The sequence below is a fragment of the Ochotona curzoniae genome, unplaced genomic scaffold (assembly GCF_017591425.1).
Source record: "Ochotona curzoniae isolate NIBS_2020 unplaced genomic scaffold, NIBS_Ocur_1.0 contig_1399, whole genome shotgun sequence".
Lineage (NCBI taxonomy): Eukaryota > Metazoa > Chordata > Mammalia > Lagomorpha > Ochotonidae > Ochotona > Ochotona curzoniae.
Genome location: NW_024465071.1, coordinates 203114 through 347292, shown reverse-complemented (window position 1 = coordinate 347292; position 144179 = coordinate 203114). Strand labels below are relative to the sequence as shown.

Genomic DNA, 144179 nt, shown 5'->3' with positions numbered 1-144179 from the left:
GAAACTCTGTACAATGAACACAACTCTAACATTTCCCCTTCCATTTCAGCCCATGCCTTGCTTCTGTTTGCAAATTACCTTGCAAGTTAAGCACATTTATTTTTTTTTCTTCTCAAAATGTGTTAATGTACAGAGAACAGATTTTATATATTCCATGGAATTCCAAGGAGACCACCACACTTCCCTCACTGCTCAGATTCCTTGTGAACATTGCCTTACCTCCCTCCCCTCTTTTCATTTGACAAATTTGTTTATGAGTTCTAAAGTTATTGTTATCATTTTATGATACAATTCCTTAGGCTTCAGGGTTGGGGTTTCCATTACCCTCACACCAAGTCCCTCCCCTCCCCTTCATTGAGTTACCCTGTATTATTACAATAGTATAGTTCTTCATACACAATCATATACCCATCATTGCAGCCATGGACAATGGCAGAATCCAGCATCCTTTTGTGAAAATACAGTTAACAGTTTCATTGGGAGTCCATCTTTGATCTGGAAGTAGAGCAGCATACTGCATTGTATCATCATATTTGGATATAATTGTCTCAACTATACAGTTACTATACATCCACTTAAGTGAAAAGTCATAATACAAAATGAACAATGTCAGGAGCCATGTACTATAGCCACACTGAAGCCATTTTTAATATAGAACTATAGGCCAGTAGAAAACCCCTGGTTGGCTAGATGCTTGGAAAAGTAGTTATGAAACCACACGCTTAGCTTCAATTGTTTCTAGCAACTGTTTCAGAATGTGATTTATGCTGTACCTGCCGACATCCTGTTACTTGTTACCTATACTATTGTTGATATGTTGGTTACTGTTGTTGATATGGTGGCTGCTCAAGAACAATCGGTCTTGAGACAATGGCTTGCGTCCCAGTTTTTCCTTTCTTCCCTGAGCCTTAGCTACTGAAGAATATAAAAACCCTCAATTAAAATCAATAAACTGACAGCTTAATCAGACATCCTGTCTTGCTGTCCATTCTTCATGTCTCTTGTCCAGTCATTCTCTCCTAGGTTGGTTGCGACCCCCATTGACTGTCCTGCTGGATGGGACACAACAACAGGAAGAAAAATAGAAATTTGCAATGTGAACTTCTGAAAATGTTTTGTTAGTTCAACAGTCCTGAATTGCTGGTGATTCCACTACTTCAACTGCAATGAAATCTCTCCCAAATTCACTACCTGTTATAGTCCAACTTAGAGTCTCTGCACAGATATTCATTGCCAATGCTTATTTGGAGTAGTTGATCAATTTGTTCTGTCCTCTGCCATGACACTAGGCATCCTCTGGAGGCTCCGTTGTACTGCAATATCTTCCAAGTGTGTTTTCATATGCTGCCTATTGCTCTGTCTAAGACATTGAAAAGACCCAGCTTTGACAAATGCAATACATGGTTAGATTATGGAGCCTGCAATTCTCTTCATGGCCGGGGTTCTGTGTCCATTGGTTCAGTTTGTAGGGAATAGCCAAAGAAACCTCATCTGAGGCAATCCTAGACCTAATTCTTGTGTGTGATTGCAAATAGATGGTCTGGCACAGTTCACACCCAAAGCAGTCTATGCACACACTGGTAGTTGCAATTGCTGGGTCAGTTCTGTCTCCAGCCTCATGTTTTACACAAACCAATGAGTGTTGGAGTCCAGCCTGATCCCACCACATTCTTGGCTTTCTCATAAACCAGCAGGAGCTGCAGTCTACTTGTAATGACCCATACTAACCCCCTTCCCTGGTTTGCTCCATGGTTTGCCCCTACCCTGTTTCCCGCGCTTGCAAGTATGTACAGCTGACTGATCCCACCTGTCCCATATCACAACCAGCTCTCGTATATGTCAGAGAGCATTGAAGCCCAGTTCATCACAATCAACCCCACTATCCAGGCCACACTGGAGCCAGTGGGAGCCACAGTCTGTCTAACATGTCTGCACCTGACAGTATTTGCCTCTAGTGCCAGCATCTTCCAGCTGATGCTGAGGCAAAGCCAAACCCACCCACACCCACTTTGGCTTATGCATATACCAAAAGGTACAGTAGCCCAGCCTGCCTTTTCCCTGATATAGATGTAGGACATTAGATGTGGCCCTGCCCTGCCTGATCTCCCCCATACAGGCTCTCATGCTCACCAGTAGGCATAGTGGCCCAGTAGGGGGCATCATAGTCTTCCTACTGTCTCTATCCCCACCAATACCTGGGTATCAGATGAACCAGTTGGGTTCTGTGACCCAGTCGGCACAGCCTGCCTCACCTCGGCCTTTACCAGTGGGTACTGCAGCCTGGCCCAACCCAGTCCACACCCAATAACAGTTCACGCTGGTGAGGGTACAGCCTTGACCAGCTCTGCCAACCCCCAGTCCCTGCCCTATGTGAACTGGCTGGAATTGGGTCCCGACTGGCCTGACTCAAAATCCATTCTGGTACTCAGATTTGCCACCATAAGATATGACCCGATCCAGCCTGTCTTGTCCCTAATCTGTGCCAAATGTACCCTGCTGAGTACTGTATTTTGACCTGTTCTAAGCTGCTCTCAGTATTGGTTCTTGCACTCACCTGCAGTGTGTCCTGACATAGTTGTTACCCAAGGTCCTCTATCAGAATCTCATCCAATGCCCGATATCATGCACACCAGTGGGCCCATGAGCCAGCCACTTAGTATACCTCCTATCCCACAGGAACACTGGCTTTTTCTGACTGACCTTCACCCCATTCAAGTTCTTTCCATAGGTCTGGACCCCGTTCTCACCAGTGTGAACTAGGACCCCATAGGGAAGTTTTCCAGGTTCCCACACTCAGTCCACTCCCAGACACAGATCTCATATGTACCAACAGGTGCTAGGCCCTTGCCCAGCTTAGCCTGCTAACCAGCAGGACTTGTATTTCCACAAGATTGGACCCATACATCCCCCACAGAATCTACCCCGGACCTGGTTCTCTTGCATGCTGGTTAGTACCATGGCCCTGTGTGATGTGACCTGTCCCCTGTTCTGACAGTCAGGTATTGGGACCTAGCTCCATTACACAGGTCCGTAGTCATAGCTTTCTTGTTGGGGTGGTGTGTGGTGGTCAGCGTTGCTCTGGGCTAAGTAGCATCACTACTTGCATGTGGGCTGGTAAATCAGTATGACCCAAACAGATCATCCAATCTCTTCCCTCCAAACCACCATGTCTCATTCCCCTTGCTTACCTGCAAGTACAGTGGCCCTGTTGTTGAGTGTCCCCCAGGATTCATTCCTCACCTACATGTACGGTGACCTTATCCATGGATGTACCTAGGCAGTAATTGTTCATACCCAGGTTCCCAGAGCTTGTCAGCAGATGACCAACAGACTGAGCCTGGTGCTGATTAGCTAGATAGAAGTGGGTGATGGGTTGAGGGGTCCAGTTTGCATGCCCAACCCTAAGTTTTCTAAGCCAGATTCAAGAAGGTCTCAGCTACTCTGAACCAGCCACGCTTGGTCATGCCACCAACCTTAATCAGCCTGAAGTGGCTGATGGGGTGAGGTTTCCTGTTTATGGGGCCAGCCGTCCAAGTCCTTCAAGCCCTCAAAGCTGGAGCCAAGACTCCGATTTCAGCATCCCTGTTGTGCAAAATGTTCTGAAGATTCTGCTCAAGTTGTTTCAATAGTTCTGACATGGCTAAACAGTTTTCTAACCTTTGCTTTGGATGACATTCCACAGGCTAGAACAGTTTACAACTGAGATGTTGAAAGGGGGTCTTGGAAGGAAATGAATGAATGGATGGATAAATAAATAAATAAATGCCTAGGGGTTTTCAAAGTTTCTCTGTGGTAGAAGAGTGACACAGTCAAGGTCTTGACTAGAAAACAAGTCTACTGATCTGATGAACTTCTTAGACATTTCAGCAACTTCCAAACCATCCCTGAGGAGCCAATCAAGGGCAAGAGTTTTTCCATCAGATCTAGAAAAACTACTCTTCCTTTCAGGGAAGGAAGCCTGCAGCTTCAATAAGTGTTTCATGGGAATTCAAGTCCCCTTTCCATGGGATGCAGATTGCATCCTCTTGACAGAACTGCACAAAAGAACTCTGCAAGGTCAAACCATGTGAAACCAGAGATTGCAAAACTTGCTGTGACTAGCTAGATACTATCTGCAATAGGCTCTGTGGGCCATGCTGTGTCTGTCACTGGGATTCATTTCTGCTCTGTGCAGCGTAAGAAACCATGAATAATTCATGAATAAGTGAACATGGCTGTGCTCACTGTAAATCTTACTTAGGGACTCTGAATTGTGAACTTGATGTAACACATCTGTCACAAAAGTATCTTTGGGTTTTTCCAACCATTTTAAAATATGAAAAATACGATTTTGGCATATCTAGCTAAGAAAATTTCAGGAGTCTGGTGGTTTTGCACCAATCCCACAGTGAATTGTGTAACAGTTATTTTCTTCAGGAACCCTTGATATTAAGAGCTTGATTGGTTGAACATGTTGATGAAAATACTGAGTTCTGACTAGGTTTAGGAACTAAATTCATCGTGCCTGAAGAAGGGATAGACAGAGGAGTGGGCTTTGGCTCATAAATTGACCTCAAGCCTGAGATGGCTGGAATGGAAGAGAATAGTGTGAAGTGTGGTGTAGCCTCTATAAATAAAACAAATACCCAAGTCTCATAGCAGCTTAAAAGGCAGTGCCTACAACCGTGTCACATAATACAATGTAATCATAATTTTAAAAAGACAATGAGAAGGATTACAAAGGAAATCTCAAATTTGTGTCTTGCATCTAGATAAAGCTTCCCATGCAGGACATGATCATTTGCCTGAATCCCAGGAATTGTTCAACTGCAGTTCTGACCATTGTAGAACTTCTGTGATTCAATCTATTGGTCATTGTTTGGCCTGCTTTTATTTTATCTTCAACAGAAAAATAAGCCAGAACTGGGTTTGAATCAAAGTACTTAAGAAGGGATTCACCACCACTGGAGCCATGCCGGTGAGGCTTGATGTAAAAAGTGATATGAGGGTACACCAGGAATTTAATAAAAGAATACATTAAAAGTAAGTTTATTTCAGCACAAAAACATTTTGAAATACATGTGTAACTTTGTCAAGATACATATTTCCATGTACTTTCTTGTAAGGTTTTTTCAGGGCCAGCACAATATCTCAACTCACCAATCCTCTGCTTTCAAGCACAGCACATCACATGTGGCTTCCAGGTCATGCCCAAGCTATTCCACATCCTATTTAACTTTCTGGTTTTTGGCCTGAAAGAAGTATATGATGACCCAAGTCCTTGAGACCCTATACACATGTGGGAGACCAGGAAGGTGCTCCTGGTTTCAGATCAGCACAGCTTTGCCTGTTGCAACCATTTGGGGGTAGAAAATCATTGTTTCTCATCCTCAGTAAATCTGCATTTCCAATAAAGAAAAGTACAATAATTTATGTTTGAGTCCCTATTACCATTATTCCCACGCTGAGGACATCTGGCAAATGGGTGTCTGGATGTGTGGGCTTAATGAAGTCCAGGTGTTTATGGCCAGTGTGGTTGTGCAGGGAGTGGGAGTTCATGCACATTTAAGGAGAGCAAAGCTAGGGTTTCCCTAGGTGTTTGGCTCTGGGTAAGGTTTAGGAAGGGCACAGCATAGGGTAAGCATACTTGCAATGGTTGGCTAGTGTTCAAGCTTAAGGACATTTGAATGGGCCTGTATCTTGGTTGTGGGAAGGAGTACAATCCCTTGCAAGTACATGTGAATGAGCCACAAGGTGAGGTTGTAGTGTCCATGTACTCCTAGGCCTAGGATCTGTTGATTAACTAGGGAAAGATGAAATGTGATGAGGGGTAGAGAGGAACAATGAGAAAGGTAATGTGCTGTAGGTGAGGAATGACTTCTAAGGGGCTCCAAATGAAAAGACCACTGTGTTTTAAGGTAAGCAAGCATATTGAGACCAAAACGTTTAGAGTGGAGAGGCCAGAGGACCTTTACGGGTCAGAGCTATGTTCTGGGCCAAATAAAATACCAGAGCTGGGCTAGGTAGCATGGACCACGACCAACTACCACTCACTAGTGCACATGAAAGCTAAAGCTGGGGGCCTGCCCGACAGGACCAGATCATAGTACCTGCCAGTGACTGTCAGAATGGTAAATGGATATATGAGGCTGGGTCATGACACTAGCCAATGCATGAGAACCAGACCTAATGACAGATTCTGTGTGGTGAATGTGCTCACACCTCTGGAGCTGCAAATTCTGCTGGTTAGCCAAAGAGCTGGGCATGGTGATGGGTTGAGTTAGGCATGACCATGGACACCTCTGACACTCACGGGTTCTGAGGTTGGAAACAGGATGGGCAAGTCTGCTGCACCCACAGGAGCCCACCCAACCCAAAGTAGGGTGCATGGCTGGCTGGGCCACAACATCTACCAGATAATACAAAGGCCAGAATGGAGGGGGTAGATTATGCTGGATAATGCCTAGTACCCACTGGCACATATGTGACCTGAGTCTGGAAGTGGGCTTAAGTGGGAGAATTTAGGAAACTCCCCTGGTGGGCTATAAGCTCCCACTGGTAAACATGTGATTCATTCTTGGGCAAGCCAGGCCATGCAAGGTAGCTCCTCATATCATCAAGTGTGGGGGTAGTTCTGGAAGGGAGTGGACCAGGCAGAACTGAGCCAACATTAGCACATTGGCATGTGTGGTGCCAGGCTGGAGTGTGAAGCATGGATAGTTAGGCTATCACAACTACTAGATTGCAAGCCAGAGATGTGAGCAGACTGAGCAGGACTAAGCTACAGTACCCAGCAGAGAAAGTTGGGACTGGTAGCATGTCAGCAAAAATCAGACTGTAGCATCTGATAGCCAAATTCAAGACAACCTGGGGCAGAGCAGCCACTGGCATGTGCAAAAACTGTCCCTGGGACCAGGTCTTGTTGGAGAGCTAAAGGGGATCCATAGCTGTGTTGTGGCTTCCACTAATAGCACTAGAGCCAGAAGGGTGTATGCATCTGGGCTACACATGACATCAGTGTACCTCAGCACGGGTGTGGAGAGGGTCTGAGATATGCCAGACTGGGCTAGACATAAGCACCTTCTTGTGCTCACAAATGCCAGGGTGGTTGTAGGACAGGCTGGGTAGGATTCTGCCCCTTTTGAACCATGTGAGAGCTGCATCTGGGCATGCCAGTTATGACTGTCCTGTGACAACCAACAGTAAGTACCATAATGAGTGTGAATCTGTTGGGTAAAGCCACAGTTCCAGTCAGGGCAGGAGGTAGATGGAGTAAGTCAGCCTTAGTCTGGTGTTGTGAGTTCTGCCAATAGTAAGAGGTCTGAAAGAGCAACTGGGGAACTCTCCTGTTTTGATGCAGTCCCTGCAGCTGAGTGTAAAATCCAGGACTGGGAATAACCCATCACAGCCCAGGTCATGCTATAGAACCACTTAACATACATATGCCTCAGTTCTGGAGACTGGGGCAGGCTGATCAGTTCATAACCTGCACTGGCATATCTGAGAACCAGCTTATGGTACGATAGGACAGATTGGGACACAACACCAGTCAGTTCACATGAGGGCATGGACCGGGGGTTGGCGGGCTTGGTAAGCCTGCAGCATCCAAAACCATGAGCTAGATCTGGGGGTAGGCTGGCACAGGCTGGGTTAATATACTTGCCAGCTGCTGCAGAGGTGAGGAGGGCTATGCTAAACTGGCCACAATACCCAGAAGTCCACAAAGACTCTGGATGGGTGAGGGGCTTGAGCATAATATTGGGAATGTGTGTTGCTTCCCTGCAGAGCCACTGCTCACACTGGTGAATGTGAAAGCTGGTATGTTGGCACTCCAGGCTGGAGTAGAAGGACATCCCAGTAAAATAGCAATAGATAACTGAATCAATGAACAAAACATTCCTAAAAGAACAGGACCAAATTACCACCCATTTATATTAACCCTGAATGTAAATTGCTCAAGGTCACCAATCAAGCATCTTGGATTAATAGACTGGATTAAAAAAACAAAACCCATGTATGTGTTGCCTACAGAAGATACATTTTTTAAAAGATTTATTATTATTTTTTTATTGGAAAGACGGATATACAGAGAGGAGAGACAGAGAGGAAGATCTTCCGTCTGATGATTCACTCCTCAAGTGAGCGCCGATGCTATGCCGGTCCGAAGCCAGGAGCTTTCTCTGGGTCTCCCATGCGGGTGCAGGGTCCCAAAGCTTTGGGCCGTCCTTGACTGCTTTCCCGGGCCACAGGCAGGGAGCTGGAAGGGAAACGGGGCTGCTGGGATAGAACTGGCGCCCATATGGGATCCCAGGTGTGCAAGGCGAGGACCTTAACCACTTGCACCACCACGATGGGCCCAGAAGATACATTTTACCAAAAAAGATCAGTGGAAACTATATCTCACGGATTTTATGAGATATACAAAACAGTTTCTTCTGATTAAATCTTCACTGACTCATTGATCACACAGTAGCATCATTTTCTTCAAGAAGGTTCTTGAGTTTCTTTTTCATTTCTTCATTGACACATTAATCATTCAGCAGCATGTTATTTAACTTCATGGTGTTGTTAATTTCTTCTTTCTTCCTGTTGTTGATTTTTTTGGTGTGTGTCTTTGCTTAAGGGGATTTATAGTAGCTGTGTAATGGAGACTGTCATATCTAGTAACGTGTTATTTAATTTTATGGCAATGTAACTTTCTATTTTTCTTTCTATTGTTGATTTTGTATTGTGGCTTTTCATTTAAGGGCATGTACAGTAACACATATCTAGATCTGAGGATACAATGTAGTATGCATCTCTACTTCCAGACAATCATGTATTTACAATGGAACTCTTTACTATATCTTGACAATAGGATGCTGGATTCTCTGCCATTGTCCATGTCGGCTATGATGGACATATGACTGTGTATCAAGAACTATACTTTAGTAATGATATGGAGGAGCTAGGTGGTGGGGGGAGGGGCATTTGGGCTTGGATAGGGGAAATCCCAGGAGCCTGTGGAACTGTATCATAAAATAATAACAACAACAATAATAATAAAGATTAAAATACAACCTTAGCAAAATGGACTTACAATGTAAAGAGAAACATTTTGCATAGAAAAACTGGGAATGATGCTTGGAGCTGACTCAAGGAAAAGGACCATCTACTGCAGGGATTTGGAGCTATCTTAAGTCGCCCTTCACAATTGTACATTGATGTACAAAAGTCAAGATGCATAAAATAAAAAACGGTGAATTTCTTTAATTGGCATTCTGGTATAATATCCAAGGCTACCCCATCTCAGGCCATTCTTCTGATACAGGTAGACAACTGACTATACTTCCCCCACTGGCGCACAACTGCGGCTTCACATGTGAGGACCTTCAGCAGCAAAGAAATCATGCAAAGCTGAATATCCTGACTACTTGTCTGTGTGTAAATTAGCTTTGAACACTGTGGAGGGTCTTGGACTCCTGTCCTGGGTCAGGAGTAGCAATGAAGTCAGGCAAAATGTCTCCACTTCCATCCCATCTGCGAACTAGGAGGCAAGTCTTGGCCCATCTCTTGCTAGAGTGTCTCCCCACCAGACAACTGAAACCAGACTCGCAAACTCTTGATGCGATACCAAGCATCATGGCATGATACCAGATCTTACAATGCCATGCCAAGGCACAGGATGCAATAACACTATGATACGAAAAAAATCTCATAACACAATACCAAGGCTTATGAGGCAACATCAAAACTCATGACACAACATAGTTCACTGCTCAATATCAAGCTCCACAATGCAACATCAAGGATTATGATGTAGTAGCAAATCTCATGACGAATATGCAAAACTCATTACAAAATACCAAAGATCATGCCACAATACCAAAGGTCATGATGCAACACTAAAACTCACAACACAATAGCAAAGCTTACAGTGCAATATCAAAGCATATGATGTGATATCAAAGCTCATGAAGTAGTGACCACGGCATTAAAATATCAACCAAAAATTACCCAATACAACAAATTCAGGGAGATCTCAGAATGCAAAAAGAAAATCAACACAAAAATCATACAGATGTTAGAATTATCTGAAAAAGATTTTTAAAGGCTTATATTATGCAAATGCTTACAAACACAAATTCTAAAATCTCAGTAAAGATGTATGAACTCAATGGAAACTTCAGAACTGAAAAATACATATTAAAATTTAAAACTCAGGAATAAAGCGGACAGAGAAAAAATAAGAGAACTGCAAAATAACATTAAAAATCAGTTTGAACAGCAGAAATAGACTAACTGTAAGATTCACTAACCACCAGGGAAAGAATATCTCAACTGAATATATAAAAAGAGGCGAGGACTTTAATCACTATGCTATCATGCCGGGACCTACTGTTCCTTATTGTAAAAACATTCTTTTTCCCTAGCTAAGTTGCAAACATATAACCGATTGAATTGACTTCAGAGATAAATTTGAACCCGATTATTGCACACAAGTTGTTAAAGGAAGATTTCTATGGATGATTGAACATAACTATAGATATACATGATCAACTTTAACATAAAATGGAAATTACCTGGGAGTCTTAACTGTCAAAATGTGGCTATAAATTCATAATGAGCATTTTTTCATTGGTTTAGAGAAAATGGATACACTTAAAAGAACACTGAAAATAGTCAAAATAAGAACTGATTATCCTGTGGCATCCCAAGTAAAATTATTATCAAACTACATAGATTTGGAGTTGTTTAATACAATTCAGTTACTCTGCAGAAAAAATATCAACTTCATGCATTCATTCAATCACCAAATATAAAGGTGGGATAGAAATTACATAGGAAGATTAACAAGATATATGAAACCACAGCGTTTTGATACTGAATTTTTATTCTCACTATAAATTGTGACAAACATGAGATTTAGGCAACAAACTACATCATTCACTGACACATTCTGAATTATTTAAATCCTGTATTACTTTGTTCAGTGTTGAATGTCTGATTGACCAAGCTGGAACCCTTCAACATTTTTCATGTTTTCTGAAGTAGCTATAATTGATTATATCATTCTTTGTCATCAGGAATTATGAGAAATTATCTTATTTTAGCGTTGTCTTTCAGTACACTGACATTATATGGAAACTGTCACAAGTCCAAAGCAGAATCTTGTAATTTGGTTTTGCTTTCTTCCTGGACTTTACAATCATAACAACTCAAACATTCCCTGTCTCACTTGTACTTCAAAAAGTGTTGGAATGAGCAACAGGAAGAGTGTTAAGGCAGGAAACAGCACTCCTTTTCAGGCTCCATTGAAGTTCAAACAGTTACACTTTTACCTACTCTGGAATATATTTATTATTATCATTATTTAACATTCTGGATTAAAAGTTACAGATTGATTTTTGCCTTAATATTTATGTCTGAAGTTTAGTTTGTTTAGGGTCTCAAATTTGAATTTTTAAAGTTTGCTTGTGAAAAAATCTTCCTCCAGTGAATCCAGTGAATAAATAAAATTTTCAAGTGGGATAAACATCAAAAGCATCAGAAAATAATGCAAGGGTGCATGCCTGTGTTTGTATGTGCGCATGCACAACTATGAATGCATGTGTGCACTTGTGCTTGAGAAAATATATGTAAACAATAGTGATGGTTATCAAAGATCAATATTTCCAAAACTCTTCCACGAATGATTGCACCCACTGACCCCTAATCAAAGTTTCTAGCTCTTTTTACCTGCCTTGTCTTGTCAGATGACTAGATAAAATCAAGAAGGAAAAAATGCATAGGTTTGTGTCTCATACATAATGAGACATTTATTGGGAAACATACTCATAATTTAATGATGAATTGCTATATCTTTTTACACACAAACACATGTACACATATATTTAATGTATATATGAGTGCTGCAGAAGCCAGAATATCAGAAATAGAAGACAAACAAAATGAGATCACACAATTCATTAACCATCTGCAAGAAAACCTGAACAGAGCCAAGAAAACCATACAAGAAATGAACGACACCATCAAAAAGTTTAATATCAGAATTGTAAGACTTTCAGAAGGAGTTGAAAGAGAGGCAGGATTGCAGGCGGTACTCAATGAAATTATACAGAACCTCCAAAACACTGGGATCATAGGGGTAACCCAAATCCAGAAAGGACAGAGAACCCCAAACAGATTCATCCCAAAGAGGACCTTGCCTACACATGTTGTTTTCAAGCTCCCCTTCAACGAATACAAGGAAAGAATTCCGAGACAAGGACAAGAAGACATTTTAATTTTTTATTTATTTTACGGGTGTGTGTGTGTGTGTGTGTGTGTGTGTGTGTGTGTGTGTGTGTATGAGGGGGGTGTTCTTTGTGGGAGAGGTGGTATTTAACCTTGTACCTGAAGGAGACATTGAAAATTGTCTGAGGTATGTAGACTTTTTGACATAATCTGCAGTACATAGCCTCATAATAAAAATAATAATGATTTTAAAGTTAACTAACTTTGAATGTGTATAAACGAATTCACAGTTATAAATGTTGTGTAAAATAATGGTGGGCCATTTATTTTTTTAAAAAATTCTTTATTTCCATTTAAAAGGCAGATTGTACAGGAGAAGGAATAACAGAGGGAGAAAAAGTCTTCCATCCACTGGTTCAAAGCTCAGGTGGCTGTAAACATCAGAGTTAGGCTGATGTGAAGCTGGGTGCCCTGGACATTCTTCTGGGTCTCCCATGTAGGTACAAGGTCCCAAGGACTTGGGCCATCTTCTGCTACTTTCCCAGGTTATACGCAGAGAGCTTTATCAGAAGTGGAGTAGCCACAATACTAGTCAGCACCCATAGGGTGCCAGTGCCTCAGGGGAGAGTGCCTTAAAGCACGTATTCCTTTATTATTATTCTTTATTAGCATTATTATTTTGCATGATACAATTTTGTAGGTGTAGCTATTCCCCCTCTTCTTCCTTTCTCTCTATTTCCCCAATATCATTACAGTAGTATAGCCCTTTGCTAATAGTTGCAAGTGTAATTTTGCAATTTTATGACAAAGAATTCCCAGCAGATAACAATATGCCCTCATCTGTCTTTTGTCAGCCTTCGAGATACATACCATCTTAATAATGGCCTCTTGGGCCGGGTGCAGTGGCGCAGTGGTTAAGGTCCTCACCTTGCATGCCCGGGATCCCATATGGGCGCTGGTTCTAACCCAGTAGCCCCGCTTCCCTTCCAGCTCCCCGTCTGTGGCCTGGGAAAGCAGTTGAGGATGGCCCAAAGCTTTGGGACCCTGCACCCGCATGGGAGACCCGGAAGAGGCTCCTGGCTTCGGATTGGCATAGCATCGGCCGTTGCGCTCACTTGGGGAGTGAATCATCGGACGGAAGATCTTCCTCTCTGTCTCTCCTCTCTGTATATCCGTCTTTCCAATAAAAAAATAATAAAAATAAATTTTTAATAAAAAAAATGGCCTCTAAAGGTTTATGTAAATAGCAAAAGAAACGTGTAGATACAATTACAACTACATTTATATTTCATGAATTTTCTTTCAGAATCTCGTATTAAATTAATTAATTGATTGATTTTTAAACATTTAGGTGGCAGGTGTAGCCTGGGGAGATGTTAGTCTAGCCCTCGAACAGCTTGTCCAATGCTGCCACCTTGTGGGTAACAGGAGTTATTGCTCTTCTTGGTGTTGGAATGCAGCTATACTCACCACTATGCCACCAAAGCTCTCCTTGATGTTGCAATACCTGCCAGGATCTAGGCGGATCTGAGAGGCAGGTTTTGTAACTTTAACTTCAAGGTAGAGGTGTAGAGTTGCATCGGCGGACACGTGAATATATTTGAAAGTGTGCTCCTAAGTGTACACCCAGCAGACGCTCCCCGCTGACTGGCTCTAGGGGGCTCCACGCCCCTCCTCATCTCCAGCAAGGTTTGCTCCTGTTACCTGCAACCCGGACCACCAGCTGGGTGGTCATACTGCGCGCGGTTGTGGAGCCCCACTCACTCCCCCTGTTCCTCACTCCCACAGTTCTGTGAACCAAGGGGACCTCTGTCCTGGGGGATATTGGGTCCCCCTTTCGTGAACTTCCTGTGGCCCCTGGAGTGGTACAGGTATGAAATCCTTCAGCTGTGGGAGGGTTTCGATCTTGTCCACAGACTCTCCCCGGTTCCTTTCTTTAACTCTCCCGGTGCCCTCTCATTGATGGCCTTCCCTCCTCTGGCGGGGTCACCCAGCTCTGGCTGCAGCGCTCCCCTCAGTCTAGCCTCTCATCACCCGTGTTTTGCCCCAAGCGTCCTCTTGCCTTTCTCCATCTGCTATGAGCAGGCGCCCTTAGGGTTTTCCCTGTGTCAGCAACACACCAGATTGTCTCCAGTTGCCCTGGGAGTAGTCCGCCTTTGCCCTCTCGGGCTGCAGTTGTCCTTCACAGTCTTTCCCATCTGTCTCATGGCTGTGTGCAGCCTGCCTTAGTCCTGCTGGCTCCCGGGCAGGGGTGTTTCCCACAGCTTTCCCCGCATTTCTCCTCTTCTTGCCCTCTCCTCTGCTGGATCCCATCCCCTTCTTCCCACACCTTCGGTTACTTCAGTCTACCGCGGCCGGCCATCTCGTCCTCTCCTAAAATGTCTTCTCAAGTCAAGATTGAACAAAGCAAACTTGTGTCAGTATCATGATAATCTGGTGAATGTTTTAAGAATCAAATTAGGCAGCCAAAAAGGAATAAGAAATAGAAAAACAATGTAAGGTGGGTATTTCTCACCTCAGGATAAATTCTGTTTTCATCAAATACTTAAATATACAACAATGAAACAAAACCACAACTGTAACAACAAACTAAAGGACACTTGTGGGTTTGGCTTTTTGTTGTGGATGATGAAGTCTAACTTTGCAGAGCATAGAGACCAATATATAACAAAACAACTATCACAAAACCTATCAATTTGATTGTATAAAATTACACTTCTGCAAGACAAACCATGCTGTAAACATGTTATAGACACCAATTTAGACATAATCTTAGTCATCTTAAAATGGCTAATTTCCCCGAATACAAACCAAACAGGAAAACAATAACAAGTGAAAAATGGAAAAGAAAAACTGTTCATAGAAATGAAGCTTCAGGGAAGGAAGCGCAAAAGTTTCATTTTCCCAGAAAACTTTATGAAATGCCTGTAAAAACAAAATAAAACGAAGTATAAAAACTCTCAAGTAGTATTCAAAACCAGGGAAAGTATACTTAGTAAACATAGAAAAGTGTATCTTTTATGTGTCTGGAATCAGCTCAACTCAAGTGACCTGCAATATCATTGACATTTCTATCAACTCTTGTTTAAAAAAAAATGTTTAAAAGAAAGGAGGCACCATCTATGATTTTACAAAACAATTTTTCTGCTTCAAAAATCTAGCTCCTTCATTATTTACCTCCCAAACAATAAAATGCCCCTTAGAACTTTCAGAGAAAACCTTAATTCTGCTCTCCCTGTAAAGCCATTGGAAACTATTGTGATTTGCCTGTAAGTCATCCGTCCTCTGGTAAAATCCACATGAAATTACAAGGAACCATTTAACCCATATAGGTAACTGGACACTTGGAGCCTTCAATCTCCTTTACATCTGATGAATTCCAACTTTCTTTACCATGTGCCCAGGCTGTACGTCCAACTCTGAATCTGGCAACGATGTGGGTTCAGGTTCCATGCGAGGTGAGGAAGGTGTTGGGTTTGCCCTATGGGTGTTCACTCACACAGTACACGAGGGCAGGTGCCTGACAGTTGAGCACCAAGCGAGGAGATGGATCAAGGAGCCCAGAAAGGAAATCAGAGGGAAGGACTATGGGGGTCCTGCTGGGACCAGCAAAGGAGAGTGGGAGTCCCTGGAGCCACAGCTCTCAGGATGACAACGCCCCACGTCTTCTGGTAGGAATCTTTGTCCTTCTGCAGGTCTTGAGATTGCTCCCAGCTGCTGCTCCCCGGTGCCTGGCCTGGCGAGTATTTCAGAGCTGAGGGTGCCACATTGCGAACTGCAGCCAGTCTGTCTCCGCTGCTGCTGCAATGCAAGAATCTGAGGAATCAGAACCGCAGAGGAGGCGGCACTTACCTTTCTGTGATTCACAGTCATCCACTGCTCACTAGAGAGCACAGGCCAAAGGCGGAGAGGCCAGAGGTGCAGAATGGGCATGATGACCCAGCACGCAAAGAACCCAGCAGGTCCGCACAGCTCAGGTTTCACCGAGCACTGGTACATATTCGTAGTTCCAGTGTGGTTAGGAGTCCCTGGTAAATAAACATGGGGCACATCTGTGGACAAGGCCAGGGTGTGGCCAACCTGGGTATATATGATCACTGGAGGACCTAGTGCTGGTTCAGCCTGGAATTATGGCTTAATTGCAGATGAAGCCATGCTGTACGGCTTCCAGCCAGAGATGCTCTTCAAGTTGCACCTGGCCAGCTCTGCACAGCACTGATGTCGTACCTCCTTCTACCATCAAAACCCAATCGAGCTGCAGTCCCCAAAGAAGCTTCCAAGATCAGCAGCGAGTGGCATGTCAAGGTAGCAGGAATCACCAGGTGTCTTTTGCTGAGGGAAAATGAGATGGAACCAGTTATAAGAACATAAACAGATAATGTACAGAGTGGTGGCTTCCTGATCGGTCATGTTGGAAAACAGAATCTATACAGATTTCCCTGGGAAATACCTGGCACTGGGATGTGAACTTACTGGACAAGTTTTCTGCATGAAAACATTAATAGAGGTTTAACTTGGTATCATTTTAAACAAATGAAAAAACACATTGATTCTACAGTTTCAGCTTTATATCAGAAAATCCCTTGTGGTGTATTTATACTGTTATGCTGATCATTAACCTTTCAGGAATATGTCCCCCCAGGTGCAGTCTAGATTCAGGCCAAAACAGTTGTTGCTTAGACTCCCAGGTCTAAATAACCCTCTATGAAAGAATCAAGTTTTCTTTCAGTCCTGGTTTTGATTTTAATGTCTGTATTCCTGATAATGGTAGCAACACTGAAGAATTGGGACAATCTAAAATATAGTTGGTATTTCCACAAACTGAAGTTCAGCTCAAAAGTCAAGAAAAATAAAGGAAATACAAGATAGCCTGAAAATGGAAACAATTAAGCAAGATGACAGGCTCTGAGAATATTCCTTCTTGGAAAATGAGAGGGTCATGGGTGGAGTCAGTGATGGGAAGGGAGAAGGAAGGATCAGATAATCAGATCCAGGTGTGGTTGGAATAGGATGCCTGCTAGACACCCAAAAGTAAACCGGTATAATATAGGATGATATTAATCTGGACACCAGAAGTGAGTCAGAACTGTAGAGAAATTTGATCATTAGTTTCTGGTTGGTGTAAGCCTAAGGCCAGTGAAGGAAGATAAAGCAAAAGAGCATGTGATAGAAGGTGGTCAGATGAGATGATTCAGAAATTGAGAGAATATAAGGATATGGAAACAGAAAACACCAAAACCTGTGAAAAAAATGATGGGAAAAATGATGGCTGAGCTTGAAGTTGAGGTACAGGAATTCCAAAAGCTCATTGCAGTCAGGGCCATTTGCTGCTGTGTGAGGAGAGCAAGGCAAGGTCTCCAGGACTGACCTGGAGCCTGACTCAGCAATTGAGGAGAAAACCATCATGCTCTCCAAATAAAAGTCTGCACTTTCAACCTCTCCTGGATTTCCTTGTATTGAACTGTTGGTTCTATGGTTACAGGATACCTATAGGAATTCATTTGCAGCTGAGGTATGAAGCTGGAATTGGTTTCTACATGCTGGGTAGATGCAAAACAGCCTACATCTTCAAGTACCAGCAATTTTCCCCTTCAAACTTGGCTCTACTTTGAGATATATACCTTTAGCTTAACTAACTTCAAGTAGAACAGAAGCCCATTTCCTTTCCCACCTGTGAATAGATCGAATGCTTCAAATATAAATTGCTCACATCAAAAGGAAATTACCGGGTGTTTTGCAGAAGCAAAAGTGGCCAACAAAAGAAGACTTGGCCTCTAATTTATATTGCTTTGCACTTTGGTCTGATCTTAAAAAACAGAATTCTTGTATCCAAAACACCTGTTTTACAAGAAACCAACATGCACCCCTATGTTCATAACAGCACAATCAATAATTGCAAAAACTTGGAAGCAACCAAAAAGATTGGATAAGAAAGCTGTGGTTTGAGCCTGGTGCGGTGGCACAGTGGTTAAGGTCCTCGTCTTGCACGCCCGGGATCCCATATGGGCGCTGGTTCTATCCTGGCAGCCCCGCTTCCCTTCCAGCTCCCTGCCTGTGGCCTGGGAAAGCAGTCGAGGACGGCCCAAAGCTTTGGGACCTTGCACCCGCATGGGAGACCCGGAAGAGGCTCCTGGCTTCAGATTGGCATAGCATCGGCCGTTGCGCTCACTTGGGGAGTGAATCATCGGACGGAAGATCTTCCTCTCTGTCTCTCCTCTCTGTATATCCGTCTTTCCAATAAAAAAAATAATAAAAATAAATCTTTAAAAAAAGAAAGCTATGGTTTATTTGGTCCATGGAATACTATTCAGTTATTAAAAAAAACAAAATGCAGTATTTTTGTGGCCAAATTGGCCCAACTGGAAACCACCATGCTAAGGGAAATGAGCCAATCCCAAAAGGTAAGAAACAACATGTTTGCCTTAATTTAAGACAAAATGATGTCAATCAGGAAAACAGTACCTTTAAATTGTAATAGTATTCCAACTCCAAACAAATTGTATCTCATGCAATAAGATATTCTAATGTAACCAGTGAACGTACAATTAATGTGATTCAGACTGCTTATGACCTACATCAAAGAATTGTAAAACCTAATATACTTTTAAGACACTAAGCTACTCAGAAAGGGGGTGGGAGAACATAGAAATCTTCCATCTTGGAAGTGTGAGGAAGACATGAAGTATAACTTATCAGGAACATAACTGGCAACTCAGAGACAACAGACTCAAATCAGCATTAGACAATAGTAAAACTACAAAGGCAACCTCTTAATAGGAAGTCATATGCATGGAGCAGGGGGGGACCCCAGAGTGAAACAGGTGGACAGGAGGAGGCTTGCATCCCAACCCTGAAGACTCCCAGATCCTCACCAAGGACTATCAGGCACCAAGGACTACATCCCAACTACCAAAGAGATCATGGGGAATTGGAGTGCCTTCGGAGGCTGAGAACCCTGAGGTCATCCACCCCCATCTGGATCTCCCACATGAAATGGAAGAAGCACAAATCCTTCCTTATAGGATTCAAGGTCATTGGAACAACAGCCAGAAGCCCTGAGCGGTCTGCAGAAACAGAAGAACAGTAAACTGCCTTGGGGACTAGGGAGAGGACTTTCTCTGGTCCTCACTTGGATGCAACTTTGGGTCCCCACCCTCTCTGGCATTGACCATCAGGATTGTTCTGGAACACCTTCAAAACTAACTAACTAACTAACTAACTAACTAACTAACTAACTAACTAACAAAAAAGCTAGAATAGGTAGACAGAGAACAAGAAAAGCTTAGAATCAGACAGGAAACTCTCAGAGTGGCTTCACATATACCTTACTAGGTAGGACACAAATGATTAGCTACTCCTCACTAGGGTATTGAAAATTTCTCTTCACACCCCTTCTAAAACTTTTCTGCACCTCAGCTGTTGACATATGCCTTGTTAGAGCTATAAGCCCTAACAACTGCCACGTAAAGCAAAATTATACTCTAACACTATAAGCTGCTAAATACTAAAATGAAAATAGACATGAGACAGCTAAATAGTATACCTTTTTGCCATTTAAATGTATATAGAAGCTGGTTGTATATAAACTAAAATTGAAATGTCAATGAAGTAGGCACAGGATGTGGTGGTTAAGAACTTGCATTTATTTTTAACATATTGGTTACTTAATACTATGGCAATTAATTCCATAATACTGTAAATTGTTGATGATGTTATGTTGTGGCTTTAAAGTGATCAGGATGATATTCTGCCAGCTCTACCTTCAGACCAGAGATGGTCTCCCCAAGAAACCATTGAATTTATCTGGACAGTGAGATGCTGGACTCTATGCTTGGTATATGCTTGCAATGTAAGAATCTTGACTAAATTTGAGCTACAATACTGCAACAAGGTGGAGGAATCCACCATGGGAAGGGCATGGAAAGGGGTTAGGGGAATCCCAGAGCCTATGAAACTGTGTTACATAAGCAATGTAATTAATTTTTAGAAAGCACATTAGTTTATTTAAATCAATCAATCAATCAATAATAAGCCATTGGCTTACTATTCTCTACTGTGGTATGTTTGTTGCTATCAACTGTATCTCTAAATGTAACTTTCACTAGATTACTGTGTTATGTTTTAATAGCTTTCCCAAACATAGAGGATTAAAAATCACTTTTCATACTCTCAAAAAAAAAAGCATTCTTTTTTAGTGAAATTTTCGATGCCAAACACTTTGCCAGAATTCCCAGGTCTTTCTTTTGCAAAAGTTAGCATTCTTCTTTTGAACAACGATATAATTATGAATTCTGAGTTCATACTGGAAACATGTTGGACAATGAGAACACATCTTTTTTGTTGTTTTTTGTTTGTTTCAATTCCTTTGTGTACTGGTTTCTTTTACTTTAAAAAACTATATACCAGTTATATTATCTCCCAACCGATTGTATGGCTCTTTTCTTTAAGTAACTGTTCTCTCTTCCCCATCCATTTCCTGATATTTGGCTGAATGAGACCTTTATATATGTACTTGCCACCCAATTTTAAAATACTGTATCTGCATTTAGATATAATGTGCATAACAGTTTAACTTCAGGGTTGTTGGAGTCAGGGTAGAGGAGTGGCAATGCCTTAGACACTAACACAGATTATCTTCACACTTAGCCATGAGCTGGGCTCAAGAACCTGACAGCAGGGTTGATATGGATGGCCTAAAACCCTTCCTGCAGTATTGATATGGTGGTTTTATTTTGTCATTGTCATTGTCTGTGTGTATGCATGTGTGTGAATGTGTGTGTGGGGGGGTGAGGGTGAGTGTGCGTGTGCATTTTCATGGGACTCTTGTTTTAAATTGTGATTTCTAAAGTTTAAACCAAATGTTTACTTTGTTGTTCAGTATATATAATAGAGAGGTACCTTAAACATCAAAAACAACAACAAAAGACAAAACCACCTCATTGCAGTCTCTGAAAATAGCTGGTAGTGGGTGAAGGAAGTATTCAAAGAAATACTACTTCAAATTAGTGAACTTTTAAAAATATTTTTATGAAAAGTGTAAATTTCCAGATTAAAGTAACTCATTGAACTCCAAGGTATAACACAGGAAAGAGAAGTAGCTACAACAAAAAATAATTGATTGAAGTCAGATGGTAAGTATAATCTTCAAGCACTAAAAAAGGAAAAACCACATTAGTTCAAATCAAATACAAGAGCAGGCACTGATTACAAAGTCAAACAAAACTACACCATTTTAAAATTAGGGAGAAAGAAGGGATATATAGAAGCAGAAGCTAGGGTGAAAGGTATTGCTATGCTTCTTAACGTGTACCTTAGAATTTGAGAAAATTATTTATTTCATGTCAATAAATTAATTTACAAAATAGGCACTGATAACATTTTAGGTTCAATTACTGTTTACAGACATTGTTCATACTCTTGAGTAATAATAGAGTATATAAATTCTTCCTATTTTCTTTGTTTTGAAATCTTTCCTTAATGCAGTGTTAAACCTGTGATTGCAAAGTGAAATGACCATATACCACTGTAAAAATTTTTTATTGCATTTCATTTTATAACATCGTTTCATTTTTTAAATAGAAAAATAACTAATGTGGGAGGAGATTGGGTTGAGAAACATATGCACTAGTAAGTGTGGAGTGGGAAGTATCACTATATTCCTAAATCTATGTGGTGAAATTGATGAAATTTATTTACTTTATGTAAATGAAGTTAAAAATGGCTTTTTAAATAGATTTATTTTTATTTTTATTTGAGAGAGATATGGCAGAGAAAGTAAAAGATAAAAATAACAGGAACTTCTTATTTCAGTTCTTAAACTTCTGCAACAGCTGGGATTTAGAAAGGCCATGATCTCCCATGTTGATGGCAGGAGCCAAAGATGGCAGGATCCAAAGACTAGGACATTCTTCCACTGCTTTCCCAGATGCAGTAGCAGGGGGCTGAATCTGAAATGGAACATCTGGAACTTGTGTCAGAACTGTTATATGGGAAGCTTTTTATAAAGCTTTATTTATTTCTATTGTAAAGGCAGATATACAGAGAGAAGGAGAGAGAAAGATCTTCTGTTTGCCACTCCACTTCCCACGTGAGTGCAATGCCTGGAGCTGAGCCAATCCAAAGACAGGAACTGGGAGCTTCTTCTGGCTTCTTCACAGGGGTTCAGGGTCCCAAGGTTTGGACCACCCACTACTGCTTTCCCAGGCTACAAGCCGGGAGCTGGATGGGAAGTAGAGCAGCCGGTACACAAACCCGGCCTATATGGTATCCTGGCTCATGCAAGGAGAGGATTGTCATTGGATCATTTTTTCAGGTGCTATGAGAAGCTTTTTAACATGTTAAACAGCTGTATCACAATAACAGTCTTCAAAATAACTTTTTTAGAAAGATCCCAAATCATGGGGAGAAACAAATTCAAGTGCTGAAAAGAAACATTATCATCAGATTTAGTCATGCATCCAACTATCCTTTAAAACAAGACAAACTGAAGATGTTGCAGAGAGTGGCATCCTGTATGGGCATTGAGTCTGCACTCCAAGCCATGATGGAAGAAAATCACAAAGCAGAAATGTGACAGATGGAAATCTGTGCCTGCCCAGACCAATGACAAGGCTTGCACTGGGTAACTCTTCACAACTGCACTAAGGGGGATCTGAGCAAAGTCATGCTGTCCCTGATCCATACCTTAGTGGAGACATGATGTAAATTACCAAGTGAAGTGCTGGTGAAGCAGCTTTGACAAGTGGTGAGGTTTATTTTTGTTGCTTATTTGCAAAATGTTTCTATAGATTTGTTGCATGTTGTCAGAATCATACTTCTGAAAGTTTTAAACATACACCATGCTTATTGCTTCCATTTTTGCCAGTGGTGAATGAGGCTGGGACACTGAAAACACCAGCACAGTGCAGCCACTGAACTAGTTGAGCAGGAGCTGACTGTATGTACTACTGGTTTGCCTGCATGCTATCTGGCTTGCATATCTATACCTGCGGTTACTAGTGAGGGTCACACTTCAGGCCCCAGCTATTTCTAGTCTACTACCCACCAGGCATCTTCTAACTGGCTCCCTGCTGTCCTTACAATATCATTGAGTGCAGCTAGAGTGGAATCCATTTCAACAATTTGGGTTGAAAGTGTCTTAGTGGAGGAGCTGAGCCTGCCAAACCCGCTACCCACAAATTGGGGCAGATGGAGCTTTTTGGCTACATCCCTTATAGACCATGGGTTCTGTGTCCAGAGTTGGGGTATGTCAAGGAGCAATGAATGAACAGTAGCCCAAACTATGACAACTTCTCATGCCAAATACATGAGGAAGCTAAAATCACCAGCAGCATAAACTGCCCATGCTTAAAGGATGAGTCATCATACCACCACATTGGGTTCCTAGCCAACAAAATAAGCTGCTGCTGCCAGTAATATCATGGGTCAAATGTGACCCTTCTGGATTCCTGACCTATGTTTGGAGCATCTTTGGGGACTTGTTCCTGGCTCACAATACATAGGTTCTAGAATATGAGATTTGCAGAGGATGGCAGCACATGGAGGGAGGGACACCGGAACTGGCCAGCCAAGGACATGAAATAAGTTACTCTAAACCATGGCAAATATATAATCTAAGCTTGTTAGACATCTGTGGTGGGAATATAAATCAAGTTTTAATATAAGTTTGAGAGGTTGTTTTAATAGGATTCTTACAGAAGAATTTTTGACTTAAAGAAAAAATTGTTACACAACAATTAAACATGTGCCATGTTGCAGGTTTGATGCACAGAATACAGTGTTTATTTTATCTTTTTAAAATTTTTTCTTGCCCCAGATTTAAATAACTATCTGCAATGATCAGTGGAAATAATAATTATTAATGATTTTCTTGTTACTGTAAGTGCCTAGAGGTAGTTTTTATTTGGTGAGACTCATTGGTGGTGCACGGAACCAAGACTCAGATACGTGGATCACTGACTAATGGCCATTAGCCAACATTTATTAGTAGCATCAGGCTTTTATAAATTGATGGTCACATAGGATAGGGAGGAGAATTTCAGGAATTTACATAATGATTGTGGGACTTCCCGTTATTGTATCTGTAGGTTCCCTCAACTATTCCAACACACATGCTTGGAAATATCTCTTCCTGTTTTGAAAACCAGGCCTATAGATCTAATCAGTTGTCCTCTTACACATGACCTGTGAGTCATTAACTTCAACTAGACACTCAGCAAATGCAGTTTCTTTTCCCCTTCTTCCTTGAGTGCCAAAAATTTCCAATAACCAACTCACTGACTGACTCATTTTGGGTCACTGAGAGTCTTGTGGTATGTCTTCAACCTTGTACCACGAATTCAGCAGCTTCAATGCTGCCAGCAAGAACAGCTTGGGGTGAGAAGGCAGTGAGGAGGCCAAAATATTATTACATTTCTAAAGATAAGGAACACTTATCAAAGCACAAAATAAATCAAGGCATCCCAAGTTCAAAGAAGTGACAAATTACACAAAGAAGCATCTTTCCACTAAACATTATTCTAGTAGATAATCCATGTTATCACTGTTTTTCGTATTGGCATATACTTACTGCAATGTAATTTCCATAAGGGCACCTTCTGCATTTACAAAACAACTGTCTCCGGGTGATCTGCCAATCCAAAAACACTGGTGATATTTAACTTCTCTTGCGGGATCAATTGTAAAATTAGGGTTTATAAGAATTTTTTTCCTGATGTACTTTAAAAAAACTTTGAAATATTTACAAATCGCTGTGATGTTGGAAGCATGTGAAACAAAAATGTGTACATGTATAAAATATATATTTAAATAACTTCAAATAGCTGAAATAATATACAGATTAAAATATGTAACATAAATGAATAAAAACATCATATAAAATGCAAATATACAATGTAAATTTTAAAATTTTTGTTGACAGGTGCATTTTTAGTCAAGTATGTTGAGTCTCTATATGAAGTCCAATAAACCAATCAGAAACAAAACTGTATTCTTCTGAGTGTTGACTGAATGGATGGGATAATTCTCAACTCCAACTCTTAACTATGGCTGTGGCTCTGACAGAACCCAGTATTAGCTAGCAGCACTGCTATGGACTCAGTCAGCACCCAGCTGGGTCACCGGATCAGATTCTGTCCTGCCCACATCTTACCACTGATGCTGAACAGGCAAAGTAGCGGCCCACTGATGGCTAGCCAAGAGAAAGGCAAAGGATGGGGGGAGGGGAATCCAGGAGATCCCTGACGCTGATGGAATTAGAATCTTTTCTGGATGTGGGCTTCGTGACAAATCATACAAATCATTTGTTGAAAATGTTTCTGTCACTACCAATTAGGACTCCTGAGAGAACATGCTATGATGTTACAAAGGTACAACACTTAGCATGGAATCGATCCTACAAAAAAAAGCAAGATTAAATTTAAGAGAACATAACAGAGACAAAAACTTCATTGTTTATTAGGATGCGTATAATCAGTTACTTTAAAAATATATATATTTTTATTCTATCCCGCCCACCCACGCACCACTCCAGGCTCTGGTGAGTTGTGTTGGCGTCCCCAATGACACTAACCCACCTGTGAGTTTATCCAGGACCAGCTGGGCTGTGCTGGTGCACCTCGAGCTTATATCCTGCCCCCTCAGGCGAACCGCATCAGGGCCTGGTGTTTTCCGCCAGCGCCCCACGTGCTCACAGCTGCAGCCTGCTCCAGGGCCATGATGCTCCAGGGCTGACGTTCCTTGTGCCACTTCTCTACTTGCTTTGCTGCCCCCTAGCTGACCAAGGGCCAGATTAGCTCTGCCAAAGCAACTTGCCCCAGAGCAAGTATACCCTGTGGATCTGCCCGGCTCCAGGGCCAGGCTGCCAATGATCCTGTAACACACCCGCCTGGTCCGCAGCTCTAGGACAGGCAGGCTAGGCCACCAACATGCTCACTTAGACAACTGCTTGCCCAACAGCCGCTCCGAGTTCGGACACTTTCAGCTGGGGTCCTTCAGGCCCTCTGGCACGCTGGTCCTGCCACCACGCCCGCTGCTCCAGGGCCCAGCCAAGTCGGCTCAGTCAGCATACATGCCAGCAGTCTGCAGCCACTTAGCTGTACCTGAAGCTCCAGGGTGAGCCCTGCACCCACGGTGCCTGTAAGGCCCCCACAGGAGACAGCTCCAGGGTCAGGCCAGCACTCTCCTGTGCCCCCGCCCTGCCCTCTGACACCTACTCCAGGGCCACGCAGGTTCCTCCAGCACCCTGCACGCCCAGCACAACCATCCCGCTTGTCTGGTTGCTCCTGCAGAACCAGACCGACTGAATGGCAGACTCACTGCCAGTCACTCCGGGACCAAGTGGGCTCATCTAGCTATGCCTCTTTTTCTCTTCTCCCCTCCGCCCCCTCTCCCCCCGCAACACTCAAACCTTCGACTCTATGACCAGGCGCTACCTTGCACGTCTAGCCAGCGTGCCCCACCTCCCCGCCTCCTCGCCTGCTGCCCCAGTGCCTGGCGTGATCACCCAGTCATCCACCCCCGCCCCTAGCCAGCAGTGCCTCTAGCATGCCCACCCCGCCCTTGCTACCAGGACAGGCCCGCTCCTCTGGACACCCTGGAACTCTAGCCCAGCTCCACCACCATGCCCTCTGATCCAGGACCAGGCTGGTTCAGGCGCCGTCCTCTGTGCTCTTGCCTACCAGCCGTCCACTCCAGGGCCAGGCCAGCTCATAACACCAATAAATCCCCCATCTCACCCCACCCCATGTTCCCACCCTGCCTGCAAGCTGCTGCAGGGTCAAGCAGGCTTAATCATTGCCCCAACTGCTGTTCTAGGGGCCAGGTCTATGCTGATGGTTCTCCACCCGCCCCCAGCATCACACCATCTGCTTCAGGAACAGGGAAAGTGGCCAGGGTTCCTGTGCCTTTCTCTAGCTATATCCCACCCCGTACCAGCTGCTCCAAAGCCAGGCAGGTGTGGCCAGTGACAAATATCTGCATCAGAGCACTCACAGGCCAACTGCTTCAGATGTAGGTCCTGTGCCCACTGTGCATCTCCCATGCCCGCCACACCTGCAGCTCTAGAGCCAAGTCAGAGGCTGGGTTCTTCCAGGGGTAGGTCCTGCTTCCACTCCCAAACCCTGGGTTCAGGAGTCTTACAGGGGTTTTGATGCCTCCCTTCCTCCCGCCTCCCCACCCACTCCTGCCCTTCAGTGCTATGGTTTTCCAGGGATGGGGCAGCTTCCCTGTGGGTAGTTTCCTCTCTTAGTTTCAGATTCAGGGTTCGTGGCTTTGCTGCCTCTGTGCGTGGCTGGATGCGGAGACTCATCACCCTTACTCTGTTGGTGGTTGCAAGATGGAGTCCTGGTGCCATTTCCTGCATGGTTTCATCCCACAGCCTCCTGTGACCCAGCACAGGGTTGGCTCAGGGCCAGCTGCATACTCCTCTCTGCTGCCTCAGGCTATGCTGGCAGGCACCTGCACCATGCATGAAGTCACAGTACAAGGAAAAAGGGACCCTCCACTGAAGGCATGGTAAATGTTTTGATTTGAAAAGCACATTAACAGAGGGAAAGAGATCTTCCATCAGCTGCTTTTACTTCATAGCTGACCAGGACAGTCACAGTTCGGCTAGGCTAAAGCAAGGTACCAGGTCTTTAAAAAAAAAAAAAAGACATCAGCTTTGGTATTTGAATATATCAGTAATAGTGCTTTTGAGCAACTTTACCAGCTATTTGCAGAATTTGATGTCCAGTTTCATGTGCATGAGCTAGTTACAGCTCTGGATTACTGTCACAGCAAGGAAATCATGCACAGGGGTGTGAAAGTACAATGTCATGATGGAGTTCCAATAAAAAAGCAATGGCTGATGGATTGGGGCCTGGTCGAGTTCTATCATTCTCCTCAGGAGTGTACATTTTGCAGTTCTTTGTGAACTATCGGATGTACAATTACAGCTTGGCCAAGTACAGTTCAGGTTGCATGATGGCAAGCATGATCTTCTGAAACAAGCCTTTCTTTCAATGGCAAGTCAACTGTGATCAGCTCACTGATGTTGCCAAGACACTGTGCATGAATGAGCTGTATGGGCATCTGAAGTATCATGCAGACCTAAATCCATACTTCAATGCTATCCTGGGATAACATTCATGGAAATGTTGGGAGAATTGATTCATAAGGAAAACAGACATCTTGGCAGCCCAGTGTGAGGTGGCTCAGTGACCTCTCAGTTTTTTTCACCTGGTTTACCAAGCAGATTAGCAATGATAGTCATTTATTCCCTCATCCAGTGAATCCCAGACCTTTGCAGCCACCGATGACTTTATCTAAGAAAAGATGAGCAGTGTGGGCCTCCAACTGTGGTCTCTCCTTCACCTGCACAATCATGTTTCCCCCATCTGGAAGTTAGCACTGAGTCTCTGAGAAGCCAAGTGTCCAAGGGGGAAGGATGCTCTACCCCTCCCACTCTATCCTTTTAGAGACTCACTGTTAACTTTCATGATGTTTTGGTCTCTTAATGACTCCAGTTCCTTCCAAAGGTTCTTTTTTTCTGTTTTAATATTTACTTTTATTGTAAAGTCAGATATACAGAGAGGAGGAGAGACAGAGAGGAAGATCTTGCATGTGCTGAGTCACTCCCCAAGTGGCTGCAATGGCCAGAGCTAAGCTGATATAGAGCCAGGAGCCATTATAGGGAAGGACTCACTCTCTTGGTCACGTGCTTCCACAGCTCTAGCATTCTGATTCTTGGCTTCCATGTGCCTGCTTGTCCTCTGGCTTCCCATGAACCCACTCTGAGAACAGGTAGCCCTTGAACATGGACTTTGAATGCCTGCACCCCTACCCATCTGTTCACTACTTGGGTGGGGTAATGAAGATGTTAGTATTAACATCTTAGTATGAACATGCTTTGTGTTAGATTAGTATTAGTATTAGATTTTAGTATTAAGATGTGTTGTATTTGTAATTTGTGTACTTTTAAGAATTCCAGGAGAAATGAGGTTTAGTAGCAATGGAATGCAGGCAGAGAAGCCAAAAAAAGGTGGATGTTTGCAGCTTTTTAATCATGTACAGGTTGTTCACTGTGTGTCTCTTGGAATAACATATATTACTAGAGAAGCTGGGACATAGGTCTTCAGTTTAATGGATGAACTTTGGAGTAATTACCATTTGTTCCCTGCATGGTTTGCATTCAGACTGGATTACCATATGGACTAGTCATTTGCTAATTTCTTTAATTTTTATTTTATTTTTGATGATTTTTGCACATTTGATTAGGGTGCAAATGTTCAAGGGCTAGAGGAAAGTGAGTGAAACCATTCTCTTTTTTCATTATTGTATCTGTGGGGAGGGGAGAAGCTACACTCAGCCTCCCAACCATCCCTGTGTCCCCAGTGTGGAGCATGCGCCTAGGTTCCTGCTCAAGTGGTTTTGATAATTCAACAGTTTTGTATTGCTGCTGATTTCACCACTCCTGTCATGTTGAAATCTATCCAGAATCCACCAGCTGATTTTCTGTTTGTCCAGGTATTCACTGCCAACACCTGGCTGGGGTTGTTGATCAATTTGTTCTGTCCTCCGTCCTCTGTTATGATACCAGGTCTCTTCTGAAGGTTCCAGTGTACTGCCAAATCCTCCATGTGCACATGGATATGTCTATTGTTCTAAGCCACTGAGGAGACCCAGCACTGGCACATGCACACCAAGATCAGACAACGGAAACTGTAATTCTCTCCTTGGTTGGAGTTCTAAGCCCAGTGGCTCAGTTGGGAGGTTCCCAAAGATACCTCATCTGAGGTGAGCCCAGACCTGCTTCTTATGTGTATGTCAATACAGGGTCTGGCCCATTCTGTCAGCAAAATCAACCTATGCACACACTGGTAGTTGCAATTGCTAGATCAGATCTATGTCCAGCCCTATCCTCTGCACAAATTAATGGGTGTTGCAATCTCGCCCAATCCTGCCCACCACACATTTGGCCCTCAGAGAAACCAGTGAGAGTTGTAGCCAATTGGAGTGACCCACAATCACCCCCACCAGGCCTGCCCACTGCCCTGTTTTCTGTGTTTACCAGCATATATAGCAGACTGGTCCAGTCTGTCCCACATCTCATTCTGCTCTTGTACATGTCAATGGGTATTGAAGCCTAATTCAAATGAACCAGCCTCACTATCTAGTCCACACTGTTGCCGGCACATGCCACTCTCTGTCAAGCCATGCCTACCCCTAGTCCAGGTTTCCATGCTCACCAGCAATAGTTTGCAGCCTGTCAGACAGGTGCCAACTATTTCCCTCTTGGGCTTACTCCCACTCATGAATCTTGCATTCTCCAAGTGGTTTTGCAGTAATCTTGAAAGAGTTTGTCTACCAAGGCACTATCTGCTAGCTTATGCTATGGTAAAGCCCGGCCACCCCACACCCACTCTTGCCTATGCATGTACCAGTAGGTACAGTACAGTCCCCCCCAGTCTGGCTTTCTGACAAGCTTACATTCAGGGCAACAGGTGTTGTAGCATTGCCTGGCCTGGTCTGCCCCCAATCCCCGCTCTCATGCTCACCAGTGGGAATAATGGTTCAACAGGGGAGTCTTCCCATAGCTCACTTACTGGGGTTACTGGTTCTCCCCTGGGTCTTACATGTGCTGGTTGGGTACTACGGCCCAGTCTGGTATGGCCCACCTCACCTGTTTTTCCAGTGGGTGTTATAGCCTTGCCCAACCTGGCCCAATCCCAGTTGCAGCTGACACTGGTGGGGACTATGGCTTAGCCAGACCAGCAAGCCCCCAGTACTGATCCTAATGTGAATTGGCTGGTGTTGTGGCCTAACCTGGTATGACTCGAACATCATTCTTGTTCTCAGATTTACCAGCGGGTAATAGGAACTGGCCCAGCCTGGCTTATCCCAGACCTGAGCCAAAGGTAAGCCCATGGGTGCCATAAACTGGCCTTGTCTAGGCTGCTCCTTTTCTTAATTCTTGCACTCACCTGCAGGGACTGCATCCTGACAGAGGAATTCCCCAGGCTCCTCCAACAGAACCTCTCCCAATACTAGATCTTGTACACACCAGTGGGTCCATGGTTCAGCCCTACTTAACCCACCTTTTGTCCTAGCAGGATGAGTGGCCTTTCCTGACTGGCCCTTACCCTTTCTGGTTTTTACTGTTGGTGCTACAGCCCAGCCAAATCTAGACTACACATAGACACAGCTCATGCATGGCTCAGCAGTTTCAGAGACCTGGCCTGGCCCATCCTACACCCACCATGGTTCTCACGAGTGGCAGTGGGTGTTGGAGCCTAGCCCAGTCTGGTATACTCCAGACCCAGTCCACATCCATGCCAAGGTACACTGCAGCAATGCCCAGATCAGACCACAGCCCTCACTCCAGTTTCTGTGTTCACTAGTGGAGACCACAGCTCTGGGGAGGCTCCTGACTCCTGGATTTTAATCTGGGTGTCCCTTTAGCTCCCCAACTAGGCTTGATCTCAACCATAGATCTCACATGTGCCAGTGGTTGCTCTGACTCAGCTTGGCATGGCCCATCATATGTCTTGGCCTTTGCCTTGGAATGCTGAACCCTGTCCTGTCCTGGCTGGCCCCCAGTCCCAACTCTTACTGGTGGGTGCTGTAACAAGGCCCTGCTTAGTGCGCTCCCATCCTTGGCTCATACAAACCTGTAGGTGTGACAGCCTAGGTTGGCATGACCTGAACTCCATTCTGGTTTCTGCACTTGCCAGTGTGTTATGGCTTATTCAGTTAGCAGCCAGTCTGCCCCCTTTCAAAACCTAGTTCTCTTGTATGTTGTTTGGTGTCATGCCCAACCTAATGTGATCCATCCACTGTTCCAATACTCAATGTCAGGTATTGGGGTCTAGCCCTGTGAGGCAGGCTCCCAGCCCTAGCTTATGTGTGGGCTGGAATGTGGTAGCCAGCATTTCACCATGCTAACTAGCCCAGCGTACTTGCATGTGGGCAGGTGCATCAGTCTGAACCATAAATGTTTTCTGATCTCTCCCCTTCAACCACCAGGCCTTAGTCCTCTCACTTACCTGCAAGTACAGTGGATTTGTCATTGGGAGTCCTTCTGAAGGCATATCTCACCTACACATATGATGGCCTTCTCCAAGGATGTCCCTCAGCAGCTAAGCATAAATCCACAGGCAATCGTTCATCTCTCCTTGCAATCACCGAATCTCCCAGCAAAATTCACAATTCCAGGTCCCCAGAGCATCATGGTGAGCTGCTCCCTACCCCCATCCTTTCCTGCAGCTGTAGGCCCCCTCGAGCAGCCTCCCATCATTTGCTAATTTCTAGTGGTCCCTGTTACAACCAAGCTTGATTAATAAAGACTCCGTAATATACCCCAGACTTGTCTGGTGTAATCTTGCTTACACCCTGTAACAATGCTGGTGCTTAAGGATAGGAACGTAGCCTTTCCTAGTCACCTGAATTTATTTCACTCATTTTTTAACAAACAAATAAGTGAGTTACTAAGTTAAAAAAAAAAAAAAAAACTATGCTCACTCTTCTGGCCAATTAGACATTAGAAAAACTTGGAGATCAAATTTGAGTGTAGCATATGGGAGATCAATATAAAGGATGACACTTCGAAACACAACAGAGAACCAGGGGTGGTGATGAACAATAGTGGACAAAACTGGCCACCAGTGATTCCTACAGCTGCTGTGGATAGCTAATGTTTCCCCCCCACACACACACACATATATATATACCAAGTTCTGTGTGGTATTCTGTGAATTATCTCATTCAATACACACAGTTAACTGCATGAGGTCAAAACTATTTCTTTTGCATTAAAGAAATAGAGCCTATAAAACTGTGTCATAAAATGCAATAAAAATAAATTAAAAAAAATGGAAAAACCTAATGATGATCACATAAACACATACTTTTTTTTTTTTACCATTAGAGGTTGTTATAAAGATAATTACAAAAACAAACTTTTTAAAGCAATATGATTTTGGTTGCTGCATGCATGCTACCTATGTCCAACATAAAAACAAATAGCTAAAAAGTGCTCTCACCACATTGTGTGTAATTATGGCTCCCTGTACAGGAATTCTAACATTTACATAATTACAAAACAAGAGAAAGAAGCACATTACCTCTGTCTCGTAAAGTAAGTTATCCATCTCAATGAAACCAATCTCCCAGGATAATTTCTAATAGTTAAGATTCTATCAGTTACATGAAATCCCCTGATATAAACAAGCTGACATGATGTATGAATAGAGGAAGAAACTGTTAGCTTGGGAATGGAACCAGTATTTGGAAGTTGTTTGTTTCTGTCTCCTTCTCTCTGCAGATTTGACTTTCCAGTAAAAACAAAATAAATAAATAAATAAAAACCTGTGATGTCACTGGCATTTTCTCCTAACACACACTATCTATTGATATATAAATATGGAGATAGATAGATAGTAGATAGATAGATAGATACATACATACATACATACATACATACATACATACATAGGGAGATCTACCTATATAATATATGCTGAGATACCCATATTTAGTAAAATCTGGTCTGAGATAAGATGGTTCGAAATGGAATGACAGAAGAGTTACATGTGTTTCTTCCCTGTTATTGATGTGGATATTAGTAAGATCCAGGCTAGACAACACAAAGTGGCCATCAGGCTCTGTGTTGGCCCTTCTTGCACTGGCACAGCACTACCAACTATTACTGAAAATTTTTTTTCTTTTTGGGGGGTTTTGAACTAACTTTTATTTTGTCAAAGCTAATAAGTGGATTACAGGAAACTGAAAAACACAAGAAGCAAAAACAAAGCCATCTACAATCACAAGCAGTGGAGTTCAACATGTCCTTTTGGGTCCCATGCCTGCACACACACCCCCCGTTCCCCGCACCAAAAAAAAAAATCTTACGAATTTTTAACAAAAAGATTGTTTACAAAATGGGTTATTTTACTACGTCTACTTTGAACATATATCAGGCACTTCAGAACATCTAGTTAAGACTAGATATTTAAAGAGAAAAAAAAAAAAATCCTTAGCATTGTCAACTACACACAGCGATGAGAAAATGCACACACACAAACGCTGGCTGTCACACGAAGGCATCTTCGTGGCAGGACCCGTCAGGCCTAGGGCCTTCCCTGCCCCTCATCCTCTACATCTCTGGTTCCGGACAGTTGCTCCTGACCGTGGTGGTAGTGGTGGTGGCAAGGGACAGCCATCATCTCACAGGGTCACTTTCTTCTTGTGATACATGTTTTTTTGAAAAAAAAAAAAAAGATGCGTGAATTTCCTAACTCTGTGTTATCATACTTCGGCAACCTCTTCACCATCTAGGAGGCCGGGCCCACGCAGGTCTCCTGTGGCCTAGGTGAGGCTCCAGGATAACGGCGGTGGCGGCATCAGCTCCCTCAACTCCCAGGCCTCACCATGTCCAGCTCCCCGTGCCTACGGAGCGCCTGCTGCCCGCCCCGCCACACCCCCGCCGCTCTGTCACGCAGCGTCCTGGCGGCCACTCGGCAGCGGGGTCTCTCCCTAGGAGCCCGCTTTTCTCCTCCGCGGGACTGGGGAGACCCCCAGCGCAGTTCTGGCCTCCCCCTTAGGCGGCCGTCCCATCCAATAGCCGAGGTGGGGGGCCGGTTTGTTGCTGTGGCCAGGCCTGGCAGCTGGGGTGAAAAGGAAGCAGCCCACAGCGAATGGGCCCCGGGCGTCTGCAGAGCAGAGGCCGCACTCAGTCCGTATCCAGAACCCCCAGCCTGTCCCGCAGGCCCAGGACCTGGATGATCGGAACCCCGGGGGAGCGATCCGTGTCATGCTTCTCTCTCCAAGCTCTCTCCGCCGGAACTCTGCTGGAGACTTTAACGGGAGTTCTAAAATAACAGCTTCTATACGATTCCTTCTGAGCCTTTATTAATGCGCCACAGGCCTCACAACCACAGTTGGTGTATTACTCTAAGACAGTTTCTTCAAACTGACTGCAAAGCTGCAGCGTTGCCTTATGGCCATTACAAGCCACAGCAAGAAACAAGAGTAGGTTGTATGGGAGAGAATCTCAGACGATGGCAAATCACTTAATCAGCAAAATGTCTGATGTTATAATACACCGTACTCTTGGTACATCAGGCTCCACTGCCTCAGTGAAGAAAACTGCAAGCAATGAAATTCTCAGCTACACACTCTAAGGCCTGGACTTAACAAAACACATGCAAACCAAACTCCTTAAACTCCTTGAGAAGGAGACAAGAGGTAACTACTTAACAGGGCCTCTGCTGCTGTACCGTTTCTCTGAGAAGCCAGATAAGATTTAGCATGTTTGCTTTCATGAGCCCAATCTTGTTTAAACCTTTATATAGGCAAAACAAATGAGGCTTTCACTTCCTTCTGCTCCAGAGAAAAACTAGACTAGGGAAGAGACAAAGTTTTCTGTAAGGTTCACCGAGGCTCAAATTCCAAGCTATTATAATGTACAAGCTACGTAAATGAGCTAATTTACTAGGCAATTCCATTTCTTTAAATCAGGGATACCATCAAATATTTAATGTGGACAGGGTTAAAGAGGTGATGCCAATATACTATTTGGTTGGCTTCCTGATTTGCATTAAGTCCATTTTCTTCCTATTTATCATTTGTGTTTGTAGGGGCAGGCACTGCGGCACTCTAAGCACTGCTGGCCTCTTGTGAGGTGTGCTTCCCATATGAGTGCTAGTTCAAGTCTTGGATATTTCTGACCTGCTGTAGCTCTTTGCTGGTGTGCCTGAGAAAGTAGTGGAGAATGGTCAAGAGATTGTTCCCCTGAACCCATGTGGTAGACCCAGAAGCTCCTGAAACTTTGTGTTGAACCAGCTGTTTCAGCCTTTGCAGCTACATTGAAGTGAAACTCATATGGAAGATCCCTCTCTTTATCTCTCTATTTTTCAAGTACAAAAATAAGTTTTAAAAAGTTCAAACCGTGTAAACTATATTTCAAACACATGCCTCTTTGCAAAAAGTTGAAATCCATGCAGTTTTTCATAATATCCATTTTCCATAAATTTTCGAAGACCCCTTATATGCATGTATTTAAAATGCACGATGAACTTATAATTACCTTCTTCACAAACATTGTTCATGTATCTGCCTATATTACTTTTGCTGACCAGGAGCTAAGGAAAGTAGATACATTCCAAGGTCCAAAGTTTTAGGAATTACAGAAAGGAATCCCTGACATTTAGCTCCCATCTAGGATATACTTTATTTGAAGGTTGCAGCTTGCCATTCCCAGCCTGTTTTTGGTTGCACCTGTGGGTACTGCAGCCTGGCCCAGCCTGGCCTGTTTCCAATTGAACTATCCATGAGGGTCAGAGTATTTCATTGTCATGCCTTGCTCAGCCCTTCACTATGCCTGGCTCTTGAGCAAACTAGCAGAAATTTCAGGTCCACTGGTGGGAGCCTGCCTATCCCCCACAGAACCCGTTTCCAGATCTGGTTCTCTTGTGTGCTGGTTAGTATCATGGCCCAGCCTCACTTTACCTGCCCCTTGTTACCACACTCGTTGGTGGGTACTGTGTTCTAGCCCTGCCATGTAGGCCCCCAGCTCTAGCTTGAATGTGCATTGGTGGGTGGTGATGGGTGGTGGTCGGTGGTGGTACATGCTAACTAGCCCTCTCAGGTGTCCCACATGGGCGGATGTATCGATTTGACCCATAAAGAGCCTCCAGTTTCCCTCCAAACTGTTCAGTCTCAGCCCCTCCTTTACCAGTAAGTACAGTGCCCTTATTGATGAAAGTCCTTCAGAAGCCATTCCTCATTTGCAACACACTCCCTCAGCTGTGCTCCCTCCCACATAGTCCCTTTCCCCCTTCCCTGAACAATCCACAGTTCCTGTGATCAGGAGTGCATGAGTTCCCCAGCACAGTCTACCAAAGACCAATCTTCCAGTGTGGTGGTGTGCTGACCTGGAGCTCTGCCTGCCCACTATGGTTACAAGTTGCTGGAATGTGTGCTGAGATAGGATGTTGCCCCCCCCCCCATTCACCTACCCAAGATCAAGCCCATTTGAAGTTTTCTAAACCAGCATGCTAACCTAGGGTTCTCCAAGGACCACGCACATGGGGAAATCTCCAGGCTCACTCTACCCCAGGTCTGTGCACATCCCCCTTGGTGACCTCCCAAGGTCCTGTTAAAGCCCCAGAGAGAGAGAGAGAGAGAGAGAGAGAGAGAGAGAGAGAAGGATCATTCAGGCACTTGGGTCTTGTGCCCATGGGTGGACCTGGAAGGAGATCTTGGCTCCTGGCTTTAGACCAGCCCAACTCCAGGTGTTGCAGACATTTGGAGAGTGAAACAGTGACTGGAAGATCTCTTCCCACTGTCCCCCCACCAAACTATAAATGTGCTTTCACATAACTAAATCTCAAGAAAGTCATTTTTTTTTTTTTTTGGTGAAAGACAGTTATTTGAATAGTGGAAGAATGGTGACTGTATTTGATGAAACATATTGTCTGTTAAAATTCATGAATAGCATTGACAATTTTTTAAGGGGAACAAAGAAAAAATATTGGAAGCAATTAAAACAACTAATTATTCAGAAAACTGGCAAACAGAAGGAAAGAGGGGATTGCTTTTTTTTTTGCTTTGGTGATAGTAAGGTCCTATTAACTGCAAAGGAGTAATACCATTTGGATACTACCATTTTGCAATGCCTAACAAGATGATGCAACAAGTAACGATGATCAGGAGCTGCTATGCAACTGGCAAGGGTGGATGATTCAGGCTGCTAATACCTGAACCGCCGGACAAAACAGACATCCTGGGCATTCCTACCCAGAACCTGCTTGCCAACAAACCAACAACAACAAAACTCAAGTTGCAAGTGACTGATTCTCAGGCCTAGCTCTAAACCAGCCATTTGTGGACAAAGCAATACAGAGATGCAGGACATTGTCAAAAGGCATCCTGATACAGCATCAGTATCTTTTTAAACTGCATGATAGGAGAGGTATGATGTCCTACAGAACTGCAGGGTCAGGGAGAGGACAGAATGTTAATATACGATCTGGACCTCGCTTGGATCCTGACTCAAATCAATGCCACTGATGTATTTAAATATTTATTTTTATTATTTTTTTTATTGGAAAGGCGGATATACAGAGAGGAGAGACAGAGAGGAAGATCTTCCGTCCCATGATTCACTCCCTAAGTGAGCGCAATGGCCGATACTATGCTGATCCGAAGCCAGGAGCCTCTTCCGGGTCTCCCATGTGGGTGCAGGGTCCCAAAGCTTTGGGCCTTCCTGGACTGCTTTCCTGGGCCACAGGCAGGGAGCTGGAAGGGAAGCGGGGCTACTGGGATAGAACTTGCGTCCACATGGGATCCCGGGCATGCAAGGTGAGGACCTTAACCATTGCGCCACTGCACCGGGCCCCACTGATGTATTTAAACAAGATAATAGGGGAAATCTGAACACTATTCCAATATTTGATGATTTAAAGCATGTTTCCATTGTGGTTTGCTAAAACAATTTTATTTTTCAGAGTATTATTTTTTAATTTATTTTATTGAAAAGGCTAATTTACATTGAAAAAGACGGAAAAATCTTCTGTCTGATGATTCTGTTAGAGTCCAGGTTAGAGCCCCCGGACATCAGGGTGCGAGTTGGTCAATCCCCAGAGAACGACAAAGAGTCTCACTGGTAATGCAAACAGCCAACAGAATGTATTGTGCCAGCATGCTGTGGTCAGACCGTACCTGGGGCACGCAGGACAATCAAGCAGCAGACAGACCAAGAGCTAGCGAAAGGCAGGAGATCATATAGGCCCTTTTGGCTGAGAAATACATCAAAAATGACAACCTTAGACATGCTAATTTTTTATGGACTCTAGGAGCAGGCAGTCTGGTCTATTCCCACACCAATTACCTTTATGGCTCATCCCATTCTCACACCCTTATCTTCCTCATGTTCCTGGGACTGAAGAAGAATTGCGCCCCTGCCCTCCTGTACCTGGATTAGTTGATAGGTCACAAGGTTGCAGGGCAGAAAAGAACAAATTTATCGCTAAAGTGGAATTGTCCCAGAGTCCAGGCACTTCCTGGCCTAGCAAAGTAGCAGTTTTCTCAGCACATTACCCAGCAAACACATTCCATTCTAGCATTCTAACATTCCAACATAGCATTCTATGATTCTAACATTTTACCCACACTCTAACAATTCAATAGCGAAGTGGCTGGAGCTGAGCCGATATGAAGCCAGGAACTTCTTCCAGGTCACCAAAGTGTGTGCACGGTCCCAAAGCTTATGCTTTCCTAGGCCACAAGCAGGGAGCTGGAAGGGAAGTGGAGTAACGGGGGTGCACACCAGCACCCATATGGGATCCTGGCTCATGCAAAACAGGGACTTTAGCCACTAGGCTACTGCACTCAAGAGAGAAAAAATGTTTTTCTGACAAAGCTGTTCAGTGTTATCAATGTTCCATTACTCCCATCTCTGCCCTAGCAAAACTTTCAATAACCAAAGATTTTATTTGTTTTACTTGAAAGAAGGAGAGACAGACATATCTTCTATCCAACAGTTCACTCTCAAAATGGCCACAATTACCCAAATTGAGCCAGTCCAAATCTTGGAGCCAGGAGCTTCTTACAGGTCTCCCAGTTGGGCACAGGGACCTAAGGGCTCAGATCATTCTCTATTGATTTCACAGGTAATTAGAAGGAGTTGGATCAGAGGTGGAGCAGCTGGCACTCAAACAGGTACCCAAAATGGATGCCAGCTCTCAAACCATAAGTGCAGGTTTAGCCAGGTAAGTCACTGTGCCAGCTCCTATGTTTCCCTTTTCAAAGGAAGTTTAGTTGTCAGGGTAAATAAATATATAGTAAGTAGATTATTCTTACCTCATGCTTACTATTTTAATACTGGGCATTCTGTCATGGCAAGTTTATGGTCAGAGCTATCTCTTAAATCCTTCCCTGTCCAAGACAATTCCAAGAGAATAACTCTAGTCTTAGAAACATGCAACCAATTCTTATTCCCAGCCACTAGGGAATGCTCACCAAGTTAATGTTCCTGTCATCCCTATACCTAAAGCTTGCTAAGATCACAATGTGTTTCTGCAAAAATACTTTGCCATTATCCTTACCTACACTGTCAGGATACACTTAAATACCAGAGAGATGGTATCTGCTGTTCTACCTTCAGACTGAAGGTAGTGCTAACTCCACATACGGACATCACCCATGGAGTTAGTGCCTTGAGTGCCTCACTAGCCACCTTTTCCCACCTGCTGATGTAGCATTTTCTCTCTCCATCAGGTCTACCATGTAGCAAAAGCTATCTGATGAATAGCTTTGTTAGACTGGGCTAAACGTTATTTAAAAAAAAAAAACTGTATTTGTAATAATAACACTGTTTTATTCCAACAGCAATCCAGACTTTAAAAAGGTTTGACCTTTTTGGGAAGGGGAAGGAGAGGCAACAGGAAGGCTGGTTGAATATGTGAGCACTTTTTCAGAGGTCATTGCTACAATATTGTGCTTACCAGCACAAATGTAACCCTGCTAGCTATACTGCAGTGTTGAAATTTTACCAGGCTGGTGAGACCATTAGAAACAGGCAATGCCATTCCATCTACTTCTCCATTCAAAAGGAAAACTAACAAGGTCCAAATATCTGTAACACACTAGGTGTAAATGGACTTCTACAAACTACACGGCCAGCAACATGGCCAAGCCATAATCAAGTGAGAATCCCTTCCACTTCCTCATGCTAGCAATCAAAAGTTGTGAATGTAGGATACCACAACCCATTTCTAGACCAATCATACAGTTCCTTTTCAGCTCCCAATCACCTTGCTCACTGCCAAACACAGAAAGGATGAACACTGGTGCCTATGGAAGGTACTGCAAGTTTCTAGGTCATGTTCAAACATAGCAGATGGAAATCCAATCACAAATCCTCTATGCAGACATGTAAGATAAGGGTCCAGATGAGGCCCAGGCTAAGTTTATGGTTGGCATCTGTAATGTAATCATTGTAAATATTGGCCACCTTCACCAGAAAAATAAATAACCTCAATGCTGGAGTTTTTGTTTTGAATTTTAGACATTTTCATTATTAATATACAATAAAAAAAAATCTCTTTAATGTATGGTCCCCTGCGTTTTAACACAGGTATAAATTCACATATTTATCCCCCCTACAAACACACAAACATTCCCTCTGCTGCAGGCAAAGCCTTAATCCTGTGACGACTTATCGTTTTCCACTACCTCATTTTGTTTGTCTATAATGTCATATAAAAGGAATGATATAGTAGGCAAACTTTTGCACTGGATTTCTACCATTCGACACAATGCCCTTAAAATTCTCTCCCACAAGGACTAAGATGGCAGAATAAAGTAAGGTCATGTTTAAGTTGACGGAGAAATATTACCCAGTGTGAAGCAGAGAGGGCACAATCCATGAAATAGAAGACAGAACAACAGCAGTGAGGCACCTGGAGATTGTGAGACACAGGAAAGCAGTGCACACAACAGTGTGGTGTTGTAGTGATTGAAACCCTAGTGGTCAAAATAGGTCTGTGTGGCCTTGAGACCTAATGGCCCACAGATTCCTACAAGATTACCACCAACAACAACCTGGCTATATAGGACACCTGGTATCTCACTAATCCTGGGAACTGCTCTAACTGGAAATGGAAGAAAGATTGTATAGACAATGATGCAGCCTCAGCATAGCATCACCGGAGGTGAAGAGTTGTGAGCCAGTAGCTAGGGCTGTGGAGACCATGGAGGAAGTCTAAATAAGTACCCTGACCTGGAACTCGCTGGAGGGAGTGGCACAAGTGATACAAAGAGCCATATGCCAACTACAATAAGTAAAATCACACAGTAGACCAGTGAGTGACATGGCTTAGAAACCTGCCCCAAGGAAAAGACTCAGCTAACCAGAAGTACAATGACCAAGAGCTAAGAGGAGACAAAGGCACATTGAATATTACTGATGTCTCCCATGCAAAAGTCTTTACCGACCTTAAAGTGAAAGGAGAAATACATTGAGAAAATTGGGATACAAAATTCAAAACACTTGCTATAATGTTTCTTATCAAGAACAAGAAGCACATAATGCAGGCATTCAAGGAATTTAAGGAATATGTCACACTGGAAATGAATCAAATGAAAGCTGATATCTCAGAAATGAAGAATATAGTGGAGTAAATTAAAAGCACAATGGAGAGACTCCAAAATAAATTGAATGAAACACAAGAAAGAATCACAGAATTGAAAGAGATGTCCTGTCACCAGGAAGAAACAAAGAAAAAGCTGGAGGCAGAGCTTGGTCAAGCTAAAAAAAAAAAAAAAAAAAAAAAGAAAAAAGAAAAAAGATTCAAGAACTGAAAGACTCTATTAAAAGGACAAATATAAGAGATATAAGAGTTATGAGAGTTCCAGCAAGCACAGAAAGAGAGCCTGGGTTTACAAATGTATTTAATGAAACAATAAGGTAAAACTTTCCTAATCTAGAGAAAGAATCAGGAAACAACATCCAGGAGGGGCACAGAACTCCCAACAGGGTTAACCAAAAGCGATCTTTACCACGACACATAATAATCAAGCTATCTTCAACTGAATATTAGGAAAAGATCCTTAAATGTGCATGTGGAATAATCTATTGACATATGAATGAATGCCAGTTAAACTACAAGAGACGTCTTGCAGGAATCTCTACAGGCCAGAAACTCTACAGGCAGAGGAGAATGGAGAGACATATTCCAGATTAAAAAATAAATAAATAAAATGTTGGCCCAGGATAACACACCCAGCAAAAGTTTCCTTTGAGTTAAAATAAAATTCTTCACAGTAAAGAAAAGTCAAAAGAACTTGCCTCTTACATACCTGCCCTACAAGTGATTCTTACAGATGTTCTCTTGGCAGAGAAGAGGAATAATGCTCACCAAAATCAAAGGCAAATGTGAAAAATAAATAATAAAATAATAACAGAACTAAATTATTTAACAAGACCTGAGCACTGTGTATGTTATGTGTCTCCGTAACTTTGCCTGGGCTGTGCTGGGATGCTCCCAGTCTCAGTTCTTAACACTCACCAGTAGGGACTACATCAAGACAGAGGTATTTCACCAGGCTCCTCTATCAGGTCTCCTACTTTTGTAGAGCTTATGCACACTGGTGTGTCTTTTGGTCCAGGTTGACTTAGTCCACCTCCAATTCCCAACTGGAACAGTGGCCTTGTCCAACTAGTCCACATCTGGTACTTCATGTTGGTTGACACAGCCCAGCAATACCTGATCCGTGCTCATACACAGCTCTTGTATGGTTTTGCAGGGGCAGAGACCTAGCCCAGCCCATCCTATAGTCATAGGATATAGGCATACCCTGGCTTGCCCAGTCTAGCAAATCCCAGAGCCACTCCACACCTATGTTGAGGGACACTGCAATCATGCATAGCCCAGATAGCCACCCCTATTCTGGTTCTTGCAATACTAGTGGGAGCCACAATCCAGGTATGGTATCCCTTTAGCTCCCCAACCAGACCTTGTCGCAGCCACAGATGTTACACATGGCAATGGTTGCTTTGACCCAGCTTATTAACCATCCCCTGTCTTGGCCTATGTAATCAAATGCTACAGCCTGACTTGTCCTGGCCTGCCATCAGTCCTACCTTTTGCTGGCAGATGCTGCAGCCTAGTCCTGCCCAGTCTGTTCACATTTCTGGCTCATAAATTTGTATTTGTGATAACCTAGCCAGGCATGCCCCACACTCCTGCCTGGCTTCTGCATATGCCAGTACACTAAGGTTGCCTCAGTTCTGCCTGGTCCACTCCCTTCCAAAACCACCCGATACACTTGCTACTTGCTCACCAGCACTACCTTGCACAGCCTGAACAATACCCAGGCCTGAATCATGTATTCACTAGTGGGAGCTTCGGCCTACCAAGGGAGTTTCCCAACTTCCCCCACCAAGCCCACCCCAAAATCCAGACCCCATATGTGTCGATGGGTGCTAGACCCTTACCAAGCATAATCTGTCCTCTCCATTTTGGCTTTTGAAATTGCTGGTAGATGTTGTGGCCTAGCCCATCCCACATCCTACTTTTGAGGGGCTCCTGTGGGTGTTGCAGCATAGACCTGCCCATTCTGTTCCCCACTTCAGGACCCATGAATGTCAGAGATTTCCATGGTCATTCTTAGCTCAACCCATCATCACACCAGCTCTTAATCTAACCAGCAGATTTGCAGTTCCATATGGCTGAACCCATACACCACACAGAATCTGCCCCCAGATCTGGTTCTTATGTGTTGGTTAGTGTCATGGCCCAGCCTCACATATTCATATACTGTTCTGACAGTTAGCTACTAGCAGGCATTGTGATAGTTCTGCCAGGCAGGCCACCAGCCCTAGCTTTACTGTGCACCAGTGAGTGGTAGTCGATCATGGTCCATGCTACACAACCCAGCTCTGGACTTCCACAAGTCTTGGAGCATAGGTCGGACCCATAAAGGTTCTCCGGCCTCTCCCCTCAAAACTGATCTCAATCCCTTGCTTGCCTGAAAATACAGTAGTCTTATTATTGGGAGTCCCTAAAAGGTCATTCCTCACCTGCAGCACACTCCCTCCCTCAGCAGTCCTCCCCCCCTCATCACATTTCAAATTTCCCTGGTCAATCAATAGTTCCTGCACCAAGGAGTACATGGGTACCCCAACCATGCCTTCTTGATTATGGAACATGTGCTGATCTGGAACTGTATTCCTCTCCACTCCCAAATACAGGCCTATCCAAAGTTCCCCAAGCTTGAACACTAACCCACCACTGCCAGCATGTTAACCCTAGGCTCTGCTCTCCCCAACGCTTAGCCAGGACCAAGCTCCTAAGGAAAACACTAGGTTTGCTCTGCTTGAATGGGCATGAAACACCCAGTCCCTGCACACCCACACTGGCCCTATGCACCTGGCCCTCTGTGAGCCCATACACTAAGGTGCCCATTTGCCAGATATCCCCAGCATAGGAATAAAGGCAGTAGGCCCCAAATTTAAATTATTTTATTTATCTTTATTAGAAAGGCATATTTAGAGAAGAAAAACAAAGATCTTCCATTCATTGGTACACCTCTCAAAAGGCTACAATAGGCAGATCTGAGACCAAGAGATTCTTCTTGGTTTCCCACAAGGACTTTGGTCATCATATACTTCTTTCTCAGGCCACAGAGAGGAATCTGAATGGAAAGTGGAGTAGCTTGGATATGAATTGGAAGCCACATGGTATGCTGTGCTTGAACACAGAGAATTAGTTAGCTGAGGTATGGTTCTGGCATTAAAAAACCTTGTAAGGAAGATCATGGAACTATGTATCATGAAAACGTTAAACATTTATTTCAATCTGGTTTTTTACTGAAATAAACTTACTTTTAAATTAACTTCCCCCCCCTCCTTTTTTTTTTTTTAACTTTCTGAAGTACCCTCATAACAATTCTTACATCAGACCTCACTGACATGGCTCAAGTGGTGGTGAATCCCTTCTTAAGTACTATGATTTAAACCCAGTTCTGGCTTATTTTTCTGTTAAAGATAAAATAAAAGCAGGCCAAACAATGACGAATAGATTGAATCACAGAAGTCCTGCAATGGACTGTAGTTGAACAATTCCTGGGCTTCAGGCAGATGATCCTGTCATGCATGGGAAGCTTTATCTAGATGCAAGGCACACATCTGAGATTTTCTTTGTGATCCTTCTCATTGTGTTTTGTAACTGCTATGAAACTTTGCTGTTTGTTTTGTTTTTAGAGAATGTACCACAATTAGCATCATTCTCTTCCATTGCAGCTGTCCCAGGTTTGAGGTCTATTTATGAGCCACAACCCCTCTTCTGATTCTCTATTCCTTTTCAGGCAGAAGTATTTTTTTTATTATTGTTATTAACATTGTATTATGTGATACAGTTATATAGGCACTGGGGATTCCCCCTACCCCTCCCACAACCCTCCCCCCATAGTGGATTCCTCCACCTTGCTGCATAACCACAGTCCAAGTTCAGTTGAGATTCCTTCATTGCGAGCATATACCTAGCATAAAGTCCAGCATCTTATTGTCCAGATAAGTTCAGTGGCCTCTTGGGGAGACCTTCTCTGGTCTGAAGGTAGAGCTAACAGAGTAAAGTTCCGGTCAGTTAAAAGCCCCAACAAAACATCAGCATCAATATACAATGTTATGGAATTAATTGGCATAGTATTGAGTAAACAATATGTTAAAAATAATGCAAGTTCAATTCTTCAAAACATCTGGGTTGAGACAGTATCAATGACAGGTTCAAAAAATAACAAACAACCAAAAATTACAGGTTAAATCAAGGCAATGTGGTATCTAACCTTTTGGGATTCGCTCATTTCCCTTAGCATTATAGTTTCCAGTTGGGCCCATTTAGCCACAAAGAATTGCATTTTGTTTTTTTTAGTAGCTGAGTAGTATTCCATGGAGTAGATGAACCAAAGCTTTCTTATCCAATCTTCTGCTGATGGGCATTTCGGTTGCTTCCATGTTTTTGCAATTACTGATTGTGCTGCAATGAACATAGGGATGCATGTTGGTTTGTCGTGAAACAGGCGTTTTGGATATATTCCTAGGAGAGCTATTGCTGGGTCATATGGTATGCAGATTTTGAGTTGTTTGAGTGTTCTCCAGACTGATTTCCATAAAGGCTGTACCAATTTGCAGCTCCACCAGCAGTGGAGTAGGGTTCCCTTTTCCCCACATCCTCGCCAACAAGTGTCGTTGGTGTTCTTTTTTTATGTGGGCCAATCTTACTGGTGTTAGGTGGTACCTCTTCAATGTCTTAATTTGGATTTCCCTTATTGCCAGGGAACTGGAGCATTTTTTCATATGCTTGTTTGCCATTTGGACTTGTTCCTTTGTGAAATGTTTGCCCATTCCCCGTGCCCATTTCTTGAGTGGCTTGTTTGGTTTGGTTTTTTGGTTGTTTTGGAGTTCTTTGTATATCCTGGAGATTAGCCCACTATCTCCTACATAGTGCGCGAAGATACTTTTGTGACTGATGTGTTATATGAAATTCACAATTCTGAGTCCATAATTAAGACTTACAGTGAGCACTGCCATGTTCATTCATTCATGAATTTTTCATGGTTCCTTATGCTGCATAGAGCAGAAATGAATCCCAGTGTCAGGTACAGTAGGGCTCACCATGCCTATTGAAGGTACTGTCTGTCCAGTAACACCAAGTTTGGCAGCCTCTAGTCTCACAAGGCTTAATCTTACAGAGGTTTTTTTGTGCAGTTCTGTCAAGAGGATGCAATTTGCACCCCATGGAAAGGGGACTTGAATTTCCATGGAACAATCACTGAAGGAACAAGCTGCAGGCTTCCTTTCCTGAAAGGAAGAGGATTTTTTTCTAGTTATGATAAAAGCTTTTGTTCTGATTGGCTCCTCAGTGACGGTTTGGAAGTTGCTAAGAATTCCATCAGATCAGCAGACTTGCCACTTACAACCTAGTCTTATCCTCCGTGGGGTACTTGTTTTGTAGTCAGGGCCTCAAGAGTGTCACTTTTCTGCCATGGAGAGACTCTGAAAATCCTAGCTCTTCATTTCCTTCCAAGGCCTCCTTTCAGCAGCTCAGTTGTAAACTGCTGTTAATACATAGAATGTCATCCAAAACAAAGCTTAGAAACATGCTTAACCGTCTCAGAACTATTGAAGCAACTTGGGCAGAATCTTCAGAACCTGCTCCATAGTGGGAACCCAGGAATGACATCTGGTACTGAGGCAGTTGTGAGTGTAGTTGGAGTCTCTTCCATTGTATCCCTCCAGCCTCCCTCATATACAGAAAGAAGAAAAAGAAATTGTCTAAAAAATGTGTCTGATGGAGAGAGGTAATGGGATTGCTTGAAAGGATTCCATGCAACGAGGGATCACTTCCCTCACACCTCCTAAGCTCTTTGCTGAGGCTGCAAAAACACAAACAGTTCAAAGTCTTCCCTCTTCTTGCATATCTCTCATTCAAGCAAATAATAATGCAAGAATGTATACTGGTATAAGACCCAACCAATGGATTTCTATTTTCTCAAAACATATAGCATCTCTTTCATCCCAGTGTAGGCTAAGAAAATGAAACAAACCCATTCATTTCCTTGAGATGGGAGCTAAATAAACAACTGATGTCCACCTCATATGCTGCTTGTCAATGTCAGTCTTCCATGATTCCACACTTTATGAAAGAAGCAGGATCTTTAACTATTTTTCTGATTAGTGCTGTCATCACCTCCTGCCCACAGTGGCATGGTGGAGCAAAGTCAACAGCAGGGAATGCAAGTGCATGGTTCATATAACCCCGCAAGAAGTTCTCAGCTCCCTATCTATGAGATACCATTAGTTTAGCTCTGAGCCCTCTAACTCAAAGGGCCCCCATGAAGTCTTACCATGCAAGAGGACCCCATCAGCCACATCCCAGCACCTCTTTTCCAGGAAACCCCAGGTGTCTGCCCTCAGTGCTCCTCAGTGCTACTGGAAGAGCTCGGTTGGGTCAAGGAGAAGATAGAAAAAGCTAGGGAGGTGAAAAAATGTGGCATCTCCACAGCATAATCTATGCAGGCTGAGTTCAGAACTCCCAAAAACTGAAGTAAACAACATAGACCCTAGATTGACTCTACCTTGAAAAGTTTGTGTTCTTGGCAACTCTGAGTAGCCTATGGTAGTTGGAAAAGTACAAGGCCAGCAAGGTCCACATTACAGCCTTGGGGTTGCAACTGCATCCAGGGAAATACCTAACCCTGAAAAAAAAAAAAAAAAACATATCCCACAAGAAAACAATGATAGGCTGATATATACACAGCATCAGCATGAATTAGCAGTAACTGGAAGTCATTAATTAGGAAACAGTAGCAGCATACAGTACAGAAAAGAACTCACATTTTCATGCATTGTGCAGAGGAATAGGGGGTTGTGTGGAGCTGTTCCTGAGAAACTCAAAGGCCACTCCCCTCCATGCCTATCTCAAATCCTCAGGTCTATTAGAGGGAGGATTACAAGCAAGGTTTTCTCTTTTGTGTGGCACTGTTCTAGAATTTTAAGCATGATCTTCCATCATTATTCTTCCCTCTCTCCCTGTAGCTGTAACTTTGCATAGTAGTCCAATGGAGCTGGGCATAACCCTTTCCTTCACCATTGATCACCTCTTTTTGAGCTCCAACTCAGACATATGCTCATAACTTAGGATTCAGGCACACACAGAGGCACATTGGCACATTCCAACAGGCATCCTTGTGTGCAGACAGACATGCTCTCATGCTTGCCACATCATGACAGCTGCTGGCTTAATAATACTACTCTGCTATACCCAGCTTGCCAACTCTCAATTATTCATGCTGGCTTTGAGATGTACTCGCTTCCACTGACCTACCAGACAAAACAAAACAGTTTATCCAGGAGATATTGCTCTTTCAGTGGCCTATGGGATAGTAAAAATGTTATATCTTATTTTTTAAATAATGATTACATGCTTGCAAGTTGCACTTATAGAGCACCACAGAGCTTAACCTGAGACTTGGTGGGGAGGAGTACTGATGGCTTTTGCAGACCAGATTTAGCAAGTTCTAGGTAGGCTATAATCACCATGTGATTGTATTGATTTAGGAAGAGCAAGGCAGGAACCTGATGGACTCTAGGTTGTCACAGCTGCGCTAGAATAGCCAGAGGACAGATATAGATATGGTGACTTCCACTGATGGCCTTCAGCATCACATAGAAACCTGGGTTTTAATACTGCAAAAGTAACAGAAACTCTAGTCTCAACAACCAAAGAATGTGGAGTGTATCTTGGCACTGGAACACACAGTACATGTTGTGCTTCCCTATGTGATCATACCTGTACAATGGAGAAGATCATGCCATGGTGCTGCTGCAAAGCACTTGAGGTTCCTGGAAGCCACTTTAAATGACAGAATAAGGTCAGTAACTTCTTAGAATGGCCAAGGTGACACGTGAATTCAAAGCTACCTGTAACAGCGACACTTTCTAGGGTTTGTGACATGCATTCATTCAATATGAAGAGTCTTCTGAAATTACTTGATATAGTAAGGCCTAAACACCTAATAAGCAAGAAGTAGCTGCAAAAGATTAAATGAAACTATATCCTTGAAAAACTTTTAAGAATAGTGATTGAAAATCTCAGGAGAAAATGAAAACAGGCAGCAACGTCGAAATATATAATATACCTATTGGTCAAATACCCTTCCCCTAATTTTACCCATCCCCCTCACCTGGAATTGAATGGTAGTGTCATGAAATCACACCCCATCCAAAGTTCATGAACAAGCAGGTAATGGAGAGGTTGCTCTGTTTCTATCTCTGTGGATATATGATGAAAGTAGAGATAATATTTTTTAAAGATTTATTTTTATTGGAAAGTCAGATTATAGAGAGGAAGAGAGACAGAGAGGAAGATCATCTGTATGCTGACTCAATCCCTAAGTGGCCACAATGGCCAAAGCTGTGCTGATCTGAATCCAACACGCAGGACCTTTGTCTCCCACGTGGGTGCAGTATTCCAAGATTTTGGGTCATCCTCAATTGCTTTCACAGGACACAGGAAGGGACCTGGATGGGAAGCAGGAAGCCAGGATTAGAACTGGTGCCCATATGGGATCCTGATGCATGCAAGGCAAGGCCTTTAGCCATTAGGCTACTGTGCCAGGCCCAGAGATATTTTTCTTAAACCTTTGCTCTCTGCCTACTCTAACCTTATGTATCTGTGATTTCTTCACATTTTAAATAAGTTTTACATAGAAACTAGCCAAGTTCTACGTCATTCCTTAAGTTAAAACTTGAATACTTATAGGAGTGAGCACTATGTATTTAGTAACTGTCCCTTAATAACTAATACTTTACTCGTGAACATGGCTATTTTATGTTCTTTTAGACACTTTTCAACAAAATATGCTTAGGAATTGAGTTCACTTAAATTTTTTATTCTGTGGATCAATTTAACTGGTTACACAAATTTATTGCTTAATTGACCAGTTACAAAAACTAAGAAAATTTATGTAAAATATCCAGCACACAACATCTTCCCCTTATCTGGGAAAATTTAAATATCTTAGGAGAAACCAAAGGTAAGGAATTAGACATGAATAGACTATAAGTTGAATAGGCACAATTAAATTCAACATGAAACAAACAAAAATGTGCAAGTATTTAAAATTTTTCTTAGGAAGTAGATTCTGAATTTAAATCCAAACTTATAAATTAACATAGAAATATTTTGTTTAACTTTATGATATTAAGGTCTAGTTTCATGGAATAGTGCCACTGTTATTTATGATTTCTGTAGTTTACAGGAAATATTAGCAATGGAATTTTTTCTCTAATCTCAAGGAAACAATTTGCATAAAGTATTCATCTTTGATAAACTTGAAATGCTTGAAAAGAAGAACTTTAAAAAGTTCTCTAATATTCCTTAGGTTATTTGGTCTATACTGATCCTATTTCTTCACTTGTCCTTCTTTATCTAGCAAATCACCACCTATTGCAATTCAGGCAGGATACATCTCTCATACCCCTGTTATGAATATTTATGCATGCATATGACTTGAATTACATTTCTCTCTCCACAATATTTGGAAATTTGTTATACATTTTTTTAAAAAAATCAGGGCTGATATGGTGGTCTAGAAGGCTACTCCTGTGCCTTCATGTGTCAACATCCTATATGGGTGCCACTTAAAATTCCAGCGGCTACATTTCATGTTGCTTATAACCTGGGAAAGCAACAGAAGATTGCTTCAATATATAGGAACCTGTGCTCACATGGGAAAGCTGGAGGATGCTCCTGGTATTCAACTGGGACATCTCTGGTCAGTGTAGCCATTTGGAGAGTGAACTGGTGAACGGAGGATTTGTCTGCATTTACTGCCTTTCAATAAAAAACATTAGGAAAAATAATAATTCAACATCTCTAAAGTAAGATGACAATGTAAAAACATTCAGGGCTTTAATCTATAATTATATTAAACTAGCATATGAAGTTTGGAGGAATAAAATAAAAAATAACAAATATTTTTACCTTAAATAGAATTTTCTAAGTGTTGCTACTAACATAAAAGTATCAAACTAACAATTTTCATAACACAGGAACCCAAGAATTTGAAAGAATTAGATAACTATAGCAACTGTATATGAGGAAAGAGAAAATGGGATTTGGATTTTCAAATTTCTGTTATTCATATTCAGGACTGCAGAGCTATAGACTCTGCATCTGTAACACCTCAACTTATAGTTAATGAAGCAGGATCTATAACCTGAATACATGACCTACTCATCTAATTTCTCTCAACCACCATGAATCCCATTCTTCCCCCATTCCACCTTCCTAGCAGGCAATTAGACGAATTAAAGAACTTAAGGATGCTGACAGAGACTAGAAATGCTCTAAAAGAGGAACTGTGAAACATTAAAATCCCACTGCAAAGTAGGCTACTTGAGGAATGATCCTGGGAGGACCAGGGGCAGGAGCTGTTCAACAATATCCAGGGAGTTCACAGCTGAAGGCTCACATGAGAATGCTGGCAGAAAATGGGAATGCACAACCTTCATTCTGCAGATTAAGTAACACATTGGCTGCATACTACATGGTTCATTATGCAGAATAAGTTGCTTCTCTTGTGCTTGATGTTGAGCATTTTGGGGCTTGGTAGGGATTTGACTGTACATATTAAGTAGTGGAAGTGGTCAAGGCTGTCAAAGAAGGAAAACATGTCAAGGGGCTTTGCTGTAAATATGAGCCTTACCTCAACTCCACTCACTGTGCCAATTCTTTTTGAAAAATGACTTTTTATTTCAAAGGAAGTTACAATGAGGAGCTCGACCTGTCTTCTACCCACTGATTCAGATCCCAAGTGAGACTGTAATAGCTGGTCTCATGTGAAGCCAGAAGCCAAGGGCAGGATCCTAAGTGGATCAGCTATGATGTGAAACAGTGGAGACCATATGGGATGCCAGTACCTCAAACAGAAACGTACTCTGCCATGCTATAATACTGATGCTGGTGATCATTTTTACAATCTAAAGGCTTCAGTCACGGGCTGGTATCTAGAGTACTGTTACATCCCAGTGGCAAGAAACTTGCTGTGACCAGCCATGATGCATGAAATCAGTGCGAATTTGAGCATAGTTGTGGCAGCTGATATATAAGCAGATGGGCATTACTACATGCAAAGAGTTTGATGCCTGATAATTTCTATGTCTCTTGGTTATACCTCCTAGAGTATGCAAGAATAGGCAGAGGCCAAAGGTGATGCACATTTTACCAAATATTACAACAAAATCACTCTCCATTGTGTACAGAAAATACACCCTTCAAAGCTGGGCATTTAGGATAATTCTCTAATGCATGAGCTGATATTTCTGGCTCATGAGTAATCAATTAATAACACATTTAATCCCAAATATTTCAGAAAACAGCCTGATTCTGAAATATAACGCTTATAATTTAACACTTGCTGATTCTCAAAGTGTTTTTCCACATCCATTGAACATTTGCAATATATTATGTTAATTCTATTTTCATTCACGTTGTAAGCCCAGATAGGTAGAACAGAAGTATACTAGCAAATGTTTCTGTCCACATGCTTGCTTGAGCTCCATTAGTTCTGAAGACTGATTTTAGAAAATATCATTTTTAAGGCATGTCATATTTTTATTCCTTTCTTTAAACATGTTGATTATGGTACTGTAAACCTTGTTGAAACATGTTGCTTTGTACAGCAATCAAAATGTCTTTTATGTATAAATTTCTCCACATTTCTTCAGGCAAGATTTCTGTTAAAATGTTTTTTCATATTCAGGACTCATTGGTTTTCATTTTTGAAAATTTGCCAGTGTAATTAATACTGCATACTGGCAAAAGATGTTTCCACAATCTTTATATTAAAAAGATGTCTCCTTTCCATAAATTACATGACTAGACATTTGACACTCATTGCATTCATAAGGTTTCACACTCTGTAAATTTTATGATGACTAATGAGATACATGCCTGTAAAAGGTTTTATTTTACTGACTATATTCATAAGGTTTTCCCCTTGTGTGAATTCTCTGATGTCTAGTAAGGGCTGATTTTTTGCAAAAGGCTTTCCCGCACTCGTCACATTTATAAGGTTTTTCCCCTGTGTGAATTCTCTGATGTGGAATGAGGGCTGATTGGTGGCAAAAAGCTTTTTTGCAATGGCTACATTTATAAGGCTTTTCCCCTGTATGAATCCTCTGATGAGTAATGAGGGAAGATTTCTTATAGGATTTTTCCACATTCGCTGCATTGATAAGGTTTTTCCCCTGTGTGAATCATCTGATGTGTTATGAGGAATGATTTCTTTTTTTTAAAAAGATTTATTTTTATTATTTTTTTATTGGAAAGGCGGATATACAGAGAGGAGATACAGAGAGGAAGATCTTCCATCCGATGATTCACTCCCCAAGTGAGTGCAACGACCGATGCTATGCCAATCCGAAGCCAGGAGCCTCTTCCGGGTCTCCCACGCGGGTGCAGGGTCCCAAAGCTTTGGGCCGTCCTTGACTGCTTTCCCGGGCCACAGGCAGGGAGCTGGAAGGGAAGCGGGGCTGCTGGGATTAGAACTAATGCCCATATGGGATCCCGGGCGTGCAAGGCGAGGCCTTAACCACTTGCGCCACCGTGCCGGGCCTGAGGGATGATTTCTTACAGAAGATTTTTTCCACACTAACTACAACCATAAGGTTTTTGCCCTGTGTGGGTACTCTCATGTGTAATTAGACCTGACCGTTGGCAAAAAGATTTCCCACAATAGATACATTCATAAGGTTTTTCCCCTGTGTGGATTCTCTGATGCTTCATTAGGTGTGACTTCTGAGAAAAAGCTTTTCCACACTCATCACACGCATAAGGTTTTTCCCGTGTATGAATTCTCTCATGTGTAATGAGAGCTGAGTTTCGGTAAAAGGCTTTTTCACACTGAACTCATTCATAGCGTTTTTCCCTCTTATGAATTCGTTGATGACTAATGAGTGATAATTCATGGCAAAAAGTTAATCTACAATCAGTACATTCATAAGGTTTTTCCCTTGCACGGATTTTCTGATGTTTGATTAGGTGTGACTTCTGGTTGAAAGCTTTTCTGCACTGACTACATTCATAAGGCTATTCCCCGTGTGAATTCTCTGATGTGTAATGAGCCCTGATTGCTGGTAAAATCCTTTTCCACACTCACTACATCTAAAAGGTTTTTCTCCTCTGTGAATTCTGGGATGTCTAATGAGGGCTGACTGTCCATGGAAGGATTTTCCACACTCACTATATTTAAAAGACTTTTCCCCTGTGGGAATTTTCTGATGTATAACGAGAGCTGACTGATGGTAAAAGGCTTTTCCACACTCAATACATATATAAGGTTTTATTCCTGTGTGAATTCTGTAATGTCTAATGAGAACTGAATGCTGGTAAAATGCTCTTCCACACTCACAACAACCATAAGGCTTCTGCCCCGTGTGAATTCTCTGATGTATTACGAGGACTGATTGCTGACAAAACGCTTTTCAACAATCGCTACATTCATAAGGTTTTTCTCCAGTGTGAATCCGAAGATGACTAATGAGAGATAACTTATGGCAAAAAGCTTTTCCCGGGCCCGGCGCGGTGGCGCAAGTGGTTAAAGGTCCTCGCCTTGCACCCCCGGGATCCTATATGGGCGCCGGTTCTAATCCCGGCAGCCCCGCTTCCCTTCCAGCTCCCTGCCTGTGGCCCGGGAAAGCAGTCCAGGACGGCCCAAAGCTTTGGGAACCTGCACCCGCATGGGAGACCCGGAAGAGGCTCCTGGCTTCGGATCAGCATATTATCGGCCCGTTGCGCTCACTTGGGGAGTGAATCATCGGACAGAAGATCTTCATCTCTGTCTCTCCTCTCTGTATATCCGCCTTTCCAATGAAAAAATAATAAAAAATAAATCTTTAAAAAAAAAAAAAAAAAAAAAAGCTTTTCCACATTCACTGCACTCATAAGTCTTTTCTCCGGTGTGAATTCTTTGATGTGTAGTGAGGGCTGACTTCTGGGAAAATTTCCACATTCAACACATTCATAAGGCTTTTCTCCAGTGTGAATTCTCTGATGTGTAATGAGCGCTGACCAACTGTAAAATGCTTTACCACACTCATTACATTCACAAGGTTTTTCACCTGGGTGAATTCTCTGATCGGTTATGAGGTCAGTCTCACTGAAAAAGGCTTTGTCACACACACTGTGTTCATAAGATTCCTTCCCTTTTTGAATTTACTTATGTGTATGGAGTACTGAATTCCTATCATTAGCTTTCCCATGCTTATTACTTTCATACGATTTCTCTCCAATGTGAAGGATCTGCTCTCTAATTAATTCTGACTTACATTCATTGCACATATACAAATTGTCTCCTGTTTCAGTTGTCTGTGTGATTGTAAGGCAAGATTTACAGCTGAAAGATTTTTTACAATAGGAACATGTATAATAACTTTTTGCAATATGACTTATCTGATTTACTTTGAGGTTGGTTTTGTATATAAAAGATTTGTCCCTATTGAAATGCTCATGGAGTTTCTCTCCTGAGTATGTTTGCTGATGCTTGCCAAAATAAGGATTGTAGAACATCTTCTCAATCAGAATTGGTTCTGTTACAATGGCAGGTGGCCTATCACCTGAGTCTTTGATATAAACTTTCTCATGCATAATGAATATCTTCTTCCCACTGCTGAAAGTTTTCTTGTCGACTCTGTGCTCCAAACATTGCTGACAAGTGTGCATCTTGTCATGCTGAGATTTTCCTCACTTTGGAGTTGTTTCTCAGGTACATTAGATGCACGTTTTTTCCCAAATGGCTTTTCATCAGGCTTCCTAGAAAACAACACATTTTAAAATAAATTATGGTGTTTTCCCTTTTACCTTTCACTCAGTGATTTTGAAAGTAAAACTTTCCTATCTGCAACTGATTCTAAGTTCTTATACTAAGCTGAGGAAAGAACCACTGAGCTTTCCTGTTAACATTCACCCTGGTGACTAACATGGAGCTTGAAGATTTCTGGTTCTTAGAGGCATGTGGCTTGATGCAACAGATATAACTTAACAAGTTTAGCATGCTTTTTCTTCAGTAAAACTGAACCTGTGTAAATGACTCTCAGCATCTCATGACTCCATAAATGTAGAGCACCTCCAGCCCCAGAGACTGTCCAGCTTTGACTGAACCTCCAGACAAATTTTATTTTCATCGGGGGTTGATGGATGGAGATAGAAAACACAGCTGTTTAGGACATTCGATGTTCCAACCATCAATTGCCTATTTGTTCTTTCCTATCACTTCTGACTGTCCTTTGGGAGCAAAGCAGTGGATGTGTGCATTTGGAAGAAAACTGGAGGGAGACTGAGAGTCTCTGAAGGAGCTACTTTTCTACATGACTTGAAACTCCCAAGGCTAATTTTAAATCACAGCCACCTGACAGATTACCCAAGTCTCAAGATCCTCTTTTCATTTTTTAGGTTAGTTTTTCCTCAGTGAAGGATGGGCTAGATTCATGGCACCCCCACAATATTCTGTTGGGTTTGATCTTTTGATGTGACTCATGTGGACCTTTGGCTGACACCATTTACACATCCCAGATCAACTAAAAAGAATCAAACACTTGTCTTTTGTCTCAGCTCTATCACCCATGTGGCTTCAGACCTCTGAGATCTGAGGACACATTTAGCTGCACTGTAGGAGCTATTCCCAGCGTGCTTAAGAGGTCAGCAATGGAAAATGTCATCCCCACAGGTTCCCACCCAGACAAGGAAAGGTCAAGGAACACTTAAAAACCAAAGACCCGAGGAGAGAAGATGGCCGACGTAGGAGGAAGGCTGTGAGAGAGCGTCCAGTGAAAGAGGGATAGAAAGTTACAGAAGCAGCAAAGTGGAACAGCAGGGAATCGCAGGGAGAGGTCCGTGAGGCTCCCTGGGACAGTGTGGAGCCAAAAAGATCCACACAACTCGGAAGAACAGCGAGAACGGAGCAGGGCAAAGGTAGAGAAACCGACATCCCACTCCAGACCTGCTGAGTCACTTTTGAAAGCGGCCTGACGGGAGACGCGGACAGCCCGGAGGCGGGGAGATCGGGCGGACCGTCGCCGCCGGCGGGAGGCGGAGGCAGACTGCAGCGGCCGGACGTTTGGTGAGCCGGGGGGTTGACGTGGTAGCCTCCGCATTCCTTGACCCCCTACTGAGGGTCCAGCCTCTGAGAACGCGGGGCAGAGAGACTGAAGCTGTCGGGTTTATGCCTTGGGAACTACGCACAGTGGTGTTGGCGGCTGAGGGGGCACCAGGAAGGCGCCTCAGATGTTCCTACACTGAGAGGGCCAGTGCGTCTCAGTGCGCAGAGGCTGCTGGTGAGGATCTGGAGTCCTCCAAATCCTGCCTGGTGGAAGCGCGATAACATCGGGAAGACCCTGGTCGCTGCGCCGAGCGGACTAGGCGGCCCCGCCTGCAGCAGCCGAGCGGATTAGGCGGCCCCGCCTGCAGCAGCCGAGCGGACTAGGCGGCCCCGCCTGCAGCAGCCGCCTCCACAGCGCAGGTGTCAGATGTCAGGGGAGCTTTGAAACTTGGGAAGTGTAGCGCTGTGTGTCCCCGACACGCAGGTACCACTCCCATAGGGTGAACTGCTCACCCCTCGCCTCCCACCCCGCAGTTCTGAGCGTGGGCGACCCACCAGGAGAGCTCTGAAAACTCCTGCATCACACTGACACGGTGCGAACCTGCCGTGAAATAATAACAGGGCGCCTGGGCCACTCCCCCGCTAAGGGCCGGTGTGACAGAGCCACACAGGAGCAGGGGCTCTGAACACCCACACACCACGAGTGGTGGATTCACTGCACAAGAGCCACGCCTGGAAAGTGCCTCACCCACAGTCCCGTGTGTGGGAGACGCACCAGGTGGGCTCTGAAAAACCTTGCAGTCCCTGACACGGAGAACGCAGGGAGAAAGCACATAAAACCTTCTAAGTCCTGTGGATTCCCGTGCAGGGGGCACACCCAGAGAGCGCCTCCATCCCTCCACGCCCTGGGGTGTCACACCTGTTGAAGAGGTGCCCAGAGTGTGCCTGGAATCCACTGGGCCCCCAAGGTGGTGCTCTTCAGCCCCGGGCCCTGAGAACGCACCAACGGTGCCTTGAAAATTACCACGCCCGGCAACACCACGCCTGCAGGCTCCAATCTCTACAGGAAAGCACCTGACAGCCCCTCAACACACGGGTTCATTTGCCACACCAGAATACACCAACGCAATGGGAAAAGCCACCAGAAAGAGCTGTGCTCCAGATGAAAGAGCCAGCACCCCACCAAACATGGGCCAAAAGCCATTATCAATATCGGCGATGCGAGATGAAGACATGGACGTGTTACCAGCAAAGGAATTGATGAAAATAATGCTAAAATTTCTCAGAGACGTGGACACAAAGCTGGAAGACTACCAGAACCGCATAATCACCGAAATACAACAAATCAAAACCAAACTGGATGCCCAAGAGAATAAGATTGAAAGCCTCATCAACAGAATAAATGCGGCAGAGGAAAGGATCTCTGAAACAGAAGACACACAAAATGAAAGTGCCCAGCGAATTAAACAGCTGGAGACAAACCTCAGCAAAACTAATAAAATGATGCAAGAGATGAAGGATTACCTTAGAAAACTGAATATTCGGATCATCGGCCTCCCTGAGGGAGTAGAAAGAGAATCTGGGATGCAAGCAGTGCTTGATGAAATTATACAGGAAAACTTCCAAAACACTTGGAACACGAATCCACCCCGCATACAGGATGGACAGAGAACTCCCAACAGACATGATCCAAAGAGATCCTCACCCAGACACACGGTGCTCAGGTTCTACTCCAATGAAGACAAAGAAGGAATCCTGAGACAAGCACGAAGTAGAGAAAAGATCACATACAGGGGAAAACCCATCAGAATCACTGCTGACTTCTCCGAAGAGACCCTACAAGCAAGGAGAGAATGGACAAAGATCTTCCAAGTCCTGAAACAAAACAACTGTCAACCAAAAATAATCTACCCAGCAAAGATCTCATTTGTATATGAGAACGAAATCAGATACTTCAATAGCAAAGAAAAACTAGAAGAATATGTCTACACAAAACCAGCTCTGCAAAGTCTCCTTAGAAATGCACTAGTCCCGGACAAAAAGGAGGCAAATCACAAACAAAGCTGGCAAATAAGAAGGTCTCCAAACTAAAAGCTGCACAAACAAGACAACTACATTGGCAACAACACACACACAACACAATCACATGGCAGGGCAAAATTGCAAACTCTCAATTTTAACTCTCAACACAAATGGTCTAAATTCACCAATCAAAAGACAGAGATTAATAGAATGGATCATCAAACAAGACCCAACCATCTGTTGCCTACAAGAAACGCATCTAACCAGAAAGGATGCAAAGAAACTGAAAGTGAAGGGATGGAAAAAGATATTTCACGCCAATAGACGAGAAAAAAAAGCTGGGGTAGCTATCCTAATTTCAGATGAAATAGATTTCATTCTAACTAATATCAAAAGAGACAGGGAAGGCCATTTTATACTGGTGAAAGGAATGATCCATCAAGAAGCAATCACCATCATTAATGTTTATGCACCGAATCTTAATGCACCTAGTTACGTAAAGCAATTACTTACAGACTTAAAGGAAGACATAGACACCCGCACAATTCTTGTAGGCGATCTCAACACACCTCTAACAACAATGGACCGGTCCACGAAACAAAAACTCAACAAAGAAACAACAGAGCTCACACAAACAATAGAACAACTAGACTTAGTAGACATATATAGAACTTTTTATCCTAAGGCCACAGACTATACATTCTTCTCAGCGGTGCATGGCACCTTCTCCAGAATCGATCACATGATAGGACATAAAGCGAATCTAAACAACTTCCAAAACATTAGTATCATACCATGTACCCTCTCAGACCACCATGGGATGAAACTGGAAATCAACAACTCAAAACTCCCCAGGAAGTATAGGCACTCTTGGAAATTGAGCAATATGCTATTAAACGAACAATGGGTCAGAGAAGAAATTAAAGATGAGATCAAAAAATTCATGGAAACCAATGAAAACTCTGATACAACATTCCAAAACTTGTGGGACACTGCCAAAGCAGTGCTAAGAGGTAGATTCATTGCAATCGGAGCGCATGTCAAGGCCCAAGAAAGACGCCAAATACAGGAACTAACCACACACCTCCAGGATCTGGAAAAACAGCAGCAGAAGAGTCCCACGCACAATAGGAAACAAGAAATCATCAAAACAAGGGAGGAGATAAACCAAATAGAAATCAAAAAAACTATACATAAAATCAACAAATCAAAAAGTTGGTTTTTTGAGAAAATAAACAAAATAGACACTCCACTGGCCCGATTGACCAAAAAAAAACAAGAGAAAGTGAGAATCAATAGCATTAAAGATGAAAAAGGCAACATAACAACAGACACTGCAATCATTAAGAAAATAATTAGAAATTACTACAAAGAACTGTACTCCCACAAATTTGAGGACCACCAAGAAATAGAAAAGTTCCTGGACTCCCACCACTTACCAAAACTCAGTCCGGAGGCAACTGCAGAATTAAATAAACCCATAACCGAGGTAGAGATTGAAACAGTCATCAAGGATCTCCCAACGAAAAAAAGCCCAGGCCCAGACGGCTTCACTACAGAATTCTACAAAACATTCCGAACAGAACTAACCCCAATCCTCTACAAGCTCTTCAAAACAATAGAGGAGGAAGCAACCCTCCCAAACTCATTCTATGAAGCCAACATCACCTTAATCCCAAAACCGGACAGAGAACCATCAGAGAAGGAAAACTACAGACCTATCTCTCTGATGAACATTGATGCTAAAATTCTCAACAAAATCCTAGCCAATAGAATTCAAAAAATCATCAGACAGATCATTCATCCGGATCAAGTAGGATTCATCCCTGGAATGCAGGGATGGTTCAACATTCGGAAATCCATAAATGTTATAAACCATATCCAAAAACTGCAAAACAAGAACCACATAATAGTTTCAATAGATGCAGAAAAAGCTTTTGACAAAATCCAACACCTCTTCATGCTAAAAACTCTAGCCAAAGTAGGCATAGATGGGAAAATCCACAACATAATTAAAGCAATTTATGAAAAACCCAACGCCAGTATCATACTGAATGGAGAAAAGCTAGAACCCTTCCCACTGAGATCTGGAACAAGACAAGGGTGCCCGCTATCACCACTGCTATTCAACATAGTCCTAGAGGTACTTGCAGAGGCCATAAGACAAGAAAAAGAAATCAAAGGCATACGTATAGGAAACGAAGAAGTCAAGCTTTCACTATATGCAGATGACATAATCCTATACATAGAAAAACCAGGAGAATCAATACAGAAACTGCTAGAACTTATACGAGAGTTTGGCAGAGTGGCGGGGTACAAAATTAACGAACGAAAATCAACAGCCATAGTGTACGCAAATAACACCAAGAAGGAAGAAGATCTAACCAACAGGATACCATTCAAAATAGCAGAGAGAAGTATGAAGTATTTGGGAATAAATCTAACCAAAAGCGTAGGAGACCTATTCGAAGAAAACTACAAACTATTTAAAAAGGAAATTGAACAAGACCTCAAAAGATGGAATAACATCCCGTGCTCCTGGATAGGCAAAATCAATATCATTAAAATGTCTATACTACCACAAGCAATATACATTTTCAACGCAATTCCAGTCAAATTGCCCAAAACATTCTTCACGGAACTGGATACAATGATTCAAAAGTTCATCTGGAAACACAAAAAACCACGAATAGCTAGAACCATCCTGAAAAATAAGAGATTAGCAGGGGGAATCACAATCCCGGACCTCTGGACATACTATAGAGCAGTGGTTATCAAAACAGCCTGGTACTGGCACAAAGACAGAAAAGAAGATCAATGGAATAGAATAGAAGCATCAAAAGGGAACCCACACAAATACAGCCAATTAATCTTTGACAAAAAGACCAATGATAGCTCAAGCAAGTGGGAAGGCCTCTTTAGTAAATGTTGTTGGGACAACTGGCTGATAGCCTGTAGAAACAAAAGGATAGACCCACATCTATCACCATACACTAAGATCCAATCTACATGGATAAAAGACCTAAACCTACATCCAGAAACCTTCAAACTCTTGCAAGAAAATGTAGGAAATACACTGCAAGACCTAGGAGTAGGTTCCGACTTTCTAAGAAGGACACCAAAAGCAATAGCAGTTGAGAACAGAATAAACAAATGGGACCTCATCAAACTAAGAAGCTTCTGTACAGCAAGGGAAACAATCAACAAAGTAAAAAAGCAACCCACAGAGTGGGAGAAGATCTTTGCACACGATATAGGCGATAGGGGGCTAATTTCCAGGATATACAAAGAACTTCAAAACAACCAAAAAACCAAAACAAACAAGCCACTCAAGAAATGGGCAAGGGAAATGGGCAAACATTTCACAAAGGAGCAAGTCCAAATGGCAAACAAACATATGAAAAAATGTTCCAGCTCCCTAGCAATAAGGGAAATCCAAATTAAAACATCGATGAGGTACCACCTAACACCAGTAAGATTGGCCCACATAAACAAGAACACCAACGACGCTTGCTGGCGAGGATGCGGGGAAAAGGGAACCCTACTCCACTGCTGGTGGAGCTGCAAATTGGTACAGCCTTTATGGAAATCAGTCTGGAGAACACTCAAACAACTCGGAATCTGCATGCCATATGACCCAGCAATAGCACTCCTAGGAATATATCCAAAACACCTGTTTTACGACAAACCAACATGCATCCCCATGTTCATTGCAGCACAATCAGTAATTGCAAAAACATGGAAGCAACCGAAATGCCCATCAATAGAAGATTGGATAAGAAAGCTTTGGTTCATCTACTCCATGGAATACTACTCAGCTGTTAAAAAAAACAAAATGCAGTTCTTTGTGGCTAAATGGGCACAACTGGAAACTATAATGCTAAGGGAAATGAGTGAATCCCAAAAGATTAGATACCACATGTTCGCCTTGATTTAACCTGTAATTTATTGTTTGGTTGTTTGTTATTTTTTGAACGTGTCATTGATGCTGTCTCAACCCAGATGTTTCGAAGAATGGAACTTGCATTATTTTTAACATATTGTTTACCCAATACTATGTCAATTAATTCCATAATGTGGTATATTGATACTGAGGCCTTGTTGGGGCTTTTAACCGACCGGATCTTTACTCTGTTAGACCTATCTTCAGACCATAGAAGGTCTCCCCAGGAGGCCACTGAACTTATCTGGACAATAAGACGCTGAACTTTATGCTAGGCAAGTGTTTGCAAGCAATGAATCTCAACTGAACTTGAACTATGGTTATGCAGCAAGGTGGAGGAATCCACCATGGGGGGAGGGGTATGGGGAGGGGTGGGGGGAATCCCCAGCGCCTATAAAACTGTACTACACAATACAGTGTAAGCAACAATAAAACAAAACAAAACAAAAAAAAAAAAAAAACCAAAGACCCTTTTGAAAATTTTGAAGTCTCTCCCTCTTTTGTTTCAAGAAGAAACCCATCGCCTGGCTGTGTTACAAAAGGTGCTTTTCCATTCTCTCTGCTCTCTATTCTCACCTCACAGAAAATAAAACTTTTCTGCATGCAAAGAAAGAAAAAGGAAATAAATTATATTTTTCATTTCTTTTTGTATGCTTTTCCTTTCATATCATCAGTTTCAATTATGGCCAAAGCTTTAATTAAGTAATTTTCACAATTCATCTCTATTTTCATAATATGTTTTTTTGGTTACAATTTGCCTGAAGATTATTTCTTGACTTTCCTGATTATCTCCAAGAAGACCATTCTTTTTGATGGAATCTGAAAGGAAAAATCATAACCTTATCCATGAATTATCTCTAAGTATTTCTTTTCAAATGCTCAAGGAAAGCCAGTGAAGTTTCTTGCCATTCTAGTTCATCAGATTTTAATATTAGATACTGCATATTTGGTTTCCAGCTGGCAAATTTTAACTACTGAAGATGTCAGAATAAAGATGTCAGAATAAAGCTGCACGTGGAGCCTGTAGAATGCCTGTGCTGACACATGACATCAGCTGTCATTTGAGAACAAACATAAAAAAAAATAAAATTAGAATGCCAGTCAACATTTACTATGCTATGTTCCAGCATCCTCCTGAATGTGTTGAGTTACCTGGAATTTGCTGGTTTACACATTTTGATTCTTGCTCCAGATTGAAGATCTCATCAGGCTTTATAATTCTGTACCCTGTTAATGGGAAATGATACAGACTGTGTGAAATCACTAACTTGGGGAACTTAGGGATAAAAGCTAGGTTTCAGGATCTGTGTCATAGAATGGCTAATATGAATTATTCTGTGACACATATATATTCTTTATAGCCTACTACTTCTACTAACTACTAAACTGTGCAAACTATTGTTTATTTGGTTTTTTGTTTGTTTTTTACTTTGTCAACTTTTACAAAAGTGTTCAGCTTGGACATGACAGAATCTCACTCACCCAATGACAACAATTACTATAGGTCTCAAGTATCACATCCCTGTATAGGGTCCTCTGAGTACTATCCATATACTGCCATTCCTCTTGGGTAAAGTCCACAGCCACATCTTCCAATGACATCAACACCTGTAACAGCACATGTCTCCTCAGTTCTGGATCACAACATAGAAATAGTGATAGAGCATTCCATGCATATTCAATTTGCAACTACTATGGACACAGCTTAATTTACAATCTAAACAGCATCAGAGAGTAAAAACAAAATGAAAAAAATCTTATCCTGTATAACTTTTGCAATTCCAAAAATACAATAGAATGTCCCCTATGTTTCTGTATCTCATGTTTTTCTCTAATGTTTCTGGTTCTAATTAACTGTCGAAGGCATTGTTAGATTACTCTTGCAAGTGGAAGACATGGCTCAGCTTGTCCCTCTGTTACTGCCATGCTGTGTTGCAACTAAATTAGAAAAATAATTTTAAAACTGGGTTAAAATGTTAACTTAGTTCCTGTAATAGTAAGCTAAGTATTTTACAACTGTCATGCATTCCCCCATATTCTCTTCCCACAGAAAGTTTTCTAATTAAAATGGTGTGTTTGGAGCCGCTCTCATTTCTTGTCATTGAAGAAGGGGAAATTCTTCCAGATCACTTACTTATAGGTTTAGGAGTAGGAAATGAGTCTGTTCTCTATTGAAAAACAGAATCTGTATCCCTTGGTGTCTCATTTTCACTTTTCTAAGGGATAAGACTATAAGCTCAGCTCAGTATAACTGAATAGAAAGATGACAGTGTATACTCTCATGTATGTTTAATTTGCATCTTCTATGGATGCAGGTTAATTTGCACTCTACCTACCAATATAGCATAAAAATAAAATAAAAATTCTTCTGCTGTATTTTTTGCAACTCTGAAGTTACAATAGAATTTTCTTATTATTGTGTAACAGATTGTTTCTCTAATGATTCCCTAATGCATTCATGTGTAATCTAGGCATAAATTTATACACATGACCTAAATAACATGTTAGATTAGATAAAGAAGACATGCTTGATACTGGACAGAATGAGAAATTTTTAAATATTCCATAAATTTTGTTTTTGCTCAAGCATTGTGAAATATTTACAAGATCTTATAAAGCAATAATAATAAAATTCAATTTTCTTATTCCAACTTGAGAAAAGTGAAACATTGGAAATATTTTAAAACTGAATTTGCTCAAATGAGTATATATAGCCTATAGCTCATACTTGAATTAAACCAATCTATATTTCTCTATTTTCTTTTTTGCATTTTTCCTTTTATAGTTTTGAGGAGTACATATTAAAATTATTTCTGCTTTATATTTGTTTTTTTTGTGGGATAACACTCAAAATAAAGTTTTTATTTCAATATAGTGAAATACATAGTAGGAAAACAAATTGCAGCTTCAATCAGAACCACCTTATTGTAAAAAATAGCCAAGTCTCAAACAGTCACAGGCTTCCAATTGTACTGAAAATATACATGTAAGGCAAATGCCATGCTGTAACAAATACTGTCACTTCTGAATATGTTTGGAAGTCTTTTAACATTAACCAGTTATCTGTTTTGTTTCTTTGTTTGTAGTTAATTATTTGCTTATTATACTATAAAAATAGAATTAATGTTAGGTTATACACATAATTTTAAGAACAGAACACTTCTTTTGTATCCTCCTATTTTTCCATTACTTTCGTAAATATTTGAGACGTTTTACATTTAATTGCACTCAATATCTTAATTTTTCATTAGTAATATATTCAAAAGGAAAGTAAAATAAACATAGTTAAACAGGAATTGGATGTAGATAATGAAATGAAATAAACATAATCGGGAGGGCATCCCAGTACCTATGGAATTGTATCCCATAAAATAATGTAACCACTAAGTTAAAAATAAATTTAAAAAAAAAGAAATAATCATATTCATTAAAGCTGCAGTAGAATACCATCCTTCACTATTTGTTTCACAAAGATGCAAATCAGAGTGACAAAATTACATTTGCACCAACACTGATAAACACAGGTTTTTCTTCCGTTTGTTTTAGTTGCTTTGGATTCTTAAGCTACTCTACATTATAGTATATGTGATTTTTGTATTTCTGTATGCACTGTATTTCACTTAACTTCTGACAAGGTGACTGCAACCAACAGAGTAATATCTAGTAGGCTGAGTAGGTGTTGGAATGATCAGGATGACACACAGGTTAGTATACAGGTGCCATGTTCAGGTCACCTCTGATAAGGTTTCTTTGGGGTCTCTCCAACTGTTCAATGGACTCAGAACTGCAAATATGGTAAAAAAAAAAAAAATTACACGATCTGTCATCACATCACAGAATGCATGTGTCAGAAATGGGTCTCCATGGTTGCTGAGGCCTGTGAAGTGGACAGCATGCCAAGATGTTCATGGAGGACATGTCAACAAGTTCATAAAATCCTGCAGAGAATATTCAGTACCATGGAAGCCAAAACAAATTGGACAGCTCTACCAGACAAACATCTGTGTGAGTGGAGACTCTAAAGTGGACTACATGGACTATGTCAGCCAATGGACCTTGGAAGGATTTCCACAACCTTGGAGCAATGAAATCAATAGTATGTCATAACTATTAAAACCACTTAAGCAGTATCCGTGGAACATACTCTACATCAGGGACCCTGGGAGACATTGGGTTGTCTTCTGTCATTCCTGGATACTGAAGCAGTTAGGTAGCTGGAAACAGTCAGTTCCCCTTCTCTCCACAATTTCCCCAGATATCAGAACATAAAAAGATTGGAGATGGTTGTCTCATTCATTTCCCTCCATTCTTTGACTCTCTCCACTCTAATTGGCAGTCCAAATGAGCATGCACCCCTCTCAACTATGTAATTATCAAAAAGAAAATGCATTTATTATTAAAAATAAATAAAAATAAACGTGGTGAAAACCAGAATGAAATTTCATTTTATCTTGCTGCGAGTGTAAAAATGTGTTTTTGGAAAGAACAGCATTAATATGAGACACTCTGATGAAAGCAAAGAAGATTCGGGGGCATGTGGGATGATAGCCAGCAGCATTAAACACCTGTAACACAGATTTCAGTAGATACCTGGGAAGGTGAAATCTAAAATGCTTCCCAAATCTAGTAAAAACTATAAGCCTAATAACTCAAAAAGCCCACACTATAAATCATAAGCTCTATAGAAAAAAAATTAAGATTTTCTAATGAAACATTTTTTTCAAATTTTGAGGATTTCTGCCTCCCTGCTTTTTAAGTTACTTATTTGAAAGCAAGAGGGGTAATGGGGGAGAGAGATAGAAAGACAGAGGGAAGGAGGGAGCGAAGGAATGAGTGAGAGTAGAAGGGAGAAAGAGTGTTTGGAGAAACAGAGAATAAGATCTTTTATCTTTCAACAACTTAAATGGCTACATTAGAATTAATTCACTTTATGGTTCTTGGATTCAGTCTAGCACAACAGTTACAGATATTTGCAAAATAAGCCAATAACCCATACTTCTCTCTTTGCCTCCAAAGTAAACAAATCTCATGTGCTTTACAAATATCTGTCATAAGAACTTAAACTGCATGTCATATTTGGCAGCAACATATATATAAAATCTTCAACAAACAAAGACATGTACTGTGTTTTACCTAATCTGTGATAACTAACACACTAATACCAAAACATTGTAACCTTTATGTGTAAGAGATTTTTGAATTTAATTATTTTGTACACCCTCACTTGAGCAATAATAGATTTTTGTTATTTGCTGCTATTACTATTATCTCCTTCCCATGTGTGGATATAACTATCAAATGGAGTATTAAAGCTGTGATTGTGAAATGAAGCCACAATTTCCTATTGTAATAGTAGAACAAAAAAGAGAAAAAAAAGGAAGGCTGGGGGGTAATCTAGGCAAGAGCAATGGTAGAAGAGGAAAGTATTACTAAATTAAAATCTATTTGCTTACATGTAAAACTTATTCAACACATACAAATATATGTCTATGTATGTATTTATGCACACTAGAAGTATTACATGGCAACAAATAGACAATACTTTACATTATTATGTAAATACAATTACATTATTATGTAAATGTGCCCAAAATCCAAGACCAAAGAGATGAAACAAAAAACACACAAGAGACTCAAAAAATATGAATGGTTTAGAATATTTATATTCATTTTATAGTAACGAAAAAAAATAAGCTGATAAAAATTTAATGGCAAACATAAATGACAATTGTTATGCATCATTCTGTGGAACCACAACATATATTTATATGCTGAACCACAATTCAAAAATGCAATCTCTAGAGTCAGCATGAATGTAGGCTAATCCTGCACTGGTGGTACAAGCATCCCATAAAGGCAATAGCTCATGTTCTGGCTTCTCCACTTCTGACACAGCTCTCTGCTTACGGCCAGGGAAATCAGCAGAGAATAGCTCAAATCCTCATACCTGGTTTCACATTAGCTAAGTTTTGGCAATTACAGCCATCTCAGGAGTGAAGCAGCAGAAGGAAGACTTCTTTGTCTCTCCTTCTCTCTCTCTTTAAAATATGCCTTTAGGTTAAACCAAACAAACAAACCAAAAAAAAACTAAGAAAAATCAAGAGACTGGTATGGTGGCATAATGAATAAAGCCACTGGCTACGCACTAGCATCCTGTATGGGCATTAGGTCATGTTCAATTGCCTCACTTTGATCATGGTTCCTGCCAAGTTTGTGGAAAAAGCAGCCAAAGATGTACCAAGTGTTTGGGTCCCTATTACCACCTATGTGGGAAACCAACAATATTCTAGTTCCTGCATTCAGCCTGAATCAGCTGTAGCCCTCGCATAAATCTGGGTAGTGAACCAATGGTTGGAAGGACTCTCTCTATCCATCTCTTTAATACTTTCAACTAAACAAATAAATGTCTGAAAATATTTTAAGGCACACAAAGACTACAGGATCTAAAACCCATAATAATAATAATAAAAAGATTGTATGGAACTAAGTCGCAAATCATTTTTTAAGAATATTTTAGTATGGTTAGTAGTCTAAATACTATGTGAGGAAAAGGAAAAATTAGAAGGGAAATCAGAAAATACATTTAACAAATTCTATCTTCACAATGGCATCATAAGTAGATTGCAATCCTCAAAAGCTTTCATTCATACATTATAGCACATTAAGTGTCGGCTAGTTTTAGGAATTTGTTTAGCCAACATTACTAAGCATACTTGGAAATTGAAAAAATCATTAACATCAATGGATACTATAGCTACTAGATAACCTCAATTTAATATGTGCTGGGGTCCATGCAGTAGATGTGGGGGACATGAGGGGGTGAAGAGTGTTCCATTGCAGGTAGGGCCACGAGGAACTTCCCGCTGTTCGGCAGGGCCCACCCAGCGGATGTCTCTACAACCACCTGAATGCAACTCCACCTTCTTTTGCATGGACACTGGACCGCCCTGCGGAGGAATTCTAATCCATCCTGGCATTTGCTACTGCGAGGTTAACCTTTTGCTCAGCCTGAGCTTGGAGGTCAATGTCTTGCAAATGGGGCCTTTTATCATTCCTATTATCTTGACTGTCCCCATTGAACCTATGCTAATCAAGGGATCTCAAATGGGGCCCTTTTATTATTCCTATTATCTTGACTGTCCCCATTGAACCTATGCCAATCAAGGGACCTGTATTTAGGCTTTCATTCTTTCCTTGATCTTTAAGTTCTCCTTTTCTTTGTGATACAAGATTGAGTTGTAGGATAAGAATCCTAGCAGGAACTTCTATTGTTTCTAAGTAAAACTAATGGCAGAATTATCCTTAGAAATACCCATTTGTTCATGACGTAAAAAGTCTGAGCCAGAATTTGACTGATTTTGTATAAATAAAGCAGACAGCTTTCCCGCATTGTCCATTATGATCATGAAGTCCTAGTAGTCTGTCTCTTTCTTTCCTCTTTACGCCTCATCCACGCACCCTTCTCGAGTTCCAAACTCAGCTGGAGCTGGACTCCGGCAAATATGTGCATTAGTTTCCAAACATACTAATTGTGAATTGGAAAATAAGAATATTATTGGCAAATTAAGGCTAAATAAAGAGTAAAAATCATAACATGTGCAATAAAAGAAAATGTTAAAAAATATATAACCATATCAAGACTCTTTAAAGGAGTTTTTAAATTCTTCTTAAAAACGCACTTTTAGGGCCCGGCACGGTGGCACAAGTGGCTAAAGGTCCTCACCTTGCACGCCCGGGATCCCATATGGGCGCCGGTTCTAATCCCAGTAGCCCCGCTTCCCTTCCAGCTCCCTGCCTGTGGCCCGGGAAAGCAGTTGAGGACGGCCCAAAGCTTTGGGAACCTGCACCCGAGTGGGAGACCCGGAAGAGGCTCCTGGCTTTGGATCGGCATAGTATCGGCCCGTTGCGCTCACTTGGGGAGTGAATCATCGGATGGAAGATCTTCCTCTCTGTCTCTCCTCTCTGTATATCCGCCTTTCCAATGAAAAAAATAATAATAAATCTTTAAAAAAAAGCGCACTTTTATGAGAAAATATTTGGAACTCATACAGCACAGGATATCATATACTAGGAATGTAAATATGTTAGAAAATTCTATAATTCAAAATCAATAATTTCCAAAATGAAGAAAGAACTAAACAGACATTTCTACAAATAAGATAATCAAAGGGCTTATTAGTACAAGATGTTCAGCATAATAAAATGTTAAGTGAATTAACATGGCAATCATAATGAGATAGCACAGTGCATATATAACAATATTATTTATTTTAAAAGTTCACAGAAAGCAACAGAAATTAAGAATCAATGTTGTAAGTGTAAAATGATGAAACTAATACAGAAACGGTCAAGGGCTACAGGAAGGTGGGTGAGACCATTATTTCCACATTCTCTTTTTTCCTTCTATCTGGGGAAAGGGTGCAGGTAAGGGGAGGAGACACACCCAGCCTCTGAACAGCTCCTGTACTTGGGATGGGGGAGAACCAGCCAATGCCATCCCAAGGTCCCCAGTGTGGGGCATGCTTTGAGGATTCTGCTCAAGATTTTGATAGTTCAACAATTCTGAATTGCTGCATATCTCACCACTCCAAGCACGATGAAATCGTTACAGAATGCATTGGCTAACTTACTCCACCTTAGAAACTCTGTTTTCCCAGATATTCACTGCCAACACTTGGCTGGGGTAGTTGATCAAAACGTTCTGTCCTCCATCCTGTTATGGTACCAGGTGTCCCTGCAGGCTCCAATGTACAGACATATTCTCTACTTGCACCGGGAGATGCTATCCATAGCTTCATCTAAATCTCTAAGACGACCCAGGTCTGACACATGTCCTCCACAGTCAGGCCATGGAACTGCATTTCTCTCCACGCAGGAGTTCTGAGTCCAGCAGTTCAGCTGTTTCAGTTGTGGAGATCCCAAAAAACCATCATCTGAGATGATCCCAAATGTGATTCTTGTCTGTCTGCCAAATCAGCCTAAGCACAAGCTAGTAGTTTCAATTGCTGGGTCAGATCTGGCTGCAGGCCTGTCTTCTCTCTCATACATGTCAATGGGCACTCAAGCCTAATTCAATCCAATCAGCCCCACCATCCAGCCCCTATTGTTGCTGGTGGGTGCTAGCCTCTGTCTAGCCATGCGTACTCCTAGTACTAGTTCTCATGCTCACCAGTCTGAGTGGCAACTCAAGAAGGAGGAGCCCACTCTTTCATTAATGAACCCATTCCCACTCATGGATCTTATACTCTCCATCTGATGCAGTTTAGCTTGACAGAACTGGTCCCCTGTGGTAGCATCTGCCTGCTGATGCTGCAGCAAAGTCCAACCTGTCTTTTCCTACATTATTAGAACAGTCAATCCTGCCTGGCTTTCCTCCAATCCAGCTCACATGGATAACAGGTATTGTAGCCTTGCCTGCCCTGGTCTGCTCCCTCTCGGGACTCATGCTCACCAGTGATAGTGGTCCAGCAGGTGGCCCCCACAACACCCTACTGGTTTCACTTACCACCAGCCAGGTCTCTCATTTGCAGGTTGGGCACTGCAACCCAGTCTGGCATGGCCTGACTCACCTTGACATTTGCCAATGGGTGTTATACCCTGATCTGGCCTGACCCCTCCCAATTCCATCCCACCCTGGTGAAGATTACAGGCTAGACCAGCCCAGCCGACTCCCAGTAGCAGTCCTAATGTGAACTGGCTGATATTGTGGCCTGACCTGACATGACACACACTTCATTCTGGTGCTCAGATTTGCCAGTGGGTGATGCAAACTGGATCAGCCTTGCACTTCCCTGACCCAAGTCAAATGTATGCTACTGGGTACTGATACTTGTCCTGGTCTGGGCTGCTCCCTATCGTGATTCTTGCGCTCATTTGCAATGGACTGTGTCCTAACAAAGGAGTTTCTCAATCTCCTCCATCAGAACCTCTCCCCATGCCAGAATACGTGGCACACTCATGCCAGCCCTACTTATTCCACCTCCTGTTCTAACAGAAACAGTGGCCTTTCCTGACCAGCCCTCACCAATTCCAGTTCTTGTTCTTTGGTACAAAAGCCCAGCCAGGCCTACTCCACACCCAGACACAGGTAACTCTTGGCTCATCAGGGGGAGAGACCGAGCCCAGCTTTTCCTACACCCACCTTGGTTCTCATGAGCACCAGCAGCTCAATTTGGCTCACCCTAGTGCCACTCCACATCTATTCCAAGGGACACATCAGCCATGTCCAAACCAGACTATAGCCCTCACACCGACCCTCTTGCTCACCAATGGGAACTACATCCCAGCCAGGGCATCCTCTTAGTTCCCCAACCAGGGATGTTCCCAGGCTCAGATCTTGGGCATGCCAATGGTTGCTCTGATCCAGATTGGCAAAGACCCTCACCTGATTTGCAGTTTGCATTTGGATGTTGTAGGAGGCTTGACCCAGCCTATCCCCAGTCCTAATTCTCACTGTCGGGTGCTCCAACCTGACCCTGGTCTATCTGCTCCCATCTCTGAATCATTCAAACCAGCCGATGTGATAGCCTAGCACAGCATGACCTGTAATCCAGCCTGGTTTCTGCACTTGGTGGTGAGCAAATATTTGCTCAGCACTCCTGGTCTCCCTGTCACTTTCCAAAGTGAACTCACACACTTGCAAATGCATGGAGCTACCTTGCCTAGCCTGTCCAAATCCCAGGCCTGGACTGCCCTAAGCTCACCAGTGGAAGAGTCTATGACCCACAGAGGGAATTTTCCCAAATTCCTCCACTTGCCACACTCCCATACCCTGATCTCATGCATGCCAGTGAGTGCTAGGCCCTTACCTTGTAATACCCTGGCTCTCCATCCAGGTCTTTCTATGAGTTGGTGATGCTGTGGCCCAACCCCGCCCCCAAAAAACCCTGTTTTATGGTGCGCACGATAGTGCTGCAGCCTGGACATGCTCAGCCTTTTCTCAGCCCCATTACCCATGAGAGATGGCAGGTACCATCGTCATGCCTAGCTCAGCCCATCACCATACCAACTCTTAAGCTAACCAGTGGGACTTATATATCCAAAGGATTGGGCCCTGTAATCCCCCACAGAATCTACCCACAAACATGGTTCTCTCGTTAGTGACACAGAATTGCCTAATGACACATCCCCTGTTCTGACAGTCAGGTACTGTGACCTAGTCCCATAAGAAAGGCCTCCAGTCAAGCTTTGGAGTTCTGGAGTGTGGTGGTCAGCAATGTTCCATGTTAAGAAGCTCAACTCAGGACTCCCATGTGGGCTGACTTACACTGTTCTTGCAGGCTTTCCCCTCCAGACCATCAGATTTCATTCCCTTTACTTACCTGACAGAGCAGTATCCCTGTCATTGGAGTCATTCCTAACCTACATGTATTGTGGCCTTATCCATGGATGTCTCTAGACAGTAATTTGTCACCCCCACGTACCCAGAGCTCACTGCCAGGTGACCAGCAGGCTTAATCTGAGCCAAAGTGGCTCTAGCCACATTTAAGCTGCCATCACTATGAGTTCCCAGCTAGGGAGCTAGGCTGTCCTCTAACCCCTTCCAACAGCCAAAAGTGGCCAGTTCAGGCCCACTCCAAGCCAAGATGGTGGCAGCCATCTTTAAGCAGCCAACACTGTGAGTTCCTGGTATAGGAGCTACACTCCAACCCAACTCCACTAGTCAAAAGCAGCTGGTGCAGTGTAAGTTCCCGTTTGAGTGCCCTCAGCCAAGATACCACCAGCCGCATTTAAGCAGCTGGTGCACAAATTCCCAGACTAATATATTAGGGTGCACTAACCCCTACCATCCAAAAGCAGCCAAGGTTGTGGAACATCCCATAACATGCCCAGCCTGAGCCAAGCTACTGCCAGCCACATTTAAGAAGCAAGCACGGTACTATTCCTGGCCTAGGATACTAGGCTCTGCTTCCTAACACCAGCCAAAAGCCTCTCTTTCTTTTAAATTTGTCAGTATCTGTGAACTGAACTGTGGTATGATGAGCTGATTTTCCCATATGGGTCCATTTGGTTACCTGGATACTCCACTTCAAACCCAGTTTCCTGCTTTTGTACTGGGAAAGCAACATAGGATCGCTCAAGTCCTTGGGCACCTGTGCTAATTTTGGAGACCTGAAAGAATATTCTTGCTCCAGGATTTTCATTGGCTTAGCTCTTGCCATTGCACCCATTTGCAGAGTAAACTTACAGTCATGAGATCTCTCTCCCTCTTTCTCTGAAATTCTGCTTTTCAAATAAAAATCAGAAACCATGCAATATCAGCCAGCCCTGTGGTTCAGCAGAAAAAGCCACTGGCATCCCACATGAGCATTGGTTTATGTCTTGAATGCTCCACTTCTTACCTGGCTCCCTGGTAACAGGCTTGGTAAGGATGTGGAGGTGAATGGCTCAAGCATTTGGGTTTCTGTAACCAAGTTGGAGAACTGAACAAAATTCCTGGCTCATGGCTTTATATTGGTTCATCTCTGGTCATTCTGGTTATTTGGGGAGTGAACTAGCAGATGGGAGATTTCTCTGACTGTTTGTCTCTCAGTGAATCTGCCTTTGAAATTAATAAATCTCAAAAAAGAAAGAAAGAAAAAAGAAAGCAAGAAGGTAGAAAGAAACAAAGAAGAAAAACACCCAGCAGCACAAAATGGAATCGTGGCACGGCCAGTTGAGCTATGACCTGCCCCACTTGCGATCCATTTCTTCATGGGCAACAGTGAAAAAATGGCTCAAGTATTTGGGTGGGAGACTGATATGGGAGACTCGGATGGACCTCCTGCTTCATCTGTGACATGGTCCAGCCCTGACCATTGTGAGCACTGGGAGAATCACCAGCAGGTAGCAGGCATCACTGTCTCTGTCTCTCTCCTCTTTCTGCAAGTCAGTCTTTAAAATAAGCAAACAAACAAACAAACAAGATTCACATAAATATGTAAAAGCACATGTAGCATATACCATTCCTTACACATTCATTTAGTAGTTCATTAAGTCTCCAAATGCTACTAGGCACCACTCTATTTCAAAAATTCCAAAAAAAAAAACCCCAAAGTTGAAAACATATTCATTTTTAAATATTTGATAACTTTTGCTATTGCTGAATGTTCAGTACTAAATGGGTACTAAATGATTTTCAATATATCATGTATAAGATCAATAAACACCATCTCAAACTTGGTATCCCACAATAATTAATATATTTGTAGTTTCCATTTGAATCATGTAATAAATGTCTTGATTATGGCATAAGAAAGCATGGAAGGAAAGTTTCAAACAAGTTTGACAGCTGTAATGTCTTAGTTGTGACAGCACTACCTTGTTTCAAAACTATCACAAAGCTCCTAAAACACAAGGTAAAGCAAGCTGAGAAATGAAGAAACAACTTACTGAAGGAGAGTTTGTGTTCTCCAACCTGGGAAGCATGTAGTGGTCTTCAGGGCTACCCCTGGAAGAGAAGGTACAGAGAGGGTGTTATGAATTGGTCTTGCTTGTCCCTAGTCTCCTTTGTAGTTCCTACTGTGCTAAGTAATGTCAAGGCAGGAACCAGACCCAATAGCTGGAGAAGCAAAACCTGGGCAAAATTAGTGCTTTACAATTGCTGGGAAGGCTTCCCTGAAATAGTTATCAATAATTTTAATAATTGGCCATGATGAAACTCAAGATATCATTAGGCTGATGTGAACATTTACTACTTTTTAAAAATATTACTGCCAAACACTAAACTTATCTTTTCAGCACAAATAGATTTGACATTTCAAAGTACCATAGAAAAAACAATTACATTGTCACTAAAATTTGTATTACAAGAGTCAAGCATGGTAGCCTAATGTCTAAAGGACTCATCTTGAATGGTTCAGGGTTACATATAGATGCTGGTTCGTGTCCCTTTGGCTATACTTCTAATTCAGATCCCTGCTTGTGGCCTGGGGCAGCAGTTGAGGATGGCCCAAGGCCTTGTGGGAGACCTGGAAGAAGCTACTGACTTCAGATTGGCTTAGCTCTGGCCGTTGAAGACACTTAGAGAGTGTATCAATGGACAGTTCTTCCTCTCTGTCTCTCTTCCTCTCTGTTTATCTAATTTTCCAATAAAAATAAGTGAATAAATCTTTAAAATTTTATGCTACAGTAAAATAATTGGTGGTATTAATTATTTATCTTTTTCTACAGATCAGCCACGTAAGACTCCATATAAGGACATCTATTAGAACACTTCTTGCTCTTTATGCCAAAAATCTTGTGGAATGCAGGCATCTTTCAATCACAGTAATTTTGTCCCATAGGAAAACAGATATAACACATATTCATTCTATATAACTTTCTAGTAATTGTTCCAAATGAAAGATTCTTACTTCAATGACAGTTCCCACTTCCTCAACCCTCAATGACACTTAGTCACTTTATTTGCCTTCACTCATAGGACATCCATAAATATGACAGCAGCATAATTTGAAAAGATTATACTTTACCTCATTACACAGCTACATTATGGAAGCAGCCAGAGAAAATCATTAGACTTGGAGAAATGAATATCCTGATATAGGCAGTTGGGCTGCTGCTTGGGAAGGATCACATCTGATACCCAAATGACTTGTTTATGTCTATAACCTATTTAACACTTTCAATGCAGTACCCTGCTATTGTAGCTAGAATACAGTGGGTGGGTTCTAAGAACCACCTGGCAAACCTAGAAGAATACTTGTTGCTGGACTAAGCATGACAGAGCCCTGACATCTTGAGAATGAATCAACCAGCTGATGGGACATCTCTCTGCTCTCTCCAATCTATCTTTCGAATCAATATGGTATATATAAAATAATTGCAAAAAATACACCATATATAAAACTGCATATTTTAGGTTACTTTGTGGGTAACAAAGAATTACATTTCAATTTCATTTAAGACAACTTCACAAAGATGTTTCTATTATTGACGTTTTTGCAGATATTTGGACACTCTGTTTTGCTCATATTAAGAAACTTTATTAATACTAAATGATTTATATATTTTAAAATTGATTGAAAATGGATTCATTCTAACACCTGCAGTATTTCTGATTGTCATCAATGGATAACTGCCATTAAATAAGGAAACTCCGCATCATAAACCTATGGAAAAGGAAATAATTAGTTATGCTCAAGGAAGTGTCCTAAAACAGTGGGGTCTTTTAAAAAATTGAATAAATTTCCTGAAATGGATCTCAAAAGTAAAAAATTGTGTCAAATGACCTGTGGAAACATCAAGAATATCACTCAAAGTGTGAACTAATATGCCTGAATTAGGGACTCCATTGTAGATCAGGTACAACCATACCCATGAAGTATAGCCATGCTAGAATATGAAAATCACATCTGGTTTGGCAGAATATCTCAGCTCACTGGGGAGGTTGCTCAACCAATACTAGAGCAACAAGAGTTTACCTGCTGAGCCTAAGAGGTTACTAAGTTAATAATTTTCCATCTGTAAGGTAGTTGTAAATTTAGCCCAGCTTTAGCTAGCCATGAAACCTTCAAAATGTGTAGTTTTTCTCTTCACAAACCCTGATGCTCTGAACTTCAGGTTCAAGAATTCTTTCTCGGGGCCAGTGTGGTGCTCAACAGGATAGTCCTTGACCTCCAGTGCAGGCATCACATATGATGTTGGTTCTAGTTCCAGCTGCTCCATTTCTGATTTACCTCCTTGTTCATGCACTAAAAAAGTAGCAGAAGATGGCTCAATTATCATATGGGAGATGCAAAGGAAGCACCTGGTGCCTAATTGGCCCAGCTACAGCCATTGCAACGACTTGGGGAGTAATCTAATGAATGAACAACCTGTCTCTTATTCTCTCTGTAAACTTGTCTTTTAAATACACACACACATATATACATACATACATGAATATATAAACAAATACGTGCATTTAAATATTAAAATGTGTTTGTGTTTATATGCATGTGAATATTTAAAAAGTTCTGATCTCATAGTGTTGTCTGATTAAAGGCAGCTGGCGCCATCTTGGCTTGGGTTGTACACATGAACAGAACTCTCCACCCCTCTGGCTGCTTTTAGCTAATAGAGGAGGGGACAAAGCCCAGTTCCTGAGTCAGGAACTCACAGCATCACTTGTTTAAGGTGGCTGGCAAGATCTTGGCTCAGGCTGGGTGCCTGAAAATAACTCACCATTCCACTGGCCACTTTTTGCTGGTGGAGGGAGGTGACGGGCAACCTAGCTACCAAGCCAGGAACTCACAACATTAACAGCTTAAAGGTGGCTGGAGCCATCTTGTCTCTGGCGAAGCCTGCTGGCCACCTGGCAATGAGCTCTGAGGGGTTGGGGGAGATGAATTACTGTCTTGAGGCATCCGTGTCTAAGACCACCATACATATAGGTGAGAAATGACTCCTGAGGGACTCCCAATGACAAGGCTACTGTACTAGCAGGTAAGTGAGAGGGACTCATACCTGGTGGTTTGGAGGGGAGAAAGTGGAAGACCTCTATGGGTCTAACCAATGCACCAGCCCACATGGGAGTCCTGAGTTGAGCTTCTTAACATGGAACACTGCTGACCACCATACACTGGCCCACATGAAAGCTAGGCTAGGGTCCTGTCTGGCAGGGTGAGGTCCCACAACCTGACTGTCAGATAATGTGACGGAACACATTAGGCAATGCCATGACACTAACCAGCATGCAAGAACCAAGTCCAGGGGTAGATTTTGTGAGGGATATGTGGGTCCAGCCCTGTGAAAATGCAAATCACACCGGTTTCCTTAAGAGTTCGGGTGGTCCTGTGGAACTACGATCTCCACTGCCATGACCAAGAATTTTGGCTGGGAAAGGGCCTAACTAGGGAGCTAAGTGACAACCCAGCTGGGTTGGGGTTCCCAATGGTGAACAAAAGAGCCAGAATGAGGGCAGCAGGCAGGTCTGGACATGGCCATATCCTCCCTCAGCATGTGTATATGGATTGGGTGGGTTTGCAGAGCTGCAAACTGGGATAGAATCCAGCACTCCCTGACACTCGTGAGAGCTGGGTTTGTTATAGAATGGTCTGGGTTAGTTCCTGAATCCCGCTGAACCATGTGAAAGCTGTGACTGGGCATGGACCAGGAACCAAACAGTAAGAACCAGAATGGGCGTCGGCTAGTTGAGCAAAGACACTTTTCCTGCCAGGACAAGGTGTGAACAAAGCCAACCTGGGCCAAGGACCCACTAGTGTGTGTGAGATCTGCCACCGGGACATGACCCAGTAGAAGAGCCTGAGAAACTCCTTTGTAGGGATGCAGACCATGCAGGAGAGCACAAGAACCAAGTCAAGAAATAGCCCTGACCATACCAGGTCAACATATATTTTGGTCAATCGTGGACACAGACCAGGCTGGGCCAGTTCATAACATCCACTGGCTGATTTAAGAACAAGGACAGGTTGCAGGAGGGGCCAGGTCAGGCCACAACACAAGCAGCTTACACTGGAGATGTGACAAGGTTCTGGATAAACTGGGCTAGACTGCAGCACACACTAGCAGGAGCTAGAGAGAACAAGGCTGCCCAACCTGATAATAATGCTGAGGTGAGGCGGGCCATGTCAGACTGGGGTCAGGAGTCCCTCGTTCATGAGGTCCAGTTTCAGGGTATCTGGTGAGGCTCAGTTGCATGGCCTGGATCCTGGGGCCTGCTAGTGAACAGATGGGTTCCAGGTTTGTGAGCACCCAGGGTGGGGGCCCTGGCCCTTCAACCTGCCAATGAGTGAAAAAGGTAGAGCAATGGATACAGACACTGATGTATGTGGAGAACAAGGCAGCTGTCACAAAGGAAAGAGGGCAAATTGGACAACTACCCCAGCAAACAATGACAGCAAAAATCTGCATGAATAGAGATTGGAGGACAACTATGTCAGCCAATGGGCATTTTTCCCCTCACCTTTGGATCCACGAAATTGATAGCATTTCAGAATAATCCAAAAACACCTCAGAACACGCACCCTACTGGGGCCTAGTGTTGATATGGGGCGGCAGTTCCCCATCTCTATGTCCTGGGACATTTGGGAGGCTGGATGTGGCTTCCCCTTAATCATTCCCCTTCTCCCAGAGGCAAGAAATAGAGAATTTGGAAACTATCATTTCACCCACTTTTTCCTAACCCATATCCTTCCTACCCTGGTTAACCATTTAGTCATCATCTATATAGAATAAATATAGATAGATAGATAGATAGATAGATAGATAGATAGATAGATAGATAGATAGATAATAAATAAAATATAAGAGTTCTGGCAAGACCTTTCTCTCAACTACCTGCTAATGAAGGACTTCAGGATGTGTCAAAGATCCACTGGTGTGCATAAGATCTGCCACTGGGAGGAGACCTGATAGAAGAGCTAGGGAAACTCCTTCATCAGGATGCAGTCCCTGCAGGCAAGCACAAGAACCAAGGCACGGAGCAGGCCAGACCAGACAGCTTAGGGTGCCTGCTGGCATACAAAGGCGTCAGGGTCTGGGGCTGGACCAGTTCATAATCACCCAATAGCAGATCTGGAAACCAGGTTGGTGTGCAGGTCAGGTCATTTCAGGCCATAATACCACCAGTTTACATTAGAGCTGGGACTTGGAGCTGGCTGGGCTGGGATAGGCTTCAGCATCCACCAGCATGAAGTGGAACTGAGTTCACGCCTGGCCGGGCACAGCACCCACCAGCAAGAAGTGGAACTGAGGTCACGCCTGGCGGGGCCACAGCACCCACCAGCATGAAGTGGAACTGAGGTCAGGCCTGGCCAGGCTTCAGGATCCACCAGCATGAAGTGGAACTGAGGTCACGCCTGGCCAGGCTTCAGGATCCACTAGCACGAAGTGGAACTGAGGTCAGGCCTGGCCAGGCCACAGCACCCACTTGTTGATGCTGAGGTTAGTGGGCCATGCCAGACTGGGCTGCAGCATGAAGCAGAACACGTGAACCAGGCAGGGGGTAGGAGGTGTGCACCTACTATTGGGGCTGTGGGGGAATCCCTTACAATGACATTGCCCCCACTGGTGAGTGTGAGAGCTGGGATGGGGACACAGCACGCTGGGCAGGGCTACTACATCTGTTGGCTAATATGTGAACTGGGTTAGGGCAAAATCCAGGCAGCACTAACTGAATGTACCCGTTGGTGCATGCATCATCCAGAGTAAGCTGTAAAGTGCTAGGACTAAAGGCTAGAGTGCAGAACCACCTGCAAAGTACAAGGTTTGGGGATAAGAATGGGCCATGTAGGGAAACTGTGGGCACTTCTCTGATAGATCCCATCGGAAAGCATGAGAACCAGGACTGGGAAAGGTCTGGCTAGACAGGCAGTGACAACTGGTGTCGCCATGTGAGCTGCATAGTGGAGTTGGTTGGATTAATGCCCAGTGACATGCATGAGAAATGAATGGGATGTGGGACAGACTGGATCAATCTGCTGCACATATGGGCAAGTACAGGAACCATGGGGGCGGGCAGTGGGGGTTGTTGGGGGTTGCTCTGACAAGGCTACAGCTCCTGCTGGCATATGAGTACCAAGTGTGTGGTGGGAAGGGTTGGGCTGGGCCACAGCATCCATTGGTTTATGTAAGAGATGTGGCTGAAGATAGAACTGACCAAACAATGGCAATTACTATCGTGTGCAAAGGCTGATAGGGGGACAGACAGAGCCAGACTCCATACTGGCAAACACACAAGAGTCAGGCGTGAGATCACTTCAGATCAGCTTTCTTTGGTGATCTTCCCCAAACTGAAGCACTGGACTCAGAACTCCAACCAATGGGAGAAATTGCAAGATCTGTGGTCTGAACAAGGAATGCGTGTGTCAGAGCCAGGCTTGGATGGAGCAGTAGACAGCATAACTAGATGCATGTGGACGACGTGTTAATCCATTGCAGACTGCAGAAGAGATCTGCTAACATAACAAAAAAAGGAGGGCAGAACAAGTTGATAAATCACCACAGCCAAGTGCTGACAGCAAATATTTGGGTGAAAAATGGAGACTCTAAAGTGGACTATATCAGCCAATAGACCTTGGGTGGATTTCCTCTTCCTTAGAGTAGCAAAATTAACAGTATTTCAGAACAACAGAACGATTGATACTATGTGAGCAGAACCCTTGAAGCAAGCTCCATACAGCAGATCCTGGGATGACATTGAGTGGCTGCTCCTCATCACCAAATATTGAGGCATTTAGGAGGGTGGGTATTACTTCTCCTTTTATCTCTCCCCTTTCTCCAGATATAGAAAGAGGAAAAAAAATGTGGAAACAATGGTCCCACATACTTCTCTCCTGGTCTTCCCACCCTAATTATAACAAGGTAAACATCATCAAAAATAAAATTCAAAAAAAAAAATTCAAAGCAAATCCTTAAAACACATTAAAGCATAAGAAACAATTTCAGAATTGAACATCTGCAATAACTAAAAAATTATACAAGCAAAACAGGGAAACAGGAAAAAATAGAAACAGAGTCAAAATAAGGAAAACATTGAAGAGTTAAGGAACACCATTAAAAAGCTAAATATGAGATTTGCAGAACTGTCAGAAGTTTCAAGGAGAAATCAGTTAAAAATACACCAAATAAATGAGTTAATCCTACTTCTGACGGATCTGGGGAAAAGAAAAAACAACAAAAGCAATCCCAAGATTCGCAAAGAAAGAACAATAACCAAAATAAGGGAGGAAATAAATCTAATAGAGCTCATAAGAACAAAATATAAGATGAATGGATGTAAGAGCAGGTTCTTTGATAAAAATCAACTAAATGCACTGCATATTAACCCAATTAACCAAAAATAAATAAATAAACAAAGGAGGGAGAAGATACAAATCAATGAAATCAGTGACAAGAAAGGAGATATAACAATGGATAACCTGGACATACCTGGAATAAAACAAATTGGATGACTCAGAAGAAATGGACAGAATTTTGGACATACTACAATCTACCAAAAATTGAATCATGATACAATTTATATTGTAGATAGACCTGTAACAAGCATGGAAGCTAAAACAATAATTAAATTCCCCCCAGCCAAGTCATGTTCTTGACCAGATTGTTTTACTGTTGAATTCTACCAATCATTGCAAGAAGAAATTACTCCAATCCTCCAAAAGCTATTCAAATAATAGAAAGGCAGGCAATCCTGCCAAACTCCTTCTATTTGGTAAATAATACCATTTTAATGCCAAAGCCAGATAGAAATACAACAAAGACAGAAATAAAAACAGAAGTTCCTGATGAACTTAGATGCAAAATTCCTCCATAAAATAATAGCCAAAAGAATCCAACCATATATCAGATAGATCACTTACCAACACCAGATGGGATTTATCCCTGCCACACAGCAATGGTTCAACATACACTAATCCATAAACATGACACATTGCATCAAAAAATTAAAGAATAAAACCTATATGATCCATCTCGCAAGAGGCAGAGAAGACATTTGATAAAATCCAACACCACTTCATGCTAAAAATCACTAAATAAGATAGGCATAGAAGGGCCATTCTACAACATAATCAAAAAAATTTATGAAAAACACAATGCCAGCATCACACCAAACTGGGAAAGCCTAGAAGTTTTTCCTCTCAGATCTAAAACTAGCCAAGGATGTCCACTTTCAGTAGTGATATTCAATATAGTACTGAAAGCCCTCCCTAGAGCAGTTAGGTGAGAAAGTGAAATTAAAGAAATTGGAACTGTAAATAAGGAATTAAATTTTTCCATTATTGTAGATAATAAGATTCTCTACACAGGAGAACCAAAACTCTCAATGAAGAAACTATTGGATCTCATTGGAGAATTTCACAGGGTAGCAAGGTATAAAATTAATGAACATAAATCAGTTATTGTAAAACATACCAAAAATTCCATGGCTGAGAATGAACTTGTAAATACAGCCCTTTAAAACAGCACAGAATAATCTTTATACCTTGGAATTAATCTAGCTAAAATATGGAAGACTCCTATGATAAAAATTATAAAACATTAAAAAGATGGAGAAAGTTATCATTTTCCTAGACTGACAAGATCAAGATCATCAAAATGTCAATATTACTGAAAGTAATATAGAAATTGAAGGCGATATCAATCAAAATCCCAATAACATTCTCATCAGAACTAGAAAACATCATAGAAAAATTCAACTGGAGATTACAAAAAAGGGGCGGGGGCATGAAGAGTAAAAGTAAAGTTGAGACAATCACAATCCCTCACCTCAAGACATACTATAAGGTAATCAACACAGCCAGGCACTGGTACAGGAACAGAGACCAGATCAACGGGCCAGCAAACAGCAGCAGTTAATTGCATCTACTTCTCCAACATGGGTGGTAGAGATCCAAGTTTCTGGACCAAATTCCACTGCTTTCCCAGGCATGTTAGTAGGAATCTCAACCAGGAGTAGCCATGAGTCAATCTGGTACTGCAGTATTCTATGCAGTACGATCAGCAGGATCTAGCAAGCAACACCAAAATGCAAGCCCCAAACATTAGTCTTTTTGATTCATTACTACTAAAAATATTCTCATATACCTTTGCTGTCTGACAATATGTTAAAAAAATAATAATTTTATAATTCAATTCTTTAAAAGACAAACATGTTAAAGTCATCTTTCCCCAAAATCTCTTGGCCCTGAAAAACTCATTGTAATTCCTATAATTTTTAGGTGGCTACCTCTTAGTATTACATTTATATTAATGTCAACATGTAACCATACAACATAGCCTGCAGAGTAAAATCAATTTTAATGAGAACTGGAGTTTGAGACAGTAAATTATATCCTATGACTTGAAAATTTTGAAATAACTCATTGCATCTTCTTAAAATTTATCAAAAATCATGTAGCTTTTTTTTTTAAAGATTTACTTATTTTTATTGGAAAGTTAGAATTACAGAGAGGAGACAGAGAAAGATCTTCCATCTGCTGGTTCTTTTCCAAAGTGACCACAATGGCTGTAGCTGAGCTAATCTGAAGCCATGAGCTTCTTCTGGGTCTACCACATGGGTACAGAGTCCCCAGGCTTTGGTCTATCTTCAATTGCATTCCTAGGCTACAAGCAGAGAGCTGGATTGGAAATGGAGCAGCCAGGATATAAACCAGCACGCATAGTGTTCCCAGTGCATGCAAGACAAGGACTTTAGCCTCTAGACTAACATGGTGGGCCCCTAGCTTTGTTAAATAGGGTAACTGAGATGTGAGTAGAACTCACCGCAAATTTTATAAATTGAACTCATTGTTTTTCAGTTATGATCATCACCGCCATCAACTTTCTTTTTTTTTTTAAATCTTCTAACGACTGTTGGAGTTGACCATAGTGGTTAAGTTTCTGCTTGGGATAAACACAACCCAGAGTGTTGATCTGAATGCAGTTACCATACCTGACTCAGTTACATGTTCCTGCACAAGTCCTCGCTGGGACACACTGAAATGTGAAGTTCAAGTAGAAATTTTCAGTGTGTTGAATACTTAGATTTAACACAAAATTCCAACTACTAGGAATTATTTACTTGCCATGCAAGCAGATCTGGTGGCTCATGATCCTTGCACACCTACAAGAGCCAAGCTGAGTAAAGCCATAGCTGGAAATGAGGAATTCTATCCATGTCCCCTTATGGGTGGCTAGAAGCCAAGTAAATGTGCTATTTTCGCTGTCTATCTAGGAACATTGCCAGGAAGCTGGCTTGAAAGAGAAATAGCCAAATTCTGAACTGGTACTCTTGAAAGAAATTACAGTATCCAAATCACTGGCTAACTTGATGTACTACCATACCTGCCCCATTAGCTCTTGAGTTTAACTTAGTCTAATGTATCACTACAATCTGGGTAGTGAACCAGCTCGTTAAGAGTACTCTCTCTCTCCATATTCTCTGTCCTTGCTCTGAAGAAAAAACGTGTATAAAGATGGTCCTGCATCCTGTGGCTAAGTGTCCACCTTTAGTGCTGGAATCCTATATGATTTGAGGACCGGCTGTTCCACTTAGAATCCAGCTCCCTGCCATTGTGCTGGAAGAGTAGTACAGGATGGTTTGTTTTGGGGCCCTTGTAGCCATGAGAGGAAAAAAAAAAAAAAAAAAAGAAAAAAGAAAAACCCTTAGTACTCTCTGGACTTCTCCATAATACCTTTAATATTTCCAATCCAATGTCACTGCAAATGTGTCGCTTCTATAAAATTTCACCCACCATGGACACTGCAAACGGTAGAAGATGAAATCAAGTGCTCTCATGCTCAACAAGAAGCCTGCACCCAAGCAGGCCCTGGACCACACCCCTCAACACCACTCAACAGACCATGGCTCTGGCAACAGGCAACTGTGGACACAAAATTAGCAATGTCATCTTCTGTTGGAAGTTAGCTGGAGGAGGTCTGTGTTCTCAAACTTGGGCTGCCATCCTCTGCTTTCCCAGGTACATTGACAGAAAACTGGATGAGAAATAGAGCAGCTGGGACTGGAACCCAAAACCCATGGCTGATGGAGATAATATTTTAAATGAAAGTATGAGCAATCAGAACACTATTTCAAAAACCAAATCCACTTCAAAGGTGGTTGTTTTGGAGCATTTCACTGGGTTCCTTTTGACTGCTACAGACAGAAATGGGTCCCCCTAATTTTATAGCATGAACGGTGGACCAGCAATGTGACTCTACTTTAAGACAGCATTTTTAAAAAGGTAATCCCCATAATATAATAGCATAACTGTGAAGCCCTGCTTCAAATTGACTTAGGTTCCTTTAGAAATGGATAAACATGGACAGAGGAATTATAAAGACATTAAAAACCTGACAAAATCAATAGTATCATTGTATCCGGAATAAAAATAATTCAAACATAAGGTCACCAACAAGTGTCTTCACCATTAAGATTCTACCAAATTAACATAAAAATTTCTAGAATTATTGTAAAAATTTCAAAGGGAGAAAACACTTCCAAACTTATCCTGAGCTTCACAATGTGTAGATTCCAAACTTAGGCTGAATCAGCAGTTGAGAGACCTAGACTGTGTTTTAAATTGAAAAGCACAACGGAATTGCTTAGTATAAGCACAATCTCTATTGCTGCACAATTGGATTTCTGTATATTAATTTCTTAATGCTTCTTCTGAAGTAGATTCACACCCCAGAAATCTATTTTAAAAACTATAGACTAGTATGCCTGATTAAAGCAGACGTAAAATTCTGATCAGAGCCTATAAAACTGTGTCACATAATGCAACATAATTAATAATAAAAAAAAAAAAAGCTGGACTGCAACACCGATTGGTTCCAGTGAAAGTTGGGGCTTAAAACAGAACCAACCCATCAATTGCAAACACCAGCTGATCAGGGCGATGGACTGTGCTGGACCCTGTACTTGCTAGCACATACAAGAACCTGGTTTGAGAACACCTCAAAGTTTCTTTGGAGATCTCCCCAATCAAAATGCTGGACTGAGAACCCTAACCAAGAAAAGAGAGAAGACAGAACAGGTCAACCAACCATCTCAGCTATATCTTGGCAGTGAAATACGGGACAAACAAAGACTCAATGATGGACTGTCAATCAGTGGATTCTTCAAAGACCTCACAGTGCTTGGAATGGCAAGATTGGCAGTGATCCATAACTGTTGAAATATCAAAACCACTTGAGCAAGAACCTCAGAGCATGCCCTACATCCGGGACCTGGGGATGGTGGGAAATTGGGTGCGCCTTCTCCTTTAATACCCCCCTTTAAACATGAAGGAAACAATATGGAAAAAACAATAGTCTTACCCACTTTCCTGTAGTCCTTGAACCTTTTTACCCTAATTAACTATGTAAAGACTGTCAAAATATAATTTTTAAAAAATGACAACCATTTATACAAAAGGTACCCATTCTACAGCAAGAACTAGAATGAGTTGAAGGCCAGTTAGGAAAAGCCACTGTTCCTGCTAGGACAGGAGGCATACTGAGTAGTACTGGTACATGGACCCACTGGAATGCACAAAAGCTGGCACTTCTAATGGAGGAGTCCGGACACAGACCCTGCAGGTTCGCGCAAGAAGCATGGAAAGAAACAGCCAAGAGGTCATGGAAAGTGTCTCACTGGCATATATTTGGCATGGGTCGGGGCAGACCAGGCTGAATCAGTCTGTGTCATCCACTGGGAAATCTGAAAACCAGAACAGAGTGTGGGCTGAGCCAGGTTCGGTTGCGACAAAAGCAGTACACAACACGAATGCCAAGGTGAGGTTGCCTGAGCCAGATGTGACCGCAGCACCCAACCAGCACACGTGAGAACCAGGAAGGGAGGGTGCAGAATTGGCAGGGGAATAAGGGGTGGTTCCCTAGCTGAACAGCTACTCCCACTGGAGAGTGTAAGCTGGGATGGGGGTAGACCAGACTAGGCAGGGCCACAGCACCTGTGCGCTTCATGTGGACCAGATCAGGGGAAAACCAGGCTGGACTGATTATTCCTACTGGTGCAATCTACAATTAGAGTGGGTGAGGATTGTTGGGGCTTAGCCACAACATCAGCTGGCAGAAGATCTCACTGGGGGCTAGTTCTGTCAAGTTGAACAACAGGGCCAAGTGGAGAGGGCATTATCTGGGAGTGGGAGTGACCTGGGAGGGAAATAGTGGACTCCTCCCTCTTGGGTTGTCACCCCCCCCCCACAGGAGGGCATGAAAACTAGACAGGGGCTGGGGTGGCTGTAAGGGCTGGATAATTGAGCTGGTTAGATGGAATAAGGTTTTAATAACCACTGACATGTATGAGAGCAGAAGGGAATGTGGGACAGACTGGACTAGTCTACCACACATATTGGCAAACCAGGGTAGGGAGCGGCCTGGTTGGTGTTACTGTGGGTCGCTCCGGCTAGACTGCAGGCTGAAGGTGTGCTGGGCAGAACCAGGCTGGACTGCAACACCCAGTGGTTCCAATGGAAGTCGGGGCTGAAAACAGAACCAACCCAGCAATTGCAACCACCAGCTGATCAGGCGATGGACTGTGCCGGGCCCTGTACTTGCTAGTACATACAAGAATCTGGTCTGGGAACACATCAGACAAAGTTTCTTTGGGGATCTCCCCAGTTGAGCTTTTGGACTCAGAACGCTAACCATCAAACTACAGAGGAAAGAACAAGTGAATCAGTCACCTCAGCTATATGTTGGCAATAAAAATACTGGGCAAACGGATATGCTATGATGGACTGTGTCGATCAGCGGAATCCCCAACAAATGCATCGTGCTTGGAGTGGTTAGAGTGGCAGCAATTCAGAACTGTTGAATTATCAGAACCATATGAGCAACACCCTCAGAGTATGCCCCACATCTGGAACCTTTGGTGGGTGGGAGACTGGATGGGGCTTCTCCCTTAAAAGCTCCTTTTACATCACATATATTAAGGAAACAATACAGAACTAATTGTCTTACCCATCTTCCTGTAGTGCTTGAACCTTTTTACCCTAATTATGTCAAGATTGTCAAAAATTAAAAAAAAAAATCAATAGATACCTTTGAATAATATGGACATTAAAAAAAAAGGTACCCATTCCATAGTTCTTATATAAATGGTAACTATTCAGTCACACAAAAGGCATCCATCCAGTTGTTTTCATACAAATATTATCCTATCAATTGTAATACTTTGCTTCCTGACCTTCTAGGGTTACAATGTCCTTCTACAGATAAGCATTAGTAAAATCATCTTATATACACCTTTCAATAAAATTCAACATTTATTTTGTATACCTTACATATATGTAAGTTGAGCAAACCTGCAAATATGTATAGATATACCTGAATATATAAAGATTTAGGTATTTAGATATGTACCTCAATAAAATAATATCTACAGATAACAAACTATAGCTATGACACAACTGAAGAAGCCTTGCCCTACTTACCTACTGCCGTTGTGGCCACAATAGTCAGCAAGGTCCAGGCTCAAACCAGGAGCTGGAACTCTACTCAGATCCTCCACAAGGGTGCATCAAAGAATTTGGGATGTTTTATACTATTTTCGAGGCACATCAGCAGGGAACTAGAGCAGAATGTGAACCTCAGAGACTATAGCTGGTCCTATATGAAATGTTGGCATTGCATGCAGCAATTCAACATGCTATCTCACAGCGTCCACCCTAAGAATTACCTAAATACATCAAATATTGAAATCAAATGTCAGGGTTGCTTTTCCCACTGAACCCCCAGCTCATCCTGTACATGATTTACACTGATGATACATGGTATTTTATATATTACTTTGCATTTTATAAATGCCACTGCTGGAAAGATAACCTTGAAACTCGATGAAAACACAGTTACAGCTTTAGTCATAACATGTACATTCACTTGAAAGAAGAGTAACAGAAAAACAGATTGTTTCACCCCATTTTTTTTCTGAATGCCTTTAACAGCTGTGTCTGTGTCAGACTGACTCCAGGTCCCACAATTCCTCTTGCATTTCACATGTGGGTAGAAGATACGCAAGTACTTATGCAACAACCAGATGCTTCTCAGATACATTAGTAGAAAGTTGGATTGAAAGGGTGGAGTAGCCAGGATCTGAATAAAGTGCACTGAAATAAGGTGCATCCATTCCACTACACCCATCCCCTCGTTACAATGCTTTACTCATTTTTTTCTTCTTTTTATTATTTTTTAATAATCTTACTTAGTTGATGAGAGTATAAAGGGTCAAGGGCTACAGGGTGAAAGTGGGTAATAATATTGTTTCCACACTAATATTATCATTTTTTCCCTGTATCTGGGGTCAGGAGAGAAACAAAGGGAAAGCCCCATCCAGCCTCCCACCCAGCCTCCTACCCATCCCAGGTCCCCAGTGTGAGGCACACTCCGAGGAGCCTGCTCAAGCAGTTTTGATAGTTCAACAGTTCTGAATTGCTGCCAATCTCACCACTCCAGGCACGATGAGGCTGTCTCTTGATGGTTGGAGTTCTAAGATCAGCAGTTCAGCTGGAGGGATCTCCAAAGAAACTTCATCTGTGATGATCCCAGATCTGATTCTTGAGTGAGTTTGCCAGTACAGACTCCAACACCATCTGTCACACCACTCAGCTTATGCACATGCTGGTGGTTGCAATTGCTGGGTCCATCTGTTTCCAACCTTGTCTTCCTAGTGAACCAACAGGTGTTGTAGTCCAGCTCGATCCTACCCACTTCATACTTGATTCTAACGCCAACCAGTGGGAGCTGCAGCTTAATTGGGGTGACTCCCCATAACCCCCACCAGTTCTGCCCACTACCCTGGTTCCCATGCTTACCAGTATGTACTGTACCACATCCCGTTTAGCTCTCATACATTTCAATGGGCATTGAAGCCTAGTTCAAACCCAACCAACCTACAATCCAGCCCACATACTTACTGGCAGGTGCCTTTCTATCTAGCCACCCCTGCCCCATCCTGGTTTTTGTGCTGTCCAGTGGGAGTGGTAACCCCAAGGGAGGTGCCCACTATCTCCCTACGAGGCCACTCCCACTCCAAGATTATGCACTCTCCAGGTGGATCTGGCATTTGACTTGACAGAATTAGCTCCCAGTGCCAGCCTCTGCCAGCTAATGCTGCAGCTAAGCCCAACCATCCCTTACTCACTCTAATTTTTGCTTGTACCAGTCGGACCAGTCAGCCTACCCTGGCCATTCTCTTGTCTAGCTCACAAGAGTCCCACAGGTATTCTAGCCCTGCCTAGTCTGATCTGCCCCTATCCTGACCCACATTTTCCAATGGAAGTAGTTGTCCAGCAGGGGAGCCCACATTCCCCTGTCGACTTTGCCTCCTCCCCTCTGCTTTCCTATGTGCTGTTTGGGTGCTACAACCACATCTGGTATGGCAACCTCACCTTGGCATTCCTGAATGTATACTGGTTTTATGTCACAACTGAACCTGGCCCAACCCACACTCTATTCTGGTGCTCAGATTCGCCAGCAGGTGCTGTGAACGGGTTCAGCCTGGTCTGCCCCCAACCCATGACAAATGTATGCCAGTAGGATAATTTCCATAGCCTGTTCTCGGCTGTTTCCTACTGTGGTTCTTGCACTTACCTGCAGGGTCTGTGTCCTGCCAGAGGAGTTGCCCAGGCTCCTCCATCAGAACCTCTCCCATTGCCAGGTTTTGCACATACCAGTTGGTCCATGAGCCAGCCCTACTCAGTTTACATCCTATCCTAGCAGGAACAGTGGCTTTTCCTGACTGGCCTTCAACCCAATCCGTTTCTTACTGTTGGATGTTTCAATCCAGCCATGGCTCTTCTATACCAACATACAGCTCACACATGGTTCAGTAAGGGCTGAGACCTAGCCTAGTCTGTCACACATCTACCCTGGTCTTCCAGAGCACCAGATGGTGTTGGAGTCTAGGTCGCTTTGGTGCTTTCAGTCCCAATCCACACTTTCAGTCCCAAACCACCGTATCCTGATCAGAATGCAGCCCCCATTCCAGCCCATGCGCTCCTTGATGGGAAACTCAACCCAGCTATGGTGTCCCCTTAGCTCCCCAACCGGGCCCATTCCCAGCCTTAGATTAGGCGCAGGCCAATGGATGCTCTGACTCAGCTAGGCAGAGCCCCTTACCTGTCCTGGTCCCTGCCTTAGATGCTGTGGCTTAGCGCCCCTGGCTCACGCAGATCAGTAGGTGCAAGGACCTACTTGGCATGACCTGTGCTCCAGCCTGATTTCTGTTCTTTATTGTGAGTTAAGGTTTGTTCGGCCCTGCCCATTCTGCCCCCTTCCAGTTGCAGCCCGGCCCACCCCACATTCTACTTTAGGATGCACATCAAGTGCTGCTGTCTTGACCTGCCCAGAATATTGTGGGTTCCTTTACACGTGAGTGAAAGCAGATGCCATGGTCATACCTAGCTTAGTCCATCGCAACCCTAGTTTGCGAGCTAACTAGGGGGACTTGTATTTCCACAGGGTTGGGCCCACACAACCCCAGAGAGTCTACCCCCAGTTCAAGTTCTCTAGCGTGCTGGATAATGTCTTGACTCTGCCAAATGTGACCACTTCACCATCCAGTCAGGCAATGGTACCTAACCCTACCAAACAGGCCACCGTGATCCATAGCTTTGGTGTAGACTGGTGTGTGGCCATCAGTGATGAGCTAACAGCCCATCTCTGGATTCCTAATTGGGCTGGTGGATCAGTCTATTCCAAATTATCTTATGGATACTTCTGTCCAAACATTTGGTCTCAGTCCCCATGCATGCCTGAAATATTCATGACCTTGTCACCCAAATGCTTTACTCATTTTAACACCACTGTAAAACTACAGGAAATGTACTTAAAATTGAATCAACATATCTCAGATAACAGCAAGAAAAAAATACAGAGTAAGTTATTTCGTCTAGCTGTTAAGAAACTTCTGTCTTACACTCTAGTACCTGGGTGGCATCCCTAGTTCTGATCCTGATTCCAGCTTCCTGTTAATGCAGACCTTGGGAAGCAGTGGTGATGGCATTGAGTTCTCAGATCCCAGTTGACTCTGATTCATACTTTGCAGTTTGGGCATTTGGGAAGTAAATCAGTGAACTGGAATTATGACTTCTACCACATTCTCTTAAACAAATAGTAGAAAAATTAATCGGACAAGAAGTACATCATGATTTTTGATGCTGGTCATTAAAAGGAAAAAAAACATCTGACATCAAATGCTAGTACATTCATTTTCTCCATTCTGATATTATTTAGTAGTTAAACCTGTATTTAAAATGATTACCAATAATGAATAAAACTGTTATAATTTCCAATAACTAAAAAGAATGGCAAAAATTATATACAGGATAATTATTATATACAGGTAAAAAAACTGGGTCTATAATATAGCTGAACTTCTCAAGAAATAGTACAGTATTATTTAAAATTGGGTTTAGATTATTTGCAACTATAAATTCCAGACTCTAGGGAAACTATACAAACAAAAATTTAGGAGACACATATCCTTGAAACCTTAATAAAACACAGAAAACACAATCCTATAAAGATGTTCAGTCAAAATCAGCAGGTGTGAGGATTTGGGGGAGTGCTTGAGCAACTGCTTAGGAGACCCTTACATACACTGGACTTCCTCTGTTGAGGGTGACGCAAAGCCTCGGGACTCTGCACCCAAGTGGGAGACCCGAAGCTCCTGGCTCCTGGCTTTGGATGGGCTCAGCTCCGGCCACTGCAATCACTTGAGGGGTGGGTCATCAAACAGAAGATTTTTCTGTCTCTCCTTCTCTGTATATCCGACTTTCCATTAAAAACAAAATAAACCTTAAAAAAACAAAACCTATAATCCCTAACCCTAGCTATCAGCCTAACACTAACTCTAATACTAACCCTAACTCTAAGCCCTAAAACCCACCCTACCCCATACAATAGTCCAAACCCAAACCACTAAAAAACCATCCCCTAAATATAATACGAATCCTAACCCTGAAATAACCCTATGTAATAACCTTAACCCCTAATCCCAACACGTAAACATAACCCAAACCATAACATTAAAGCCAACCATCTGGGTCACTCAGGGGCCCCAGATAGACAAGAGATTAATACACAAAGTTTTGAACAGACAGGAGAAAGTCAGCTGGCATATAATTGTTCAGCCAGTACCTTACTGGTCAGGCTCCCAATTTGGCTTTTCCTAGACCTCACTAGGTAGGATGTAGAGTTCAGTATTCCTCGCTTGGTACATTACTGTGGATTTCTCTGCCACCTGCCTAAGACTGTTCTATTATTCAATTGCTAATTTATGGCTTGTTAGAGTTATAAAACTGTTTTTGATCACCCTAAAATGCATGAAGTTCTATAAATCTTGCTTGAATACTACAAACTGTGTTCAAATAAAAAATATTTTAAATAATGTCTAACCACAAAAAAAGATAAACCTAATCCTTAAGCAAGAATAACCTTAACACTAAACACTAAGCCTGATTCTAGCCCTAATCCAAACCACAACCATGAACCCTAAACCTAATCCTATGCTTAATACTAACCCTCCATAACACTAAAGTTAAACAAGTACCTAAAATGAGTCCTATTTGCAACCAATTTACTTGAACTTAAGCCTAGCTAATGCGGACACTAACCCAAGCCTTAACCCTAAATCCTAACCTGAACTTGAATCCAAACTCTAACACTAACCCTATACCCTAACTTTAACCCAAACCAGAAATAGAACCCTGAACCTGAACCTGAATCTGAATGTGAACCCAAACACCACACCCAAATCCAAACCCGAATCCAAAACTACATATCAGTACTTCTGCTCAGGTTTGAATAAAAGAAGTGAATCTAGATGCCAACACCACATACTTGGTACTGGTACACAGAAGGAACAAATAGACATACTGAGTGGAAACACATGCCAAAACCAACTTTGTGTTACTTGTGCTAAGTAGGAATGAATATGGATGCAAACACCACATCTCAGTACTTACGCAAACCAAATGGATCAGGCAAAGTGCTTTTACCTGGTCAGTCACACTAGCACTCAAATGTCCACATCCAATGTGTAGTGCCTCTCAGCGAGCTAACTCCTCAAACTCAGATCCTGTTTCCTGAACAAGCATCTGAGAAATCAGTAGATGCCAGTTCAAATCTATGGCAGTCAGGTCCAGTCTGTTTATCCAACACACCAGCATGTTAAGAGAGAGAGAGAGAGAGAGAGAGAGAAAAGAGTGCAAGTTCTGAACCACATCCTATGACTTATACACTGACATTACAATTATTAGTTTATATATACAGCTGGGTTCTATACACCTTTAAATGGCTATAGATTACTCTTCAGCTGTCTCATGTCTATTTTAATTTTCGTATTCAGCAGTTTAATTATCATCCATATCTTCCATCAACAACTTGTACCAATTAGAGAAGTTATAGCTTTAAGCCCACAGAACAACTGGTAATACATGCCTGGCCGATGCATGTTCTTGTTTCTAAAGGAAGCAGCCTAAGAATTTTGTATTATCTCTCGAAGGCAAGTGTAGGTGTCCGTGGAAGCCCTGGTATACGCAGTGGTGGAAAATCAGAGTCCTAAGTATAGTGTAGTAAGTTCTATGAGAAACTGTTTTGTTTGCGTATCTCATTATATATGTCATGTATGTACATGTAAGTTATATAGTGTGTCTCTGCAGCTAAATACATAACTAAGAGATTTTATTAAAACAAAGGGGACTTTACATATTTGAACATCTTCCTTTTCCTTCACTTTCCCTTCCGATCCTTTTCCTGACATTTACCTCCCTTCCCTTCCACAATCCCTCGGTCCTTCTCGCTTTCTTCTTGCTCTCCTCTCCCCAGTTCCCACATCAGCCTCCTTCCCCTCCCCTTCCTTTACATCCCCTTTCCACTTCACATAACATCCTCCTCAATTCATTTCTATTTTCTCCCCTCCCCTTCAATTCCTCATCCCCTTCTCTCTCTCCCATTTCCTTTCCTTCTCTTCTTTTTTTATTTTCAGATTTGTTAATTTTTATTGGAAAGTCATATACAAAGAGAGGAGAGACAGAGGAAAATCGTCTGACTGGTGATTCATACCCCAAGCAGTCACAACTGCCAGAGCTGAACCTATCTGAAGCCAGAAGCCTCTTCCAGGTCTTCCACATGGGTGCAGGGCTTCAAGGCTTTGGTCCATCCTTGACTGCTTTCCCAGGTCACAAGCAGGGAGCTGGTCAGCAAGCAGGGACGCAGGAACAGAACTAGCGTCCATATGGGATCCTGGTGCACACAAGGAGAGGACTTTAGCAGGTAGGCTACCATGCTGGGACCTTTTCCTTCTCTTCTCCATATTGATCCTCTATTCTCGCCACCATTTTCTTTCTCTTCCCTCCTTTTCCTGTGCCTCCATCTCGGTCTCCTCTTATGCACCCTCCCTGTGATCCTTTCACATTCCTTTCCTTCCTAAACCTTTCTCCTTCTGTCTCCATAACTTACTTATCCAAATTACTTATACATAGTGGTTACCTGATCTTAATCTTTTTACTCTTCAATTCTGCAGTGCCTCTTGCCTTAGTCTCAAAATAAGAAACATTTTCAGTATTACTCTCTTCAGAAGGTTCACAAATTTTTGCAATACCCTCAGAAATGTAGTCTCTTAAGAATGTGTTTCTAAATTTTCCAAAGGAAAGTAATTTTTCTGGTTATTCATTGTTACTGATTTTAGTTTTACTGTGTTCTAAGAATAAAAGCTCACAATGCTTGATTCTGAGAAATATATCAAGACATGCCTTTAAAAGCTAGATTGCAGGACCCGACCTGGTAGTCTAGTGGCTAAAGTCCTCTTCTAGTATGTGCCAGGATCCCACTCAGGAGCCAGTTTGTATCCTAGTTGCTCTAATTCCCTTCAAGTTCCTTGCTTATGGCGTGGGAAAGCAGCCAAGGACAGTCCAAAACCTTGGGACCCTGAGACATGTGGGAGAATCAGAGGAGGACTGGAATTGGATCAGCTTAGCTTTGGCCATTAGGGAGGCTTGGGGAGTGTCTCTCCTCTCTATAAATCTGCCTTTCCAACATTATGGAGTTAACTGATATGGTATTGAGTGACTGATATGTTAGAAAATGCAAGTTCTTAACCACATCCTGTGACTATTTCATTGACATTTCAATTTTAGTTTATATACAACCGGCTTCTATCCACCTTAAAATGGCCATAGGATACTATTCAGCTGTCTCGTGTCTATTTTCATTTTTGTATTTAGCAGTTTATTGTATTGAAGCATAATCTTTACCGAACTTGGCAAATTTTAGGATAGTCTGAACTGACTTATAGCTTTAACAAGGCATATGTCAACAGTTGAGGAACAGCACAGTTTTAGGAGGGCTGTGTAGAGAAATCTTCAATACCCCAGTAAGGAGTAACTAATCTTGTGTCCTACCTAGTAAGGCATATGTGAGTCCCCGCTGACCATTTCCTGTCTGGTTCTAAGCTTTCCCTGTTGTTCTCTATCTATTCTAATTTTGTTGTTTTGTTTTGTTTTGGGGGGGGCCTCTGGGGTGACCCTGATGGTCACTGCAAGAGAGGGTGTGGATCCAAAGATGGAACTAAGTAAGGACCAGAGAAAGCTCCTCTTCCTAGTACCAAAGGGAGTTTACTGTTCTGTTTCTGCCAACCACTCAGGCCTCCTGGCTGTTATTCCGATGTCATTGGACTCTGCAAGGAAAGATTTGGGCTTCTTCCATTCCATGTGGCATTTTCTAACATATTAGTCACTCAATACCATGTCAAATAACCCCTTAATGTTGTAAATTGCTACTGATGTTATGTTATGGCTTTTAATCTATCAGAATGATATTTTGCCAGCTCTGCTTTTAGACCAGAGATGGTCTCCTCAAGAAACTGTTGAATTTGGGCCCAGCGCAGTGGCACAGTGGTTAAGGTCCTTGCCTTGCACGCCCAGGATCCCATACGGGCGCCGGTTCTAATCCTGGCAGCCCCACTTCCCATCCAGCTCCCTGCCTGTGGCCCGGGAAGGCAGTCAAGGACGGCCCAAAGCTTTGGGACCCTGCACCTGCGTGGGAGACACAGAAGAGGCTCCAGGCTTCGGATTGGCTCAGCTCCAGCCATTGCGGCCACCTGGGGAGTGAATCATCTGATGGAAGATCTTCCTCTCTATCTCTCCTCTCTGTATACCCGCCTTTCCAATAAAAATAAAATAAGTCTTAAAAAAAAAAAAACTGTTGAATTTCTCTGGACAATAAGATGCTGGATTCTATGCATGGTACATGCATGCAATGAAAGAAGCATGACTGGATATGAACTGTAATACTGCAATAAGGTGGGGTTGGGGGAACCTCAGAGCCCTTGAAATGATATCATAAAATGAAATGCAATAAAAAAAAACAGAAATTAAGAAAAAAAAGAAAAACAAATAAGTATTTTAATTTTTTTTTAAAAAATCTGCCTTTCCAATAAAAATAATCTTAAAAAAAAATAAAAGCTAGGTTGTAATATTGCACAATGTTCAAAAAGGGTATGAATTATTAAAAATAGCATTCATTCTCCATTTGTTGGGGGTAATGCACGGCACTGTATAGTAGTAAGTCAACTGGATCACATTTTTATTGTCTGCATTTACTATAAACATACTGACTTTAGTCTTCCTATTGTATGAATTCTTTCTTGGCAATTAACTTGTCAAATTATTTTTCTTTAAATTCGACTTTGTACATGCTGAAGTATAAACCATAACTAGTACATATATATTACTGGGCATTTAAACATAAGGCAGTGCTTACATCCTTTACAAATATTTTGCATAATTAGCAATTAATTCATTTTTGCATTTGCTTCCCAATATTTTCATTATTTCACTGTTAACTTTGTAGCATCTTCATATTTTCACATTCTTTTTATGTATATGCTCATATCATGGATTTTCTATATATAATTTTACTTCTTATATTTAACTCCTTTTTTAAAACGGGAGGGTTCATCTGCACTGCTTGAGCTCATGGGAATGTTTGGTCCTCATTTTATCATCCTGCCTCTCATACACACACATTTAATATCTAAACATGAACACTTAGATTTTAACAATATATGTGGCTAGTACTTCTTGTGTTTAAAAATGACACAAGGAAATTTAACCTTACCTATGATTACCCACCTCGACACATATGTGCAGTTACTTCTCAAGGTATTTGTTTATGATAACTTTAATGTAAAAATTGCAGATTTTATCCTGATTTTATAAAATTAACATTTGGGTCTATTTTTCTATGCGCTTGTCATATACATACATATATATAAAGATTTTTAAAGATTTATTTATTTTTATTGCAAAGTCAGATACACAGAAAGGAGGAGAGACAGAGAAGAAGATCTTCCAACCACTGATTTACTATTGAAGTGACCGCAATGGCCAGTGCTGCGCTGATCCAAAGCCAGGAGCCAGGAGCCTCCTCCAGGTAGCCGACACGGGTGCAGGGTCCCAAGGCTTTGGGCCATCCTCCACTGCTTACCCAGGCCACAGGCAGGGAGCTGGATGGGAAGTGGAGTTGCTGGGACTAGAACCGAAGCCCATATGGGATCCTGGCATGTTCAAGCTGAAGACTTTAGCTACTAGGCCACAGCGCCAGGCGCTGTACTTTGTATCTTTCTATTTTCTCCTGTGGAGTCTCCTCAAGATGGCTACTTTTCTTCTAGAAAAAACTCCTTTAATATGAACCAATTTCATATCATTATTCAAAAATGTTTCTGTTGTCCTTTACATAATTCCACCTTGTAAGTACTCTTTTTCTTTGTTAATTTTATTTTTGATGTTTATAAGTTGACCAGGGTGGGAAGGGTTGAGGATCAGGCAATAGCTTCTGAGAGCATTGTTTACATGTTTTTCTTTTCCCAATGAAACTGTTGGACACATCTAGACAATGCAATGCTGGACTGTCCGACATTTTCTGTGCATGCAACGTCAGAACACACTTAAATAACAGACTGATGGAATTACAATTCCTATGAAGGACTATATCATTGTAACAATATGGGGAAAATCAGTCCAGGAGTGGGAATTTGGGTGGGTGGGGGGAATCCCAGACTCTACAGAATTATATCATAAAATTCAAAATAAAATTTTTAAAAATCAGCTCAACTGAGAAAAAAAATTAAGGTTAACCACCTGTTCTTTTTTATTGTATCTTGGTTATTTGATCTATTGTTTTCATGTTATTTCATTTCTTATAAAAGAAGTAAAGTAAAAAGAAGTACCTAGGGCCCTGAGCTAGAGCCTAGCGGCTAAAGTCCTTGACTTAAACATGCCAGGATCCCATATGGGTACTGGCTTTAATCCTGGGAACCCAGGTTCCCATCCAGCTCTCTGCTTGAGGCTTGGGAAGGCAGTGAAGGACAGCCCAAAGTGTTGGGACCCTGCGCCCATGGGAGAGTCCTGGGGGAGGCTCCTGGTTCCTGGCTTTGGATTGGCTCAGCTCCAGTCATTGCAGACACTGGCGTGTGAGTCAGCAGATATAATAGCTTCCTCTCTCTCCTTCTCTGGGTATATCTTGCTTTCCAATAAAAAATAAGTAAATCTTTTCAAAAAGAATATTTGTATGTATAATTTGGGATGGCTTTTCTTGAATCATATTCCAAATCTTGATAAACTTGTATCATAATCATGTAATGCTGGCTTTCCATAAGAAACTAAAATACTCCTTGCTTATTTCCACATGAGGAAGATTTTGGAACCATGGGAGTGGCCTGTCTTCCTTACATATTTAGATATTCTCTACATCTGGACCTGTTATTTTGCTTGTCTAATTTTTAAATGGTTGATTAGCAGTTTTCAAATTGCAATTCAGTTTACTTGGTTTATGTGAGACCTTTGTTATTTTATGTAATTATTGCAATTCAGTGATTTCAAGCTTCAAAATATGTTTGATTTTGATCTTTATTCAAATTTGAATTCCTAAGAATTTCAAAAATTTTAACTAACATTACGACAAGTCTGTTCTTTTTTATTCAGTTCCAATTCCTGAAACTAGTTCCTAGTGTTAGTTTCCTTCATTGCTCACTTCACATCTGTTAGGGTAATTTATATTTCTGGGAAGACTGCAACAAAAATCCTCAGTTTAATGGATGGACTTCACGGTAATGACTATTTGTTCCTCTCAAGGTTTTGGTTCACACGGCAATGCCGTGTGGACTTCTCATTTGCTAATTTCTACTGAGCCCTGACATCACGAAACTTGGCTAATAAAGACATTTTAATACATCCTAGACTTGTCTAACATGATCTCTCTTGCACCCCAAAACACCATTTCAAATAAATTTCCTATTTAAGAAAACCCTCAAGTTTGTTCATTGTACTTCATACACAGAACACAACGCATATTAGATCACTGCCTAATTTATTTATTTTTAGGTAAAAACTAACAAGCATATTTTGAGCAATAAACACAGACACAAATACATGCTAACAATTTTGAAACTTTAAAAATTTATTCTTTTAACAAATTTTAAAAAGATTATCAAGGAATTATTAAGTTACCCGAAACAACAAACATCTGATTAGCATACTACTCTGTATTGGCTTAATCTACCGTAACATCATAAATGCTTGCATATATGGAACTTGCTTTCCTTTACATGAAGCCACTCTAGCTAGAGTGCCATAAAACAAAGATCTATTGGGCCCGGCTTTGGGACCCTGCACCCGCGCAGGAAACCCGGAAGAGCCTGGCTTCGGATCGGCATAGCATCGACCGTTGCACTCACTTGGGGAGTGAATCATCAGACCGAAGATCTTCCTCTCTGTCTCTCCTCTCCGTATATCCGCCTTTCCAATAAAAATAAAAATAAAATAAAATCTTAAAAAAAAAACCCACAAAGATTAAATGGCAATTTCTTATCAAATTTCAAAGAAAACTAAGGTCAAGTGGTGTTATTTAAAAAAAAAAAAACTTTTTGTAAAATAAAAATGATTAGTTTATTTTTATTGGAAAGGCAGATTTACAAAGAGGGGAGACAGAAAGATCTTCCATTCACTGGTTCATGCTGCGAATCGCCACAGCGGTCGCCTGCAGAGCTGATAAACATGACTCTCCTGTCACTTGCTGCAAAAATCAGCACTAAATGGATCAATGACCTAAATCTGCACACAAAAACCATCAAATTATTAGAGAAACACACAGGAAGCACTCTCCAGATATAAGAATAGGCAAGGGTTTCTCAGGAAAGTCACCAGAAACACGGGTAGTCAAAGCTAAATAAATTAGATTACATCAAACGAGGGAACTTCTGCACAGCCAAGGAAACAAAGCAAAAGGACAACCAACAGAATGAGATAAAAGCTTTGGGTACTACACAAGTGATAAGGGACTAAGATCCAGGATTTACAAAGAGCTGCAGAAACTCACCAACAGCAAAACCTTGTGGAAAATGGGTGTAAGAAATTGAATTTTAAAAAAAAAAATTCAAATGACAAACAGACATAGGTATAAAAGTTCAGGCTCCCTAGCTATCAGGGCCATACAAATGAAAACCACACTGAGGGCCCCCCTAAATCCAGGGAGATTGTCCTACATACAAAACTGTAGAACACCTATTGGCATGGATGCGGAGAGAAAGTCACTGTCCTGCATTATTGGTGGGAAGCAATCTTGTAAAACCAATATGGAATTCCATATGGACAGTGCTGAAAACTGAAAACTGATGTACCATAAGCCAGCTATCCCAATCCTGGGAATATAGCCAAAAGAAATGAAACCTGCATATGAGAAAGTAAGCTGTTCTCTTAGTTGCATCAGCTCAATCTACAGAAGCAGACACGGAAACAATCCAGATGCCAGACGAAAGAGGAACAGATAAAGAAAAGGTGATATATTTACTATAAGGAATACTAACCAGCCATTAAAAAAAAAAAAGAAATTCTACCTTTTGCCACAAAATGATCACAAATACTGACCATGACGCTCAGCGATAGAAGCCTATCCCAAAATACATCGTATTTTCTAAGACAACTTTCATGCAAAATACAAGATCAACAGATATATGTAAATATGCATGTACATACAGTCTACAGGAACTGTGTTATAGACTGTCATATGCAGATGTAAAGAAACAATGCAGTATGCATGTCTATTTCCAAATCAAAGATGGACTCCCAATGAAACTCTTAAGTACATCCTGACAATAGGAAGCTGGACTCTGTCTTTGTCCCTTCCCGCAATGACAGGATACACTTATATAGCAGAATGATAGACTTCTGACTATTGTCAAAGGGCTACACTGCTGCAACAATATAGGAAAAACTAGTGGGAGGAAGAGACCTGCATCATAAAACAATTGTTTTTAAATAAAACAAACAACAACACAAAAACACCAGACTGTGAGTGATGTGTTTCTAAAAACACAAGTCCAATCAAAGCACATGATTACTATGGGTACAGGTTCGTGTCCCAAATCTCCACTTCTGATCCAGCTGCCTGCTTCTGACCTGGGAAAACAGAGGGAATGGCTTAGGTCCATGGGCACTGCACCCATGTGGTAACCTGAAAAGCATTTGGTGCTCAAATTGGCTCAGATCTGTGCATCTGAGGAGTGAAACAGTGCACGGAAGAAATTTCTCTCTCGTGTGTGTGTGTGTGTGTATGCTCCCTTCTCTCAAAAAATATTCTTTTAAGATTTATTTATTTTTATTGGAAAGACAGATTTACAAAGAGTGGCAGACAGAGAGACAGATCTGCCATTTAGTCGTTCAGTCCTGAAGTGGCCACAACAGTTGGCGTTTAGCCGACCTGAAGCCAGAAGCCAGGAGCAGCTTCTGGGTCTCTCACACGGGTGCAGGGTCCCAAGCTTTGGGGCCATCCTCCACTGTTTCCCCAGGCCTCAGGCGGTGAGCTGCATGGGGAATGGAGTTGAAGGTAAGGATTTAGCCATTGAGCCATTGAGCGATTGAGCCACTGTGCCTGGCCTTACATATTTAAAAAGGTGCATAACTAGACTCTCACTTGTGATAACAGCAAACACTACCACAAGACATATATAAATGCAGCCCATCCCGAAGTGCTGAGCTGGAAACAGACCTTCATCTTTTTGTTGACTTATTACACATCAAAGGCTCACATGTTGGTGAGCAGGAGAGACCCAATTTAATTCTTAGCCAGAGCAATCAGAGGAAGTTCACAGTTACACACTGTTCTCATAAACATGATAAATTCCAAGCAGATGAGATTCAGCAACGTTCTGCCACACAAAGGGAAGACCTGGGATCACAATAACGCGTTTTAGATATACACGTATCTGTATCTGTTTTCTTTGCATTAATAACCTAAAAGCAGTTAACTGTGATTATCATTTCAATACTTGGAAACGGACTCAAAGTAAATTCCTGTGGCACTTATGATAGTCCAAGATAAATAACTGATATTCAGTGACAAAAACACGCATTCTAAGGCTGTCAAAGCCACACAATCCACACAGTACTCAGGCAAAGGACAGTCAAGGTGCGCTCTTCAAAACAATGCTTCAAAAACTAAGTTACAAGCAATGCTCTTCTAAATTCAATTCAGTTCTTCAAAAGAATCTCAAAAGTAAACATGAGTATTAATCACCTGTGTAAAAATGCAGAGGAGTACTCAAAAAAATCCGGGTGCCTAACATCTATTAATGACTTGACCCTTGTCAACATGCTTACTCTTCAAAATGCACTGTTTCATATTGGCAGTGTTTCTGCTGCTACTAAGAAGAACTATCAGGATACAAGGTGCCTCAGCACAACTCTGGACACCAAATATGGTGAAAGACTGCTTATGAGAGTTCCAAATCTGGAAACAATGAGGGTAGCACGAAGTAATGTGAGTGTGACAGGGTGCAATAAGAAATCCCCAGGTATTACATTATACCATCAGTCATTTAATGCAGGTAACACCACCACCTGTAACATCCTCAAAACTCTTCTAACAAGTTAAATTTCCTGGGTCCTTTTCTATGCTTCTCAATTCTCTCATCTCCCTTTACAAGATTCATGTAAATCTCCCAGCAACACCCAGATCTGAGGTATCTCACTGGTGCTGTGAATTACGCTACAGATGGATAAACCTATACCACATTGATCACTACCAGGGTCCTTCATTGTCCAATCACAAACTCAACTCAGACTGTACATGTCACAGCTCCTGTAGTCTGAGATTCCCCATGCCCTATTGCAATCTTGGCTTCATCAAAACATTTGTGCAGCTTTTAATCCAACTGTTGCACATCTAGAAATACACCCTAACCTTCTGACAAAGTCCTTCCCCTGGCAAAATAATCACTGGAATACAGTTCACTGTTCCCCTTTCATGAGCTAAGGTCTGAGAGTTCAATGCCACCGGGGCCTCCTTCACAGACTGAAGCGTGTGGCTCACTCTTCAATGCGAGAAATCACCTACCTGATAACCGGAAAATTGTCTCCTCCAGTAAGCCAGTAAGCGGTGAAAACACATCTCATGACCCAAGGCTCCAGGCCTATAAGATGCTTCTTCGGACCAGGCATGATAGCTAAGTGGTTGAAGTCCTCGCCTTGCACGCACCAGGATCACATATGGGCATTAGTTCTAATCCCAGCAGCCCCGCTTCCCATCCAGCTCCCTGCTTGTGGCCCGGGAAAGCAGTCAAGGACTGCCCAAAGCCTTGGGACCCTGCACCCGCGTGGAAGACCCGAAATAGGATCCTGGTTCCTGGCTTTGGATTGGCTCAGCTCCAGCCATTGCTGCAGCTTGGGGAGTGAACCATCAGACGGAAGATCTTCCTGTCTGTCTCTCCTCCTCTCTGTATATTTGATTTTCCAATTAAAATAAATAAAATTTTTAAACAAACAAAAAGATGCTTATTCATCTCTGGAACCAAACTTCAAGAGCGCAGAATCTATTTAAAGTCCACTGAACGGCACTGAGCTCCAGACCTGGGATTTTGCGGGCAAATAGGGAAGGCAAGGGCAGAAATGCCTGCTCAGAAACAATGGGGAAAAGCCCAAACCATGATTCTGTGTTGACAATATCAGGGGAGGAAAGACACACCACTTCCCACAAGACTTTATACCCCTCAATCAGGAAATCAGAATGACATGTGTATTGCCTCAGTATGTAGCCTCATTGCCTAGAAACCAAGTGTAATACATAATTCTTCTCTATCCATGTGCATATATATATATATAATAACCACAGAATTCTGATACTTGAAAATTAGCTTCACAAATCCACACTTAAATGAACATTCTGATAATGCAGAAATTGAAATGTGGACCGAGCACTTCATAAAGATTTTAAATTTATTTTCACTTTCAGTGCTGATCATCACATTGTAGTTAAACATGCTTGTTTAAAGGAAAAGAACTACTACTTTTCCTTAAGATGCTTACATTAAAAAGCAATATCCTATGGAAACTCATGTCTAACCCTTCTTGAAAATTTATTATTTTCCATGATACACTTTTAGAGGTATAGGGGTTCATTCCTCCCTGACCCTTGAAAAAGCTGTTTGCTCAAAATAATTGGTAATATATTCCATGATAGAAAAATTTTTCTAATGTATATATTGCAATGATATACGTACTAGAGACAGGTCTTAAGGTATTTGTATACGAACATAAAGCTTCCATCGCCTGGAAACTCAAGTGGAGTTAACCGGTTTCTAGTTCTTGCAGTTGTTTTAGAAATGCACCAGCAGACACATAAACTCTCTGTTGCCTGGTCTTTCAAATCAGTCTTTAAATAGACTAATCTCAGAGTGCAATCCCTGTGAGTCGTTGGCAGGCCTGTTCTCTGGCACCTCTCCCTCCACATTTAACACATGGATGATTTACCTCTACAAATTCCCACCGTTTGTTCCTTTATTCATTGCAGTTTAATTACTAGAGCTTCTATCACTGAGGCAGTGTGCAAAATCATGATCCCTAATAATTATATGAACGTATTTCGAAGAAACAGAGAAATGATTTAAGAATAGGCAACTATTAGTAGTATGATTTTCCCACTTCAAGAAGGAATAAAAAGTTTCCAAACAAAAGGTCAATAGCCGATGTCTAAATGACTAAATCCCATCAAACTTTCCAAAAACAATCAACACCAATCCTTCAAACTGTGCCACAAACTTAGAGGAAACGATTCCAGAATCATTCTGAGTCGTCCCTGTGATGCCCCAACTTTAGCAAACAGTAAGGCCATCACTAATACTCTCCCTCATCCAAGTCCTTAGCCGTAACGTCTTTATTACTATTATATTATTATTATTATTCACCCAGTCTATGATATTGTATTAGCAACAGAAGAACAATGCTGAGGTCTGGGACACAACTAATGGGAACCTGGAGCTAGAGTCACTGAGGACCCCACAGATCAGAGCACTCTTTAGTCTTCACAGATTTGGCAAGATTTGGGGTCCCAGGGTTGAATCAAACTCAACGAAGGCAGAAACGAGGTAAGAAACCCAGAATCCTCACTCCTGGCCCAGCTTACACCCTGTAGGGTGCTGATGATTACTGGCCCCACACACTCAACATTTTGCAACTTCCAAACTGTTTCGGCATCCATCTGATGGCTCCTGTGATGAAGAAAGCGCAAGGTGAATCAGCAGGTGGCTATCACAAGAGAAACAGGCCCGGTAACAGCAAAGATCCCACACGCTTCTTCTGAATGGTTGGTGCTTGTCGGCTCATGGTTGGACAGCTTACACAGGCCATAAGCATTTGACACCAGAGAATATGCAAACCAGAATTAACACTAGCATGGGGATGGTAACCTGGGGTTGGCACAAGATGAGGAAAATACAGGTTGGGTCAAAAATGGGGGCTCCTTTGCTTGAAGTTTGACTCTCCTGACAGTAGAGGGTGCTGTTGCCTCCTTGATGTCCTCACCTCTCCAGACAGCTGTTCCCAACAGGTTGGTTTCTGCTAGGATCCTATGACCCGGAACTTGGAATTATCTTACTTACATGAGTAACAATCTACCAAATGCTAACAGATTCTGAGCGGTTTTGCCAAAATCTTCAGTTACTTTTCTGTTTGTCACTTGCCTTAGTATTTTTAATCTTAATATTTATCATAGCTATGCATTTACTAGTCTGTATTTTATTCTTTAAAACTTGTTTTCACTTTTTTTTCTGATACAGACTAACCCACTTGATTGTATTATTTGCTCTTGTACCTGGATATCTTGCTTAATTCTCTCAACAGTTTCTGGTTTTGGATTAAGTTAGATGAGCTCTGAATGTGCTAAGGTCCCTCACATTTATTGAATTTTGCTGTGTACTACAGACAGTTGGGAGGTGCAATAATATACAATTTACAGATACTATTTTTAGATTTGATATCATATTATATCAAGGCAAACATATGCTCTCTGATCTATAGGGATTGGCTCTTTCTTTCTACCAACATTTACTCTTTGCTGTCCAATTTCTCTGACTTCAACTCCAGAGCATCGTTGAAGACAGATAACAAGAGGCCTGTTTGCAGAAAAAAAGCTTTCAATATTGTGTGTTAATTACGTTATTCGTTGCAGAGACTCTTCAGTATAAAAGAGCAACAACACTTGCTGGCGAGGATGCGAGTAAAAGGGAACCCTACTCCACTGCCGGAGGGACTGCAGGCGGGGGCAGCCTCTATGGTAAGCAGTTTGGAGAATACTCAGACAACTCAAAATCTACATACCACATGACCCAGCAATAGTACTTCAAGTAATATATCCAAAACACCTGTTACACAAGAAAGCAACATGCACCCTTATGTTTACAGCAGCATAATCAGTAATCACAAAAACTCGGAAGCAACCAAAATGCCCATCTACAGAAGACTGGATAAGGAAACTATGGCTCATCTACTCTATGGAATACTAGTCAGCTATTTAAGATAACAAAATACATTTGTTGGTGACCAAATGGGACCAACTGGAAAATATTACGCTAAGGGAAATGAGCCAATCCTAATAGGTCAGAGATCATGTTTGCCTTAATATAAGATAATACAATGTCAAATCTAAAAATAGCATCTGTAAATTGTACATTATTGCACCTCCAAACTGTCTATATTACACAATTTATCTTATTACAATAAGATATTGAGATGTAACCTATGAATCAATAATCAATGACAGATGGATGGCATATGATCACCTGAGGTTAACAGCCCTCTTATCATTGTTAGTGCTACTACGCAGGGGTAACGTGATCTAGTTTGTACTGCACTCCCATCTGAACCACACAGGTCATATGCTAGCATTAATTCCTACAGGAAGATGTTGGACATTCTTTTGCGCCACCCTACCATCACATCGATACCCCTGCTACGAGTTCGAGAACACCATGGAGAGAAGGCTCACTATTTAATTTTACTGAATTTTTTTTCCTTTTTTTTTCCCTCTCCACCTGAGGAACACTGTACTAAGGGAAGGTAAAATGGAAGTGCAGCGGCAATATGTCCACAGACAGAAACAGAGAGAAGTATATCCCCATACTTGCAATACAAGAATGGACTTACAGTGAAACAAGACAAGCCCCCACATTGTTGGGAGACCCCCTGACGGTGGTGTGATGGACTTCTGAGGGTACTCGGAAGACACCTAGTGAAAGGCTGGAGAGGAGAACAGTGTGGGGGAAGGGAAACCCAATGCCTATTACATTGCATCGTAAAATCAAAAAATTTTTTAAAAAGAAAGAGTAACTATTTCTTAGTATTTTAATAATTTTCTCATTTGTGACTAAATGTCTCACTTTTACTAAATGTTTTTAATCTCATCTAAATTGTTTATTTTTGTATTTAAATTCAAATGAATAACTTAATTTTTCTTGGAATATTAACTATCTCTGAGTCTCCTCATATTCTCATATGTATCTACTGTCTTTTGCACTTGGATTATGAATATTTTACATAAAATATTTTCCTCTTTATAAAAGAGTAATCTGTTTATTTCATATCCTGGACTGGCATTATCAATATAATGCTGGAGTAAGAAATTCAAGGACCCGGCACAAAGGCTAAATGGCTAAATCCTCACCATGCAAACACTGGGATCCCATGTGGGCGTTGGTTCATGTCCCGGCTGCTCCACTTCCCATTCAGATCCCTGTTTATGGCCTGGAAAAGTAGCAGAGGATGGCAAGAGCCTTCGGCCCCCTGGCTCCCAACTGTGATAGCCCTGGTCTTTGCAGCCATTTGGGGAGTGAACCAGTGGATGGAAGATCGTTCCGAGTGTCATCTCTGTAAATGTAATCTGCTCTTCCAATAAAATGGATAAATCTTAAAAAAAAATTCAAAAATATTCTGTTTATTGACACTCTGTGTGAGTCTGCAAAACTGATTTTTTTCCCTTAAAATTTGGGATGTTCTAGAAGTCTGGACCTGAACTATTGTGTGTGTGTAATTTATTTGTTCAATGCTTGTTTCGATTTTTCAAATACAGGTTCAACTTTCACAGTTTATATTAGTTTTGTAAATTACTACGTATTTGTGCTTTGGTAAGTTGACTTCCAAAACTGTGTGCTTTGCTCTTTTAAACCATCTTACTCCTGAAGTACCTCAGAGATTTATTTTAACATCTCGTCAAAATGTATAAGCTTTGTAAGAAATTATTTATATTTCTAAATCTGCTACTGTTATATAACTTTTTTTGTGTTAACAAATCATACTGGTTTCTATTAATCTTGTTAATATTTTATCGAAATGTTTTCCTTGTTTTCTTCTTTTGCATAGTTCTGAGTTATTTCATTGGTACCTGTTATTAATATTTTTTCAAGATTTATTTATTTATTTATTTATTTTTAAAGATTTATTTTTATTATTTTTTTATTGGAAAGGCGGATATACAGAGAGGAGAGACAGAGAGGAAGATCTTCCATCCAATGATTCACTCCCCAAGTGAGCGCAACGGGCCGATACTATGCCAATCCGAAGCCAGGAGCCTCTTCCGGGTCTCCCACGCGGGTGCAGGGTCCCAAAACTTTGGGCCGTCCTCGACTGCTTTCCCAGGCCACAGGCAGGGAGCTGGAAAGGAAGCGAGGCTGCCGGGATTAGAACCGGCGCCCATATGGGATCCTGGGCGTGCTAGGCAAGGACCTTAACCACTTGCGCCACTGCGTCAGGCCCTATTTATTTATTTTTTGCTAAGGCAGATTTACAGAGAGAAGGATACAAGAAGACCTTTCTCTTCTATCCACTGATTCACTCCCCAAGTGGTCACAACGGCCAGAACTGAGCCAATCCGAAGCCAGGATCCGGGACCTGCTCTGGGTAATTCATGTGAGTTCAGGATCCCAAGGCTTTGGGCTGTCCTTTCCTGCCCTCCCAGGTCACAGGGAGGGAGCTGGATGGGAAGAAGAGCAGCAGGGACATGAACCAGCACCCACATGGGATCCTGGCTCTTACAATGCTAGGACTTTAGCCAGAAGGCTATCACACTGGGCCCACCTCTTACTATTTTTACCTACACATTTTACTGCAGATTCTATCTTATCATTCATTTTAGTTCCTGAGAATAAGGCAAAACTGACTGCATTTCAGGCTTCTAAAATATCCACAACGCAATATGCTTTTGCAAAGCTCTGCCTGCATTCTTTCCCTTCAGAAAATCCTATCACCTGCATGCCCCATCTGCTTCCAACTGTGTCCAGCCCACTGTCCTGTAGCTCTCTCAAATGTTACTTGTGTTGGGAACCCAAGCATTACCTCTGATTTGACCATCTGATGTGACCAATATTTACCCTTATGTTTATGTAAAAAAAAAAAAAACCTTCCAAGATTTATACTAACTCTTCAAAGCCAATCCCGGGTCACCATCTCTTCTCTCTACAGTGACTTTGTCCACAATCTAGGTTGGCTTTGCTAATCTGAGTTTTAAGCTTGGTACAGCATTTGGTCACCACAATGCCCTTTGCATAAAGCCATGGATTCCCTTAGCTGCTTCTGTGCTGTTTACCTGTGGCCAACATCTCTTCTCTGGAAACCCCTGACTCTATGCCATGGCTTTTTTCTTGTTTCCCTGTATCCAATTTCTGCACTTCAAGGGCTTCCGTGTCCTCATCTGACCTGCCTCAAGGTTCCCTACCACCGTGACAGTAGTTATCCACTCACCTACGAAAGGACACCTTGGGTTCACACAGGTTTTAGCCAGAAATGCATAAGTACGTTGCATATATTTCAATACTGGATTAATGCACATAATAGTTTCACACCAGTTAGATAGACAATATAGGAAGAACCAGGCAGAACTGAACTGATTATTGTAGACTTTATCACAACACATCCAGATGCTTTAAAAAATGCCTTTAAACATTCTGAAAAAACAATGAGATTTTTAGATATTTTAATATTCTTTCAAACCATAGGCAAAGCCATATACACGTATTGTAACATCTTAGAGATGCGTAGTACATCTATATCAGTTTTAATCTGCATTTTATTAGTGCACAACTCATTCATCTCATAATTCCCAAGTTTAGCAAAATTTATTTGGTTATTTCTAATTTGTCTGATATTCAGTATAAAAATAATTCTGCATTTACTTATTCAGTTTAGGTTGGAAAATTTATCACCTTATTGTTGAGTTTCACAAATTATTGAGAATTTCTGCCTTTAGCTTCTGTAGATACATGTTTTGCATATAATATCTTTGAATAGGGATGTATTTTCTATTGTTTGAACAACCTGTTTTGAACACAGGGCATTTTTCACATTATGTTCACATTATGTTTTCTGAGTCATGCATTAATGTTATGTAAAAAGAATCATTGTATTTTTAGAACTTTTCTCCTATATGTTCTACTAGAATTAACTTTTTAAAAAAATTTACATAGATGTTCAGTAAGTATGTTAAGAAAGACTGTATGTCAGGTAAGAGAGCCTATTTTTCTTAAACATATTTATCAATCTGTACCATTATCATTTTTTGGAAAGACTACACATTCTGCAAGGAATTACCTGTTGCAAACAAACAGCTAAATAATTACCTAACTCTCTTTTTGCTGCTCCCTTTACCTCCATATCTATTCTTCACTATCTCCTAATTATTACAGCTTTATAATAACACATGAAATAAGGAACTGTAGATTCCCCATTTGATCTTACCTAGTATGTGTATGCCGCATACTTTGCTGAGATTTTAACGGGATTGTATTGAATATAATGGTCCAGCCCGGAAAACTGATGTCTTCATAGTTTTGTGCCTTTCACTCATTGAAAAAAAAACACATATGTACTTTGAGTTGGAATTCCTTTAGATAACATGCAATCATTTTCTCCACACACAAGTATATAGATTTTCTTGATGTATACGTCATTCTTCCTCTTCTCCCATCTTTTTATCTTTTCATTTTTATGTATTTCATATTATTTTGATTTGAAGTTTCGACTGATCATTGCTAGTTTTTCCTAATTTCCTGTAATCTTCCTGGTGTCCATGAGTATGATCATTTCTTTTAACTTTCAAAATCGCAGTGAATTTCTACATTTTAACGATTTAGAGCAGAGTATGACATGACTGCATGACTGTTACTTAAGCAGATGTCTCCACTGTCCTGTCCTGTGTCTCATGCCAGCACAGGGACTGCTAGTCCACTCTTTCTACCCACTGTGGCTTGCATGCAGCCACTAGGTGGAGGGGACAGGAAGCACTGCAGGGTGTCTCTCAGTTTTCCTTACTCCTGCAGTGTACAATTATACCTTAAACATTAAAATACCTTCTCAACACCATTCCAAAATGTAAAATGTACAAGTACATGTTAAAAAAAAAACTCAGAGGAAGAGAGAGCTGAATCATGTAGCGGTGCGCTCTCAACCTCCTGAGTCGTGAGCAGGCAGCCTCAGATGGGTGTGAACCTTGCTCAGACCTGTGCCATGGCCACTGAACCCTAAGGACCAGAGCCTTGCTGCAGCAAGCTGCCGCTGTGGTGATGAGACGACCCGGGGCCGCGTCTGCTGCCCAGAGCGGAGGGATTCCTTAGGCAGTAGAAAAGGTCTCTCTGGAAAATTGAGATGTTTTATTACCACATCTTCACTTGGTGTTTCAGCAACCCTTACTTTATAAAAGCATCCAAAAGCTTTGTAAAACACAATTCTTCATTGAAATTAGGCAATTGGATCTTAAGTAGAAGGTTTCCTTTAAGAACTAAATAAGCAAAAATATGCAAAACTCCAACATAGCCCCATTTTTTTTCTTTTAGATAGTTCAGTATCAAAGGGCTGGTAACTGTCCTCCTTATTATGCCTCATAACTATCACTTATCTTGCAGTCTATAATAATAGCAGTTCTTCATTCAGGCAGGACTTGGGAAGTGTTCCACATAGATTGGCACAAATTGCAAGATACTGGTGTTCATAACGATAACAGGACAGCATCCCAGCTGATGCCTGGGACACGGTGGGTCCTCAGCACATCTGCTTGTGAGCCTAAACTAACTCAGCAGAGCACCTCACATCGACTCATGATCAGGCTGATCGATGCCCTGTGCTCACGTCACAGTGTCATCCGCCACCACAAATCAACCTCTGACATGAAGCAGTGCTCCAACGAGTAGCCACATTATCTCAAAGAAACTGCAGCTCACAGGAGTGCACTATATCAACTCCAGGGGGCATTTCCTGTTATCAAATTCCATTAAATCTTCAAAAGCGTGAGATCTATACTGGTCAAGAGCCATAACGCCAGCTCTGTCCCACACACACCACTTAACTTCTCATAATAAAGATTTGTAATAAAGTGTTCTCTTCACATGAAAACAACAGTTAGAAACATCCACACCAGGGCCCAGTGTGATAGCCTAGTGGACAAATCCTTACCTTGCAAGTGCCACAATCTCATATGGGCTCCGCATCATGTCCTGGCAGCCCCACTTCTCATTCAGCTCTCACTTTGTTGCCTGAGAAGGCAGCGGAGGATGGCCCTACGCTTTGAGATTCTGTAGCCACAGGGAGATACGGAAGATGTTTCTGGCTCCTGCATTCAGATCAGCTTAGCTCAGGCCCTGGCGGCCAGTTGTCCAGCGGAAGGAAGATCTTTCTCTCTGTATCTCCTCCTCAATGTAGATCTGCGTTTCCAATAAAAAAGATAAATCCTTAAAAATCAATAAAATTTAAAAAAATAAAAAAGACCCATAGCAAGTTGAGGAGTTAGGAGGAAGAAGCAGCATTTTCCAATAAGAAAGAAAGGAAGGAAGGAAGGAAGGAAGGAAGGAAGGAAGGAAGGAAGGAAGGAAGGAAGGAAGGAAGGAAAAGAAAAAAGAAAAGAAAAGAAAAGAAGGAAGGAAGGAGAAAGAAAGAAAGAAGTAAAGAAGGAAAGGAAGAAAGAAAGGAAGGAAGGAGAGAAAAGAGAGAGAGGTAGAGAAAGAAAGGAAGGAAGGAAGGAAGGAAGGGGAGGGCAGGAGAGGGAAAGGAAGGAAAGGAAAGGAAAGGGAAGAAGGGAGGGAGGGAGGAAGGGAGGAAGGAAGGAAGAAAGGAAGGAAGGAAGAAGAAAGAAAAGGAGGAAAGGAAGAAAAAGGAAGAAAGGAAGGAAGGAAAGAAAGGAAAGAAAGAGAAGAGAGGCGAGGAGGAAGGAAGGAAGGAAGGAAGGAAGGAAGGAAGGAAGGAAGGAAGGAAGGAAGGAAGGAAGGAAGGGAGGGAGGAAGGGAGGGAGGAAGGGAGGGAGGAAGGAAGGAAGGAAGGAAGGGAGGGAGGGAGGGAGGAAAAGAAGCACACTCTTGCAGGTCCCTTCTACAAGCCTGGGCTGCAGACCCCACTTGTCAGGCATCTCTCCCCGAACTCTATCTCCAAGTCCTTCTTCACCGTGATTCTGGCGTTTGGGCTTGCATCTCAACTTCACTGTCTCCATTCCTCCTCCCACACACCTTTGGGACAGGATAGGGGTAGGACAGGACAGGGACAGCAGAATTGGGTGCTCCACGATTGGTCAGTATGTCCTGCCCAACACAAACCTCAGTCCCATGACCGTACAGGGAGCCAGGAAGGGGCAGCAGGAATAGAAGCATCAGGCACCTGACTTCCCAAGGCTGTTCCGGCTACATACATAAGTCAATGTAAAACTCCAAACAGGAGCCCTGTTTCAGTGAGCTATTTAACAGCAGGTCAGCAAGCAGAGGGCCTCCCCCTGCAGAGAGCTCCTCTGGTATTCCCAAGCCCAAGGACTCTTTCTATGACGACAGACCCTGAAGAAGGAAAAGTGTCTCTGGCGCTCACAGTGGAAGCACACACTGGAAACTCCAACAGTCAACATGAACACAGCTCACATAGTACAGCCAATCTGATTCTCTGTCGCCCTTATCTCCATGACCCGCAAACCCTCGTGCTTTGATTCTTTCAAACAGTATTTGATAATACACAGAATAATAAAATATCTTGAGCTTGCGGTATCTTTAACCCATATTATCACATACCTATCCCTAAAAAACTCCCCTCCGATTCTAGCTATGATTGTGCATCTCTATAAGATGGAGGAAGAGATCAGAGGAAGGAAATCAGAGGCTAATCCTGGTAGATGGGTGATAACAAAGGGAGGAAAAATAGCTGGACCAGCACAGAGGAATTTTGAGTCTTTTACCTCCCTTTATACATTGGGGTGGGGGAGGTGCTGTGTGATGGAACAACTTCTGTTATTTGGATAAAACATTGCATTTTATTTCAAAGAAAGGCCTCAAAATAATCCAGCTGGTGTCACCTGACTGGTAAAAGTCCCTAGAATCCAGCTGTAGGCCAAGGATGGGAGAAGCAAGTGTGACGAGCAAAGAGCCTTCCTGCAGAATCTGGGCTTGGGAAACGCTCCCTGAGTGTTTCACAGCCTTGAGAACAAGACGAGAGCTGCTGTGCACTGAAAGGACATCATGCAAGTGCCCGCCCACTGGTCCCTGGTGCAGGGACTCGGCATGTCCAGTCCGGACACAAAGGTGGTTAAAGAATCATCAACAAATGCACAACAGGACAGAGTACCCAGGGGACTCATGCATGGATTCTAGTCCAAGGCAGCAGGTAAGAGCTACATTGGGAGAAGAAAATACTTAGCCCCCTCCTTTCAAAAGCCCACCAGCACAGGGAAGCATTTTGGCTATTCCCTGAAGCAGAAATCTCATTGGGCACTTCCCTTAAAGATGCTCAGTTATCAGATTATGTGCCACATATTTCTAAAAACTCTTCTCAATTTTAAACAATGTGCTTACTAACTAAATAGCAACACGGGGAGTGAGCCCCCAAGGATCGCCAGTCACCCTGACACCAGGGGCCTCACTTTACAAGAAAGCTTCAAAACATGGTCATCCACTGACAGCCTCAAACACGCTACATGGCCACATGAGTCCCTGGAGCCTGGAGACTCATCTGAAGACCTTATTATGCTGAAAACAAGTTTGCAACAATTTTCAAGGCCACATCTCAATTACCCCATTGTGGGAGCTTCTCCCTGGGAGAAGGGCACTTTCTCCTCTTGCCTTTTCTTTCTTATGCCCTCCTCACACTTCTACAGACTCCAGCAAACCAGTTACTGTAGAAATCCAGAGCTGATACGCTCCCAAGGCCAAAAACCTCAGGTTTATAAACAGGGAAAGTCAGCTCGCCCTCTTGTTCAAAACAACATGTATTGTCACAGCATCGGTGCACCACTGAGGCTACCGTAAAGAACCAGAAAAAGCCAAGCTACTTTTGCCTGAATATTTCTGTGGTTTAGCACTGCAGGCAAATCTAGACGAACGCAGCTCCAATCCCCCTCCCAAACAGGAGACCTACACTACCTTCAGCTGACATTTTCCCTTTGCAAAGCAACAAAGGCAATGGTAAGAGTTGTGATTCCTGCTGAGAGAGACTGAAGACAAAACTTGAGGAAGGCCAAACAGATCTCCAGCTATTTCTCCACAGCTGGACAAGTCGCAGGTGCTATAAAGTCTTGGAGGAGCCAGCCAAGCTCCTAGGGTCCCAGCTGCCAAGCCTGATCACAGCTTCGCCTCTGACCAGCAGCATGCTGTATGGGGGCCGCATGGCACTCTCTCCCGGGATCACCTTCCCCACCCAGCAGGCCGCCTGAGCCTCCGCGGAGCCCACCGGCCCAGCTGGAAAGTCCAGGGCGTACCCTGGGGAAGGAGGGCCTTGCTGCAAACACCAGGTGGGCCTGGACTTACTAAAAAAGCACAGGAGTCCAGCGGTTTTTCTGCGCCCACCTCTAGCTTGCCCTGCTAGTCCTGTTCCCGTGTCGGCGCCATCCCCGCCTGTACCGCTAAGTAGAACGCATAAAGGGGAGCTTGAGCAGGGCACACGGCCCGGCGGGCACGGGGAGCCTTGGGGGCGTCGGTCAGGGACAAGACGGCCCGGGTCCCTACCCCGCTCCCGCCCCGACCCCTCCCCAAGGCCCTGCCCCTGCCGGGGGGCAGCAGCCCGCATCCCCAGAAACGCGCCAGGAAAGTTGAGTCGGGTCTAATCCCACAGCCGCTCCAGCACCCCCACCTCTCCCATGCACCCGCGCCCCTGCACCCGCGCCCCTGCACCCGCGCCCCTGCCCGGCTCTGTACTTGCCGTTCAATCCCGCGCACCGGGCTCTCTTCCACGCACCAGCAGAGCAAGGCACAGCGCAAGCGGCAGGGGAAGCGGAGGGCGGGCAGATCCCTGCGAGGCCCGCGCTCGCCGGGGAAGGCGGGGCGCCGTCTCTGCCCCGGCTCTGGTCGGCGAATGACCCCGCTCCAACGCGGCCGGAGCGCACACGGGCACGTAGGGCACGGAGCACTGGAGGGCACGCGGGAACTCTGGGAAATGAAGTCCGCGCGCAGGGCGCACGCAGGCAACACACCTGCTGCTGCTCACCAGGGGGTGGAGCTTCCAGCGGAAACCTGGGACAATTACAAGGTGTTTGTTTTGTTTACAGCCTCCCCACACCCGCCCCACCTCTAAATTCCAAGGATGATTCCAGGCTCTTCTTCCATTACAGAACAAATAACTGTAACAGCGACACCTGCTGCTTCTGACTGAGGATCACATCCTGGCTGCCTCATAACCTGCCCTATTCCTGCAAAGCATCTCTGCATCTTTACCTGTAAGAATCAACTAATGAATCAACTAATAAACTCATGGTGAATGAATGCGCTAACAATTCTGGAGGGGTTGCAGGTTAGCATTCAAATGCGATAGTAAATTTTTTTATTTATCTTTTAGTTCTTTTAAAATATTTTTATGCCATCTTTAGCTTATGAAGTGTGGAAATATAAACAGGAATGGTGGATAGAAAATTAGCATACCTGATTGTCTTCTAGAAGCCATGGTAGTGGACTAAATGCCTTTTATTATCTCATTAAATTCTCAGGCTACTTCTGTCAGTAGTTTACATGAGGACGATTTGCTGGAAAGGGTTTTGTAATTTCTCCTTGTCAGTAGGAGAAAGGCAAACAAAAATCTGATACAGGTTTAAGAAATAATTCTTTAATTTGTGACTCAGATTTCTCACCTCGGGGTGGAGGGTGCGGCTGGGGGGGGGAATGTGAGATGAAGAATACTGTAAATGATAATCCACACCAAAATAATCACAAAGACTAGCAGATTGTGTCAAAAGGGAGGCGACTGAAAACTTCATTTAAAACATTTTTATCTGAAAGGTATATTTTACGGAGAAAAATGTTCAGATGGAGAGAGAAGTTCTCCCACGAGTTCATTCCCCAAATGGCCACAATTGCCAGGAACCAGGAGCTTTTCCAGGTCTCCCATGGTGGTGCAGTGGCCCAGGGTCTTGGTCCATCCTCCACTGCTCTCCCAGCCATTAGCACAGAGCTGGATAGGAAGTGGAGCAGCCAAAGTACAAACCAGCATCCACATCAGGTGCTGGCACCACAGGAGGGAGAATGCCACCACACCAGCTTAAAACCTCATTCTTGCTAATATTCCATGGTTATACTTTCTTGCATTAAATATCAAGTTGGCATCTAACTATCACATATTCTTAGCTGTATACAAACTGTACGTTTAAATTTTAGCTAGAAACTCTTTAAATGATTAACTAGATGACATAACATTCTGTGTAATGACAATTTCTGTCTCACAATTCATGGAAATAGAGTTGATTGTTTAAATATTCAAATCTTTATTCATTCATGTCACACTATTATTTTAGGCAATATTGTTTGGATAGATTTCAGTGTCCTTCCATACTGTAACCCAGCAGCACCTCACACCCAAAACAGATCTTAACTTTTGGGTAAGCTTGCCAGACCATAGTTACTTGGAATGATTGATTAAAATAACCAGGCCAGGGGTGACAATTCAAGCTGTGGGAATCACAAGGCTGCTGGAGGCAGGAAATGAGTCTGCCCATTTCTGACTAGTATCAGGACAGCCCAAGCACATCTGATACAATGGAACAGGCCTGTGGCATTCAAGAGTTTGTCATGAGCATTTCATGGGCATGTGAATCATACACCTGGGACAGTGAGCATGGCTAGGTGAATGGAGTTAGAGAGTTGGAGGTGAGGATTTGAGGACTAAAAGGGAGAGTAAACAGGTAGAGAATGGAGCAGAAGGCAAAAGATATTTTTTTTTCCATTTGGTTTCTGATTTAAAGGGGACAAGAAGAAAAATTCTAATTTTAAAAAGTGAGCAAACTGCATGAGGTGTTTCCAGGGACTGAAATCCCAGAAAGACCATTCATTCCTAACGAAGGCAAATTTACAGGCATTCCCAGGCCTGTGACAGCACCAGTATGCTGCCTCAGTTGGTTCTTAAGACCCATGAGAAAAACGTTCACCATGCCAAAGTGAGGGGAGCTCAGTGTCAGTCTAGTCTGAGCTATCCCCATTTGTTCCTAAGTTGAACCTTAGATGATCAAGAAGATGCATGGCTCAAGCATGTGGGGAGCAGACCTAGAGAGAGGAGAGAGAAGACCCAACCCCAACTGTTACTCAAAATGATGACTTATAGCGAATAAAATTGGGTGTGCAGAGACAGGATGGGGTGGTGGTCATGGGAGAAGGAAGAATTTCTAAGGTCTACTATTATGGCACCAGGCTAAGCTGCTGCCTTAGATGGCCGTTGCTCCACTTCTGATCCAGTTCTTTGCTAATATGCACAGGAAATCAGTGAAAAAAAGGCACAAGTGGAAAACCCAGTTGCATCCGTGGCTCCTGGATTTAGCCTGGGCAAGCCCTGACCAAGGCAGTCATTAGAAGCCCGCACAAGTAGAGGAAAGCTCACTCCTTATCTCATTGTGTCTTTCCCTCTCTCTAAATAACTCTGCCTTTCACATGAATGAACAAATCTTTAAACAGGAAGACTTGGAGAGTTACAGAAGGCTGAGAATAATGTTAAAAGTCATGACTTGTAGGTGCCATGCTTATTGCTGATGTGTTTAGTCCCAACTGCAAGTAGGTAACCTAGACGGTGAATGTGAACCTCTCAGAATGACTTACATAGTCACAGACAGAACAAGGACTCAAATATGGACACGTTTTCTCAGTCCTTACTCCTTGAAACTGCACTGCACTGTTTTGTGCTTTGGGAGACTGTATAAGAAACAGTGATTTTTGAGTATTTAGATAAAAGATTTTTGAACCAGATTTGTATCTCTTGAAAATTCCAAACTTGAGACTCCCATTCACTGTTCTTTAATTCTACAATCACTGCCCTTAGATTGCTGATCTTAATCAAGCCAACTTTAGTGACTACCCTGCTTTTCTATCTGAGGCTGTGTGGTTGCAGTAGTAGAATCCATTTGGTCCTGTCTTTGGCTTCTGTTCTCAATGTCAGTTTAAGTTCAGTCACTTCACCCAGGAGCCAGCGGCATGCCCAGGGTGAACCCAGCTCTGTTTACTGGATTTGGCTCACTTATCTCCCTGAATTCATTAGCCACCCTCCACCACTGCATCTCTGAATACAGACATTGGTCATCTCATTGTTGGAAAACCCAGCTACCAGTACTTTCACTTCATTTATCATCTCTTAGCCTTCCCTGAAAGATTATGTATTGATACCAATATTGGGACAAGCCCAGATCTTGGACCATTCTTATGATATCCAGCCCTAGATGAACAAAAGTCAAAACTATTTGGAGTGTGGAATCTGTGACCCCCCTATGGCTATCAGAGTGATATGTGAAACAGTCCTTCAATTCTTCCATCTGAGATGTGGTGCTCCTCCCCAGTCAGTATAGAGTGCTCAGATGTCCATCCTGTGTGACAGAGTAGATAACTACAATTTCTTTGTAGCTATAAGCAACTTAGATATGCATTCCCTTCAGAGTTCTTTTGCTCCTTCTCTTTTCTCTGCATTCTTGCTGCCCTAGACTTAAACCTACTGATTAATTCCGAACTAATCATTTTCACCTTGGATTCTGTTTGCTAGGAAAATCAGAGCACACACAAGATACAAGACTTAATAGAATAAGGTGTTGGGTTAAGCCACAATGCACAGCAACAAATAAATACTGCACTCTTAACCTGTTCTATTATTTGAATGCATTTTGCTTAGCCTTTATCCAAAAACAACTTATGATTTGATGAAGTTTTGGAAGCTGTAGAGTTGATTCTTAAAACACTAATGAAGAAAATTGCATTCAGGATGTTGATACGATGGCCATGCAAAGGCTTTAGGCTGGGCTTTAAATAAGGTGTGTGAAGAGATGGGAAGAGTTTTTTGATTCATAACCACCAAAAAGCTTGAATGCATCCTAGGTCAGAGATATAAGAGGACATACAATAGCCTTTTATTTTGTTTATACAGTTATTTTTTCAAAGAGTTACTTATTTTTAAATAGACATATAGGTGATGAACTAAATAATGGAAGGATGAACTACATAATGGAAACGAGCACACCAGGAAGTGAAGATGCATTGCAGTACAAATCTCTATTCCCAAATCATATACGGACTCCTAATGAAACAAATATCACTTAGCAGTATGAAACTATATGTTCTACATTAGCCTATATATAAAATGCCATGAAACACTTAAATGGCAGAAAGTTAAACTTGTATCTGTTATTAAAGGACTGTACCACTGTGATACTATGGGGGGCAAGGATGGCAGGAAGTGAAAATAGGAAAGGAGAAAGGTGAAGAGGAAGGCGAGAGGGATCTTTCTACAAAACTGTGTATCACAAAAAATATTGACTGACTGCCTGATTGATTGGCTTAAAAGTCAGAATTATAGATAGGAAAGGGGGGAGAGACAGAGAGATAGAGACCTCCCATCTGTGGGCTTACTCCCCAAATGATCACAATAACCAGAGATGGGCTGGTCCGAAGTCAACAGCCAAGAATCTCTTCTGGATTTTCCACATAAATGTTGGGGCCCAAGTACTTTGATTGTCTTTAGCTGCCTTTCAGGAGCACTAGCAGGGCACTGGATTGGAACTGGAATAGCCAGGGTTTGAACTGCTGCCCAGCTGGCATGCTAATGCCGCAATAAGCAGCTTGACCTGCTACACCACAACATTGACTCCCAGCTTACTATTTCCTATTTCCCCCCTCTATTCGCCTCTACTGTGGGCACTCTTTGAGGGTAGATTGCATTGTCTCATTCACCACAGACTCACTTAGTATAAGCATTCTGAGTATGTGTTGACTGATTCAACAACCATGATTAATGTTCAGGTAACAACGGAAGGAGGAAGACACCGTTTCAACTGCAAGAGTGGGGAGATGGGCAGATGGATCTCTGCTCTCCTACACTAAGATACGTGACATCTGTCTTCACTGATGTTCATCGCCTCATTTGTTTACAAATGAGGGCGGAGCGGAGGATGAGCCTGGTAGGTGAGTGGAGAGCACTCCCTTGATGGGCCATTGCTCCTGCTGATGAGCTTGAGATCTGGGACTGGAGGCATATGACGCCCAGCAAGGCTACAATCTGTCAACTGGGTTAGGAGAAGAGCCAGGCTTGGCTAACTGATTGTATCCACTGATGAAAGCATGAGCCAGAGTAAGGGCAAATGGGTTGGGTCCCAAGACTGGGCTATCTTCTGCTGTTTTCACAGGCCATAAGGATAGGGCTGGATTGGAAGGAGACAGGACACCAACCGGCGCCCATATGGGATAGATATGATGCTTGGAGATAGAGGATTTAGCCACTGAACTATTTTCTTGGTCCCTAATCCTTGTTTTAAAATCTGCTTGTACTGTTTTGACTTTTAGAATTTTCTCATATACTGCATATTTTCAATTTAATTTTTTTAAAAGATTTATTTCTTTTTATTGGAAAGTCAGATGTATAGAGGAGGAGAGACAAAAAGATCTTCCACCTACTGTTTCACTCCCCAAGCAGCTGTAATGGCCAGAGCTGAGCCAATCAGAAGCCAGGAGCCTCTCCTGGTCTCCCACATGAGTGCAGGTTCCCAAGGCTTTGGGCCATTCTCGACTGCTTTCCCAAGCCACAAGCATGGAGCTGGACGGGAAGTGGAGCAGGCAGAACATAAACTGGCGCACACATGGGATCCTAGCATATGCAAGGTGAGGACTTTAGCCACTAGGCCAGCTCCTCGGGCCATCAATATTAATTTTATGTCAAATTATTTACACATATTTTCTGCTATGTACTTGTCTTTACTTTCACTTTATTGCAAATGTCATTTGATATACAAGAATAACATTCAGGTTTTGTTAAGTGATTTATTTGTTTTTATTGGAAAGTCAGATTTAAAGAGAGATGGAGAAAGAGAGAAAAACACATTGCATCTGATGATTCATTTACCAGGTGGCCAAAATGGCTGAAAAGCCAGAAGATTCTTCCGGGTCTTCCATCCAGGTGCGTGGGTCTCCCACATAGGTCCCAAGGTTTTGCGCCATCCTCTACTGCCTTCATAAGCAAGAAGCAGGGATCTGGTAGGGAAGTGGAGTAGCTGGGATATGACAGGTGCCCATACAGGATACCTGTGCTTGCAAAGTGAGAACTTTAGCCACTAGGCTATGATGTTATGCCCAAATGATTTAGTTTTATGTGCTTCCTTTTTATTTTTCATTTGTTGCCAGGATATTAATGGTATGTCAAATAAGCTATTTTCACATCATAATATTACCATTTTTCTATTAATGACAAACTCAAAACTATAGCTTTATGTCAGAAAAAAATGAAGATATTTTGACTTATTTAGAAAGTAATTCTCACTCTGAATTTAGCATGCTTCCAGTTAAGGTGTAATTTTTGCCTATGATGACATTTTCAACAATGTAAGTATGTTAAGTTCTGTTGATTTAGCAGGTTACTAAAGCCAGTATACCATCTACTCCATGGGAAATTATTCTTCCATGAAAAAGAATGAAATGGGGCCAGCACAATGACACAACCGGCCTCCACCTCCAAGTGTGGCATCCCAGAGCGGGTTCATGTCTGAATGCTCTATTTCTGATCCAACTCCTTGCCTGTGGTCTGGGAAAGCAGTGGAGGACAGCCAAGTCCTTGTGACCAGAGAGTAACTCCCAGCTCTTTGCTACAGATTGGCTCAGCTCTGGCTGTTGTGGCCTTTTGGATAGTGAACCAGTGGATGGAAGATCTTTTCCTCTCTCTTTCTCTCTCTCTTTCTCTCTCTTTTTCTCTCTGGAAATGTAACTTTTCAATAAATGAATCTTTAGAAAATCCTCCTTAAACGTATTTTTTTAAAATAAAAGTAAATATAGGGCCCTGTGTGGTAGTCTAGTGATTAAGGTCTTCGCCTTGCTTGCCCTGGGATCCAATATGGGCATCAGTTCTAATCCTGGCGGTCCCATTTCCCATCCAGCTCCATGCTTGTGGCCTGGGAAAGCAGTAGAAGATGGCCCAAAGCCTTGGGACTCTATATCTGCCTGGGAGACCCGGAAGAGGCTCCTGGCTTTGGATTGGCTCAGCTCCAACCGTGGTGGCCATTTGGGGAGTGAATCAGAGGATGGATGATCTTATTGTCTGTTTCTCCTCTCTGTATATCTGCCTTTTCAATAAAAACAAATAAATCTTTAAAATAAAACAAAATAAAAGCAAAAAGAATGAACCTCTGCCATTTGCAACAAAATGGTCTCAAGTAGAGACCATCATGCTCGGTGAAATTAGCCAATTCCCAAAAGACAAATATCATATGTTCTCTCAGATAAAAGGCAAACTCCATGCAGACTACAAGATAACATAAGTAAACATGTATATAAAAATATTTTTATAGATAAACAGTATAATGGAAACCAGAACACCCAGAAGTAAAGATACGTTGTAGCATGTATCTATACTCCTGAATAAAAGGAAGATTTGCACTGAAAATTTTAACTATTCCTTGACAATACGATACTAGACTATACCATTGTTCACACCTTCAATGTCACAATATATTTAAATAACAAAAATGTCAGACTTGTTACTGTGGCTGGAGGAATACACTATTGTTTATTCCCCCTCTATTTTATTTTTGTTTTTATGGTAAAATTCAATAGGTTCTGGGATTTCCCCTACCCTCTCTCCATAGTACCTCCCTCAACTTATTTCCCCCATATTATCACAACAGTATAGTACTTCAGAAGCAGTCATAAGTCCACCATTCTGTTATTTAGCTGTGACGAGGACTCTATTACTGTAACAACAAAGGAGAAAGGAGAAAGTGTTGTGGTGTGGGGGGGTAGGTGTGGAGGTGTGAATTACTGTGCCTGTGGAACCATTTCATGGACATAGTAATAATAAAAGAAAAAAATTGGTGCAGGATGAATATACATTCGATTGTGCCTGAGACGGTGAATATGAAAGAGAATGTAATTTTTATATTAGAATTTGTTCACCATAATTCTTTTTTCTTTTTTGCTTCTAAAGATTTGTTTATGTTCATGATTTGGAGAGAGCAGGTCTTCCATTCACTGGTTCACTCTCCAACTGGCTGCCAGAGCTGAGGTGATCTGAACCTGGGAGCTAGGAGCCTCTTCCTGGTTTCCTACATAGGTACAGGATTCCAAGGACGTGTGTCATTCTCTGCTGCTTTCCCAGGTCTCAAGGGGAGAGCTGGGTGGGCAGTGAAGCACCCAAGACAGGAATCAGAGTCCATATGGAATGCTGGCACCACTGGGTGGAGGATTAGCCTAGGAGCCACAGCACTTGCCCCAGTTCTGCAGGTTTATTTTTTAAGGATTATTTTATTTTATTGGAAAGGCAGATTTGCAGAGAGAAGCAGAGACAGGAAGAAAGAGCTTCCATCCAATGGTTCAGTCCCCAAGTGGCTGCAACATCCAGAGCTGAGTCTATCTGAAGCTGCGAGCCAAGAGCTACTTCTGGTGAAATGCTTAGTGATATGCTTGAAACTTATTTCCTTTTTATCTGAGTCTCCTGTGTGAATGCAGAGTCCCAAGACATTAAGCTATCCTCTACTGCTTTCCCAGGCCAAAGGCAAGGAGTTGAATGGAAAGTGGAGCAACTGGGGCATGAACCAGTGCACATAAGGGATCCTAGAGCTCACAGGGCAAGGATTTAGCCACTGAGCCATCACACCAGGCCCCAGCACATTTTTTAATATAAAAATTATATATTATATTTGCACATTATATTTGTGATGTCTTTATTCAGTCAGGTTGTTTAAAAGTGCATCACTTTGTAGATGATGCCTCTTCCAGGTCTCCCAAGCAGATGTAGAGAACTTTCTGGATTTTTTCTTATTTATTTCTACTTTAGTTCCATGTGTTCATGAGAATAATCTGAAATTGGTGTCTCTCCTATTATATTGAGTGTATTATGTTAACATACTGCTTTTCATTAATATATTTGTTTATCACAGTTGTTTCATTGGTGACTATAAGAGAAGTATTATGTGATAATCTTTGTGAAGTTATGAACTTCTTGTTCTGTTGATTTATGAGGCTTTGATTTTAGAAACATTAACATTTCTAATTATGTATAATCTACTATGAAGAAAACTGTATCTCTGGTCATACATATTTTGTTGAATATTACTTAGTTTTCTGCTAAATAAGATAAGCACTTGTTCATAGTTATTGTTTAGATCTTGTATATATTTTCAGTTGCTTATTTATTTATTTGGGAAGGAGACAGAGAGACAATGACTTTGAGGTTCCACTTACTGGATGACTTCCCCAATAAGTACAATAGTCAGGATTATGCTAGAATGAAGCCAGAAGTCAGGAGATCAATAACAAAAATTAGCACTGATGCCTCCCAGTGTCTGAAGTAGCTGGAAAGTGCACTGGCTGCAATGTTTATCAAACCAAGACATTCATTCATGATGAATGAATGAACCACGTGGCTGTCTATCCAACTTCACATGGTGTATCTGTCCACATCTTTTCAATATATTTTTGTCTTTGTAGGTCATGTAGTTCAAGTGTGACTCTTGGAGACAGCTTATTGAAATATCTTGTTCTGTAAGATGGAAAAAAATTGGTTTGATTCATTTACATTTAAACTACTTAGTGATATGGTTCAAACTTATTTCCTTTTGTTTTTAATTCATTTTTATTACAAAGTCAGATATACAGAGAGGAGGAGAGACAGAGAGGAAGATCTTCTGTCCGATGATTCACTCCCCAAATGAGCCACAATGGCCGGTGCTGTGCCAGTCCGAAGCTAGGAACCAGGAGCCTCTTCCGGGTCTTCCACGTGGGTGCAGGGTCCCAAAGCTTTGGACCGTCCTCAACTGCTTTCCCAAGCCACAAGCAGGGAGCTGGAAGGGAAGTGGGGCCGCCGGGATTGGAACCGGCGCCCATATGGGATCCAAGCGCATTCAAGGCGAGGACTTAAGCTGCTAGGCCATGCCGCCTGGCCGAGAAACTTATTTCCTTTTTATTTCATCTCATTTGGTCCTGTTTCTCATTCCTTGTTCACTCAAGAAAAAAAAATTAAGATTTGTCTATTTTTGTTGGAAAGTCAGATTTACAGAGAGGAGAGACAAAGAGAAAGATCTTCCATCTGCTGGTTTGTTCCCCAGGTGGCTGCAACAGCCAGATGTGAGCCGATCCAAAGCCAGGAATCTGGCGCTTCCTATGGGTCTCCCTTGCAGGTGCAGGGTCCAAGGCTTTTTGCCATCCTTGACTGCTTTCCCAGCCCACAAGTAGGGAGTTGGGTGGATTGCAAGACTGGTAGAACATGGACAATTGTCCATATGGGATCCCAGTGCATGTAAGGTGAAGAGTTTAGTCACTAGGCTATCAACCTCAGCACCTCCTTGCACAGCTCTCTCTGAAAGGATATGGGAAGTGATCATATCAGGCTTATCTATTAGCATACTCCGGCATGATGTCTGTGCTCTGTCATTAACAGCTTGTTCCAAGTTTCATCAAAATCACCACTCTTGGTTTCAAAGACATTGTGCAACTTTAATGTTGACATCTGCATTAAAAAAAGAGCAATGTTAACATGCATCCCACAGACTTGGTGATTGGTTTCTAAATCACCCAGAATTAAGATGCACAGTACAAGGTCTGTGCGGTAGCCTACCAGCTAACATGCTTGCCTTGCACGTGCTGGGATCCCATATGGGCAATGGTTCATATTCCAGCCACTCTACTTCCCATCCAGCTCCCTGCTTTTGGCCTGGGAAAACAGTCGAGGAGAGCCCAAACCCTTGGGACCAGGCACCCACGTGGGAGACCTGAAGGAGGCTCCTGGCTCCTGGCTCCTGGCTCCTGGCTTTGAGATGCAGGGTGCAGGAAGACCTCAATCAGTAAACACTGGTTCCACTCCAATACATCACCTTCCAGATGTGGAACTTTCTAGAATGCACTCACACATGATGCCTTGGAACAGAAAACATACAATACAAATGTTTGCGGTTACTGACGTTTCACCGATTTATGAGTCATTAAGATGCTGAGGAAAGGGTGCTGTGATCCACTGAGCCAGAAGACCAAGTCCCATCACAAGTAAAGCAAGGTTACATCAAAGAGTTCATGAAAACATATAAATTTATATCTTCTTTATGATATGCATCTCTATGACCTTCATGAAGCACCCTCATATGTATGGATTTCAATTTCAAATCTGTTTTCCAAGAACTGCCTGAAGACATCTTTCCTTCTGTGGGGAAGGATTTGTACACAGAAAATATGTGGAGATGAGAAAATGAAAAGATCTCTTTCCTGTAGCATCAGGTTCTGCAAAGGATATAGGAGGTGGGAAGCTGGGGGGTCTTACATCAGAGTAAAGGGCACAGTCTGTGGAGTAGAATAGAAAATCCACATTTGCTTTCAAGACAAAGCACACTTGTCAAAAATCTGCAAATACATTTTGAATAATGTGAGAAACTCAAGAAAGTGGCTCTCAGCCTGTGTCCTGAAATTTCCCTCCAGGGCCGCCAGGGGTGGAGCAGGGGAGCCTGTGGCGGGTGCCTGGTCTGCTCTCATTCAAGCACAGTCGAGGTTGTATAGCACCTGCTAGGGGCTCTGGGCGCTCCCCTCAGGCAGCCCCTCGCAGGTCCCCCAGATTAAAGCCTGCACCTGAGTGCCAGGCTGTGTGTGACAGCCTGTGGGAGCCAGTGCCTGGTGAGGCTGCCTGTGCTCCGTGCTGTACGTGCTCAAGGCTGATGAGTGCGAGGATGGCCATTGTGCCCGGAGGCCAGGGAGCTGAGGATGGCGGTTGTCCTGTGTCGTCAGGTTTTATGTCGTCACCGGGAGCTGGGTGCGAGAGCGCCTGGAGGAGGCAGGTCCCCAGACCTCTCCCTGCGGCCCTGTGCGGGTGGCTGGCCCGCTGGTTACTAATGGGAAATTACAAGAAGGCAAGTAAAATCTATTTCTTTTTTTAATACTGTTATCAGCACAGCATATTGTAAAATACATAGTTTTATTTGAAAGAATGAAGTATTGGCAGACAAACTTCTTATCAAATTCGGTGTTTACTTTCTCGAGTCACTATATTCAACATAGTTTTGAGAAAAGGGCGTACCACTTGTTCTTTAGATACTCTTGCTTCTAAGGTTTTTCATGGGTTAATTAATTTATATAGTGAGCAACTGTTCTGCATTTCCAGGTTCTTTCACCAAAAATGTTACTGTTACCTATTCTTTAACTAATGACAAGAATTTATCGCTTGATAATATGTATTTGATTCATGTTAACGACTTCAGGTTCTACTTTAGTTTGTTTTAGGAAGGAAAATAATTTATGTTGTATAAAAGAAAAAAAAAGAAAATACATTTTTAGTTGTGTTAAATATTGCCAATTTTCTTTCCTTGGTGATTTTTTGGGTTTTTTTTGAATACATAATTTTTTACTCATGATTTTAATATATTTTTAAAATTTATTACATTGTATTATGTGACACAGTTGTAGGTGCTGGGTTTCCCCCCACTCCTCCCTCCCCCCTTCCCCCATGGTGGATCCCCCCCGCTTGCTGCATTGCCACAGTTTGAGTTCACTTGGGGTTCTTTCATTCTTGATGTTAATTCTAGTTTCCACAGATTCTAGCAATGTGTGTAAAGAGCTCAACTTTCTCTATTATTGTGTATTGCTTGAGTGTGATTTTTGACAGTGTGATACCTGAAGAATTGTATCTCATTGTACTTTTACAAGAAAAGTTGCAGTTTTTTGGCTTTGGCTAAGGATATTTTGTATTGACTGACACGTTCTTAAAGAGTAGGGGCAAGGGGCAAGTGACGCTGTATTCTGTCCTTGTTACTTAGGTTAAATAAATGGGGTGAGTCAAGGTTCTGTTTGAATTTAGTCTGTTAGTCCAGTGAAAAAGAATGCCTTCCATTTACTCTTTTGTTTTGGGCACTAGCTTTGCATAAAGAACATTTGTTGTGGTTTTTTTTGTTGTAGTTGTTTTTTTTTTTTTCCTCTCATGCAAGATGTATTTTGTTTACTATGAATTAGAATATTAACAGCAAACACAAGTACTAATAAATAAAAACACTACCTGTGAAATGTTAGGACACACCGTTTCTCCAGTCTGGAACCCTGGCATTGTTCTCATGCCCATTTCTGTCTTTGGTTTTCTATAATGTAGCCATTTCTTTTCACTGCAATAAAGAATCACGTCGATGTCCATGACAGACACCTTTCCTCACTGAAGTCTGTTTAAATGGCACTTTGGATTCCTATATTCCAGTCTAAAATAGCCATCAATGTCTCTGCCTTACATCAACTTAAATATTTTTCATTACAGTGATTCCTTTTACCTAAGTATTTTTTAATTTGGTTATTGTCTGTCTCCGACCATTAATATTTAAGCTGTGTTTAATCAAGGCCTTATGTCTTAAGGTTTTGTACCAGGTCATACAACAATGGCCAGCACATGCTACTCTTTCGTTAATTGCTCTTACCGTGGACAGCTTCTTTCTCAGTTTGTCTCTCTGCTGTTGTCTTCTCCAGAATACTTTTCGCTTTAGTCCTGTCTTACCTGCTCTCATACGCCTCTGTATCCCTCAGTGTGCGCTCTGATTTAGGAAGGAAGATTATGCAATCTGATTTCATTTGGTAACTGTGATGATGGTTTTTATTCTCTTTGGAAATCTTTATAAATCCTTAATTTGACATTTGAAGCCTAGTTGTTATTGCTTAACGTCTGTGGTATCCAAGAGCTTTACCTGGTTGTGCCACTTCCCCATAGAAAGCTTGCTGCTTTGGTAACTCAGTGGTTATTATTTCTTATTCTGTTAAATTTTTCTTGTTAATCATTTTCAAGGATTGATGTCTAGATACTCAGATTTTAGTTGTGGAGTAATAGTGTTCACATTAGAGACACCTGAAGAGAAGTTAATGAGCCATCGATGTATAATGTTCAGAACTAATGCTTTCCTATGCCATTGCTCGAGTGCTAACAGAGCTTGGATATGATATCAACACACCATATGTTGTAGAAAATAAAAGATATGGTAGGGGTTTAAGGATTCAGAAAAACTTTCTGAATAACTTTTTTCAAATGTTTTTCCAGTTCTTTTTAAAAATACTTTTACAGATTTATTTATTTTTATTGGTAAGTCATATATACTGTGAGGAGGAGAGACAGAGAGAAAGATCTTTCATCCATTGATTCACTCCCCAATCAGCCGGAATGGCCAGAGCTGAAACAATCTGAAGCCAGGAGCCCAGGGCTTCTTCCAAGTCTCCCACGCAGGTGCAGGGTCTGTAAACATTGGGTCATCCTAGACTGCTTTTTGGGGCCACACGCAGGGAGCTGGATGGGTAGCAGGGCTGCCGGGATTGGAACTGGCACCAATATAGGATCCCAGGCGTGCAAGGCGAGGACCTTAACAACTGCTCCATTGTGCTGGGCCCTATTCTAGGTTTTATCTTGGTGAACTAGATGTTATTCCTCATTGTAATATGTAGTTATTATTGGTGTTTATGTATTTTATGTTTTGATCACTGTTCAGTATTTAAAATCCTTCAAATGTGCAAAGATTAACCATTCAATAAAAATTGCTTATTGTTTTCATTATCTGTGATTGGAGAATAACGGCCCATTGGAATGTAGAGTGTAAACCTTTGAAATGTATTGACAATGACAGTTCAGTGAAGTATTTGCTTCTCTCATTACATGGGTTGTTTCTGATGCTGCGATTACACTAACAGCATCATTAATTGCCTTAAAATCTGAATGCATGAATAGAATGGATTAATTTGATTTTTTGTTACTGTAAGTAGAAGATGGTTTGTGTCTTAGGAATGCTCACATTGAAAAATGAGATCCCTAGCTTTCTGTGGTCAGTAGTAATGAAGTATGTTGTGCTCAGTACTCATTTAGAAAAAGAGGATGAAATGAGTATTGTATATGGTGCCCTAATAAATGAAAGAGAAGGATTTTAAGAGCCTGAACACATATGCCTGAAATAACACAAACTATTTGATTTCCTATTCATAGGTCTCTGCCCTGTCAAGCTAATTTTTTTTTATTGTTGTTAACATTGTATTATGTGATACAGTTTTATAGCTACTGGGGTTCCCCCTACCCCTCCCGTACCCCTCCCCCCATGGTGGATACCTCCACCTTGATTCATAACCACAGTTCAAGTTCAGTTGAGATTCATTCCTTGCAAACAGATATCTAACGTATCTATCTAACATAATGAACGAAAATCAACAGCCATAGTACACGCAAATAACACCAAGATGGAAGAAGACCTAACCAACAAGCTAATTTTTTAAAATAACTTTATTTTCTAACTTTTAGTTAGCAAAATAAAACTTAAAAAAAATTTTATATTGGTGATTAGGGTACAAACAGTCAAGGGCTACAGGAAGGAAGGTGAGACCATTATTTCAACAATCTCTTTTTTTCCCTTCCCGTGTCTAGAGAGGGTGGGGGAGTTAAAGGGAGAAGCCACACCCAGCCTCCCAGCCACCTCCATGCCTTCGGATATAGGATGGCCACTTGAAACCATCCCAGGAATACCGATGTAGGACATGCTCTAAATGTCATGCTCAATAAGTTTTAATAGTTCAACAGTTCTGAATTACTGCGGATCTTGCCACTCCAATGACGATGAAATCTCTCCAGAATCGACTGGCTGACATAGTCCACCTTAGAGTCTCCGTTTACATAGGTGTTCACTGCCAGCACTTGGCTAAGGTCGTTGATCAATTTGTTCTGTCCTCCACCCTCCATTATGGTAGCAGGTGTCTAGTGCAGTTTCCAATGTACTGTCAAATCCTCCATTTGCACCTGGATATGCTGTCCACTGCTCCATCTGAGCCACTGAGGAGGCCCAGCTCTGACACTTGCGCTCCATAGTCAGACCATGGAACATGCAATTCTCTCCATGATTGGGTTCTGAGTTCAGCAGTTCAGTTGGAAGGATCCCCAAAGAAACTTTACCTGAGGCGACCCCAGACCTAATTCTTGTTTGTGCCTGCCAATACAGAGTCTGGCACAGTCTTTAACCCAGTCAGCTTATGCATATGCTGGTGTTTGCAATTGCTGGGTCAGCTCTGTCTCCAGTCTTGTCTTCTCCACAAACCAACGGGTGTTGCAGTCAAGCCTGATTCTGCCCAGCATACACTTGGTCCTCTTGCAAACCAGTGGGAGCTGCAGCCTAGTCAGAGCGACCTACCATATAACCCCCACCAGGCCTGCCCCTATCCTGGTTCTCGTGCTTGCTAGTATGTACAACAGACTGGTCCAGCCTGTCCTATATCCCCTCCAACTCTCAAACTTTTCAACGGGCATTGAAGCCTAGTACAAACTGACCAGCCCACTATCCAGCCCACACAAGTGCCAGCGTGTGCCCCTCAGTCTAGCCATGCCTATCCTAGTCCCGGTTCTCATGTTCACCAGTTGGAGTGGCAACCGAGGGGCAGGGGCCCACTATTTCCCTACTGGCCCCACACCCATTCCCGGATCTTGTATTCATCAGATGGTTCTGCAGCTTAACTTGATAAAATTTGCCCTCAGTGCCAACATCTGACAGCTGATGCTGTGGCAAAGCCCAACCAATCCACACTCACTCTGGCTTATGCATGCACCAGTAGGAACAGTTGACCCAGCCTGCCTTTCCCCTGATCCAGCTCATACAAGGCCACCAGGTACTGTGGCCCTACCCAGCCTGATCTGCCCCCATCCAAGCCCTCGCACTTACCAGTGGAAGTGGTGGTACAGCAGGGGACACCCATACAACCCCCCACTACTGTCTTCACCCCTTCCGCTCCCATTGGGTCTTACATGTGCTCATTTAGCACTGTGGCCCAGTCTGGTCTGTTCTGCCTCACCTCAGCATTTTCCAGTGGATGCTGCAGCCTGGCTGGGCCCAGCCCACCCTCAATTCTAGTTCACATGGTGGGGGCTACAGTCTGGTCCAGCACAGCAAACCCCAAGACTTAGCCCTCATTTGAACTGGTTTGTATTTTGGCCTGACCCATACTCTATTCTGGTGCTCATTTTCACCAGCGGGTTATATGAACTGGCCCAGCTTGGTTCACCCCCTACCCAAACCAAATGTCTACCAGTGGGTGCCTTTTTTTTTTTTTTTTTTTTTTTGCCTAGTCTGGGCTGCTCCCTGTCATGATTCTTGTGCTCATCTGCAGGGACTGTGTCCTGACAGAGAATTTGCCCATGCTCCTCCATCAGAATCTCTCCCAATGCCAGATCTCATGCACATTGATGGGTCCATGGGCCAGCCCTACTCAGGCTACCTCCTTTCCTAGCAGGAGCACTGGCCTTTCCTGACTAACCTTCACCCACTCTGATTTTTACTTTTGGGAGTTACAACCTAGCCAAGCCTGGTTCACACCCAGACACAGCTTACACATTACTCAACAGGGACAGAAACCTAGCCTAGCCTATTCTACATCTACCCTGGTTCTAATGGGAACTAGTGGGTGCTGGAGTCTAGCCCAGTCTGGCACACCCCAGGCCCAGCCCACGCTTGTGCTGAGGAACATTGCAGCCATGCCCAGACTAGACAACAGCCTCCCACCCTGGCCTTTGCACTCACAAGTGAAAAGCACAAAACAGCCATGATGTTTCCTTTGCTTCCCAACCAGGCCTGATCCCAGCCACAGGTTTTGTGCATGCCAGTGGTTGCTCTGACCCAGCTTGTCAATGCCCCTCCTGTCATGGCCTTTGCTTTGGATGCTGTTGCCTGGCCTGACCCAGCCTGCCCCAGTCCTAACTTTTGCTGGAACTGGCCTTGCTCAGTCTGCTTCCATCCCTGGTTTATGCAAATTGGTAGACAGAACAATAATGAGAAGCACATAAAACAGGCATTCAAGAAATTTAAGAGATATGCCACACAGGAAATGAGTCAAATGAAAGCTGCTATATCATAAATGAAGAATACAGTGAGCAAATTAAAAGTAGAGCACAGAGTCTCTACAAGAGAATGAAGGAGGCAAAAGAAAGAATCTCAAAATTAGAAGACATTTCCTGTCACCAGGGACAAACAAACAAAAAGCTGGAAGCAGAGCACAAACTAAAAAAAAAAAAAAAAAAAGCATATTCAAGGATTGAAAGACACTATTAAAAGGCCAAATACAAAAGTTATGGGAGCACTGTAATACTGCAACAAGGTGGAGGAATCTACCATGGGTGGTGGGCACGGGGGAATCCCAGAGCCTACGAAACTGTGTCATAAAATGAAATGTAATTAAAAAAAAAAAGGTTATGGGAGCCTCAGAAGGTGCAGTAAGAGAGGCTGGGATTAAATGAGTATTCCATGAAATAATAAGGGAAAATTTCCCTAATCTAGAGAAAGAATCAGGAAACAAGATCCAGGAGAGGTACAAAATTCCCAAGAGGTTTGACCAGAAGTGATCTTCAGCAAGACACATGACAATCAAGCTCACTTCAATTGAACATAAGGAAAAGATCCACAAGTGTGCTCATTGAAAAACCAGTTGACCGATAGTGGAATGCCAATTGAAGTCACGGGAGATCTCTCACAGGAAACTCTACAGGTCAGAAGACAATGAAGTGACATACTCCAGATTCTAAAAGAAAAATACTATTGGACCGGTAAAACATACCCAGCAAAACTTTCCTTTGTCTTTGAAAATGAAATAAAATTCTTCTACAGTAAAGAAACATTAAAAGAATATGCCTCTTCCAAACCTGCCCTACAAATGATATTTAAAGATGTTGTCTTGACAGAGAAAATGAATAGCACCCACCAAAACTAAAGGCGAATGCAAAGAATATCCCAGTAAAATAACAACAGAAGAACAACTCATTCCTAAAATGACAGGACTACTACCCGTTGTGATTAACCTTGAATGTAAGTGGTTTAAATGTCATAGATGAGTAGAATGGACTAAAAAAACCACTTCTATTTGTTACTTACAGGATATACGTTTCACCTACAAAGATCAGCAGAAACTGTATCTCATGAATTTTGATTTTTTTCTTAGTTTCATCTGTTCAACATACTTTCTTCTGATTAAATTCTTCAATGACTCATTGGATCATACAGTAGCATCATTTTTTTCAAGAAGGTTCCTGATTTTCTTTTTCATTTCTTTGGCGATACATGAGCCATTCAATAGCCTTTTATTTAAATTTGCGGTGGTGTTAACTTTTTTTCCTTCCTATTGTTGATTTTATTTTGTGGCTTTTAATTTAAGTGGATGTGCAGTAACTGTGCAATGGAGAATATCATATCAAGATGTGAAGATACACCACAGTATGCATCTCTAGTTCCAGCCAAAGATACACTCCCAATGAAACTGTTTATTTTATCTTGACAATAAGATGCTGGACTCTGCCATTGTTCATGCCTGCAATAATGGATAAACGATTGTGTATGAAGAACTATACTATGTTAATGATATAGGGGAACTCAGCGAGGAAGAAGGGAATTGGGGAGGGGATAAGGGAAATCCTAGAGCCTATGGAACTGTATCATAAAAATGATAATAATTGAAAGAAATACAATTAAAAAAAAAGAATATTTGAGGCTAGATCAATGATTCAGTGGGTTAATCTGTCTGCCAGCATCCTATATGGATGCCAATTCATATCCTAGTTGCTCCAATTCCTGTTCAGCCCACAGCTCCTGACCTATGAGAGCAATGGAGGATGCCCCATAGTCTTGCAAGCTTACATCATCTGTGAGAACTGAATGAGTTTACTGGCTCCTAACTTCAGATTGGCTCAGCTCTGGCCCTTGCTACTATTTCGGGGAACTGAACCAGCAGACGGGAGACCTTTCTTTCTATTTCTCCTCTCCATAAATCTGCCTTTATAATAAAAACAAAGTCTTTTTTTAAAAAAAAGATTTATTTATTTTCTTTACAAAATCAGATATACAGAGAGGAGGAGAGACAGAGAGGAAGATCTTCCGTCCAATTATTCACTCCCCAAGTGAGTGCAATGGCCTGTATTCTGCCGATCTGAAGCCGGAACCAGGAACCTGTTCTGGGTCTTCCACTTGGGTGCAAGGTCCCAAAGCATTGGGCCATCCTCAACTGCCTTCCCAGGCCACAAGCAGGGAGCTGGAACCAGTGCCCATATGGGATCCCGGCATGTTCAAGGCAAGGACTTTAGTCACTAGGCCATGCTGCCGGGCCCAATAAAAATAAAATCTTAAGCATAACGAATTCTTACTAAATCTGTAGGCTACAGATATTATGTGTCCTTGTCATGTTTGCTAACTTTTTTTTATTACAACTCTCCTTAGAAATGTGCAGTCATTTTGTCTCATTGTTTTAGTTTGCACTTACTCAGTGCACAACTTGTCCATTTTTTAACACCTTAATGTTCAGCATATTTTATATGCTTATTTCTAATCCATATAGGTTGATAAATCCATAAAATTGATTCTTCAGATATTTTTTTGGATTCTAAATTTGAGGATTTACACTTCTTGGAATATTATCTCTCAGGGTAGAGCTTATCAACATTATTAAAATGTCTTGAACAGTGTCAATATGATTTATAATTTATTTGAAAAAAAGTGACAGAGAAGGGGAGAATTAGAGGAAGAGGAAGAGAAAACCAAAGGAAAAAAAAAAAAGAATGAAGAGAGGTACATCTTTCCTCCTCTGGTTGGGTTGCCAAATGGTCACAGTATCAAGTCTAAGTCGTGTCAAAGCCAGAGGCCAGCAATTCCATTCAGCTCTCTTTATGGGTGTAAGGGAGTCCAAATACTTGGGTAACCTTTTGATGCCTTTTCAGGCATGTTTACAGCAACCCAGAAGACATGCATAATATCTGTACTCAATCCAGCATTGTAATATGAGATGCCATTTTATCAAGTTTTGGAAGTGGAGTTGCTTTCCTTGGTATACAGACTTGTTGTTCGGTATAAAAATGAAGAGAGACTGGGAGTGTAGAAGAGGAGACCGAAGAGGAGGTGACCTTGGAACATGGCAGAGGGTGGAGGGGTAACGTAGAGGCAGATGGACTGAAGGCTCAGAGAACAATGTGCAAGGCAGCTGGCAGAGGAGGTGGGGGAGGAGAAGAGGCAGTTGGGACACTAACCATCTCCTGCCTCATTGTGAATGTCACCAAGTATCACAGTTTATAGATTGTGTTGCAGATACCTCAAAGCCTCAAACAGAGAGCTGGAAAGGAAGTGGAACAACTTGGACACAAACCAGCACCAGCACCCATACAGGATCCTGGCACATGCAAGGTTAGGATATGACAAAGCACACCAAAGATTAAGGATGTTACTAAGGCTGACACCAAGGCTGTGCACGTCTTGAGTGACTGGAAGAATGGAATTACTACTCCTGCAGTGTTAAAAGCTGGTTGGTTTGGAGGTTTCTGAGGCCTGAATTTCTTCCAGAGTTCTTTTAATAAAGAGTTATCTATTTTAGCTTGAAAGGAAGATTTACATAGAGAAGAAGAGGCAAAGAGAAAGATTTTCTGTCTGCTGGTTCATTCCCCAAAGGGCTTGCAATGAGCAGAGCTGAGCTGAGCTGAAGCCAGAAGCCAGGAGCTTCTGGGTCTCCCAAATAGTCCATGAAGACTTGAGGAGGGTGGAGTTGGCTAATTTTTCTTCCCCAGGGCTCTACCAGCTTCTACATTGACTAATTCTTCCCAAATCCTCTCTGGGGAAGGTAGGACAACACCCCAGGGATGTAGCATCAGTGGCGGTTGTACAGAACACCAGCAATGAACTGTTTTCAGGCCTTTATTTACAAAATATGTGAATTGTTGTTTGGAAAGAAGGCAAAAACTTGTCAGTGTTATGGAGACTGTGGCAGCCAGTAGAGAGGGGTTCACTGGCTGGAGGAGGTGCCGCCCTATCTCATCAGTGTAGGGGACCCCCTGAACCTTGGCCCCCGTCGAACCGAGTTCTGAACTGCCTTGAAGCATACACTGGGCCAGAGAAAATATCACCTGGAGTCAGACCGAAGCATCCAGAGTTGAATTTTAAGAGGAAACAAACAAAGTAGTCTTGACTCAGGAAAACAGACTTCTGTTCTAGTATCAGAGCTGGCAAAGTACCTGTGCGATTACATTTATAGAATGTTTTAAGTTTCTTTCAAAATTTGATTTTTTAATTTTTACAGATGAGAAGATTACATGTGAAACTAGATGTTAGGAACTTGTATTGAACCTAATGAGGCTTGATTCTGAAAACTATAAACATTTTTAAATTGGAAAAGATTTGTTTTAGAAACAAATTTTGCCTCACGTGAATGCACATCTTCAGGAGAAAGAGCAAGTGTTTGACACCTTTTGACACAATATCTACCTGTGCATCTGAACCCACCGTTAATGCTTCTACCAATGTGTGTGTGTGCTATCTAGTTTGAACGTTCATAATTATGCTTTGGTCTTCATAATTTTTCATTTTATAGAAGTGGTTGATTTGGTCAAAATGTACAAATAAATAAATAATTGTGTCAGATATGTGAATAAAAAAATGAAGAGAAAAGTCTGAGAGAAAGTGCAAGAAGAAAAGTCTGCTTGTGAAAAGTGACAGACATTTCCTATCAGAGCAGGAGCTCTAGAGCTGGGGGTGTGTTGGGCTCTTGGAGCTAATCTTTCATATCATTTATTTCTTCCTCATATTTGATGTGCTGGCCATTCAACTAGTGCAAATCTATAGTGCTAGGAGCTATATGCTGATTGATTTGTCTGCTGTGCTCTCAGAGGGATTGGATTCCCAAAATTTGTCCAAAGGTCCACTTCAAAAAAAAAAGGGGGGGGCCCGGCGCGGTGGCACAGTTTTTAATGTCCTCGCCTTGCATGCCCGGGATCCC

General features: G+C 42.2%; 2 long non-coding RNA genes across 4 annotated transcripts; both read right to left on the bottom strand.

The window, feature by feature from the left end:
- Window positions 1–56350: 56350 nt before the first annotated feature.
- Window positions 56351–77734, bottom strand: LOC121146956. Its single transcript, XR_005882313.1, has 3 exons — window positions 77675–77734; window positions 65456–65530; window positions 56351–57053 (listed from the first exon to the last, which is right to left on the bottom strand). It is a non-coding gene; the product is annotated as an uncharacterized LOC121146956 (long non-coding RNA).
- Window positions 77735–78240: 506 nt separating this feature from the next.
- On the bottom strand, window positions 78241–117517 carry LOC121146939. 3 transcript variants are annotated; one of them, XR_005882309.1, is made up of 3 exons: window positions 115765–117513; window positions 97708–97855; window positions 78241–78361 (listed from the first exon to the last, which is right to left on the bottom strand). It is a non-coding gene; the product is annotated as an uncharacterized LOC121146939 (long non-coding RNA). The 3 variants fall into 3 exon arrangements; XR_005882311.1 differs by lacking the exon at window positions 78241–78361 and having other exon boundaries at window positions 97719–97855; window positions 115765–115862; window positions 117475–117517; XR_005882303.1 differs by lacking the exon at window positions 78241–78361 and having other exon boundaries at window positions 97719–97855; window positions 115765–115868; window positions 117475–117501.
- Between the last annotated feature and the right edge of the window lie 26662 nt (window positions 117518–144179).